This window comes from Lepisosteus oculatus, chromosome 10 (genome assembly GCF_040954835.1).
Source record: "Lepisosteus oculatus isolate fLepOcu1 chromosome 10, fLepOcu1.hap2, whole genome shotgun sequence".
In the NCBI taxonomy this organism is placed as follows: Eukaryota; Metazoa; Chordata; class Actinopteri; order Semionotiformes; family Lepisosteidae; genus Lepisosteus; species Lepisosteus oculatus.
Genome location: NC_090705.1, coordinates 2,356,521 through 2,500,699, shown reverse-complemented (window position 1 = coordinate 2,500,699; position 144,179 = coordinate 2,356,521). Strand labels below are relative to the sequence as shown.

General features: G+C 40.2%; 7 protein-coding genes and 1 long non-coding RNA gene across 11 annotated transcripts in view; 3 read left to right on the top strand and 5 right to left on the bottom strand.

The window, feature by feature from the left end:
• The window catches only part of crppa (CDP-L-ribitol pyrophosphorylase A), a 53,637-nt gene extending 7,632 nt beyond the window's left edge, over positions 1–46,005 (bottom strand). The window contains exons 1-9 of the mRNA XM_015357778.2: positions 45,556–46,005; positions 44,435–44,711; positions 41,725–41,874; positions 35,148–35,252; positions 32,795–32,840; positions 27,040–27,137; positions 22,895–22,981; positions 22,604–22,696; positions 17,883–18,014 (exon numbers count right to left, since the gene is read on the bottom strand). Of these exons, the coding sequence (XP_015213264.2) occupies positions 17,883–18,014; positions 22,604–22,696; positions 22,895–22,981; positions 27,040–27,137; positions 32,795–32,840; positions 35,148–35,252; positions 41,725–41,874; positions 44,435–44,711; positions 45,556–45,785 (1,218 nt within the window). The 5' untranslated portion in view covers positions 45,786–46,005. The remainder of the gene's footprint in view (positions 1–17,882; positions 18,015–22,603; positions 22,697–22,894; positions 22,982–27,039; positions 27,138–32,794; positions 32,841–35,147; positions 35,253–41,724; positions 41,875–44,434; positions 44,712–45,555) is intronic.
• Positions 46,006–57,770: 11,765 nt separating this feature from the next.
• On the bottom strand, positions 57,771–60,804 carry sostdc1a (sclerostin domain containing 1a). Its single transcript, XM_006636186.3, has 2 exons — positions 60,436–60,804; positions 57,771–59,147 (listed from the first exon to the last, which is right to left on the bottom strand). Exons 1-2 carry the CDS (start codon positions 60,635–60,637, stop codon positions 58,702–58,704), a joined length of 648 nt encoding a protein of 215 aa, XP_006636249.1. The 5' UTR covers positions 60,638–60,804; the 3' UTR covers positions 57,771–58,701.
• A 5,958-nt stretch (positions 60,805–66,762) lies between these two features.
• On the top strand, positions 66,763–72,740 carry LOC102693764 (leucine-rich repeat-containing protein 72). Of its 2 annotated transcripts, none has more exons than XM_015358138.2 (9): positions 66,763–66,844; positions 66,993–67,066; positions 67,880–67,949; positions 68,116–68,197; positions 68,740–68,853; positions 69,301–69,390; positions 70,924–71,118; positions 71,702–71,732; positions 72,243–72,740. In XM_015358138.2, exons 1-9 carry the CDS (start codon positions 66,836–66,838, stop codon positions 72,406–72,408), a joined length of 831 nt encoding a protein of 276 aa, XP_015213624.2. In that variant the 5' UTR covers positions 66,763–66,835; the 3' UTR covers positions 72,409–72,740. The 2 variants fall into 2 exon arrangements, with proteins under 2 accessions (XP_015213624.2, XP_015213625.2); XM_015358139.2 differs by having other exon boundaries at positions 66,764–66,844; positions 70,951–71,118.
• On the bottom strand, positions 71,297–86,719 carry ankmy2a (ankyrin repeat and MYND domain containing 2a). The gene is made up of 10 exons (XM_015358136.2): positions 86,517–86,719; positions 84,845–84,909; positions 82,960–83,098; positions 81,722–81,820; positions 80,990–81,150; positions 76,905–77,119; positions 75,987–76,122; positions 75,201–75,329; positions 74,284–74,428; positions 71,297–74,148 (listed from the first exon to the last, which is right to left on the bottom strand). The coding sequence occupies exons 1-10, from the start codon at positions 86,584–86,586 to the stop codon at positions 74,000–74,002; spliced, it is 1,308 nt and encodes a 435-aa protein (XP_015213622.2). The 5' UTR covers positions 86,587–86,719; the 3' UTR covers positions 71,297–73,999.
• Positions 86,720–86,749: 30 nt separating this feature from the next.
• Positions 86,750–114,913, top strand: bzw2 (basic leucine zipper and W2 domains 2). Of its 3 annotated transcripts, none has more exons than XM_069194741.1 (12): positions 86,750–87,167; positions 99,599–99,663; positions 100,495–100,671; positions 103,928–104,031; positions 104,882–104,947; positions 105,751–105,886; positions 106,690–106,799; positions 109,346–109,516; positions 109,919–110,065; positions 110,706–110,844; positions 112,096–112,218; positions 114,464–114,913. In XM_069194741.1, the coding sequence occupies exons 1-12, from the start codon at positions 87,052–87,054 to the stop codon at positions 114,487–114,489; spliced, it is 1,380 nt and encodes a 459-aa protein (XP_069050842.1). In that variant the 5' UTR covers positions 86,750–87,051; the 3' UTR covers positions 114,490–114,913. The 3 variants fall into 3 exon arrangements, with proteins under 3 accessions (XP_069050842.1, XP_069050843.1, XP_069050844.1); XM_069194742.1 differs by lacking the exon at positions 86,750–87,167 and adding an exon at positions 98,822–98,929; XM_069194743.1 differs by lacking the exon at positions 86,750–87,167 and adding an exon at positions 98,939–99,103.
• A 3,373-nt stretch (positions 114,914–118,286) lies between these two features.
• Positions 118,287–124,288, bottom strand: LOC138241358 (uncharacterized). Its single transcript, XR_011190580.1, has 4 exons — positions 124,198–124,288; positions 123,655–123,743; positions 121,105–121,322; positions 118,287–119,146 (listed from the first exon to the last, which is right to left on the bottom strand). It is a non-coding gene; the product is annotated as an uncharacterized lncRNA (long non-coding RNA).
• A 20-nt stretch (positions 124,289–124,308) lies between these two features.
• On the top strand, positions 124,309–134,928 carry tspan13a (tetraspanin 13a). The gene is made up of 6 exons (XM_006636039.3): positions 124,309–124,631; positions 127,819–127,986; positions 131,926–132,006; positions 132,543–132,656; positions 133,232–133,342; positions 133,620–134,928. Exons 1-6 carry the CDS (start codon positions 124,569–124,571, stop codon positions 133,692–133,694), a joined length of 612 nt encoding a protein of 203 aa, XP_006636102.1. The 5' UTR covers positions 124,309–124,568; the 3' UTR covers positions 133,695–134,928.
• Positions 134,929–136,815: 1,887 nt separating this feature from the next.
• agr2 (anterior gradient 2) lies at positions 136,816–140,682 on the bottom strand. Its single transcript, XM_006636040.3, has 8 exons — positions 140,573–140,682; positions 139,838–139,973; positions 139,246–139,309; positions 139,100–139,152; positions 138,390–138,466; positions 137,892–137,955; positions 137,349–137,432; positions 136,816–137,112 (listed from the first exon to the last, which is right to left on the bottom strand). Exons 2-8 carry the CDS (start codon positions 139,959–139,961, stop codon positions 137,063–137,065), a joined length of 516 nt encoding a protein of 171 aa, XP_006636103.1. The 5' UTR covers positions 139,962–139,973; positions 140,573–140,682; the 3' UTR covers positions 136,816–137,062.
• Positions 140,683–144,179: the final 3,497 nt, after the last annotated feature.

Sequence of the window (144,179 nt, the reverse complement as noted above, 5' to 3'; positions counted from 1 at the left end):
AGGGTAAAAATAGCAGAAAGCACACAGAGAAGGAGGAGGACAGAGAGAAAGGAAAAAGAAAGACGCAAAGAGAGAAGAAGAGAAGGAGCAGAGATGGACAGGACACAGGAAGAGAGAGAAACAAGGAGAAAGAAGAAAGCATGCCAGGTGAGATGTTCTTGTCCAGATCATCAATAAAGACCAGATTCTAGTTAAGGTTTTGAACCTTGTTAAGAGAGCTGGTCATTTTGTTGTTTTTAGGAAACTTTGACTTCCTGTATAGAGAATCCCTAGATTAAAATGGATCTCTCTTGGTTATTGAATGCATTTTTAGAATGGAGAATAGTTAGTTGGTACTGCAGAAAAAAGAGAGTTCTTGAGGAGGCATGTCTTCAGTACTCTGTGGCAAAGAAAACTGTTCGCCATTGTTGCAGTCATTAAATGACACAGGCCACACAGGAGCCCAGGGGTTCAGTCAGCACTGCTTACACTATGAAGGCTGCTTTTGCTGCTGTTGACCACTATATCTCGTGTCTGCAGGAACACTTCAGTCTCTTCAGACACATTAAGGAAGCAGGGTGAAGGTACAGAAAACTGAGATCCGCTCGTAGGTGTCGCCGTTCCTTTGGAGGGAGTTGGACGTAGCTGTAGAGCCCGTGTCTGTTTGGCGGCTTGTGTCATTACAAGACCTGAGCCCCTGTGACACCCTGACTGCACCACAGAACAGGGTGAGCTGGAAGACACTTCAAGAGCAGGGCAGCAGCTCTGAAATCTGTCCTGCCTTTTTAATGACTGTTGTCAACAGTGGCAAACATTATTCACAGACTGAGCCCTAAAGCCTAGATGTTTGACTGGAGTTCCTGAAAAAACAGCAGACAACTGGGGCTCAAGTTAACCAGAATATCTACAGTTTGCCCTATAACAGCAGTTCCTTGGATATCCTGTCTACCTGCAAGTTCGAAGATATTCTTTCTGCCTCCAATTAGTGTGCTAACTGTCCCATAAGGCACTGTGGAGGTCAAATGATCAATAATTCTGTCTACCGCAGTGGTCTCAAACGCAATTCCTGGAGAGCCTGGAGTTTTCTAGTTTTTGTTTCACTCTAGGTCTCTGTTTCACATTTAATCTAATTATTTTATTAGCTGCATATAACTTATAATTAGATCCTGAGGTGGTTTACATGTGATTGTAACTTTAATGCAATTAATGCAATAAATTTCTTGTGTAATGTCAACTGTAAAAGATCTTAGGAAAAATCCTACACTGTAGCTGTCTAATTTAGAAATTAATGAGGTTAATAGTTTAATCGACTACTCAGGTTGAAAGTCAGAAGACACAAGGCTCTCCAGGAACTGAATTTGTTGCAACTCTACCTACAGTATAAGTAAATGGGAGACGGCAGTAAGCCAGTCTTATTAAACAATTAATCTGTCAGAATAGGGAGGGTATGAAACAAAAGATTTATCAAATTCAAAATTCATCATCCATTATTTCTTTCATAGTATTATACTGTATATAAACAGAAGCAATGGAATAGACCAACAAAAATGTCAGTAACTACAACATAAAGAGTATTAATTCTTAAAACTTAACCTGGAATACAATTCATATAAAAGTAATTGTGTTCTTTAAGGCTGAAAAACCCACAAAATATGTATCACAACACCCAGGCTGGAGGTTCTAAGCAAAATATCCTTCTTCTATTAATTTGCAAGTCCTGAAGAAAGCACTGCAATCATCTGAATAACGTCAACCGGGCTACTATTCAACAGGTCACTGCACTGAGGACTGCTGTCTAAGAAGAAAATGCAAATATATATTTTGACTTTCATGTCTTAAATTTCTTTGGTTAATGATTAGTATTGATTGAGGGATCTCCACTGCTCGGCCCACAGGGCACAGAATACAAACAGTGCAGCGCCCTTGTGAAAAGTCACAACACAAAACCTCTCCTTGCCTGAAGATTAGACTTGATTCCTTCACTGTGCTACACCTGCAATAACACTCTGCAATCAAACCGTCTTCCTTTTAGACTGAACTGCAGACCTCGCTGAGCTCCCTGAAAGGAGACGTAGACACAATGCAGTGGAAGTGGGTAGGCTGTAAAAAACTGACTGCACTGCTCCAGGCTAAACCAACACAAACAAGGCGAGGCCACTTAAAAAAATAATGAGAAGGAAGATATAAAAACAAGGGCTTGGCTAAACGTGGTGTACCTATTAAGCTTCAAGTGTTTATTCTATCAATTATGTAATCAAATATTGCATCTAATGTTACTATGTTTTACTCTTTTTTGTTTTCTCACGAGCCGCATCAATAGAATCTTTGTTATGCACTATCACAATGGAAATTTACAGGCTGTACTAGCAAGATAAGGTTCAGTATTCCAGCGAAACATTATTAACTTATTTTAAGCCAAGAGAAAAAGTAAAATCCCAAATACTCAATTACTGAAAATGTTGGCATTTCACTGACTAACCTGAATATTCAATGAAGCCTCAACTGGACTGAAGCATGCAGCAGTCAAGTGTTAATGAGTATTCATATCCCGTAAATTCATAGGAAATTGGTTTCTCTGAAAAAAAAGCTGTAACTCTGAAAGGTGTTTTTTTTAAAATACATTTACACTCCTATTCACTGGTCAAAGTTACCCGTGTCATTCTGATGATCCTACTTGGCTTAAATGTATGTAAAATAAGAATGAATTGGCCTTGAGATCTTGTGAAATGGACATATTCCTCCATCATTCTGCTATGTATCAGATAAGGATGTGCAGGCTGATTATTTTTACTCACCCTCATGGCTCAGGTGGTTTTCGAATCGCTAGACAGAGGGGTAAAATGCTTACTGTGGCTTCCCAGCTTGGGCTCATCCCATCATAAACCATTCCAAACTGAAAGGAGGCCCCAGGAGTTTGACAAGCCTGGGACTTTGCAGGCCAACCTACAGTCGCTTGTTTGGCCGACACCGGACTTCAAATGCAGGCTGCATCCGAGACCAGTATCACTGGAACATCACCACGATCCGATATAGAGCCGGAGGGAGTATCTGACACCACTGATAGTCTTCACTACTTAGATTTCTCACTGAGAACCAAAAATCTCTTTATTAGGTATTTGGTACTAAAGGAGCTCAGCTTAAAGATAGGGAAAGGAGATGTATTCTTATTAGTTCAAACAGGGAGCTGTGTCAGCATGCGTAGGCTGCAAAAGAATAAGCAAAGGTTTATTCCAAGCTGAAAAGAGAAGAAAAGAAGCACAATGGTTCGACTGTTTAGAATGTGGCCAAGGCTATAGAGCATATTTTAATCACTAAAAATATCTTTGTTTTCCACATGAAGATTTGTATTTATGCATTACAGTTTGTCAATGTGAGTAACTTAGTTTAGAAGGCAGAATTTTAAGTGTAAAGCTCTGTAAATGTCAGCTTGTTTAGTATTCTAATTTTGTATTCAATCCTTTTCTCTCTCTGTCTTGTAAACTACTATTTATCAACCGCCAAATTGTTCACAGAATATTAGTTAGTGAACCTGTTCTATATTTCCTGACTGGTATGGGCATTTAATTAACTCCTAGAAACTGCTCGTACCCAGGATAGTGCCATGATTGACTATTTGTCTATTATTTAATCTTTGTTCCCATATATACTCATATATCAAACTAAACTTTTTTTCTACACAGTCAATTATTTAGTCATTTTTGATCGACAATAACAACAAAATGTTGGCAATTCTTGTTTGTCAGGAAAATGTCACTATTCATAAGATTTCACATAATGCTAAAACATGGTTTTCAGATTATTTTAGATGTTACAGTATTTTTCCTCCTTTTTAAAATGCAAATTATACAACATAAACAAACAGGAATCTGCTCTAGGATCTGCTGCAGGCAAAGTTTCTCCTTCAAAAGACTTCAAAACAAGTGCAACTATAAACTGGATTTTTGCCTAAATAAATAAAAAAAAGATAAGATGTGTTTATACTTGCTATGCATTCTTGTTGGTGAGACTGCATACAGTACACGTGTTCTACCTTATGGTAATGGTAATATATCCTCAATCTTCACTGGTTTCTTAGCCGCTGATGAGAAGCAGCCCCACAAAAATTATTCTGCAATCATGCTTGACAGACAGTATGGATAGGATTGACTGGGCTATTGGGTATGCTGTGTGTACTAGATGTACCATTTTGCATTCAATCCAAAAAGGTCCAATTTGTCTAGTCTGACCACAAAACAAGTATCGCCACGTTTGCAGTATCACTGAAATGCTTTGTTGCAAACTCCATTCGGGAACCGAGACGCTTTTTTTTCAGGGTAATGGTTTCCTTCCTGCCACTCTGCTGCACCAGTACACAATCAGGACTTTTCCATTCTTGCTTTTGCGTAATGACTGTGTATGGGTTAATATCTTTTATGTAATGTTATATACTGTATTTGTAATATAATGTTTATTTGTACTGTTGTATGTTGTTGTAAGTCTCTGTGAGTGTAAAACAGCAGCTCCTGAGAAATCACACAATAAAGTATTATTGTATTGTGTATTATGTATTTAATGTTTTACTTTTATTTTCTGCATTTAATGTGTGAGGCATGAAATGTATATAACAAACAACATTTTAATTACTTACTCAAAGTGTCACAACTACAGTACAAGCTTTAAAACGACAACATGTGAAAACTATACAACAATGTCTGTATACCTTTGTAAGGCCTAATAAATTATATTTATATGGCAACAGTTTACCCAGATTGAATGTTAGTAACGATTGAACACAAGCACTATGCACAATGTGATTTGTATATTAGCATAATTTATGACAAAGTAATTTGATTTGAGCTTTATGAGAAATGTAAAACCTCAAAGCATGTTTTATGATACATACTGTACATTACATGCATTTCCTAATTTTCAACTTTTTAACTGAGTTTTAGTTTCTGAAACATGCATCCTGAAACAGGAAGAATTTTTCTCTGTTTTCCACAGTACAGCTGACTAGTCCACTCGTGATGCTTCAGTCTGAGTACACAAAATGGAACAACAGGAAGTACATGACTACTTATTCTTGGTAAATATGAATTTACCATTTTATATACAGTAAGTGGGATTATGCTGATGTCCGTTTTGTTTAATCCAATTACTTTCACTCAAAAGTATTTCAGAATTGTACATATTGTAGCAAACAAGGAATACAAAAATACCATAGTGCATGGATTTATATCCAACATTTCTTATTTCACTAACAGATTAGTGTAGTATTCTGCAACATAGCTTTGTCCTGGAGGAAAACATTAATGACTAATATACATGTTTAGTGCACTCAAAATTTCTATTACAGTCCATCATTCTACCTCAAGTGTTGCATATTCAAAACTGTGTGAAACCAGACTGAGGTGAAATGCACATGCTTATCTCAGATAATCTGGCCATTTAAGGTAGTTAGGAGATGTCTGACACATCAGCATCTACCTATTCAATTAAAAACTGAAAGACTCTTCATACAGAAACAGACTGGAATTCTGGCATCCAGAATCAACTGAATTTGGCACAGCCTGATTTGAATAAAACATGTTGAGTGTGTCTCACATTTAAAGTATGTAATTTCACCGATTTCCACAACTAACTTCAACATAAGTTATGTTACTACTTGATATACTTCAGACTTTCAAAAACACACATTTACAATTGGCTTTGACACTTCTACTGCATTTACCAAACCATCCACTTTTTCTTCCAAAGTACAAAGTTACAGTAAATTTGCTTATAATCTAAACAGAAGTTAACTATTCATTCATACTTCATCATGTTCACCTCAGAATATTTTGTGCTGCCTTAAGTTCTGAAGCAGAGCTCTTTCTTATCAGTTACTCATTCACAATGATCTATAATTTGTCTCTTCAATAATCCTGCATTTCATAAAGACCAACAATGACTGAATAAAATATTTTCCTCATAAAAAAATTGGATGTTTATATTCCTACTTTCAATGAGTTAAGCCATTCCACGTACAGAATATTTTATTACAGTCTTTAAACATCTGGTATTAATTACCCTGTTGTCACTATAATGATTTGGAGACAGAAGGTTGCCATGACAATGAAAACAGCATTGAAAAGTAAAGTCTCCGTTGTAAATTAAATTTCAGAAAAGTACATAATTACACTATGCTCACACAGAAAGAATCATTTGCTAATGTCAATATTGTTGTTGTTGATTCATTTCTGTTTTTATGCGTGTAATAAATCTATGAGATTGCATTTAATTAAAATTAGTAAAGGTTATGCAATAAAGCAACTCATTGTCAAATTCCACAAGAGTCTGAGTTTCACCCAAAACAACACAACGATGCCAAAAGGGTAGAACAATGATCACAGTTATACCATTATTCAAATTGAAATAACTTCTGTAAGACGTGTAGCTCTTTCTCTATGTGTGTATTTCTGTGAATTCTTGTCCTTTTAAAACTAAATCATTCTGGTTTTTTTTCTTATTGTTTCATTGACTATTTGATTCCAGAATAATTGGAATGTTGGACTCGACAAAACAGTTTGGATTTTTCCTACAGCAGTAATAAACACACATTCTTCTAAATTTCTGAATGTAAGATACAGGAGTGGATGTTTGGCAGTTTCTTGCTATTTTACCAGATTGTCATTACTTTCAGATGCATTTTATCTTTTTACAAAACACATTACACCTAAGAACATGCCTTCATAGTTTTTCTTCATAAGTAACATTTGCAGGTGCAAACAGATTGCATGGCTACCAATTCTAAGTAGAAATAAAAATGCAGAATGACACAGCTGACTTAATATGACAAAGACTTTTACATACAAATTATATAAATGCTTCTTAATGTTTCCTTTACACAGATCATTTTATGTAATATGAAATACATTTACTGTACTGTGATGTACTAAAAGTCACCAAAAGAGTGAGCTTGTTTTAAGTAAGCAACTAAACTCCTTTTGACAGTAGAGGGCAGTGCAACCATTAAACAAGTCAAACGTCAAGACACCTGATGCTCTGAACCAGGGACAGCAGAGCTCATCAGAGACTGCAATGGATGATCCTAAAGAGATAACATTCAAAGCAAACTTTTTTTTTGTAAAAACAAATGGAGCACCACTTAAATTTTGATCGTTAAACCACTTATTGTGGATCTGTCAACCTGCAAATCTGATCCATATGCTATAATTTGAAACAGCATTTAGAAAAATAACTACCTTTTTTGATTTGCCTTTATGTTTAAATGAGAGGCACTTATAGGGTACATTTGCTTTAAAAATGGTCTTGTATTTTCCCTAAAATAATGAATGGTTGGTAATTCTATAAGAAAGGGCTCTGAACTTTAACATTCAAGACAGAAATAATTTATGGAGAGGTAACATAAAAGACCACAATCTTCACCAAGACAAGCAGGTAATGCGTGGATTTGCAAAAGTATTCAGACCCTTCCTATGATATCCCAAATACACAAACTGAAGTACTCTATGGGAAAGGTAAATTGCAGTAAATGACAGCAAAAACAAACATGTGAATTGTATAAATACTCAGATATGTGAACTCTGTACTAGCTGGGAGCTCCTTTGGCACCAGTTAGAGCTGGAGGTCTTTTTGAATAAGTCTACCAAATTGCACATCAGCTTGAAGCAATTTTAACCCATTCTTCTTGACGGTTTTTCTCAAGCTCTCTCAAGTTGCTCTGATCGACTTATGGACAAATGTACAACTTTGACTGGGCCACTCCAGGACAATCATTTTCTTATTCTTAAACCACTCTAGTGCATCTTTGGCCTCATGTTTTGGATTACTGTCCTTCTGAAAAGTTCTCACCTTTCCCCCAACTTCAGGACTAAAACAGCTTTTCCTCCAATATCTCCATCTAAGTCCTAATCAATCCACAGAAGGTTCCCAGTCCCTGGTAATGAGAAGCAGAACTATAACAATGCTTCCACCAAGCTTGACAATAGGGATGGTGTTGACTGAGTAATGAACTATGTTGGTTACATGTTTGCTACATGTTTGTAGTATCACTTAAGAGTTTTGTTGCAAACCCCATGTGGACTGTGGAATTTGAGATTTTTTTTTTATTTCAGTTCCCTTCGGTATAAGCCCTCTTTGTGGGGTGACCAGGATAATATTGGATTCACAATGCATTTCTCCCCAGTTTCCTACTTACCCAGCAGCTCAGTCTGGAGGGACAGCCTGATTCAGGCACTGCGTAGGAACATTCAACTTCTTAATGATCATTTTTTCCCATGCTCCCATGATATTTGGCGTGTTTAAAATATTTTTATGCAGTACCCTTCCCTTGCCCTGTACCTTTCATAACAGTGTGGGGGTGTTTTTTGCACTGTCTTTTCACGGGCTGGAGGGTTGATTCCTCGCGAGGACGTAGAGAGCCATGCGTGTAGTCACTCAAATTAGGGTCCTTCACTCCCAGGAGCTACGGCAAGCGGTGAGCCTCAAGAAAAATTAAATTATTTTTTATATTTAATTATTATTATAAGGTTTTCAGAGATGTTAGAATTGCACGGTAGCTCTGTAGCTGACGGCGTTATTCAAGGACGAACCCAGAGGAATCGCGTGAGAATCTAATATAGTGTTTCTAATTAGAAACCCAGGTGGTGCGGATGATAAGACATTCTCACGTGATAGTTCAGGAGAGAGAACGATTCAGAGGGCTGCTTTGGTGGTGTTAGGGGCCCTCTAGTGGTGAACAGAGGCAGATTCCTTCAGTGTGTCACACATCCCTCCACCTACCGTGGAGTGGTCAACCTTAACCTTGTGGGTTGTGTCTTCTGGACAGGACCGGCATTCCCCTGAGGGGTTCCAGCTTGATGCTTCGCCACGAACTGGTGAGGCCGAAGGGCAAGGAACCACTGAGTCACTCTGGCATTTTTTTCTTTATTGGCCTTCATCCAGGTGAGTTGCGCATGGTCAAGTCACTAGGGTGAATTCCCCGCCCAGCAGATAATACCATCGCGATTTCGACTGCCCACTTCACAGACAGACACTCTTTTTCAACCACGGCGTATTTCTGTTCTCTCTGAAGCGGTTTGCCTGCTCGGGAACATGACGGGATGTTCCACGCCATTAAATTCCCGAGACAGGACAGGCACCTAGCCCCTTTTCCGATGCGGCGTTCTGCAGAAGGAACCGCTTTCCAAAATCTGGCACCTTGAGCACAGGCTCCTGACAGAGGGCGTCTTCCAGGTCTGTCATAGGAGCCGAGGCATGAGTCAGGTCCGTGAGGGGGCAGCCCGATCAGCAAGTTGGGGAATAAAGCACCGGTAATTATTAAGTAGCCCGAAAAAGATCTCCCCTGCGTCTTGGCTCTGGGGACCGGCCAGTCTCCGATGGCCTTGACCTTGTGAAGTTGAGGTCGTATTTGTCGTGAGGTCAAATCCGTCGTATTTGACCGTATTTGGTCGTATGAGGTCGTATTTGTCATGAGGTCGTGAGGTCACCCACTGCATCACCCAGGCATTGCGCTGACGAGGTAGAGAGTCAGTGTGTTGTCACTCAGATGAGGGCTCTTCACTCCCGAGAGCTAGGACGAGCGGTGAGGCTCAAGAAAAATTATAGGAATTTCTCTTAAAGTTTTTTAGAGATGTAAGAATTGCTCTGTTGGTGTACAGTGGTGTGGTACTAGGACGAACCCAGAGGAATCGCGTGAGAACGTGGTGTTAGGGGCTCTCTAGCTTTATCCCAGAGTTCTTCAATGTTGCACCTATAGTCGAAATTCACTACCTGATTGAGAGACCTTGCACCGACAGACACATTTATTCAGAAATCACATGAACAATTATTACTGAACACAGAAAGAAGCATCTCAAATAAATGTGCGCCTTATCAAAGGGATTCAGTGCACATAAATTAAAAGTTGCCTCTGCAAACATATTGCTTTTTAAAAAGTTAAGAAGGTATTGCATACATACACCTATGCTTCAATATATTGTATTAATAATTTTAGTATTTCGTATACTTCTTTTTGCTTAAATTTTAAAAAAATGTACACAAAGAATCTCAAGGACATCCTGACATACTGTCCACATCCACTGGCCACAAGTTATGCACCTCTACTACAGTTATTCTGCCACAGATACATATACAGTATATACCAGCTGAAAAGTCAATATGCAGCAAAGTTTTTTTTTTAAAGGAAATTTCAATAGGAACTGGTGCCTGGTTGTCTGTATTCCTGATTACCTTGTCATTTCCATTCAGCCTCACTTCATGTGGAAACGACAGACTTGGTTGGATAAGCCTTACAGTCTTTATCCTTCTGCTTTTGTATATCCACAAGTTACTTCATATTTTCTGGCAAGAGTAACCACTGTTCTATTGAAAAGCTGCTGTTGTAAAGTTCCATTGACATAAGTGCATTCTTTAAAGATTAATCAGTCAAGGTGCAATGGAAAAGCACTTTTTACAGCAACTAAACAAATTTCCGCTTTTTGTCCTAACAAATAAGGAATCTACATGAATCCCGTTGTCTGATTAAACAGGACAGCTACCTAAGGTATGCAGGCATGTGTGATTTTAGGAATATTTTTTTTTACTTTGTAGAGCACACTGCAAACAAACTTATACATCAGGTATTTCAGCAAAGAAAATAAAGGAAACCAGAGTTTCCGTCTGCTCTTTTCACAGAGAACTCCCTGCTTTTGTAAGGAGCTTTTTACATTCTGTTAATTGAATTATTACTTTAAAAGAAGTTTCTAACATTTAGCAGAATGCTTTACTTTGCCCTTCAAAGTAAATAATTTATTTTGTGGAGTCAAAGAATGTGTTACAGAACTGCAGCTTTTATCTTAGATACTATTTCTTTTAAATCCATACAATGTTAACGATATAAATTCGCATATCAGCAAGGTATACTTCATTTGAGGTTGAAAACAGCCTTTTCAAACTTAAAAGGCACTACTGCAGTTTTCAAATCAGTGTCATCCATCTCCTCTCCTTAAAAGCAACTAAAAGCTTATATTAATAATAAATATACAGTAGTTTAACTTATAACATCAACTTTAGTGTACTACAAAATGGTCTATTTTCTATTCTATTCCTAGTCTGAAATAAAAGAAAAAATACATGTATAAATCCAAAAAGGTAACTTATTTGAGACATCAAATTGGAAAAAAATAATACATCAATTAAGGCTTAAGTTTCTTAAAGGAATTTTCTTGGCAAACATCATAAAATGTTTTTAATTAAAGCAGTAGTAGCAGACCAGGTCCAATACAATGTTGGAGGTGGACCCAAATTTGTTAAATGTCCTCTTTGGCTGGTCTGGTTTTTGTCCTCATCTGATAGCGTCCATGACTGATTGTACTATACTTGTATTTTCTAGGTGCAAAAGAAAATCAATACAGAAGCAATAAATATACATAAACAGACCTATCATTATTTGTGGACTATAATTATTCTGTCACTTCGGTTATGCAGTGGGGCTCCTTCAGTCTTTGTGCCTCAGCAGGAGATCGGCCTTGTGTCACAGAGGAATTTATTGCTGTCTGAGTTGGTGCCCTGCAGCTCACAGAGCACCCTCAATTGTTGTTGTGGTACCCACTCAGTTACTGCCCTAGGATACAGTTCCTATAGTGTAAGTAAATTTGCAAACCTGTCAGAAATGGTAGACACTATGCACTAACCCTGGTCAACAAAGAAAAAATGCATTTGTTTTGCCTATTTATTAGTGCAAACAAATTAGAAACAAGTCAACACTGTGAAGCTCTCTCTTGGACTGTACAAGTCAAAGTCCAGACCTCAACCCTATTGAAATTAAATGGCAGGACCTGAATTAATGTGTTGATTTAGAAAACCACCAAGTATCAACTACTTGAAGGGGGTTCTGTAAGTAAGAATGGACCCAAAATACATTAAAACCAAATGCAAGAGACTGATACACTGTTGCACTAGAAGTGAATAAGTCACTGCTGTTCAAGAAGGTGCTACCACTTACTGAAACAAAGGATTCACGAATGTATTCACGTGTTGAAACTGTTGAAACATTTTAATTAAATAATTAAATAATCAAATATATTGTATGTCTTTACTAAGACTTTCATCTATTTGCATTTATGTATAGTAACAAGTTTTCCAGATGATAAAAAATTTAGATGATTTGCGAACACTGCAGAAAGAGTAGAATTAAATTCAAGAGGATTTAAATAAAATATAAGACTGGGCAAAAATATGACAGATCCAGTGTATTACAGTACATGATGCAGATACCAAAACTTGAATGAACCAATAAATAAGATGAAACAGATTAAATGGGGATGCGTACTGTACTTAATTTAATAGAATTTAAATCAGATGTCAAGTTAAAATTGTAAAAGGCACTATAAAGACATCATTTAGAATAATATATATTTAAGAACAAACAGATACATTAACAGGCTTAAGGGAATGTTTGACTCTGACAGACTAAAAGAACTTAACTTTTTAATCTCGAACAGAGAAGACTACACATATTTAACTTCTTCAAGGGAATTAAAGTCAGTCGGGTACAGACTGCTGTGAAAGCAAATACCCTGTCTTCTTTCCAGATGAGATCCTTGGATCAATTATTTACTTATTTTCAAACCAGGGAGAAGGGCAGAATGCTCATTTCTTGTTTGTGACCTGCTTCATTTTCATATGTGCCCACCATGAGCAAACGTACTGCAGCTGAATTGTCACACTCAGATTTCTTTTTTTTCCTTAATGCACTCATATTGCTTTTATCCAGAGTGCTTTATGGTTTACAATGTAATTTTATTATTTATAATAGAACATTATGAAGTGACAGAGGACTCTACGCCACTTTGCATTTTTGTACAAAGAATGTAAAATGTCAATATAATTTCTAAGTCATATAAGTTATTGATTAGACATGAAAAAACATACCTTAAGCAAAGAGAATTATCAGAATAGCTGGCAGTTCTGTGTATACAGTGAAAATAAAGGCACAAGACTTGTACTTCACCCACAAAATGCTCTGGAACTAGGATCTTTTGAAAGCTGCTGAGGTTTTTTCAGAAGGTGTTAAATTAAGTGCTCTCAGCAGCTTCTGTGGGTGGTCAAATCAAAGTCAACCACAAGAGCACAGACTGTACAAAAACAAATAATTGCATATATTAATGCCGCAAAACAGTCTTAAGAATACTTTTTTTATGAAAAATATTGATGAACTCTTAAGCCACGGTTAGCTATTCATTTTGTTTAATGATGCAGCCAATGTTAACAACGGTTCCTTTTGGAATGTTGCTTTGGAATTAAGATATAATTACTTAAGACTGAAAAATATAATGTTGTTATGCTTTTAAAGTCTTCCATTTTTTAATCCAAGTAATCAAAACTGAACAAACAGTACTCCTTGCCTAATTTTATGCCAGTTCAACACAATCCATTGGACAACCTGGACAACTCCAAACTGCAGAGATCAAAACTGATTTCTCCCAAGTGTCACCACAGCACAATCTATCTAAATCCTAACTACAGTACAGCACCTCGGTGTACAGAATGAATTGGACTGGCACACATGCAATAACATCTAAACACGAGACTATAAGTAAAGTCTTTATGATAAGAAATTAATGGCTAAATCCTAATTCAGGTTAGAAACTAATTTTTAATTAAATCCAAAGACTTTAGGAGAAGGGGATGTTAATTGATGAAGCAATAGGTAATGTACTAATTATGCACCACATGGCCATTGATACTGTATGTTGTGGTCCAGAGAGAATAGTGTTTGTGCTGTATGCGGCTCGACCAAAGATGGAATTCAAAAGCAATTTCTCTTCACAATTTCTCCCATAGCTTAAGCTGCAAAGTTCACACCAAAAGCATTGACAACCACTAAGCCAAAAGCCCAGGAGTTTTTAATACATTGGGAGCCTTTGGGAGTGAAACCAAATGTCACATGCTATGCAGGACAGGCAATGGTTTCTGTGAAAATAGAGATGTTAAGACAATTCTGCGTGAGCCTACAAGTGTTTAAAGCTTAAGGTCTGCATTCCCATTTTAATGTAAAAGTCTGTCCATCAGTGTGTACAGTATTTGTCCCCATTAACTAAATCTAGACACGGGAGAAGAGGCTTCTTTAAAACAAACAACTGACAATCTGCAACATCATACTATTGCAGCACACTGAAGACGTGCATCTAGCATTATTCAACTGTTTCTCAATTGAATGTGGATTTCTGATAACGGTATTCAGGCCTTTTAAAGCACGACTGCTGAAGCACTGGCTTTTAAAGTGTCTTATGTTTTGTTTTCGATGAGCTGGATTCAGCAAATCTTTGCTTTTAGGCCCCGGCACGTGTGCTTTAGAGTGTTTTCAGGACAGGCAAACTTTCAAATCGGAATCTAGCACTTTCGTTACAGATGGCATCTTATGAACGGAGGACGGAATGGATCCATAGTGCTTTGCAGAAACGTTCATCTCAGGTTTAGCATTCCTCTTGCTTCTTCACTGGTGAGGAGGAAACAGTCGTCAAGAAATCATCAGGGCTGTGAGAGTGAGGATCAAAGCCCCTATGCACCTCTGTGACAACCCTATTGACTTAGTGACAAACTGCACTGTGAAAAGTGAGGGGGTTAAATGATACTTCCTATAATGTTGAATCCTGTGTGAAAAACACCCATTAGGGATAAAAATACTGCGAGGCGTGTGGACGTTCCCACTGCATTTCTTTCTTAATGTAACACACATTTTAAATACGATGTAGATCATGCATTGATATTTCAATAGAAAAGTAAGGTTGCTGATACTTTTACATTGTAAAAGATTGACTGATCCGTTTCAATTATGCCTCAATTTATAGCTCTACTTAGGGGAACAAGAATGGGACAAGATAAATATGGAAAATACAAAACTGACAGCCATAGGTTAGAGAAATTCTGTTTGAAGTACAAACAAGATTCATACTAAGAGTAAGTAAATCAAGGATTATACAGCTGTGGTCCAAAAAGTAAAATAATTCAGTGAATTCAGGAAAATGTTAAGAGAAAGGTGATGCATGTAAGTAACAAAATTTAAAAAATTGTGAAAAGGTAAATTGAAAATTATACTTATGAAAAAAAACCTAGGTATTCATTTTTTATACCGCTGTGATACAATATGTTCATTTAAGCATTTCATCCTCTAGACACATTGTAAAAGTGTAAAAAAAATAAATTTAAATCAAAATTAAATTCTATACTTTTAATATAAAAACTCCACTCCGAGTTACTTCAAAATGACAGAAGTTTTAGAATGGGGGAAAAGCACTTATTCACAGGGTTAAAAGTTAAACTATGGCACTGAGTGGGAAAAGCACAATGTCTTCAGCTTTTATTGGAAAAACATAAATTAAGCTATTTAAATACTAATTCAATATTTTTTTCCCAGTTGTGACTTGCCCCTGTCCTTTTCTCTACCAAGTCTACAAATCCTTACGAGCGAGTACTGCAAGGAACATTTCATAGCGTTCCAGGGTCACACCAATCTCAGATCCTAAGTCAGCGATTAAGCTAGAAAACCTGTCTGTTTATCCAGCTCGGGCGGATTTCCTGTATTCATGCTCTTTAAAAAGGCTTTTGGAGAAAGAAATGTGCCACACTCCAGGGGCATCCTATCAAATTCGATGTTAAATGTAAAGCAAAAATGTAACGTTACACAGAGAAAAATCGGGAGGTTTATAAAGCTTTTTGCTATATGACTGACCCTGCATGTAGTCACTGAAGAGCAAAAGCAAATTATTGCTTTAAAATGACATCGCCAGTTTGCACCACAATGAGGGAGACTTCACTTTCCTAGACAGCATAATAAAATGCATGTGGAAGTCTGTGTTACATGTGCCTTTCACGTAAAAAAGCACGAAAAAATGTAATTATCTAAAATTAAAAGTATTTTGAATAATGAATAATCCAGAAAGCAATTCTAGACATCACTGCTTCCTTCAACTTTAGATTATTAATACTCACAACTTTTAGTGTAAGACCAGAAGGCATTTGGGCTATCAATATAACAGCAGAACCACATTCTCAGTAAACATTTTCCTTGTCTGTTGTATGTTATTTTGTGATACATACTTATAAACCACAAGCTTACACCACAGAAAGGGTTTTCAGACTAAAGGTTTATGTTTTTTATGAGAAGCAGGGCATGATCCTACATCATATTCCTCGGGGAGCCGGGGTATGATTTTTCTTTCCTCCTTCAAGGAATAGTTTGTTATTGTAGATGAACTGTTTATGAATCGTATATGTTTAAAAACTTACAGAATCTGTAGTAACACTTTGCTTCATCTTGGACAAACTCGGAAACATTAACCACTAACTAGAAAACCTTCTAAACTCAAAGCTCACCTCAAATATTTAAAATATTTAACTTTGTTAAATTAGAAAAAAATACATAACCTCAATTAGTTTTCCAAAGTCTTTTTAAAACAGTTTGGATGGGGGATAAGGGTTTGATTACAGAACTCCTTTTAATATATTTAGTCTAAGTGGCAGGGGTTTGCAGATTTTAAAGAACAATACTGTTAACCTTTTGAAATGAAAATACCACTTTAAATTAAAGTCAAAGCATGCAATATCAACAAAGTTTGAAATTCTCACTAATGTGGTAAACGTCTGCCCCCCCAAAACTCTTCTAAAGCTCCCACAGTTACTTTGTACAGACTCAGTGAAATTCCAGCTGGAGTTTTGCACCTCAACAAATACCACAGAAAAATAATAAAAATACCACAAGCTTATCAAATTATTACAGTACATACAGTTTACCACACAAAAATAATTATGACTGAATACATGTAAAATAGGGTGGAAATTTCAGAAATACACACAAGTAATTTTGCACATTGGTAGATTCTGCACACATCACTCATTAACTGAATTTAAAACTGAAAGCACAGCTCAAAGTGACTTGAAGATGTGTCTGAGGTACTTTCTCGTGAGCAGACAACCTGCCACAGAGAGCAATTTCACAGACCCTCTTATTGGTCATTCACGGTCACCAAAATCCATGCTCTCCAGTGTTATTTCTCCATATTTTTTTGGGCAGACTAACTGAAATATCTTGGCTACACCACATACTGTACGGTGTGTATCTCTGCAACAGTTATAGAGATAAAAATGTTGGAACTGGATTCTCTTTGAAATCCCATTTAGAGCCTGTCAGATTCTATAAGAGCCCGTCTCCAGGGGAGAACAGCCACATTTTTCTCTTTGCGGCCATGTGTTCCTTTTCTCCCTTTTAAATGAGTTACATCTGTGGCATAATCATAAAACGACTCATTTATTCTTCATTTTTGTGCAGGATTTTCAGCTGCAATGGCATGATGTCTCCAAGCAAACCAAAACTACAGGATGAGTTTATGTACAAAATTCTTATATTGTGGCAATTGCAAACTGCAGGTAATTATGCAAGAAAAAATACATTTTTTAATTGGTTACTCACTGCAAGGTCCCCTAGCTATTTATAGAAACTAAATAAAATAAGCCAAAACCTACTTACTTTAAAATTAAACCTTGTGGAAAATAAAAACTTTAGAAAGAAATGATCTCATAGGGCTGACTCCAAATCCACGATTCCTCTAAAACCTACACATTCTAACAATGAAAATATATCAATATTAACATAAAAATACATTGAAACGTTGAACATGATGATATAAAATCATTCTGAACTTTAGGAAACAGCGATCCTCAAGGGAGTGTTTGAAACAGGCTTTCAGTGATGTTTTTGTACTTACAAAAGACTGCAAAGCACTGCCTCCAGAAGAGCTACAAGAGGAGACAAGACTGTAGAAAGAGGAGCTGTTGCCTCACTGTTTTGCTTTGATTTCACAAAAGGACATTCCTAAAGGCTATTAATTCAACTAAGTGTTTTAAAAAACTCAGTGGCTTGTGGATAGAAGGAGAATACATACCTTTGTGTAATTAAGCAGGAGACCATAAACTAAAATATTCCACTGTTTTGCTTCCTTTGCAAAGCCCCTGATGGTGACGAGCTCATCCATTCTCTTGCTGAAAGATGTACATTCTGACAAGTTCAAATGCACCTAAGAAAACATGAAAGACACCAATTAGACATAGAGCGAGAATGAAAGGGATCTGGATCTGCAAAATTTAAGGCCAATTAAACCGCATTGTTCGAATCTTCCAGTGAGTGTTAAAAAAGAAAAAGCCCTGTTTTTATTACATGCGCGTCAGGTCAGTGGATGTCCAATTTGCTCCGGTTATGTTTCTGTTTTCAAAGAAAAGAAATGTATGATAAGATCATTGCGTCTTTGTTATAACCTCCCTCGTTCACAAGTAACTTACCATCCACACATTTTTTCCACACCAGTTATTTGCTTAGGCAAATGATCCCCCATGCAGTTCATACAGAGCAGCTCCTCTGGGCCAGAGGGGCTATCTCTTCCTGTCAGGATGGGATCCCCCATGTACAGGCAGAATTAGTCTCCAGGTCTTGTATTTGCTTTTCCTAATGTCAGGGTTGACAGATATTATCTATGAACAACTGAATGCACAGACACGTACCTGTGATCTCTGTTACAGAGCGGCAGCGGTGTCTGACAACGCCTTGACACCAGTCAGGAAAGACTTCCTTTACAGGTGAGCTCTTTGCAACGGATTTGAACGCATCTCATTCAGCTGGCGGAGGTGAGGTGTCATGTCTTTCAAGATCTTTATTAAGGTTAAGTGGCATGAAAATTCAGCAACACATAAAAAGGACTGACACTTTGCTATTTTCCTCAAAGAAAAATGGAAAACGAGCAAAACGTCAAACCAAAAACCCAGTTTTTACAGTCTTGCTTTAAGTTGAAATGACACGGGTGCGCATTTTAACAATGTGCAGATGCACTACTGGGAATATTAAACTAGTAACCCTCCTCACATGATGACGTGAAAGGCTGGATTATAAATGTAAGGCATTAATCGGACATTTATAACTGATTTCAAACTTGCCTACAAGTTACACTTATCTAATCTTATATCTTATTCTGGACACTTTTCCTGTCCTTTCAGTCTTGATGTAAAGCTGCATTTTCCAGCTGATGATAAAGAAAAACCTGCTGTAAGTCGCAGGTTCACCCCAGTAAAAAAAACACAGCGCATCCCATGTGAGAGGGGACTCTCTTCCCGAATTGTGCCACCCAGCAGGGTAAACATGTGGCAGCGGCCCTCTGCCAGCTGCCCCATTCTGGCAGGTCAGGCGGCGGAGCATGAAAGTGCTCAGCCAGTTGTGTCAAGGGTGATCTTGAGGTGGGCCAGACTGAACAAGCCCCTCCTGGACCCTAGGTGTTAACACCCCAGCTCTCACACACAGTGCCCTTTCACGGCCAGGTAGGCAGGCAGGACTTCGGGTTTAATGTCTCATCTAAAGCATGACCCCTCCAATGACAGTGTTCTGGGTCACCACGCTGGGGATGTGTTTTGGAAACTCTTGACCAAAGGGTCCACCTTCTGGTCCCCTAACATCCCCCGCAGCACCAACCTGGTTCTCCTTGATGGGCTCAAATCCCAGCCCTGACCTCTTCACTTTCTGAGACCTGACTGTAAGGTGGCAACGTAAAAAAGTCCAATAAAGTAAGGTAACGTAAGATAACTCGGAAAGGTCCACACTAAAATCCTCGCTCCACAGCCTCACTGCCAGTGCTCCTTTCCTTACGGAGCAGGGAGTGGAATCACAGGGACTCAGCCCACAGAACCGTTCCATTACTTCAGCTCGGTGGCTGCAAACTGCAAAGGTTTTCCAAATAAGAGATGACATTTATCCAAAACACATGAGTTACAGGCATTTTGTAAAAATGTTGTAAAAACTGGCAGTGCAACTGCTGATACTATAAAAATGTGAAGTGCTTTCAGGTTACAGAGGCCTAAATGTGTGGTCATTTTTGTTCTTCTATTACAGTACTCCTAGTTTGTCTAAAGTCAGGGAAGTGAATCCCAATATCCCTGCACTGCTACCTGGATTAGCAGTGGCAAATACAATGTTAGCCACAGACATGCACAGTGGGCAGTGTTATACAAAAATGATCATGCCCTTTGATTTTAAATATCTTAATATTTCAACCATACTTCATGGAACAGACCATCAGCATCCAAAACGCCTGACAAACGCTTGAGTTGCCTTGGTTAGGCAACTTGGTTGCCTTACAACAATACCTGTTGTAAGGCAACCAAGTAGAAAAAAACGGTTTGTCAAACGGTTTGTCAAGTGAACATAGATTTATTCTTGTAGTGCATCTCAGTCACAAGAATTAGCATTCCAAAAACATGAGGACAGGGCTTTGATCTATAACTTGTGAAGTTAAACACTGGATACTCTACAATTCTGTTGTTTTTCACTACAAATATAGTAGTTGTTCTTACAATCACAGAACTAGTGCTGGATGCCTTTATTCCTTCTATTCTAAATGTTGGTAAAGTGCTTCATGCTTAGCAAGTCACAGCACGCCGCTGGGGTATTCGAATTTCATGCCCTGCTCTTTTTAAAATAACCGTGTAATCTGGATGTTCCTTAAAATTCTTAAGATATTAAGAGTTTTGGCTTTTGGGGGGTTTTCTGAGCAAATCTAGAATGGTTGTGGTCAGAGATTTTTTTAATAAAATGCTACATTTTCTTTTGATTATTACCTGTCCTTTGGTTGTAATACAGCTCTTCTATTACTTTCAGGCAACAAACATACCTTTATTCAAGGAACTTATAAAGGCAAACCCATTTCAGGAGCCATTAACACTATAACCAGGATGTTTTGGTCTGTATTTAGACATTTATTAAAATGTAAGCACAATCTGTAACCATAAGTGAACATAAGTGCATAAGCATGAACAGTTTATTATGCAGGATATTTTGACAGACAACAATGCAGCTATACATTGAGGGAGATACTGTAGAAACGCACTAACACCAAAATGCTGATAGGGTTTTGTCATCTTCCTTAGATCTGTAGAGAATAAGGAACAAATGCACACACAAAAACAAAAGTGATCTACTCTAAAATGTTGCTTTTTCTTTTAGTGATGTGCATATTTAAGTCTCTATGTGAATGTTTTCACTGTTTCACTCCGATACCTATCTGCATTAAAAACAGAAGCTCTGATTGTTCACAAAATTAAAATTCTTTTTTATCCATGCTGTAAACTTCAAGGAAAAACAGATGCACACACTCACACACAATAGCACAAGTCTTCATATCAGCATGGGTTTCCATAAAATTAACCGTAAAATAAGGAAATGCCAGATGTTATATATTTATGAAGTACATTGCACTGAAATTCAAACAAAGTGCAGAGTGGAGAAAATGCAAGTCGGCAAGTCTGTTGTCCAATTTGTTGCGTAGCAGAAGTTGTTGTGCAGCTTGATATATGAATATACCCCTAAACCTTCACACCTCACAACATTTAAGAAATCTGTACAGTTTGTGTAAGCTTGTGCTCAAATCACACACACAAAATGTCTAAAACTTCATTCAGAGTTTTAGAGTTTAGAGTTTTCAACCACTGCTGTATTCTTGAGCAAAGGTAGTTTATCCAGATTGCCCCAAGTGTCATTCCCACCAAAGTGATGTGAGTCTCTTTAGATAGCATCATACATAGAAAATGTATATATGAGGTGCACAAGTAAAACCGATAAATTCATATGATAGATATGTGATAATTGTGGATCTGTTCTGGCCATGGTCATTCATGGGCTGAGACGGCGCAGCACCCCACACAGAGGCGAAATTTGCTACAGCAAAACACAGGGTCTTCTCTGACAGGGGAGTTCTACACTGTCGACGTTTCAAGGGGGTGACGTCAGTCAGTGTCACTCAGATGTACACAAGCATATAGACTAAAAAAGTCACCTAAAACTTTCACTTTTTATTTTCTGAACATGGCCTCAGATCCTCCCTTAACTTCCAGAATCGAGAATCGAGAAAGACACCATCTTCCTCAAGCACCTTCATGTTTTCAGGGATCAGGTTTTTTTTTAAAACCTTTCCATTCCGAAACGTGGCTCAGGGATAAGGACCTGAAAGCATTAGAAGTTTCAAAGGCTATAAAATTGGAGACGAGCAGCTAAATAGTGAACCAAAAACATTCCAATATTCAAAGGGCTCTGTGAAATCAATTGGCTTTAAAGTTGGCTTGAAGGTAAAGAATCCTGGTGCCTCCTCTGTGTAGTGCTTTTCTGGGAACCTTGTGATGTGTAAGGTATTCCTGGTTTACTTCAGGATTCAATGAAGAATTTCCACAACACAGATCTTCTTTCTCCCTAATAACTGGTAACGCTTAAAGGTTAAAAGAGTAATTATCTGAAAAGATTTGTAAACAGAACACTAACACTAACAACGAAAAACGTTTTAAGATGTAGAGGTCTTTCTGTGTTATACTTGGGAAAACTCCTGATTGCTGTTCAGTGTTCAGGCAGTTAAGCAGTTAAATGCTGTTTTAATGTGTTTTTCTAAAAAAAAGGCCAATGTACCACTGCATATGAAAACCTGTTATTCTTCAGCAAGCAACTGAGGTTTTGAACATCGTTTCAGCTCCGTCTCACACTGCTCCATGGTCGATCCCACTGCAGCACCCAGTATGTGAAGGAGCCTATTTGAAATAACCCCACTCTGACTGCAGCAACAAGCTGCACAGGATTACTCACCACAATCAACACTACAGGGCCGAGAACCGGAAGATCTGTCTTCCTAACCGTTTCTACTGTGTGCTTAATCTCAGGAAAACACGCAGTGCTGACCTGTAAGGAAGAGACACAAACTTTTAATTGGTGATTTTGAACACTCAGAGTTCATTTAAAAAGCACTACATACGTCCATTCACCCCTAAACCATCAACTCAGAACGAGGCACAAAGAGCATCAGATGTTGTTTTAAAAAATGAGGTAAAATGAACTTTAACTAGATTAATTCAGAAATAAATTATCTTGAGAACTTACTGTGATGTGTATCAAATTGTAGCTCTCTGAAACATTCTTAGCAAAGGATCCATCATCTCCACATGAAGTAGATATGATATCCACCTTCTTCAAGATAAAAAAAAAATCACATTCTTAAGCCTTTATTTTTTTTACTAGAAAGTAGATATGCACTCAAAGTTTAGAGTGTCTAGATCAGATCATTCAAGCACTTTGTACAAAAATGCAAATCTTAACCTTTTTCAAGAATGCACATGCAGATCCCTTCTCTAAACAAGTGTCATTATTAATGGACAAAGGGGAACTCCCACTGCTGTACAATCCTGGCTTCTCACTCCTGCAGAACGGATCAAATCCACAGCGATTCCCAGAGGATCTGAATGTCAGCGCAGCTGTCAAAAAGAAGCATAACTACGTCCTTTGGGCTACAGTTCAAAGGCTATTGCAGGCCACTGTCAACCCAACAGCTCAGGTAACAAAACAAGAAAGCAGACAGGTGCAACTAAAAGGTGTTTTTTTTTTGCTTCTGTGGTCTAAAATTCTGGCTAGCAAAATGTTAAATGATAACTCTAATGCAACTTTATTTGCTCTATCACTTATATCTCCTGAACTGTAACATCTACAGTATGCTGTGGACATGACGCTAGCTCACATGAGGGCTGAGACGAGAGCAACCCCAGATGTTGCATCCTCAGCTGCTGCAGGATGCAAGAAAGAGCATAAGAAAGGCCACAGATGAGATGAGACTTTTCTGTTTATTTTGGCACAGACTCCATGTCACTTTTACAACACAAGACAGGAAACAAGAGGTGTCCTTCTAGCTTGCCGTATGCTGTAGATACCCAAGGATCTCATCCAGCTGTTTCTTGAAAGATACTGGGGTATCTGCTTCAACCCCATGGCTTGGCAGCTTTTTCCACACCCCCAGAACTTCTTACACAAAGCAGTGCCTCCCATTCTCGGTTTTAAACACACTGCTACATCGTTCCCATTTGCGTCTTCTGGCTCTTGATTTGCTGTTGACAGCTTTCCGACAAGTGAAAGTCCAGCGTCTTCAGACAATTGTCAGGCACCAGTTTATTCACACAGATGTCCGCAAACAGACCTTTTCTTCAGTAACCATTCCTCTGCTCTGTACACATGCACAAAACATGTGAAATGTTTTCAGAGTGACCACATTTGTATACTGTAAATGTTGATGGATAAATTCATATTGGACAGGGAAAAACGTCATGCAGATAAAATTATTTTATTCTGTTCAGTAGAAACTTTTATAGCACAATGAGCTGAAGCCATCTTAATTATGCTTTTCTCTCCTATGCTTTAACATTCTACGGAAATGTTCTGCAGCAACTGATCTTTAGTGTTGTGTTGGAAACAAAGCAACAATGTCAAAACAAAGCTTATGGCATCAGAGAGTCTGGCGCACTCACAAGGGGGATTGAAAAGATGAAATTTTCATAGAAAACACATGGAAAGTTTTAATTAGTTTAGAAAGATAACAGTATATGTTTCAGCAAAAAAAATAATCAATTTAAGCAAAAAATCCAGATACATGATCTTCTGAAATGATTTAAAGCAGGTGGAACTGGAGACTGAACAAAAACTCCATTGATGTTTATGTAAGAGCACAGAGGAAGCAAGAATCCTGCCAGAAGAGGGAATGCTCAGCTCATCTGATCCCACACTCTGTAACTTCCTTTCCGCTCAAAACTGTGACATCAATTTGCCTAGACTGAAGCACTGACCTCCGTCAAAGGGCTTCTCTCCTATAAAACTCCGCACCAGGCAGGTATCAAAATCATTCAAATATGAGCTTTTTATAAAGATCTTTGCTCACCCTGCCTGACTGATTACATGGCCTCTCACTCCAGAGTTCCCTTTAAGCTGAAAGGACATGAGCAAAACCCCTGAAGTTTTCTAAACCAGGACCCTAACACAGAAGTCAGCTCTAGCTCGTACTTTTATCTATAATATGAAGACATGCTGTGCTAGTTAACCATCTTCACTGGTGCTCATTAAACCTACAAGCACATAGTGAAATTAACTTCAGAAAGAAATGAACAAATGAAAAAACCTTTACAAGTTGTTATCTAGACAGAGGCTAATGTGGATTCTCCTGTTCTATAAACATATTTAGAATTATATGAAATATAATTCCAATTAAAAATAAAACCAATAATACTTTATGGAAAGGAAATACTTGGAAAGAAAATAAAAAATGCAATGTATTTTATTAAAAATGTCCTTCAAGAAGGAAGAGGGTGCAGTTTAAGAAATAAACTAACCATCATGTTGAAAATACTGCCCTGTGGGAGAGAGAGAAAGGATTCGCTGTACAAGACCGAAATTGGTCAAGATGTAGGAAGAAAAATCAGAAGTGAAATTCTTCTAATTCCAAGCCGGAAAAACACTTAAGTCATCCTACTTAATCACTGCTGGATTTCAGGCCAATTTACTTTAAACTACGGAAAATTCTTACAAATGAACCACTCTTGATTTCTGGATAAGACTTACAGTCAGATGGCAATTCATGTTAAATTATTATAATCTATAATTCAATATTTTTCTGAAATTACTGAGTTTTCATAATAAAGCAAGTAAAAATAAAGGCAGCTCTGACTTACACATTTAAAAAAGCAATGCACAAGCAATGCTTACCAAACGAAAATCTAATGTTCTCTCAAAGTTAGCTGTAAAACACTACTTGTAAGTCCAGTAAGAAAACAAAATGTATTTTAAAAATACAGAAATGAAGCATTAAAATATTACCAAGTATTCCTAAATGCACATACAAAGAAAATCTACAAGTATTCTGGGCCATCTCTGTGCGGGATAATTTTCTGTAGTTTCCTCCTATCCAAAAATGTTCTAGCTCAGCTTCGTGAAAACGTCAAAATTAAAAGATCAGGGGCACAACCTGAAAACCTGTGGAATTCTTTCCACTGATTACTCAGACCAGCTAATTGTCCGTGTCAGTTGACAACACACTGATTGCTCACTGCATGGTACCTGCAAGTGATACGTGTAAACAGTAGCGTGCCACTCGGAGAACCTCACATCTTGCACAGAATGCTTCAGGAAACAAGCAAGTCCAAATTTGGAGGGACCGATCCACTGAGTGAACAAATTACTTTCTGAGGCTTAAAACACTTAAGAAAGCTCAAAACAGTCACCCAGAGAAATGCACCGTCAACTCTGAAAAGGCGAGACCAAGAGAGAGGAGGGACCTATACAGGTAGTGGCTGTACTGTAGGTGGTGCACTTGTGATTCACTGACCACTTTCCCAACAACACTGCAGTCTGCTGCTGCTGAGGAAAAGTGTATAAAGAGTTGCAAAATATTACTGCAGCAGTACTAGTGCACCAATATAAACTTGTAAGCTGACGCAGTTCCACTCTAAAATGGGACACTAAATGCTGACACGCAAGACAACTGATTTTGCAGCTGTGTGGCTCTACTAGTAAAGGTGCTTGCAAAGAGCGTAGGTTAAGGTCTACAATCATGGGTCTGACCCTGTGTCATACGACTAGCCGATTTTCCCTAAAAGTGACTGGGAAAAGTGCTGGCATCTTCCAGACGGAAGGGTGGGATTACACGGCCAGATGTGTCTCTGCTCCCAGCACCACAGTGACACTGTGGCCTCCTGGACACCCCCAGGCAAGGGGGGACACGCCTCTCCTCCAGTCGGCGAGTGACCCTCCAGTAGGAGGCGCTGCTGCCGGTGATGTGTTAAAAGACAATTTTCTCAAAGGTGGGAGGATGGGAGGCGTCTGCCCAGACTTTCTCATTCTCCCCTGTGTGCGGTGAGGGGGTTCATGGCTGTGAGCCGAGGCGTGAAAAACACACAACTGGCAGTTCCAAATTGGGTGGGTATAACTAGAATAATTGGCGATTCTAAAAAAAAAATGATATGTAATAATAATATCCTTTGCATAAATGAGGGTACGAGGCATGCGTGTACAAGATGTGCAATTCAGAAGGAAACAAGTGTGAATTAGAGCAGCTTATTTAGAAAGAGGACATTAATGTCTCCTGAGCAGCCCACACAAAACGGACACACTGATCACAATATGTGGAATGGTAAACATTTGTGGCTATGACCTAATAGGAAAATCTTTTTTTTTTTTTAAGAGATAACCATCATTGAATGTATATACCATACCATTCCTCCTGCAACCAAAATCTTCTCAAGGCAGTGACCCAGATGGATTGCCTCTTCATGGACACCTGTGATAACACAAGCTTTCTGGGAAAGATTTTCTGAAAGAGAAAATTAAAACCTTCAACTGTATCTTTCTGGCTGTGGCTTTCTTTTTTAAAGTACTTTACATATCTGAGAAATTAAATTAACAAGCACATTATGCATTTGTGAAAAGTTGAAAAGTGCAAGGAAGAAAAAACAGTGCAATAATGTATTGGTATCTTTAATACTGAAACAATTTAATGTTCATTTAAAAGTAATAGTTGTGTATTTGATACTTTTCCAAGTTATTTTTAAACTCTATATGGCTAGTTTTACAGATAATGGAACACAGCAGAGCAAACACAAACACAAGGGCCAAAATAGTGATCTGCATTCACTTATTTTGTAACAACAGGAGTGAAACTAATTCCTCCAAAACCTTCCATCTTCATAATATTTTCGTTTCTTTTCAAGGTAAATCGACAAATCAAGCTACAATCATTCAGCTACAATGTTGTTTTTTTTATCAACAACATTAAATGTTAAAGTCTCATCCTACTGCATGCTTAAAATCAGAGGATTTTTGTTGACACAACAAACATCAAAATGTTACTCTGATGTTAACCTTTTACATATGCTTTAGTAGTGTTTTTGGGCTGCAAAGTAACCTTTCATAAAAACATTTATGAAAAATTCCACAGAAGATTATATTTAATAAAAAATAAGCCTTGCGTTTATGAAAGTAAAAGGGAAATGTTTAAAGAGTGGAATTCAATGCACTGAAGAACACAGTATATAAAACAATGCCACAACAATTAATCGTACAGACTCTAACAATACACACATTATATATGGTCTAATATTATAGAATAATATGTACTGTATGTACTTTAAAAATAAATATCACTTCCAGTTGCATGGGAATTGCTACAGTGACTGACTTGGCAGTCATATGGCAGAGTTCATCACACATCATCACGTCATCAATGCCACCAGGTTTCATCAGTTTCATACCAAACCCTCAGAGGCCGCAGGAGTACTTTCTAAACCAGATCACTACCCTCTTGGAGAAACACACCCCACAGTGCCAGCTGCTCTCCTATAAAAACTGCTATAAACCTACAACCTGGCATTATAGCTGCACCGTTCACTTGCACAGTCAATGCAAGCAGGCAGAGACAGGCTTGGAAGCCTTCAAAACTGATTGTGGTCTTCCCTTGAAAGTTGTTTTATTGATAAACAGTTAAAAAACATACTGTACAGTGCTCAAAAGCTCTGAAATAAGTACCCAATGCTTTAGAGAGGGCAAGCTGGAAATCTCAGTCTCAATTCCTTAACTGAGCGCGAAACAGCACTCACAGATTAAAGGCTATTTATGCCAATGAAACTGGTACATCAGAGCAAACAGGGGAGTAAGTTGATGTTAATGTAACCAGCTGACAAAGTAGAGGCACAGGGGTCAGGAGCTGTGTCCTTTTGGGGGCGGGCAGTAAGTTCCCTGCGACAAGCTGCAGTACTAGCTGTCCTGCGCCATCCTGTGAAAATGGCTGGAAACCCACCCATTGTGCTGTCACAACTTTTAGAAAATAAACCTTTAAATAAGGTTCATATTCCCTGTGAACTGATTCTCGGCTCACACCAGTCATAAGTGTAATTCTCATAGGCAATGCAGTATCTGTGAGCTATACTAGCCAGTTAGTGCACTTGGTTCTCTATGATGTACAGTATGTTAACCTGAACTCCTGGTCAGGCAGTGGCTACTGGGAAGCGTTAGGACAGGGTTCCATTAATAATGACAACAAAATCAAATGGTTCATTTTCTTACCAGTGAAATGCTGGTGTTATGACTTAAAATGCTGAATAAATAAATGACTATAGTACAACAGTTTATAGTTTTAGTTTTTATTCTTGACTAGTTTCCTGATTACTCCACAATCAATGTTACAGAAACATAGCCAACTAACAATTCATTCTCGGAATATGATTGTATCAAATGAAAGTATAATTTAACTTTTAATAAGGAGCATGTTGTTTTGTACTAAAACAATGTGGCTCACCTCCCACTGTGGCTCCGCCTGCCTGCTGTAATTTTATAAGAATGTGCAACAGAAAACATTTAATTAACTGGGAACAAAATATTTTTTTTAAAAAAATTATTACATTTACAATAATATTTTCTCATAAAACCAAAATTAATATTAACCTTTGCCTTATTTAATTGAAAAAATGAAGAGCTATGGATACAAGAGTAAAATCATTAAAGCGACTGTTTATTTCTAAATGGCACACTAACGAGCTCCAGAAATGACAAGCTTAGCTCTTAAGCTACAATTTAACTTTGTGGGGGGGGGGGGTCCCCAAAGATGAGACAAAGTACTGTCTGTCAGAAATAAAAGATTTACTTATTTTTTGTTTTGTAAATGCATATGAGAAAATGGATCTGTGTCACAAAACTGTCCAGAAGTTAAAAACTTAAATGTTTAAAAAGTGAGTTCTAGAATAAAAAAAGTCACACCACAGCCCAAACCTCTGAATACCTGTAAGTGTTTAACAATAGGAAATTCACCATTTTCTCAGAGACAGGATATCTGATGTTGCGCTTTGATAGAAGTGTGGCACCTCTCTCAGATCCAGGGTTCCGAGTTTGATTCCTAGGTTAGCGTGGGTATTTGGCAGGTGCTCCTGTTTCCTCCCACCTCCCACCTCCCAGAGATATCCAGGCTAGTGTTGATTCGCTGCTCTAAACTGCCCCTTGCCTGGGGGGTTTCAAGAGGATTGAACACATGGGCAGTTTGCACTGGCTATGGGACTACAGTGAAACCAAACCAGGAGACACTAATGACCTAAATTAACCTCCTGACACCTGTGACCTTTCTGATGTTTAGAGCAGAACTATTTTTAAAAGGCCGCTGTGTGCTGCAAGGCTATTTATGATAAAATAATTTAGCAATTACGTTATACTATAATTGAAGCAGTAATAGTTTTTCCTCTTGTTGGGAACTTGGTTCAAGTTCTTAAAAAACTTCAGTCGTTTTGGCTGTTTAGGCTATTGAAGAAATAAAAAGGCAGTCAAAGGCATCATTTCAAAATGCATTACTTGATTGAGACAACTCCCCAGGGTATTTCAATTGAGACCAAAGACTAAAGCACAGATGAGACAAAAGTGAAATATGGCCATAAACCAAGCACTGCGCATCGAACCTCACTGTCACGCAGAGGGTAGAGGGGTGATGATCTGAGCCTACTCGGCAGCCACAGGACCTGGATACCTCACAATCACTGAGCTCACCATGAATTTCTCTCTATACCAGCGCATTCTAGAGGACAAAGTGCATCACACAACAGGACAGCAATCTAAAACACACCAGTAAATCTACAACTGAATGGCTGAAAAAGAAAAGAATCAGGATTTTGGAATGAACAGGTCAAAGTCCAGACCCAACCCCATTGTGATGCTCTGGCACAACCTAAAGTCAGCTGTGGATCAATTCATGCCCTCAAACATTACCGAGCTGGAGCAGTATTGTGAGGTGGAGTGGGCCAGAATTTCTCCCAGGCAATGTGAGAGATTCTTACAGGATACGTTTACTTCAAGTTACTGCTGGTAACACACACTGCTGAATCACTTACTTTTTCACACAAAAACTGCGTGCTACTGAATGTTGGCTGATTAGTTTGTTTAATTAAGAATAAATTGTGTGTTATCTGTCATATGATGTTAAATGTATGTATTTTTAGGACTTGATGAGGACTAGATGAAGGTCAGACATGTCTTAATATGCAAAATGATAAAAAATCGTAAAGGGGTGTACTTTCTTTATCACGTCACTATACGTGCAAATGCCTTCTATATATGTGCCCTCCAATTCAATAAAAAAGAATAAATTGCACTTGCCATTTATTGTACTTCTATAATGATTTCATGTCATGATTTATGAGCTAATTTGTGGAACACTAGCTTTTAAAGAGCTTCCAAGACTAATTTTAATAAACAGGTTGTTCGGCTTTTATACTTTAGCAGGATAATAACCTGAAAAATGAATCTGTGCACAATTTGAGGGCTGTCTGCCTCACTAACAAAGAGCTGTTATTCTGTTGTTGTGAGCCCACCCAGGCCTGCAGAACGTGCCCAGGCGGACACACTCTGTAAACATGTTCACACGCTGCCAAGACTAACAACGCTTTAACTTGGTTTACACAGAGAGAACACACAGGCCAGTTCTGAGGCATGCCATGCCTTCTGATGCTACAGTGCACCCAGCTGTTGAAATGTTAACCCAGTTTATTGAAATAATTAAGCCTGATCCTTCCCTGCATTTATATATTTGCTTCACACAAAATACCATCATAAATCATCAGCCTTTAAAACTAACAAAGCGACAGACTCGTCTGGAACACAATCACTTGCAAATTATTTGAATCATAAATTACAAAATTTCATATATACTTCCCAACACACGCACAAACCTTCTTCCCTTTCCAAAGAGTAAAAAGGTCAATCTCTCTGCTGTGACTAATGCATATGATTCGTAATACACTAAATTATTTATTATATATTAATTATTTAATTGACAGTTTCCTCTGAATAAAGGATAAAATCCCTAACCTCTGATCAGACTGGCAAAGAAAATGGCATATATCAAAATCACCTTATACAAAACAGTTAACATTCAAATACGTTTTTTTACAGTATTTCTTACATTATTTTGGTCAGAGTAAAAGGAACAGGCTTAAATGTATTTCGAAACTTAATTTAGTCCTTTTAAGGTTAGTGATGTTAAATTAAAAATATGCTTTAAGTATATTTCTTCTTGTAAACATCAATGCCTGTGTTACTGCCTTTTTAACTTATCAATTCACTTAGTTGCAGATATTACTGATTACTTGATATTAAACACAAGACTAATCCCCAAACACTATACACAGTAATTCTGCAACACTGATTAAAGGGATATTGGTGATTGCATTCCTAATTACATCCAGAATGGTGATAGTGAAATCTGCCCTTTTAGGGATTCCAGTGAGCTGAAATGTGCAGACAGTATATCAAGCCCAAAGACGAAAGATTGTAAATGTTCAGCATATAATTTAATTCAATTGGAAACAAACAGAAGTAACACTGAAATATTAATCTGCAGTTTCCTTTTAGTGCAAAAAATATAAAGCAAGTCCTGTAGCCGAGTCATGTCAATAAATTCTCGATTTATTAATGGGTGATCATGTGAAGAGAGCTGATCATTCATATAGGTGTTGGTACTGACAGAACCCATCTATCTGCTGTATTACCCCCACATAAGCCTGGACCCAAATGCAACACCAAGGGCCAATGTGGACGTTTAATACTTGTAACAGAAAAACGTTGAATCTCAGCTCACTCAGTACTCTTAGATTTATTTACCAACCACATTTTTTCCCTTTTGTATTCAAATGTAGAATCCGGATACATTTTGCTTTACACAGCAACAGTAGGGAACAGATGACGGACACAATATTTCAAGTGTTTCCCTTCAGAATCGTTGGCCGAAACTATACAAACAGTCACACAGTCACAACAATAGCTGTATATAATTTATTTTTTCATGTATCCGTCTATTCACCAGCATTCACCAGATCTTCTGCCACCTGCAACACTGAGAAAACATACCAGCACACAGTAACACGCCAAACAATGACATATTGCAAATGGAATGAGCCGAGGCTGATACACAACAGCAAATCAAAAACAAACACATACCCTTAATTATTGATTCAGCTGCAAATAGATCCCGTTTGTAGGTTACCTAAAAAAACAGAAAAACCCAGTTAGAATATATGATAGAATATTACTATATATATAGAATAAGGCAAAGAGGTCAAAATCCAATTAAAGATGCCTTTGAACATTTCATTACAGATCAAAATACTGTTAGAATATAATTGTAGTGAAATACACTGATATTTTAAGCTGTGTTTTTTTTTAAAGCATTACATATTTTTTTGCCATCACAAACCCAGATATAACCCAACAAACAGAAAAGTTGGTCATTAAACACACAGCAATGCAATCAGCATTTTAAGATACTTAACGCTTGGTTTTGCTGACCTACCTTCCTGACAATCTAAAAATTTCAACCTCAACATATAACAAGCATCATGCATTCTATCTGCCATGGCTTGACTGAGTCTTGAGGTGTTCCGTCCAGAGAAGGATGTGCCAAGTAATGACTGCTAATGAGGAGTCTGCTCACTCTATGAAGGACTCTGCTTCTCTCCAGTCCAACTCTGTGTTGTACCACAAATTCCAAACACTTCACCCAAACCATTGCTAAATGAAAAATGTATTAACTGCCTTTTTCCCACATGCATAGGATCTGAGACTATATTTGTACCTTTCCAACAATTATAGTTTACAATTACATTGAGAAAAATGCTATGCTGCAAAGCCTAGCCACAATTACTGCTTTACGACCTTAAAAAGACTTTAATTATAATTTATACCTGCTAACGACAATATACCACTTCCGACAAAGCAGTACCCAGTAATGCAGTACTTGTATGAACACCAATAGACCTAAAGTTCTTGTTTTGCCTTCTATTTTTACCTCAATAGAGATCTAATCCTTTTATAAAAGATGCAGTTTAAGGTTGCCATGGCAAATAATCGATTTTGAGTTGTACAGCTCCCAAGGCCATAAACATTCTTTAAAACTGGTAAAAACATGAATCTGACTCTGGATCTGAATCTGCTTTTTTTTTTTTTCCTCAAGCAACGTCTGTGGAATAAGGGAAGAGGATAATAGCTGGAAACCAAGCGCGTGTTTGATGATAAATGGAAATTAGTTATAGAAATTGCTCATAAGGGGAGGGGATCTGACATGATTTTATGACTTATGATCTGACTTAGTGCCAGGTAGGTTCTATAGCACAGAGATGAGGTCTCAATAGCTGTGTCGGCAACTGCCCTAGAGGGGCATGAAAGAGGCCGAAAACTACTAGGACTGGCCCAGAGCCATCATCTGCGGCTGCCTGGTCTAACTGCGAGACTGGCTTAGGAGCAAGGACCTGCACTGGGGGAGGGTCTCCTCGCACCAGGCGAAATTTACCTCCAGACAGGACAGACAGGAGGTAATGAGCTAAATGCACATCTCTGGGAAGCCAGACCTGCATCAGCAACCTTCCTGGGTCACGGTGAAGGTACTGTAGAGCAGTGTATCAGGCTGACCGGGTAATCAAGCAGTTTGAGATTTCCTCACCAGATCGAAAGTGAATACGCTTTGGCAACAATAAAACGCAGAGGAAAATACTTGAAATCAGGTTAAAATGTAAATAATACCAAGATTCTGGAGGATGAGATACTCCATAAGCGAAGACTAAAGATGCTTTAGCTATCAGAGATCAGGAGATGTAAGCACTACTAAGTGCTATAAATGTGGCGGAACCATACATTCATCTAATGTCCCCCAAACCTAGCTAAACCCAACAATGAAAACTATGATCTGTAAAGAAAAATTAAACACAAATGAAACAATAACAATAGAAAAACAGATGATTTTTCACAGAAATTTTGTCCATCCATCCGTTCATTTCATCCTAACCACTTCCTCTAGTTCACGGGGAAGCAGGAGTCTATCCAGGCTATAGCAACAGGCGCAGGGCAGGGCTCACCCTGGACAGCACGCCAGCACACTGCAGGGCAGGCACACAGACACAGGCACCCACACACCCACAGCAGGGCCAGTTTTCCCCAGAACCCAATGAACTCCCCAGTATGTCCTTGGACCGTAGGAGGAAACCGGAGCTAAACTCTACACGGATAGTATCCCAGGTCCAGAATAGAACCCAGGGCTGCAGTGCTGTGAGGCAACAGTGCTAACCACTGCACAATTTGTTGTCCCTGATTTTGTACATTATTTAACTTTCTATTTTATATTTATTACTTTTTTGTATCTTGCTAAATGTTTGGAAGCAGACCTATGAAAACAGCATGACAGGGTCACAGAATGCTATGGGAATATTATTAAATAAAGCAAAGTGTTTATTTTGTATAGAATGTGTATCAAAAATTCAAAACTGCAGCATTTCTTCTGCACACATGCCGTACATCTTACCTTCCACAGACTGGATGGTCCTTCGATGAGCTTAGCGTTAATGCCAGAATACTGCAGTACAAGATGTAAGCATTCTGTCCCATACTCAAAGTCATAGTCACTGCACTGTGAACACAAACATTGTTTCATTATATACAAGACAGGCAAGGACTTTGTCAGTGTCATGCAAACATACTTTTCTACTTTCTTACACAAATGCATAAGTAATGTTGGTCTGCGCTGATCTGTTCAGCCAAGCTGCCTTTAGGTAACAGTGTTTGCCCCTGTCATGATAAGCATGTTTTTAAAAAGACAACAGCTTACCCTTTGTGGAAACAGGAGAACTGGTCATTGCACTTTCAAAACCAAGAAAAGATCACTCTAAAGTAATTGCAAAGCTAATAAAACACATCATGATTAACTATCTTAATTACCTTTGAGAACAGTACTATATATTATGCCTTCTTTCTAATTTGAAGATTTTTGTGGTGTACAGTTATCTATAAAAAACACCCAAGGTGTTACTGTTTAATATCGCCACCACACTTTTTTTAAATAAGAGGCTTAAAAATGTGTTGCACATTTTGGTCCAGATTTTGTAGTCAATATTTCAAACCATATTCTAAGGAAAATGTGTGTTATATATACTGTGCAATGTATATATGAATAGGGTTACTGTACTGTATGACAGCAGTACACTATTCCGTATTCATATATACCGTATTTGTCTCTCAGGTCTTTTCAGATGCTTCTTGAAGCTGTGAGTCAAGTTCTAAAGCATAACATTTCACTCTTCTAATAACACTTTAAAACCTTTTTCTGATGAAAGTGCACCATTTTCAAAACCAGCAACTGGAACTACAACACCGACCATCATTACTCCATACATCACCTCGCTCCTTGTTGAGTTAATTTCACAACACAAACAGAAAACCCAGTATTTCCTCATGTTTTGCAGCTGTACCGATTAAAGCATGATCATGACAGCTGGTCCACAAACACCTACTGTATCTGTTCTGACTACAATTATAGAAGATAAAAGATAAAAGATTCCAAACCCCAGCTTCTAAAATAGAAAGGGATGAAACGGAATGTACTGTACCTGGTTTTATTATATAGAAGCAAACCAGTGTAATGCATTGATACTTGAAAACTCTTCAAGCAATTTAGTCCCTAGTATTTTGTTTTCTACAAAAGCTTACACTAATCCCAAGATAATGTGTCTCTTCATTGTCTCTTTCCTGCTAGTGCTTACATAAGTGTCAAGTATGTCAAAGTTTTATACACTACACTGGCTGTTTTTATACACCCTACCAAGAATTTAACCAAAATGGCCCTGAGCATGGAGTTGATGGATACCTTAGACTTTTACACCATTTAACGGGTATTAAATGTCAGATTGTTTTTTAGATTTGAAGATAAAAACGTAATTTCGGTTTGATCTGAAAATGCACGGTGAGTGTTATTATTAAGAAAACAATGTTGCCATTACAGCAATGTATTCATTCGCCTGAAGAAAGGTGTGCGGTATTGTCATGCAAACGTCTCTCTCTCTGTGTGAAATATCTCTGCAACTGTGCATCCAAAGAACTTCAGAATCAGAAACGCAGAAACGTTCCAACATGATCTGTACGCAGACTTAACAAGTAATTAATATTGGTCAGCAAACCCATCTCAAAGTCGAGAGCAACACTTCTATTGGATTAAAAGAGATTCACAAGGCTGTTAGTTTACAATGTCATAATGCCGCATCATGTCAGCGTAAGTTCTGTTGCCTCATTCCCAATCGCAAAACATGCCATTGCACATACGTGAAGATGTTGTCTCTTTCGTGATGTAAAGTTTTACAAGTTACCATGCACATTCTACTTTTACTGTGATTTGAAAAGCATTCGGCAACGCTGATTCTTTCTAAAAACGAAATATAAAAGTAGAGATCCAGCTCCCCTTAAATATCAGGCAAAAAGCTATTACCTGACTGCTGAAATACCTCCACAGCCAAAGAAAACTACATCTGAGTCCCTGTAGTGTCTCAACTGTGACCCATCTCAGAGGCAGCAGCAACCACCTGGCCTGTCAAGGACTATGCTCATCAGCTAAGACTATGCATCAGCAGATGAGGAGATAGTTGCTGCTGAATGGAGGAAATGCTCAACACTAGCTGGAGCATAATTCATATATTTATTCTACAAGTGTGTTCTAAGTGACCCCAGTTCAGTTCTGATGAACAACATTCATGAGTACAACTTGGCAAGTATGCACCATCATCTACTACAATTCTGTGAACAAATCAATTGGTACTTCTATCACACTTAAAGATCATTTCAAATTAGACAATTCTACAAAAATAAACTATAAATAACAAAAATGTTAAATTACAACACTTCTAAAATGACAAAATGCTAAATGGTGCGACAGAAAAAAGGAAACACAAGTCACTGTTTGAAAACAGTAATAAGCAAATTAAGTTTAAATTCTGACACTTTGGAGGCTGAAACATAGGTGCTTGCCACAAACTTAAAACTGTTTTTTCTTAATAAATTCTCACTTGTAATGTAACTCATTCTGCCAAAAGGTCTTTCTTCTGTGATTAGCATTTCAGCATTACACACCCGAAGAGCCAGGCTACACTCACACATTTCACATGATCTACATGGGTATATCAGAACCAAAAGAGCTACAGTACCCAGGCCATTGTACTGACAGAGCCATTACTGATCATACAATAAACAACAGAGCTGCCCCAGAAAGGCAAAACATAAGAGTATCTTGTCCACACTGACCTAGGTGTTACCAGGAGGAGAGAGAAACACAGAACACAAACAAGCTCCAAAGTCAGATTTATTTTATTTTTTTTTACAGAAAGTGACAATGAAGTGTTTTTTTAAAATTGCAAATTAACAGGCTAATTTTTTTTCCCCCAGTGTGCGAACTGAAAGTACAAGCAAAGCTAGTAGTCTCTAGTGCCTGTGCTGTTCTGTTTACAGTTTTTCTAAATGTTGTACAACATTCAGATGGGCTGAATGTGTTTTCTGTTTATTATCGATGGGTACTAAAACATTTCCATGATTTGGAAATTAAGGAAAAGGTAAACATCCTATCTTGCATCTAACAAGATCTTGCATAAGAACACAAATGCTGCAAACAGGTTATTCTACTCATCTTTGTTTTTTTAGTTTTTAGAAGCTTATTAAACCAAGACACTAATGTAGCAGTCTCCCTGAAAGACATCAAGATGCGAGCTGTGACGAGATAGCCAAGCAGTTGCTTCAGGCTTCCCAACACTCTTTGTATAAGAAAGGGTCCTACAGTACAGTTCTGGTATTTTCTTCATTTTGATATATGAGCTGTACTTTCTTCACATTAAAAAATAAATACTGGATTCAGAGTAACTTCAAAGGACTAAACCAAACAGTTCAAACCCTGTTCATGGGCTAAGCTCATAAACACAGTCCTCTTCCTGACCCCTTTTTCAGACTTGATGATGTTTTGTAGAGTGATTACCAGAGTTATGCCCTAATACACTGAGAACACAGGCCTAAATGAAAGTTTCTAAGACAGCTAATCTTTTCAAAACTATACAAGTCTCCGCTCTGCAGCTCAAGTATGTAATATTCCGCCAAAAATGAGCGATTTTTATTCTATAAAAACAGCAGAGCATGTAGCTACCTTGTACACCTTCATAATTAATTCATACAGCTCTTGGCACATGTTGAGAAGAAAAGAACAATGGAAGGTAGGAGAACTGGCATAATGTCTTCAAAAATTATATATTTCAGTTTTATTTTGGTTCATCCAAGCATAACCAAGGCTGACAGCCTTATGGTTGTTTGTATTTGTGGTCTACAAAACAGCACAGAATATGTTAAACTATTTGCATAAAACAAAGGCATGGGCAGTGATGGCCCATAGTGCTTCATTAATCAATTACCTAATAGCAGGACGATCAGGCAACCAATAGCCTTAAACAGACCCCCTGTTCAGAATTTGCACAGGGGTTTTCTGTGCTATGAGGCAGTTTTAACACATAATATTTAATATAGTAGACCTGTGACATTTCTAGCCTTAACATTTCTAGAACTTCTCTATTACTTTCAGTTTCTGACTATACTATCCTGTCAGTAGCTTGGTTAGATCCCAGTGACTTCAGCAGAGGGATGAATTCTATTATTGAGCATCTGGCATGACTCACCTAGCTGAGGGAGGCCCTGACCCCAAACCCGCCCTCAGTACTGTGAGGATGAAGCTACTGTATAGGGAGGTTTGCTGCAGGGGTACACGCAGAGGGGGTGTGGAATGCAAGAGTAATATACAAAGGGAAGACATGGGTACGAGACTTACATACAGTACGCAGGTGAGCGGAACTGTGCGAGATTAGGATCCAACCCTCCTCCTGATCCTCTGTTATAAACTGCAGACTCCGCTTCACTACTAGTAGGTTTTAATTGTGAAATATAAAGACTAATGCTACAGTTCTCAAATAATTAATAGCAACAAAGTTAGGAAATATTCCTCAATAATATAATGGATATTTGAAGAAAAATATTTCTTGGAAGTTAAAAATGTAGTCGTTGGTTTTCAGATAGCATGCAAGCTACAGAAAACATCTTTGTTGTGCTTGTAAAGTAACTTTTTGCAGTTTAAACACATAAAGCAGCAAAACAGGTTGTTGCATCTTGGTTTATTATCATTATTTTAATGAAAATCAACTTGCTTTTCACATCCCAACAAATGTGTCCTTTTGAGCTACCCTCAGATTAACCTGCTGTGTAATAACAAATAAGTTAACAGTGTCTATCAAAGCCTGTTGGATTAAAAGTAAGGACTGCATGCACAGTGGTTGGCATTGCTGCCACCCAGCACTATGGACCGGGGCTGCTATCTGCAGAGAGTTTGTAGGTGTGGGTTTCCTCTGGGTGCTCCCATTTCCACAGTGCAAAAATAGACTGGTATTTTAATTCAATTCAATTCAACTGATTTTTATATGGCGCCTTTCACAACAAGGTTGCCCCTAAGGCGCTTAACAATGCACGTGACCGTACCGTACATGTTGTGAATACAAAACAGAAAAGACCAGAAGACAACGGAGGAGAGGAACCAGAAACTCCTGAGTAAGGAGAAAAAAAAAACCTCTAGGGGTCAAAGGTCAACTGGCTGCCCGACCCCTTTGGGACATGCTCACATCATACAGAAATAAATGAATGAGGGTATTAATCCATCCATCATGTCTTCTGTATGCCAGTACTCCATGCAGATCTCTGTATCTCTGTAGGATAGCTATATCCAATTTAACGGGCTTCTGGGAAAACTGCCCCTGATGCGTGCCTGGGTTAGTGCCTGTCTGTCCTGCGATGGACTGGCGTCCCGTCTAGGGTGTACCCCGCCTTCGGCTCCCCCCACAGCCCTGAACTGGAAAATGCGGTTAGAAAATGGATGGATGATTAAAAGTACTGTATGTTAATGCAAACTAAAAGCAAGTCAAACAGATTACTTCTTTCATGCCGTTCTGATTATGTTCAAGTTCTGATTGTAGCCTGCATTTTGTTTGAATTTTGTACAAGTACTGCAGCAACCCTTCGTTTGAAGAACTCTGGTGGTTAACCAAGATTTCCTCCCTGTTAAGGCTTCAGGGTTTAAGGACTCGCGTCAATCCTAACATCACACAAAACCTTTTCTTTTCCCTTTCATTTCAAAACTATAATTAAGTTAATTTCTTGACTGTTTCTTCGCTTGTCTTCGACAGTGCAGAAGTAAAACTGTAAAACTTATAACATTCCCAGTAAGTTATAAATGACACAGAGCAGGGAACTGGTGTCTTCCCATCTCGGCACGTTTGATCTTATTTATATCATGTCATTAGTGCTTCCCGCTGAATACCTAGGCTCCACATGGCAATAATTTTGAGCTTTCATCTACCGGGACTCACTTCAGCAGTCAATTAATAGCTGGGAGCTACAGTTTAGCTTGCTTTTCAAGCTGGTGTATGATATGCTTAGCTACACAAATTCCCTTATTGCGTGGCAACACAGGTCGAAGTGAATCTTTCTGTCATTTTGTTTATATACAATACCCCCAGTTTTCACCCAAAGCATTTGTCATTGTTAACAATACTCAACTCAATACAAAAAATTCTGACATTTAATCCAAGCATCTAAGTTGTCTGCTTTACTCTATTTCAAGGACCTGACACACTAGAACTGTATTTCATCTTAATTTCACTCACTTTTACACAAACCTACATGTACAATTCTGCAACATTACCGTATTGCATTGACTTAAAATTAGGAGATTAATTCTACTAATGGAACAAGTAATAGGTTTATTCCATGCTGAAAAAAAGAAGAAAGAGAACACAACGTTTTGGCCGTGGAGCCTTGGAGCCGTGGAGCCTTCTTCAGGTGTGAAGAAGAAGCCTACGCATGCTGAAGCAGCTACCCACCTAATTCTACTAACATTTGATAAAATTCCAACCTAGCACTGGAAGCGTAGCTTTCAGTTTTAAAATCTAAATGAAGGATTTACACAGCTTCTTGCATGTGGGAGTAACAATTATCTGTATCTGTAATCAATGTAATAAAACACTGTCAATATGACCTACCTGCTGATAAGCCTGATATATGGTATCAAATAAGAAGCCCTGTGGCATCTCACTGGCTCTGTATCTGGCCCGGTCCAGAGAATGGTCCAGATAGCTTTCTGGGGTTGTAGCGATCACAGTGGAAACGAGGGGTCTTATAGCTCCTGCGGCCTGGGAAGACACATGCGCACAATAGGGAATCGGAGGTTTACATTTAAGTCGCACACTTTCAGACAATCAGAGAGTCTTCTAAAATTAAGCGAACCCATGAGCATGCATTTACAGTACTTTGCATTTCCAAACACTTAGTAACATTAAAGACAATTTGTCTCTCGACACAATGCACAAATGCATCTTTTATAGAGTTCAGAGTTCAAACTGACATTCCTGCATTTTCTCCAGTTGCCTCTATCTGTTTTCTATTCCAGATACATTTTGTTTCATATACATTTTCTCTTTACTGATCACATATACTTTTTCTCCTGATATGTAATATACTGGAACTGAATACACATTTACTTCAAATCAAGGAAGACTAAACTGATGTTTTGATGTTTAGTATATTCTTACACTGCTAATTAATAATAATTAAATGTACTCCCAGTATGCAACTGAATGATTTAGAATTCCAAATTCCAGTATAATATGTATGATGTATAAATCACTGATTAACGAGAGGTTTCGTAGCTAGAAAGAATTCCAGGTCAGGTTAGTTTACTGATTGAAGCAAGGTTCGCTGAAATAAAACTGAAAGTAAGATAAGCTCTCCACAGAAAATCAGATACACTAAGTGTTCTCTGGATGTCAGGGATACTAAGGACACACTAATGGAAGCCATTTCAAAGGTATTCATTTATGATGAGTCATTTCCAGAATTCGCCAGAAGGAAGAACATACAGTACTGTACAAACGTCCTGAATGACTTTTCCAGTTTGAAAGCACCCTCTGCTCCTTGCTTGAACCCAGCTAACCACCCCCTTACAAATTACTTCCTTTTCCAAGATAATGACTTCAAACCACTAATGGTTGTTTGAATTCTGATAAGTCTTACTAAGTCTGCCCACTGTCCCAAAGGGGAACTACAGCAATTGCTACAACACCCACAGTGCAATCAGTACTATATTAACTAATTCATTAACAAAGAAACACACATAAGGTCATGCCATTAATTGTTTTATTCACAAACACAGTTACCATTCTACAGAAAGGACAGTACAAGTCAGCCACATTAGCGAAGAGTGGTGCATTTGGATGCAGGCAAAATTAAATGGCCAAACAGTTATGCATTGCAGCAAGATTGCATGATAGCTGATGATATGGAAGTAAGCAAACATTGCTCTGCAACTGCAACACCACACAGAGTACAAAACAAAAAATGGATCCTAACACATGGAACAGTTTTCATGTTTTAATGAAAACTGATTAGCATTCTTTGTCCTTATTAATATACAAATATAAAACAGAACTGATGAAATATGAGAACCAAATCTGACCTTTCAAACTTTCATAAAAAACACCTTGAATTATGCCACTGCCTAAATTCTTGTTGTTTTTGTTTTTCGTAAAGTTACAAAAAAAATACCATTACCAAGTGTTTCCAGAAATTAAAGAAAAGGTTAGTAGTCATACTAGAACTGTCTCTTTCAGTTCCTGCTTTCGCTCTGAGTCTGGCAACAGATTACAATAATGATGATTAATTTTTCCTCATTCAAGTCCATCAGAATTGTTACCACATGTAAATGCTTGGAAAATGTGTTTACACAAGTCAAAAGACTGTAGTGGCAGGCATTCACAGCGAGAATTTTAAGGACAGGCTTGAAAGCTCTACCTGTCATCTAGTGAATATCCTACAGGTAGAAACGTGCTCATCTATTCAGAATTCTGCACCAATATCTAATTAAGTTATTAATGTAAGGCATTGAATCCCTCAGCCACATAATTACTTTTTCTGTCTCTGAATTGTCTATTCTCAATGTCCACAGTACCTATCTAAACTTAGCGGAGCAGCAGCTTCAAAGAGAGTCTGATTGCAGATAATTATGAGATTAAAATACTTCAGATTTTTTAAGTGAAGTCATGACTGTTTTGGAAAGCAAATGGGGATGAGATTGTAATGCCCTTGCTTCCATTTTGAATAAAACAGAAAAGCCCTACACAGTAAAGTGCTTATAGACTTAGAAGAATTACTTCCTTTCGGATTAAAAGGAAAATTAAATACCATGGAAAACAGAAGAGTCTGTCCTTCTCCTATTCAGCTTTGCTGTCTGTATTTAGTTTGTATGCTATGGATGAGTACATTCTACATAATGGACCGTGCTCTTTCACCGGTTCTAGAGTTCTCTTTTCAGGAAACACAGAAACGTCATCTTCACTCAAACATTGCTTTGTACAAAGAATCACATAACTTCAGCTGAACTGAAAGTGGTTTCCTGCGAATCATTTTAAAATTTAGGAATTTTATCCATTTAAAATTTTAAGTGAATACATGCGTTTGTCTCTTACACAACTAATTTGTCACAGCTTTTGATTACTTTTCTAAAAGCAACTTCCCTCAGCACTATTACCCATCTTTATACTCAGGCGAGTCTAATCAAAGTCCGTGTCCTCTCTCCCAAATTCCCGTTTAATTCCCATCCACAAATTCCATGTCCAAACTACATTTAAACCACACAATCCTCTTTGCGTGGGATCTATATTTCTTGGAGAAAGCAATGAAGAGTATGGAACCTACCCCATTCTGTTTGGCAGCAGTTGCGATCTTCAGAAGAAACTCTTCTTCCACAAAAGGCCTAACTGCATCGTGAATGATGACAACCTCTGGTCTGGGCAGCTGTGAATCGCATCCATTTTCCACAAACACCTGAAGCCCGTTGAAAATGGATCTGTGTCTAGTTGGTCCACCAGCAACCAACTTTGTTTTCTTGTGACAGTGTTTGTGAATAATGCTCTTCAGCAAATCCAGGTGTTCTGCCGCCACCACAACAATTATATTTTCAATCCAAGGAACTCTGTGTGTGTGGGGGAGAGGGAAGGTGCCAAAAGAAGAAAATAAGCATTTTTTGCTTACTTAACTCAACAATGAATCACATGTTATATCAGGCAACCTGAATTTGTTTTTGTCCTTGTAAAAACAGAAAATGAAAACTCTTGCAATGAAATATAAATGATTGAAATTAGTCTACTGTACACTGACCTTAGTTTACATCCCAGAAAGTTTTAAATCATTTTTTTACATTATGAAATAAAATAAATTAACCTTGTAGAAAAAAAACCAAGGCATTTGTAAATTACCTAGGGTAGGAAGAATATCATTCTGACAACACAAAACTTAATCAATTTTTTGTTAACGTGTTATTGTCTTTACGATAAATACTTTAAACTCTTGTGGATCTGTGGCAGTGCAGTAAATTAATCAAGTATTGTCAATTCAACAAGGACATATATGTGCACTACAGAGATCGACCAGGTTATTTTCATCCTTATTCCGTTTTACTGCTGACTATAACCTTCAAGATAATGGGGGTTGTGCTCCATTACACTGTTTACTGTTAAAACGCAGAAACCCTATTTCTACCTTCATACAGTATAATAAAGGAGCAAACGGGAGAAATGAATGTGCTGCAGACGTTTGAGAACAGTCACAATAAATTAAATCAATTAACATTATTCGTGCAAACTTGCCGCCCCGTAAAATTAACTTGCAGTGAAACCCAGGAAGTTAAACTACTTTGTTTCAAACGAAAATAAATAAATGCATTCACGGTGTTTGCAAAGATTACAAGGTAAGCAAAAAAGAAACGTCAGGCAAAATGATCTGATCAAAATAAATGATTTCAGTACACGTAGTTTTACCTCTCGAAAGCTTGAATTGTGTAGCTTATTAGCGGTCTGTCTAGAAATGTGCAAAACTGTTTTGGGATTGGCAGTCCCATCCTTTCGCCGGAGCCGCCTGCAGGCAGAACCACAGAAACCGGGAAATCAATCCTCTCCCTTCCCAGGCAGCTGGCACTGGATTCGGCTTCGCATGGAGGAAAACCCGGGGACTCAGCAGGCCTGTTGGCTCGTTTTGAGCTGGTTTCCATGGTAAAAATATAAATAAATGGGTAACTCTAAAGGTTATTCTAGTATACGCAGAACAAAATCATTTTTTTCTGAGAATGAATACTGATATATTGCAATTCAGACGAGTTTTTTAGCACAGCTTTTAACGGCTATTCCCGTTTATGACGGACTGCGGGGAAAAGCTGATAACGCACTGGAGCGCAGGTTTACAGTAAGCCGCTGAGGTTTGAGGAGCGTTTAATGTTTTATTTAATTTGTCTTTGATTTATAAAGATACAGCAGTGTTTTTTTCTAGGAATATACGGTTGGTCTTTAAACAATAAAAATCTCAAGACTTTAATTTTCAATACGATGTCACTGTAGTACGTTTCATTTTATATTTATATCAAAGTCGATACATGGGCAAATGGAAAACATTTAAAAACATATTTTCGCAAAATTCACAAACTATTATTTATCCACATAGCCCTTACATTTTTATTTAAATATTTACTACTGGAAAAGAGGCAGCGTTGCATCATTAAATGCAAGAACAAATCTGAAACGAGTTTTATGTTTTGTTAACCCCCAAGTTATTCGGTTCATTGCACGAATAAGCAAGTACCTTCATTGCCTTGCAAAACTATTAATCGTTTCTGATGTCCCTTTTTAGTTGTATTGCAAATAATATGCTGTATACTATTTGTAAGTGAATCAAAACTTGAAACGCTCCAAATAGACATTTTTCACAATGGATGCACTTGGGCGCTAAGTCTACTTAAAAACTGTACATAAAAAAATCAAAACTAAGGTGTTGATTGCAAAAGTACTTACTGTACCCTATTTGCTATGGCAAACCTAATTACTTTCACCTGTCACATAATAAGATCAGTGATCTCTGCCTTATGGTTCACATGATTTCACAATCGAAGTTCACATGATTTAAGGATAAATACACCTGTCTCTGTTAGATTCCTCAGTCAACTGGTGAATTTCAAGCTTAAAATATTCAACAATCAAGACAGAAGACCTTTCCAACCAACTCATAGATAAAGTTGTAGAAAAGCAGATATAAGCAGGAGGGTATGAAAATAATTTTTAAGGTGTATAAAAATTTCAAAGACACCAAATATCTCTTTGAGAATAGTGAAATCAGTCATTAAGAAGTGGAAGATGTACTGTATCATATCCATTAGATACTGTCTGGATCAGGCTGTCCCACCAAACTGAGCAGCTGGGTAAGGAGGAAACTGGTGAGGGAGGCCACTGTGAGCTCTTTAAATGAGCACGTTTAATGCCCAAGGTGGACGAAAATGTACAGGAGTGAACAATATCCTTGCCGTACCACACAGCTGGCTTGTACTGTACTTTATCTACTGTACAGAAGGAAAAAAACGTCTTGAATCCCTCATGGAGTTTGGAGAAAAGTATGTAAACATGTGACATTGGTGTTGGTGGTCAGAAGAGACAAAACTGATCAAAGAACAAAGTGTTAAACCTGATGGAAACCCAGCACAGAGCATCACTCTATCGACACCATCCCTAATGTCAGGGTTGGTGGAGTCAAGTCCTTACATTATTGTTCATTAAATCTATCTTTTACAAACTCACAACCCATAGACCAGAGGGGTCTCTATTCCTGGTCCTGGAGAGCCCCAGTCCAGCTATTTTTACAGCTTAATTTACATTACCTGTACAATTAGGATTGTTTGTTTAAGCAATTAATCAATTAAGCAAATAATGTTTCAATTTAGGAAGCACTGGTTTGGACGATACTGTGGATGGACGATACTGTGTTTTTTTTCTAAATGATCTCTAAATTGATCAATTAAACAGGTGGCGTTTTCAGTTAAGTACAATTAAATAGTTCCAGATTATTGATTTGAAAGCTGCTTATAGATCCTGCTGAACTGTGGCTTTCCAGGGTCAAGGATAGAGTCCCCAGATGTAGACAGTAATCTGAAAACCTGTAGAGTTGAGCATATAGACAGTTTGTAATGTTGTTATATCAATAGACTACTAGACCAAAATCAGCTTTATTTCTTTCAATTTCCCTTGTAGCTTCTAGACTGTTTGCTAGTCTGTTGAGGTGATGTTATATGAAGAGCACTGTTGCTAATCTGGCATACTCTGCCAGCTTCGCTAGTTTGCTAGATACAGCAGTCTCTAGATCAATGGTCCCTTTACAACAATTTATCACCTCTTAAGTCCAGTTACAAACACCAGTCTTGAAATGTCTATGGTCCAGTGCCAGTGTTTTTTTTTTAATCAACAGTGATGTGAAAAAGAAAGTACACTCTCTTAAAATTCTATGGTTTTACATATTAAGACAGATCTGGCCTTCACCTAGTCCTCGCCATGTTTCTTACCCCATGTGACAACACTAACAAATTGTAATTTGTCATTATTAAACACAAAACTCAGCCAACATTCAGAAGCCTTGTGTGAAAAGGTAAGTGCATTGTTACTGCTTCCATATCAGTTAAGAAGTTTATTAGTATCAGGTGCTTCTAAACATGAGCACATGAGTAGTTGATCATCAGGAAGTGCTTCCACCTGTATATAAAATCAGAAACACTAGCAGCTTGTTCTGGAGCATTCAGGTTTGTGGTAACACATCACGCTTAGGTAAAAAAAATATCTGTGATGGTCTCAGAGAGAATTATTGCAGTCTGGGAAGAGCTATAAAGCCAATAGAGAAAGTTCAAGATAGTTGCCAGTCTACCCAGGACTGGGCATCCCAGAAAATACACTCCACGTCCAGACTTGTAGACATTGCAATGAACCCTAAAACTACATCTTGGGATCTACAGGCGTCTGTCAATACAATAAACATTAGAATTCATTATTCTGACATTAGGTAAAGACTGAACAAGAAGAGCTTTTGGGGAACAGTAGCTAGGAGAAAACCCCTTCTCTCTGACAAGAAATTGTCACATGGTTTAGGTTTTAAAACAGCATCTGAATGAACCACAAAACGTTTCAATCAATGTCCTTTATACAGATGAGATCAAAGTGGAATTCCTTGGCCATAACGCAAAACAACATGTTTGGCAAAAACGAAACACTACAACTACCAGACCTTAAGCCCACTGATATGCTTGTTTTGAGACCTAAAGAAAGTTGCCTTCAAACATCACTGATCTGAAGCAGTTTTGGAAGGAGGGGTGGGACAGAATTTCTCTCAGTTGATGTGAGAGACTGATAAACTCTTGCAGGAAACATTCACTTCACATTATTGCTGCTAAGGGGGTTTACTGACCACACTTAATTTTTCACACAAGGCTTTTGAATGCTGGCTGAGTTTTGTGTTTACTAAATAATGACAAAGACAAACTTGTCACGAGATGAGATTTATCTTATAATAATTCCTTACACTTACATACTGTAGCACTTTTCTGGACACTCCACTCAAAGCACTTTACAGGTAATGGGGACTCCCCTCCTCCACCACCAGTGTGCAGCTCCACTTGGATGATATGATGGCAGCTATAGTGTGCTAGCATGCTCACCTCACACCAGCTCTCAGTGGGGAGGAGAACAGATTGATGAAGCCAGTTCAGAGATTTGTATGCCACCTTTGATCAACTTCAAAGTTGAAGGCTCTGGAATCAGTCCCAGTTTCAGGTCAGGAGTCTTGGTGTGATTGTTGATCAGAGCTTTGCATTTGAACTTTTATGTTAATAATGGTGTTAAGGCATCTTTTCACCTTCATGACATTGCTCACCTCTTTCCCTTTCTGATGCAAAAAACAAAAGCATGCTCCCTTCTCTTCTCCATTGTAATGCAGTTATTGCTGGTGTATTCAAACCTTCTTAACGTGTTGCAGCGTGTTCAGTACTCGGCTTCTCAGGTCTTAGCTAAAGTAATAATGCATGAGCCTATATCACCAGTTTTAACTTCTTTACATTGTGTGTTTGAGAATAAAAATCAAAATACTGCTACTGACCTTAAGGTTTGGCTGCTGGCCGCAACAGTGAGCTGTCACTTCCTGCACAGTGCACATCCACATGTTTTTGGTACTGTCCAGACTGTGGCCTCCTGTCATTCCCAGCTCTGTGCTCTGAACACTGTGGTTCTCTGAGTCTGTTCTTTTGCTCCAGGTCCCTGGAATGATCTCCCAGCTCATATACAATCTGCAGTCCTCACTTTTAAAAACCCGTCTTAAAACTCTAGCTTCTCTTTTGTGATTCTTGCATCTGATTCTGTTTAATAGTGTCTTAATTTTTCTGTACCTCTCTCTTTTGTTCAATTGTAAAGCACTTTGAGATTATGTTTCATGAAAGGAGCAATATCAAGTAGATTCTTATTATTAAAGATACATGTGGAATTCCACTAATTGCATGTTTTCTAATAATCTTTCAGAAGGAACTTTTATTTAAAGCATTCAGAAAATCTAAAAATACCATAACGTTCTTTGTTTGTCCATTAGTGCTGCTCCTTGTTCAAAGCACTCCTTAACAGGTTGGTTGATCAAGACCTACCTTTTCTAAATCCATGTTAAATATCGCCTTGAATGCTGTTGCTAGATCCTCTACTTCCACATTTCTCAATCCTTGGTCTGTGGACTGGCATACATCCATTGAGTAATGTTTACCATTCACTCCCATTACCTTAAGTAACATAAGATAAAATCACTGTATTGGCCATATACAATTTCTTGCATTAGGAATTTGTCTTTTCACATACCCCAGCTTGCTCCCCATGAGACACACAGGCAGAGAGAGAAGCTTGGGGTCAGAGCACAGGGTCAGCCATTTATACAGCACCCCTGGAGCAGCTGGGGTTCAGGGCTTTGCTCAGGGGCCCAACAGAGTAGGATTCCTCTACCAGCTGCAGGATTTGAACTGGCAACCTTCCAGCCACAGGCGCAGATCCTGAGCCACAGAGCCACCGCACCAATCCCCCATTCCCAATTAAACTGTATTCTTGCTGTGGTCTTTTAATGTACTCCAAGTGGTCCTCAGAGGAGGAGGTCATAAGGAGCCAGTCTCTGGTACAAAAAGGTTGAGAATCACTGCTCTTATAATATTTTTCCACCTTCTGTGGATGACTTCACATTATGAATTTGGAATAGGAAGGGTATTTAGAAAACGGATGGATGATTTTTTTTTTCCTCCCAAATCATATCATACCAGAATTCAGAGTGCACCGTCAGGCCTGCGTAATTTGCAGAGTTGCTGCCATGGGAAACTGCATTGCATGAGAAGATGAAATCATCCTGAATATTTTAAAATGAAATGTGAAATTAGTGACTCCTTGGAGAATTGTTATACAGTAATTATGCATCCACATAATTATGCACAAAGTATGATTTAATATACTGTATACTGCATGGTACATAGAATTGCGTTGTTTTGCATACAATTTACATAACAAAGAAGGACAAATTATGCTTCTCTAATCCCCAGCATGTCAATCAGTCAGTTTTGTTGATGAATGCAATTTTCCTTATGCAGGAGCAATTACTTGCGATTCAGGCTGCAGCAGAGAGTATCCAGAGAGGGATACAGAGTAGCCCGATAATTGACAATGTACAGTATGTTTTTCACGGTATTTATGTTTTATTTTCAACTGGGACACATTGCCTTGACTTTTAGTGTAGAAAAACAAGATTGGTAGTTAAGGTGTCTAAATCATCATATGGTCACATGTGGGTAATTAATGATAAACCATTTTAAGATAAAGTATTCTATTTGCATATTGAAGATATAAGATATTTATTTACAAAAAAAATCACAACTATTTTAAAATATTTTTGCAATGTTTTAATTTTTTTAAACTAACTCATGTTAATAAAACATGTGCGAGATGTATTCAATGTGTAACTGAAAATCCAATGTGAAAAAATCTGCAAGAATTATCAAGGTCAATTTAGAGAAAAAAGCCATATTCTGCTGACCAAGAGTAACTCATCTCATTACTCACCTCCATATCTGTCTACACTCTTACCAACAGCCTACACATGGCGAACAGCTGGCTACTGTATAAGTGAAGAATGTGAATACTGTGCTAAAGATCAGCAGTAGTTTGCGGATGGTCAAGACAGGTCGAGGTCCACCAACATTTCAATGTCTCCTATGACCATAAAGTAGCAAGTGCGTCACAATGGCTGTAACATGCTCTGTCATGGTTGAACACAGACTCAATTTTGCTCGTCCTGCAGGCACAGAGCACTGTATTAGCTGAGGTGTTGATTCTGTGGACAAGAAATCGAAGCAGCTGTTAAAAAACACGGTATGTAGACTCTTCAGAAAAAAAAGGTTCCAGATGGAGTCTCTGCTTTTCAGTCAAAGTGCATGAACTATTCTCAATGCAGGTAATGTTTACTCAGTCATGAAGGCCTTGCTGGTCAAAGCCAAATGAAATTCCTTTCACAAGGGTTTTCACAATGAACTCCAAAGCAAAGTTCAGCCAGGTCAGCCGGAACACCTCTTCAAATCTACGTACACCTCTTCCTCAGATGGTGATGACAGATAGGAGCACAGTAAACTGTGGCTGCGATGCTGCCATATTGGAACCAAAATAGTCCTTAAATTGGAAAACGCTGTGACAAATGCTTCAATGCTAAACTTTGAGGGTGGCTCTCAGTGTAATTCCCACCTCCTGTCACAATATGCAGACTTTTTCTGGGATTAAGTAATCGTGGAAAAATTGGGCTTGTGGAAAAGATGGCTCCTTCAGAGAGCTGGCATTCCTCTCAGAGTGGCAACTGTTTGCGTTAATTTTTCTTTAACAGTGGAACGTGAACCAGAGGAGTTAGGTAGATATTGAAGAAAGCGGAAAGTGCATTTAAAGGGAAACTGCAAGGCTATTTTCATATTTTTGGGTTAAAAAAGAATCAGAAATGATAAGTGCATTTCAAACCACAATAACAGTAAAATGTGCAGAGTAACTTATAAAACCTCTAATTTGCATCACAGAATGAACAGAATTTCCAGGTATGCGCAGCACCATGTTCTACAATTGAGAACGAGGCAACAAAACTTCAGGTGATGTGATGCAGCCTTATTACATTGTAAAGAAGCAGGCTTGTAAATCCATCTTTTTTCATCCAATAGGCTTATTGCTCTCGATTTGGAGACAGTTTTACCAATAAACGCAACTTACTTGTTAACTCTGCCTGCTCTTTTACGTTGGAACATTTCTGCAGTGAAAGCCTGCACAACCTGTACATATTCGCTTGTACATCACATCACATTAGTCAGTACAGTGACTACTGAGCAGGAAGGGCTGCATCACGTCACAATTCATGGGAACTCAAATGCGAGTTTTGTGACAACATGGCGATTTACAGTACTTTCACAAAGTTCACGATTTTGTGCTTAACTCAGAATTTGTAAAATGTGTCTATATTGTCAATGAATTTAGTTTGTTCCCAAGATTTAATGATTAGTCTGAGAAACTGGGAATACAGTTCCCCTTCAAAAGTAGGGGTTTCTTTCCTCAAAGGGCGGTGGGAGTCTGGAACAGATTACCCATCCATGCAGCTGAAGACATCATGCATTCCTGGTGTCTTTTGTGAAAATGGGGAATGGGATCCTTGGATCAATTAGCTACTAAAACCAAACAAGTCAGATGGGCAGACTGTCCAGCTCTTGTTCTCAGACTTTATTATGCTCTATATTACTGCCTATTCCTACTTCATTTATTTACATTTCAGTGTCATTTGCAGTATTTAACAATGATAATGGTGATTTAAAGTAGTAGCTGATTTAAAGTCAGTGTAACAAGCCACCTTATGTTCAGGTACAGCTGCTAAGGTCTCCGTTTGTGCAAAGCTTTTGACCATCTTGGCCCGAATATGGTAGTGTGGCAGACTCAATTCACCTTGCCTCTGTCCTGACATCAAATCCCAATGTGCATATGGTGTCTTAGGAATTACATCAAAAGTATCTTCTCAATATCCACAACAATTATGTTTTGAAGGTGAGTCTGCTATAGTATCAATCATATTTGTAATAGTCGGGTAGAATGTTAAATTGGGTGAAAAGATCATTTGTGCTCAAACCCTCTGTACCCTATACATTTCTGCAAAAGTGTTAATAGGTTTTGGTTTTTAAGATGCTCTCAGCTTTGTGTTTTTCACTTACAGTACATCAAAGGGTCATTCAAACAAGCCTTTAGTTTTTTTTTCTCCTTCGGGTGCTTTTAAAGGCTATTCACACTTCAACGCAACTGTCGTAATCTAAGTAAAGGTGATACTGTACAAAGGGAAAATGTCACTAGTGCTGAAAGTTGCCAAAAAGAGCATTATAGCCTGGAAAAGGTTGGGTTAAAGTGTGGATCAGATTTATAGCCTAGAGTGTATGATACGAAGCGTTAAGAACTAGTTTTCTTTTCTTTTGGTGGCTTGTGCAAGCGGTGGAGACCTTTGACCTCCACAATGTTTTGATAGATTACTATCACCTGAGGAAAGTATTGACACCTTTAATCTGAAGCTGTGTTATTCACATTGGTTATACATGTTTCTCTGTGACATCTTTTCTGATTTTTCATCCTAGTGATTAAAAATAAAGATTCTGGGCCAATGAACTGATCTGACACAAGCCTTGTCAGAATTTACTGGGTATGCCCATTATATAGGATATCTCTATATAAAGAAAAACACTGTGGTCAACTCCTCCATATAGACAATATATGATATCCCTTGTGTGCAGTGGATTATGTTCAGAGGATGCTCTTTGGGAGTGCCCAGGTATGTGCAAAGTTACGGCTTCATTTTCTTTGTCTGAGGATGTTCCTTACTCTCGGCTAATGCTCTCACTGAACTCCAGTGGGGCCTCTTGCAGTGGTAGAAGGGGAACTGGTGTTCTGCTCTGACTGTGGCTAACAGGTTTTTGGTGCTGTGTTGGGAATCTCTGTATCTTGTTCACTGGTGTCACATGGAAGTTTCAAGGAAGCCATTAAAAAAGTTAAAAAAACTTTTGCAGTTAAAAAAAACAGTGACAGAACTAAAATGTTTTATGATGAAAAACCTGATAACACAGATCCTTCTCTTAAAAAGGATGTCTATCCTTACTGTTTTCTGTACCAGAACTCTTGTCTACCAGGTTAAGATTTCCTGATATTACAGTATGTGCCACATATCTAAAGGGACAGCAGGCCTATGATATACAGTAGCTGAAATGACAACTGTTTTGTTAATCAAGAAGAGGAAAGAAACAAAAGCTAAGCAAATTGAGCACCCTAACCCTAATAATAACTTTAAAAAATTAAAATGTGTTTCATACAAAATGTTAATTTATAGAAATCAATGTAATTCTGCACTAGTGAAAGTAGAAAATGCTTTACAGCCTCTGTTCAGCTGAGATCAGTATGGAAAAGAGTATAAAATCATTGCAAACATCTATTCAAGAGGATCTCAACTGAAACTTTTACGTTGCTGGAAGTAGTCAGGTTAATGTTTTACAGTGATTAATGTACAAAATATACCCACTTTTCGCTTGTGTAGTCTTAATTCTTAATCATGTTAAATGTTTAAATGTGAATACATGAAAATAAAGATTTTCAGTTGAGGATATAGACCCACGATACAGACTACAGACCCAATCATTTCTGTACTGGACTACAGACAGCCTCAGAGAGAGGGGTTGGGTTTCTGATGCTCTGTTTAATACAGGCCACCCAGGAAGTGTTAGAACTGAGTTCATGTAACAGGTGCAGCTCCGCTGTATCCGTGCCTGGAGTGGAGTGTGCACACCGTCCCTCTGTAGACAGCAGACAACTCCACCATCGCACAGACTGAGCCCCCTGTCTCTGCTGCTGCTGAGCTCTGCTCTGTTTTGGCATTTTGGATACACCATGTCACATAACTGCTGATTTCATTCAGACCTTGCACAAAGAATTATCTTTACAAAGTTAAATAATCTTTAAGCCTTTTTGTTTTCAACCCTATTTTCTTCGTTACATTATTTATAGAATCTCTTCTTACACGCAAATATTAATCTTCAATGTGTAAAACACAGCTTTTTTGCTGAGCACAGAAATTAAACAAATCTGTGGCTTTATTTAGATAATCGCTATAATAAAAATTGATAGGAGATCATAACTATGACCACTGCACAGGAAAAATGTGATAGCTCAAGGCAGTTATACTGATGGAATGTCTGCACCTCTCCTAACTCACAACGAAGAAGTACATTAAACATTAGACATTAAACAAACCCCAGGGTACAGTTTATATCAACGAAGCTGAAACCAGACTGCTACTCCCACAGAAGACAAACTGCAATGCTTTTGTGACACCAGTTCCTTTCCTTTTTGTCAATGTACTTCTGTGCTCAATGGCAAGGCAAGCTCCTACAGAAACAACCTCCTTTGGGACATTGTTTCTTTCTGAAAATCCTCATGTAAATACAGGACATGAAATGCAGTTAGAAAGACCAAGGGTATATATCTGTGGCCTTAATTTACAAATTTTTATCGCTTTCTTTCCTTTAGAAAACTCAGTTTAATTTTCAGTGAGAAAAGGCAAATATTGCTGGGATTGGCACCGACCGAGAACTTAAAGGAAGATAAACAGCAAGACCAATGCATTGCTAAAGAGCAGGAGTTTCATAGAGATTGTGCTTTAAGAATGTTCTTGTCAGAACACTCCGGACTGTAGGGTCAGTGGCTTCAGACCCTGTCTGACATGCTGCTGTTGTGTTCTTGAGAAAAGCACTTCAGTCACATGGCTAGTTAAAGAATCTCTGCCTAAATTGGGTCTCAAAGTCCTCACTGTAAAGGACAACTTGTTTGTCAATTGACTTGCGTGGTGCAATAAAGGGACAAAATCTGTTTGAATATTAAAAAGAGCATGTTCCTAAATTCTCACAGTTCTTTTAATTTTGTTTTTGCCTTTAGCCTTTTCAGTTGTGAAGCTCAGTTTTTTCATGATTTCCTCTGTGAGGAAACAGCACATCGTGTTTGACAGGAAGTGATGGGAGATGGCTCAGAGCTTTGGTTAGACAATATTTTCTTTAGAAAATAACAGATATGAGGGACTGGTAATGATCGTTTTATTCTTTTTAAATATTGTAGCACTGGTTTGACTAAAAATTCTGTTTAAATTTAGTTATGTCAAGAAATGCTTGATCATCACTAAATTACAAAACTCAGTTGATCATATGGTTGCTCAACACATTTTAGCTCTTACTGTCAATTGTCAATAAGACATTTATGTGCTAGAGTGGAGTATCTTACAGTAGTACTGAAGAGGTAAACCCCAGACACACACGTATTTGTACCAATGTGTTACTAATGTGTCACCACTATGTCATACTCTGGCCATGAATGACTTTTGTAAATCTTACAGTGAAAATGTGTGGTATCACAGAGTGTGAAATGTTTGTAGTGTCCAGTAACTCTTGCAAAACAAGTCTTCTTTAATAGCTATTTTTAAAGCCTCTTGTTTCAGCCTTGAGATGCTCATTGACCTTAACAGATTCACGGTAACTTGGAGATGCACCTTTCTATAATGAACGGTGGCTATAACATAGATATCTTTAGAAAGTGATCTTAGATAATTACTCCTATAGACACAGCAAGAGAATGGGCATTCCTCCTGTCAATAAATTGCTTCTAGCAATTTAAGTAATTACATCATAGCTTTTATTTGCCAATGTAATAGAATACAGAAAAAAGTAATGGGCTAACACAGATCTTGCATCCAGATCTACAGTATCTTTGAGTGGATTGTTGCTCTTCAGTTGAACATGATTACCTGAGAACCTTCAAGAAACATCTAGGTATTTGAATGTATAATCTACTGACAACTACATGAGCAAGATGAATAAAGTAGCCTCCTCTCATCCTATCTTTCTTACGTTCTTGGGTTCTGTTCTCATTGTGATTTGCTACTATTAAATCGTTTTTGTGTGCTTCAGGTAAGCTTGAGATGAGGAGGGAGTTATTTTAAGCAACGCAAAATGTGTTTAAACTCAAAAGCTTATTCTCAAATAGCATTACTTATTGATGCAGGTCTCTTGACATTGTACCCCCTCCAACATACAGCAGTAAAAAGAAAAACAACGAAAAAACACTTTTACTGTACATCACAGAATGTTTAATTTTTTAAAAAATATCACCAGCACTGTTGACTTTGACCTTTGTGCTAAGGGTTACACACAATTTATCTATTATCAAAAGGAAAATTACCAAAGAAATCCAGTGATGCCATCACAATAAAAATATATATTACACTATTTACATAACTACTGTAAATTAAACTTAATTTCAGGAAAGGGAAATATTTTTAAACATATCAACCCATTAAATAATTTTATGAAGCAGAAATGTAATTTCCCTTGTACTGTTTACCTTTTTAATGCATTTTTCTGAAATGACAAATGAGGGACTTTCATTGCCTAATTAAAGGTGTTTTTTTTCCATTGTTCTAAGCACTAGGTGAATCAGTCATCAGAACATGAAAATTCAGACACTGTTCAAAGATAAAGATGTCTGCTATAAGCATAAGACTGAAATGAAAAACTGAGGTTTTATTGCTCTGTTATTTATAGCTAGGATGACGAGAACATTATATGATAACCCCCAAGCAATGTGGTATACACATCAGAAGTTTGAATGCTTTGTGAGTTAAGTCATTCTGAAGTGGTGATGAAAATCACGGAAATTAAATTAGAAAAAAATATGTTGTTGGGTCCAGACATTTCATTATATTGCGGACGTCTGGCGAAGCCTTATGTTTGCGTGCAAAGAGTTCTTCAATTATATGAACATCTCAAAAACAGTCTTCAGCTTGGAGAATGTTGTGCTGTGCATCCCATGAAGATGCCCCTCCTGCAACCTCATGAGCTGACACAACTGGGGGGGGGGGGGAAACCTGCAAAATTTTTAAACGAGTGACTCTTGCCAACCCCAGCGTACACACTGTTGTTCAGCTGTCCAAACTAGAGGGTCGCGCAGAGGCCGATGGTACTGTCCGTCCCCATCACGGCCACGGCGGGTCCCGGGTTAGTTTTTGGCCTCCAGTTCGTGCCAGTTGACGCTCTGCGCGCTGGCCTTGCCCTGTCGCTTCTTGCCCCGGTGCTGGTGCGGGGGGTTCGGCCGGGACGCCTCCCCGAACTTGTGGCTGGACTCGTTGTGCTGCCGCGCGTAGCGCTTGCAGCGGCAGGAGGTGACCACCGTGATTTTGTACGTTCTTGTGCTGCCGTCGCGGCACTGCAGCTGGATGCGCTGCGTCCGGGTCTTGTCGTTCACGCAGCGCCACTCCTGCGCGTTGCGCCGGCTCCAGTACTTGCGGCCGGAGCCGCCGCCGCCGCCTATCCAGTTGGGCAGCATCTCGGCCGGCAGGCACTCGCCGGCGCACACAAGTTCCTTCACGGGGTTTATACTGGTGCACTGGCCGTCCGAGATGTATTTTGTGGATCGGAGTTCTCTGCACCCAACCTGACTTTGATCTGTGGGGAGCCAGACAAGAGAGGAAAAAGAAATTAGTCTTATCCGGAGAATAATCACTAAATCCCTCCCCCCCCCCCCCTCCATCTACAGTGCTTTAACATAAACATTCATTCACAACACGAACTGTAATTCAATTTATCGTTCAGTTAATGTTTTTTTTTTTTGCACAGCGTTTTTAGACAGCAGACTCCTGCAGCAGAGTCCCCATGTTTTTGCAGTGTATTTTTGTCACCAGCGGTGCTAAATACGGGTATAACCCTCTTGGTTCTAGCCGAGAAAACTGATGATCACTCAGGCTTTTCTTTCCTCAGGTGGACCCCCAGACAAGTTGAAAACATCAACAAAAAGTTTTGCTTCAGGGGGAATCTCTTCGCGCTGTAATCCAACCCTCCACTGCTTCACAATGCAGGAGATACACCTCTGAGATCATAAAAGTCCCGTTTCAGTGACAGTTCTTGATTAATGAAAGCACGGCGTTTCTCCTCAAGGTAATCTGCATTCAAAATAAACAGCACTATAATCTGAGATTTCCTGTCCAAGTAAGTGTTCTTTTATTCAATAGGACAGACACACCCACTGCAGCCGAATTCACTTTTACCTTTTCCTCATGCCTGGTTGTCTGCCAAATGGATATGTAACATGAATGGCTTTGCTAAAGTTTACTTCATCTGTTTTCTAATGATATCTGATATTATTAACCCCTCATGGGGTCCCATTATACTTTAGGTAATTGGAATGTCAAAAAACTACCTACACAATACAATGTGCAAACTGTACAGTACAGGACAAGCATTCAAAACAGAATGCAGATTGCGGACATTACCAATACAAGTCTTTGCATTTCAGTCCTCCTGACATACAGTATGCCTGGATAGGACACATCAGTTTCCCCAAGTTTAATTTTAATCAGTGGAGAGGTACAGGTACTTGACTTCGAGATGAGTGTCTATAAATTATGGACCTCGTTCATTTTAAAAGTAAGATACAATATATTTAAAATTATTTATGCCCTATAGCAAAGTACAAGTAAGTCAAGTTCCGAACGCACCGAATAAGAGATAACATGTTTATGATCAAATATAAGATATCGCTGTTCTGATGAGTTTCTCCCTGTTCCCCAGAGCACACCTAAGTTTAAATGGAAAAAAAAGATGAAACCGTTTCCAACAACATCTCTAGCTCCCTGTTTCCAACTGGGAAGGCGGTTGTGGTTCGGATAATTGTAACAGTAACCTGCGAGGACCGTAAATACCCAAATCTGGTTGAAATAATCGTCATCGCCCTTACCGTTTCGATCGGACCCAGTATGTCCCAAGTTTCTGCCTCCATTTCTTGCCTGATTTAACGACACGTTGACGGGCTGATCTTGGACAGGGTGAACCACGTGGGTGTACAGAATCTCTGTAGCATCATTCTTGAAAGTCAGATACCCTTTTACTAGGATGCCTGCTAAAAACAGCAGGCGGTACGCAACCGTATTCAGGAGCATGACTGTTTTGCTGCATAAAAAAAAAAACTTCAGACAGAAAAATCCCGTGAGTGGGTTTTTTTTTTAAATAAACGACGACCGGCTTCGAAGCTTGCAGAGCGGTACTGCAATACCTTTTCACAGGAGGTTTATATACCCGCCTCTCGCTGTGGCCTGGCAGCTGTTCAGGTGTAGTGTGGACGGCCTCAGTTATGAACATGGGCGTGGACGCTCGCTAAAATCACACCCCTCCCAGGGAAGGAGCGTCTTCTGGTTTTTAAACAGCGGTTCTTTCGCTGTTGTAGGTAATGAGATTCAACATTGTGTTAGACTCGTTGGTGCGGATTGGAAAGCTGTAGTGCGTGTAAGGCACCAAATAGAACAGAAAGAGCAGTTTTGCCCTCATTCGCTGTAATGTTTTACAGCAAAGTTTATTCGTTCGAGGGAACATGGTCCCTTCATGTCGTTACAGACTAACGCTCGCAAGTTGATCGTGTGACATGTTGACCCGCTGGTCATCATCTCTGAGAAACCTGAGCCAACCAAATTTATTAAATTCACACGAAAGAAATATAGAAAATACAGTAAATTACAGTATTTTTAAATGAACAGAATATGTCCTATTAGTTCATTAGTTCATTTCTAATCCACATTTATATTTGTTTTCCCCCAGGACATTTTGAATATCAATTTATAGCATGCAACCTGCGCCGTCACTCTGTCCTAGACATGCTATGCAATCTATATAAGCATCACGTATTAAATCATTTTCAGTATATAAGTGAACAATTCAGTACGGAATAAATAATGTAGATAATATCACGACCTTTATTTCCCCCTTTTTGTAGTATTTAGAGTGACTATTCTGCCACACAGTGGACGAAGTTTATATGTTTTTTAAATGCCCGATTCTTAAAGTCTAACCTTTCAGACTAACCTTGCCCAAAGTCTAACCTTACCTTGTAAGGTAAGAAGCTAGAAAGAGGCACAAAATCAGAACGCAAAGAAAGAACACATATTTACCTGCTTTCTGTTCACAAAGAGTTTTAATTGACGTGTTCTCTATTTAGATAGCCGTGCATTTACTTATTAAATAAACTTATTATAAATTAAACGTTCACTGATGTGGTCATATACAACTATTCTGTGATTTAGAAGAAACCTTAAACTCCCGAGCTCTCGCAGTTCACTTATGGGTTCGGGATGTTAACTGCACGTTTTAGACGAACAAAACCCAGGCACCTGTATCTCAAATACTCTCAAGATGAAGTGGTGCTTTGCCACATCCTTTAATCCAGGTAAGAAAAGGAAATTTTAGAAGCCACTCATGACGGATGAACCAGAGGGTTTCTCATGTTCAGATTGTCAGGACTCCTGCATGGAGAGAAGGGACGGTGATGTCAGACGATCTTTACATTGAAGATGAAAAATGATGTGCCTGTACGCACCTCATCTGCGCTTGTGACTGTCTCCTTGAGCAATAACGCAGTTCTTTGTACTTCTTTTGTTATGATGGCTAGTATGGAGACTCAGTTTAAAGCAGAGAGAGAGCTGTCCCTAATTCAGACACTCCGGGACACTTGGATATAATTCAGTTTAATTCTGATGAATATCCTTTTCGGATTGCAGTTGTAACTCTCTTCATTACCTCTCTATACCTGGAATAGCTCTGAACAGACAGCTGAATAACTGACCTAGAATCTGTCTCAAAATCTTTGCTCAGTCCATCACATATTTTGTATTATTTTAATTTGCCCAGCAACTATACACTTATGTTTTCTTTTCTCTTTCAAAACAAAAGGTTGATACCTAGCGTGACTTTGTTAAGGGTTTTGTATTACACAAAATATAGTCATGTCTTCCTGCAATTAGCACCCTAAATATAGAGTAAAAAAAGTCATTTTCAAATCCACTGGGAAAAAGAACACAGGCTCTTATTGATTCGGAAGCTCAAACTGACAAGGCCTTCAGGCAACATAATAAAGAGTTTTGTGTCGGCTTAATACTCTCTTGTTGTATATTGACTTGTGACAAGATAATTATTTCACATGGATGAGTGCAGAATACATTATTGTGCTTCAGAAATTCAGTGTTAATGGTAGTAAAGTCATTCTCAGGTGAAGGTCAAAACTTGTACATGGGCTTACTGAACCTTACCTTACTCGGCAGAAAGGAAATCTTTACAGTGGGAAGTTAGGATGCGAACAGTAAAATGATTTGTGTGCTTTGCAGATCAACAAACCATGGCAACCTCAGTAAAATATTCACAAAAATCAACCGTGAAAAGCTAAACCAATATCTGTACCCAGCAGCTGTTTGGCAAAAGAACAGTAGCTTTCACCTGATACATAATAATTCCCCCAGGAGGGATTTCTAGCCTTCTGTGCCAATAGTCATCTGTCTAGAGGTGGCGGTTATTTCATTGAAAAAATGGTCCCACAGCTCCCAGCTGTGCAAATCAGAGAGTCAGGGCAGCAAACACCAAACATGAATGTTGTTGAACACGCTGTGTTCAGGGAATTTGTGACAGAACAAGGGTCACACAGTTGGCACAGTACCTACCAGTGAAGATCAGTGCTTCACAGCTCTGGGGCCCTGGGGCCAGTTCTGGACCTCAGGTACAGTACCTGTATGTTATGTTCTCTCTGTGTTCATGTGGGCTTGCTCCGGGTGCTCCAGTTTCCTCCCAAAGACATACCGGGAGGTTCATTGGCTTCTGGAAAAACTGGCCCTGGTGTGAGTGTGTGCGTGTCTGTGTCTGTGTGTGCTCGGCGGTGTACTGGTGTCCGGCCCAGGGTGTACCCCACCTGTTGCTTGCCAGGATAGGCTCTGGCTCCCTCGTGCCCCTGAGACAGAAAAAGTGAATGGAAAATGGATGGATTGACCAGACGTGATGAAACAAAATCCCACACACAGTTCCCCAGATTCATAAACAGGGTGCTGTGCTGGCAATAGGCTGCGATCCTTCAGACTGGACATGTTGATCTCGTACAGCTGATGTGCACACAATATACTGTATGCATAGCATAGCTGACCAGTTTTGATTTTGATCCCAGCACAAGTATTATTTCAATAATAAAAGGCATTTGACATATCTAGTTAGTGTGGACTAGTATACAGTATATCATCTTGCACAATCCATACAGTACATCTATTATAATATAATGGAATTCAAATGTGTGTGAGTGTTATCAGAAATGTTTCTCTCCTTACTCATGTGAAAGTGAATCCGCATGAAAGCTTTGTACTGCTCTATAATAGTATCTCTTACTTTTTGTGACATTTCACACCATCACTGTCTAACCTAATCTTTTATTATCCGAGAAGCCAAGTAAGCCCCTTCCACACTTCCGAAAGAGAAACTTAAATTTCAGTGAAAAGAACCTCCCCCCCCATCCCCAGAGATGGGTCTTAAATATGGATGGAAAGCCTCTTTCATTGAAAGCAACAAGGAATTTCAGGGTGGCAGGGTCTAAAATAACAATATCAGCGCAGTATATATGATATGCTGCAGCATTAATTTGTACGTCTCAAGAACCGGATATCTGAGATTGCTCTTTTTGTAGACTCGCTGACCACAAAGGCTGTGACATATAGGTCTAGAGAGAGGAAGATAATAGGTCGCAAAATAAAGCAAGCATGAGTTATGAATATATTGACAAGATACAAGATAAGAGCGTGTCCATTACCAGGAAAGACCCTGCGGTGCGATAGTGGGTGTGGCGAGGGCGTCTGACACGGACAATAGAGTGCACCGCATTCCGAACAAAAGAAAAGTCCCGGGCTTTTAGAATTGTGCCTCATCCCTGCGGGCTGTACTGTAAGCAGAGTCCAGACAATGTGCTTTTCCTTTGCTTCGGAAGGGAAACAGAAAGCATGCGACGACACCGCTGCCATCCCTCTTCCTGAGACGGCCCCCTTTCCAATGAGACAAAGCTTTCGCGATCGCAGATTTCTCATTTGAAAGAAGACTTGAGGAGCGTATGGGCATATAGGAATGCAAAGGAACAAGTAACGATTTACTCCACGCTGAAAAGAGAAGGAAAGGAACACGACGTTTCGGGTATTGGGCCTTAACACCTGAAGAAGGCTCCACAGACGAAACGTTGTGTTTCTTCTCTTCTCTTTTCAGCGTTGAGTACACCGTTTCTTGTTCCTTTGCAGCCTATGCATGCTGACGCAGCCGCCTACTTGAACTCATATAAAAATGTAATCTGGCCCAGAGGTGGAAGACGATTCTGCCGCATTTTGACTTCCATGCTAATTTGGTCAGTGTGTGCTTTGTTTGTCCAGCATTACCGCTAAGAAGAGACACACTTATTCCTAAAACCTAAAGTTTTAAATGGTGTTTGGAGAGGGGGAGTCTCTGCTGGTGAACATGTCGTACCATTATAATAATATTATCCTTCCACATGGAAAGTTATACTGGAATGTGATATATTTGGTGTTTCTTAATTACAGTACTTACGAAGATGGTTTTTCCTGACTGTATAAGCTGTGTGTGCGCTAAAAACAGTATTTTTAAAAATAGATGTTCGATTCATCAATGATAATTTGTGTATGAAAGTGATGTGCTGTATATCTTAGAACTATAAGATCAATACTTTAACATAGGCTTCACTACCCTGAGTTTTCATTACTATATGGATTACATGGACAATTATCATTTTGTTGCACATAAGACATATTTATGTCTTAATAACATATATGTTGCCAGTAAAATAAGTTCAAAGATTCTGACCTAAAACAATCAATCTTGTTTTAAATACAGGCTTTTAGTGAAATGTGCCCTTCTCTGTATTTTTTTACAAAATAAAATAAGAACATGACTGACAAAGGCCATGTCTCCTTAATTTACTTTGATTTTGGTAGCTTTCCAGTCTTTGGGTGGAGAGAGACTTGTAATAACGGGTGAGCTTTCCAACTGCTAACTCCAACAACTGTCTAAATCATAACCTGTCAGGAAACATAATCTGAGAAGGGTTTAACTAAAATGATTTGAGTTAATCTGGATAAGTGGTAACACTACCATACCCTTTGTATATACATTTCAGACTAGTATGGCTTGTGTTGTTTCTGCTATTGCCTGTTTTAACTGCTTCTTTCAATGCACTTGTATGATTAAGTTGTTACAGCACGTACTGTAAACAACAAATATTATATCGGAAAGCAAACATCGAATAAAAGTGTTCCAAGAGTGTATCTTTCATAAAGGGTGAGGATAGTTTTTGAAGGTACCAATTCCATTTTGCGGCTTGACAAAAATATTATTTTCAGATCTATTATTTAAAGAAACAGTGAGTCGAAGTCGTTATAAGAGTACAATTCAAAGTGTTTTGAAACACACACTGTACTGTACAGTAGTGTATCTGTGCATTGTGCTGTCGTAAATGTATACAACAGTCACCTATCAAGGTTTAGACCATTATTCAATTACATTACAGGACAAATATGTCTTTTATTAAATAAAACACAAATCTGCCTCCAAAACAGCGTGGTAAAGGATACGTCTGCTCATGAAGAGAGCCTAACGACAGACCAAGCTGCATCTGGGCTTCAGAGAAAGTCTGCCATCTAGTGATAACTGTCACACATCAGCTACTGTATTTGAATACTACAGTTTTTTATTTGAGTCAATATCAAATTTCGATCGGACGAAACACAAAATTTAATGGATCACAATTCAAGCACTGTGACAGACCTCTCTGTCGCCTTAACGAAATGCACGAAGCGAATCTGAAAGATCATTTCCGTATCCTGGGGTCCAAGCGCTGCCCTGTAAAGCGGTTTTCTTGTTGTTTTAAATCATCTACGGCCGTGATACTTTCGACAAAGCTGTCTGAGATGTACTCAAATTATTTCCCTTAAAATGACCGCTCCTATTTGTTCGCATTGGAACAACACTAACATTCATTATCATTATTATTATTATAACATAACACCACGTTACAATGAAGTTGTATATTCCCCGCAATTTGCTATTCTTACTCGAACGTTTGATGTCGTTAAAATGTTGACAGAAATCCTGTACGTGTTCACATTGTTTTCCTATTCTAAATACCAGTATTAAGCTAGTGAGGTGATTTTTTGTAAAGGTGATGAACGTACGCGGAAATGCCAAGCCACCTGCCACCTGATATTTTGTTGTTATTGAAGCATAGGTGAGAGCTGGCGTCTCCTGGCAACAGTAAACGTGCACAGGTGGCAGAAGCTCGGGCGATGGAGCAGGTACGGTCTGATAGTTATCGCTCTTTCACCTGTCGGAAGAAATATCTTATACTGTATGCGCTCCATGTGCGTGCATTTTACCTGTCATATACAGCACGGTATAACTTAGTTCATAAACCTTTCAGCTGAGTTGTCATTTTCTCTCTAGGTGATAAGAGATATACTGCAAAAGCATGGGATTAAGAAATCTGTCGATGTCAGTGAGCTTTATCTTGCGAGGAAGTAAGTAAAGGACACCTCTGTAATACCTGAACTGATATTGTACGCTTAGCGTCATACAGTGTATGGAAACGGGCGAGATCAGTACAGTAATTCTGTTTGCTGATTATTCAACATGGTGGTTTGGACAACCAGTTCGCCACCGATTTTTTAAAATACAGTTGTGCTGAGTATTACACACGGATAGTACAAACATGAACAGCAGAAACGTAAGAGGGGAACGATGTGTCAGGAGCTGTCCGTGAAAACTATCCTTATTTCGTCGTTTGCATCTTCTGGGCAATGTTGGGAAAGCCAACGTGAACGTTAAAGGTGTAGAATTCAAATGAAGTGACGCTAAATGTAATCCTTAGGGGATTAATAAAGTATGTATCTAAAAACTGTACTGAGGTACTCAAACCTCACATAACAGAATATTGCGCACAAGGTTGGTCACCGCTTGTTAAAAACGAATGATAATGCCGTGCTGAAAACAGTACATAGAAGAGCAAAGATGTGCATTCCCCTGTAAATAAAGTAACGTAATACGCCGACAGGCTAAAAATAAGAGCCTACCGTTTGAACAGAGAAAGTAATGAGGGGACCGGATTCAAGTATTCAAATTCCTGAAGACCGCCGAAGTCAACCTAGTTACAGTTTTAGGACTGTTAAACAGCTGTTCAACAGCATCATTATCATCTTCATTATTATTATTATTATTATTATTATTATTAAAAATGACTGGAAAGATTACAATGTGATTTTCCTTTGTTTTTTACTCTTTGTCTTTTCAACTACTAACAGTACCGTACGTACATTCTCACATTATGTTCTCAGAGCTCTTGCCAGTGTCTGCGACCTCTCTGGATTCCCCATGCTAAACTATCTGTGGCTCAACAATAATAAGGTAATCCAGACAGATTCCCACAATACGGGCACTAAACGTATTGAAGTTAATAATCACGTAATGATTGATTGAATAACTCACGCCAAATACTTTGTACAGTACATATTTCATCTCTCTATAACATCCATAAGGATCTAACCACACTACTGAATATGCCATTTTACAGATTAGGGAAATTCCCTGCTTGACTTATAACTACCGACTGACAGAACTGTACCTCCACAATAATGAAATTACCAATATAACAGGTAATTTAATTGTATTTATGACTTCTGTATTAATACACTTCTGAAGCTTCAATACTATTCTGAATATTCATGTTTTTGTGTGTAAGAGGCCACAGGGACTCATAATAATTCACCTTCCTTATGATCTATAGACCAACTATAAAAAAGATGACAGGAATTTAGTCTAGATGTGTAAAAGTCTATTTTTATTAAAATCTGCTCAATGGAACATTAATATGGTATGAGTCATTTGTTAGCTGTATTTAACTAAATTCTGTATCCTTGGCTAAAACATTCACTCATTTCTTCACTCTCAGTGACTCCTCTATACATTTATTTTCAGTACTCTAAGATAATAGGATGTGGCATCCTACTATATGTGGCAATACAGTTTATAGCGTATGAGCTACTCTCCCATATGTGGCTATTCAGTACATAGTGCATGGGCTTGTCATATATTGTATTGACAGAGGTACAGTATACTGGCACACAAACAGTGCTTATGCTTTTGATAAGCTAGTGTATAACCTGTCTAAATCTTCCTTTTTTGTGTCCGAACCGAGGGTGCCTGAACCACCTGACTTCTCTGCAGGTTCTCCTGCTTCACAAGAACCAGCTGCGGAAGCTGGGAGAGGCTGTGTCTGAGCTCAGGGGGATGCAGTTCCTGATGACACTCAGTAAGTGCCCCGAGGCCTGTTATCACACACGGCCAAAATGACCTGTGACCTCAACCCTGCCCCGTCCTGCTGACGCAACCCGCCCGCCGAGCACTCTTCACAAGTGACACAGTTTTGGTAACCTTTGGTAAGATGCAGATATCACCAAATAGTACCTTTACATGGAGATACTAAAAATAAACTCCTTAACATTTCTGTTTTCCAAAGATTTATGTATCTATAATTTACATGAATAATTTATATTCACTTAGGAAGGTCTACATACATACTGTACCAACAATCGACTAATTTTAATAAAGAAAAATTCAACCAAACTCAAAATAATTCAAAACAAGTTGTATTTTTTAAAATGTTTTACCTATTTAACAGTGCATTTATCAAAACTGAACCTGTTTTGCCCAACATTTTTGTAAACTAATTTAATGCCTTGACTTTCTCAATTTTCAGCTTTTTTCCTTAACCCATTTGCCCAAGATCCAGGCTATCGGCTCCATGTTATTTATTACCTACCATCAGTTACAGTGCTTGACAGGCGAGGTAAGTTTTACAAAGCCTTATAAATCTCAGGAATACAGTTTGACAAAATGTAGTCCGTGACCTTTGTATAGTTTTAGCGAGGCTTATGAGAACAGATATTCACCAACACCAACAACAACAAAAAAATAAACCTGTGTTTTCATTAAAATACGGTAATAATCCTTCCTGTACAACATCCCACCACCATGAGTGATTCCTTTATTATTTATGAAAGCGCACAGAGGGCATGTGCAAGGGTGCAGAGAGGAGCACTGGCTCACTGTACGTTGCCTAGCAGTGGTCGAGACAGCCTGTGCTGAAGGAGCTCATTTACAGAGGCTGGGACTCTGACCATAGTTCCTGTGCATGACTCTCAAAGCCTTCCCTCAGGCCCTGTGCTGGAACAGGAGCACTCTCTGCAATATTCCTCTTTACGTGTTGTTGATGGGAAAAAAAAGAGACCAATCTTTCACTGGGGGTCAGAAAACAGTGAAGAGGACAAGGCATTTTCAGGAAGAAAGAAAAGAGGAGTAAGAGTGTCTAAGAGACCCTGGACAGAGAAAAGCAGAGAGAGAGCTTCTAGAGAATATTAATCATAATTAATTTTATAGTAATTGCTTACACTTATATAGCGCTTTTCTGGACAGTCCACTCAAAGCGCTTTACAGGTAATGGGGATCCCCTCCACCACCACCAATGTGCAGCCCCACCTAAATGATGCGACGGCAGCCATAGTGCGCCAGAACGCTCCCCACACATCAGCTATCAGTGGGGAGGAGAGCAGAGTAATGAAGCCAATTCATAGAGGGGGATTATTAGGAGGCCATGATTGGTAAAGGCCAATGGGAAATTTTGGCTAGGATGCCGGGCTTACACCCCTAGTACTTTCGAGAAACACCCTGGGATTCTCATCCGAAGGACGGCGCCTGTTTACAGTATAGTGTCCCCGTCACTATCCTGGGGCATTAGGACCCACATGGACCGGAGGGTGGGCACCCCCTGCTGGTCCCACTAACACCTCTTCCAGCCGCAACCTTCTAGAGAAGACATGCCAAACCTATTCAGCTCTCCAGAAATTATTTATACACATGGAGGCTGCTTGGAGGACAAGAAGCAGTTTTAGTAAAAGCCCTTGGATGAGAGAAGCTCGAGTGGCTGCACATACTCCCTGAGGTACTGAGGTAGAAGAAGAGTCTGCGTCCTGCCTGCAGCCGAGAAGAAGACAGGCCAGGCTGCAGGAAGTGACATCACTCTAATCCCGGAACCGCCTTCAGCAGCTAGTATACACAGCTCTGCCTCTGCTTCCAGAAGCAAGCAATGTCCCACTGGGGCTGGTGACTTTTTTAAATGAAAGGGACTTATTTTCATCAAAGAAAGAACTTAGCATCTCATTCAAAAGACACCTGCCTATAAAAGCTCAAATTAAGTTTGTTTATACAACAGTATTAGCAGTTGCTATAGCATCTTAGTTTCATTAGGGCACTTTGGCCAAAACATGCAGCGCAAAATGTGAACAGGATTGCCTCTGATAAATCCCTTGCACTACCGTTACAGCGTTTTCAAGCAGTTTGTTCTTCACAGCAATAAAGCAAGAGGAAAGGATTGCTGCATCTCATCTGTTTGATCCTGAGCGAAACCGTGTCCTTCAGTCACTGGCTTTTGGAAGACGAGTAGAAAAACCCATGATCATAAAAAAAACAACAGCGACAAAGGACAAAGGAGTTCCTGTAGACTACCAGGGCGCTGATGGTATGTGAACCACTTATATATCTTATCCTGAGGCTAGAATCTTGTCAGGAGATTCTACACCATCAATCTATATGAAAAATAAATTTAGATCTTAGACTTACTTCATCACTGGAAAAATAATGTCACGAGGCTTTAAATCGTGATCATGATACAGATTGTCTGTCAGGAAGAATGGATGTTTTACTAGAATTTCTGTCTTCTTTATTGTTAATTAATACATTTTAGCATCCAATACAACTTAGGGCAGAGCACAGCACAATTGTACACCAATGCTTTGGAATAGGTAGGTCACAGTCACAACAGATAAGATTTAATTATTCTTTTAAACTTTGAAATATGTTTTAAAGACTAGTGTCCAGCACCATGGAAGACCGTAATCTTTATCAACACTGTTTAACACTTTTTTGTTGTTTGCAAGTGGAGCTACAAGAAACGTCCAAGAAAATGCCTAGAGGCTAAGTTTAAACTGTGGGATTAAAGAACCAATTCCTAAAAAAGTTACATAAAAATAACAAAAAGGATTGGGATGTCAAAAGGTCTGTAATTTACACAATATAATCTAAAACCTGTAATATACTTTCAGGTAAGTATGGGTTGAGAAGACAGCAACACAGGTAAGAACTAGTTTCACCAAGTTAGATTTCAAAATGTAATGTGGACAAAAACCAAATTTATATCCAGAACTAAAGAATCCAAGATTCTATAGTACCATTAAATATCACTTACTACCTGAAATAAAACATTGCTCTGATATCTGGCTTAAAAGGTGTTTTTCAATTTGTGAGGTATTGGCATTATATTGCCTTATGTCACAGTGTTCGATTTAATTTGTTTCAGTAGTTTCTATGGTTATATCTTACAGTATGTTTAATCATTTCTATAGAGAAATCTTTTGTAGAGGATGCTACAGAAAGTTATAAAAGTAAAAACTAACATCATACAGAAAATCCAGAAAATCACAGCTCTGTTTCTTTTTTAACCAAACCAGCTGTTAAGAATTCCAGAATTTAACTTTAAAAGAAAAATAACCCATACTTTTGCAGTCGCATTGGTGTTCATATTTAATTAGATGGTGCTGTCCTAACTACAGTCAGTCAGTTCCCATCCTGTGCCTATATTCACAGGTTTCCCAGCAAGGACCATCCAGATCCTTCAGTAATCAAAACCCTGCAAAGATCAGTGATGCAGTTCTCTTCCATGGACTGGAATAACATACCTACTTCACAACAAAACCCCCTGGAGGACCAGCCTTCCGAATCCCCTCAGATTATCACTGTGAAATTCAGATGACTGTCAGGATACAGTTTCTTGTAGGGAAATAAACGCACAGGTATACATCTTTGGAAAATAAAGTGATGCATATACAGTGACTCGCAAAACCCCAAAAGTTAAGAGTGCCAGTGGTTAAAAAATATGAGGTCAAACTTGAATTTCTTTCATTGGCGATGGTCGGTACCCCCAAAGCCTCAGTAATTTTTGCAGTCCTATTCTGCTGCCACCAACCTGTCATTTCCACACTACTGGCCACTAAATGCAATTTCTTTAAAACCAGATCTGACCATGCCATTTTTGTGCACAAAATTTCATGTCTTGTAAAGAAATAAATATTATGCCTCATCATATTTTTAGAGCAATATTATCTACCTGTACAGAGTTAAACGGAGTTCTGAAACTTGTGACAAAGGTTGCCACATCAATAACATTTACTTTATACTGTATACAGTACTTTGAAACATCAATCACCGTTTATTGACATAAATGTAAAATTAACTACTTTGATGAGCTACTTAAATATTCATCCAGGATTGAGATTACTGTGGTTTTAATTTGTATACCAATATTACATTACTTTAAGGTCACTTGTGAACACAGCCTGTCTTTTGGGTACTCGTAACATGACTAAACAGAATGCAGTACTTTAAAGGCGTTAACGACTGATGAGCTGAACAGTCACTAATAAGTGACTTGAAAGTCACGGTCAGTACGCATTCTGAAAATGTTCTGGGTGGAAAAAAAACAACATCTGAGCACAAAGCAAAAACAACAGCAAGAATGTACAGATAACCGTTTCAGCTCATAAACCCCGCAGATGTGTTGGTTATCATTTGGTTATGATGTAGTACAGCACGTGTATATGCTTAGAGTCAAATGTTTGAACTCTAAAGGGCAAAAGCATAATCCTGATCCTCCAGTTATTATAATGAAGTGTACAACTTCATGTTTCATAGCAACCCAAGCTACAACAGCTAAAACGAAACGGAGACCTTCTCATGGTTGCCTCGTGCCTGTTCAGCTTGCATTTTCCTCTCAAGAAATGCCCACCTATCTTTTACTTTCAACAAAAGGACAATACCAATGAGTAATTTGTGCCCCACATTTCCGAAGATGACACACTGTGCTCTCCTTCAGGAGTGAAAACATTAACACGAGCACGAATCCCTTCAGAGAAAAAAAATCTTGCATTGTGGTTTAAACGAAATAAATAGTTGAATTAACATATTAAAAAAACAGCCTTGGCGATTTCAACACAAGAAACAACTGGACTTTAGTAGCATCAACCAATTGGGGTTTCCTTCTGTAAAATGGCATACACTATTATTTGGCAGAAATGCCTCAACAAAATAGTTCCCATAATTAGTACTATTTCTTTAAATAGCATAATTGTAACTAGACTGTTTCCACAAACAGACAGTAAGACTTGACCATGGTGGGCAGACGTCGCTCTTCATGTTCTTCAATTCTAATTCCGGTGGGGAGTCTGTTTTCCTCTGCTTGCCCGGCAGCAAGGCAGTGGGACAACGTGTCCACGAAGTGCGACTCCTGCTTTTCCAAAACTCGAATTCTCTGCTGCCCCACTTTCCAGTGACAGGCGTTCAAGACGTCACTCCTCGGAGCTCCGAGCTGTGCCAGGAGCAGCTGTATTTGACCGACCAGACGAGTCTTCACTTTCAGACTCCTTTTCTTTGGCTTGGTCCACAGCTCGATCTTGCCCAGTGTTAGAGGCGTCTTCTACCACTTCAGCGCTTTCAGCTGTGAGTGAAAAGAGTAGTGAAAATCCTAGTGAGATGTTCTCAACGCCCTGGTGAAGAGGACAAACGGGTGGGCGAGCACCAATAAAAAGGTCATGAATATGCAAAAAGAAACAGATTAAAACTGATTACGTACCATTGACTTGTTTTTCCTTTTCTAATTTTTCTTTCTGTTTGGCAGATTCTGCTTCTTGCTTTTCTCTTTGTTCTTTCAGCCTCTTGCACACCTTTTTGTGTGTGAACCAGTGTAATTTTTGACATGACTGGTTACAGTATATAGCCTACAAAGAAAAAACAATGTATTTATACTCATTGGCATATTAATGCATATTATTTCCAGGTCTGTCTGTACGATGTTTAAGGGTTAAAGGAAAACCCTTACTGGTTTGGAATTTGTGTTCCAGAGGGAAAAATGTCACCTACTGGTCCACACACACCACCTGATCTCATCAGAAATCAGAGCCCAGGAGCTCAGCAAGGCTGGGCCTGGTCAATAGCTGGGATACGATGCGTCTATGGAAAACCAGGCTACCACTGTAAGGGTGGATGATGAATCAATATTTGTCACCCTTCCGTCTAGAACAGAATTTTCCAACAAGGGATAATACTGTAGGACATACTGTCTATCAGATGAGACAAACAAACCAGGATTGTGACAACTGTGCTGTGGCACTCCCTGTAAGGTGGGGTATTATGTTCTGGCTGAATTAGTCTCTGACTTTCACAGCCTGAACTGAAGAAAGTTTTCACTTCAGCTCAGGCAGAGAAATGTATCTGGTGCATAGTTGGTGGCTGAACTCCAGTGCTGGATGAAGTGGTTGACCATCTATATGCAAAGCACTGTGAGATCCTCTGGGATGGAAAGAATTAAATGCAAATGGGTTCTGCTTCCCATCCAAGTTTTAATCAGGTTCGGCATCAGTGCAAGATGTTCCGAGATCAAACGCCAAGGTGGTATGATTGATTTAGTGACACTGACCCGCACAAATACTGGTCCTGCCCCTTTCCCAAGTGCCTTATCTCATTTATCCTGCGGAAGGAAATGCCACGTACCATTTTGCAAACAGCGCACCTTTTATCTGCACCCTTTTCACCACAGGTGGTGCAGAACTCCGCATCCATGAAGCCCACCTGGCCAGTGATGGCTTGAGTCAGCACAGAGAAAGCTGTTGGATCATTTCCCTGGAGAGACCGGAGATACAGCACCAAACAGCACCCATTCACAACAGACCTTTTTTTGAGAGACAGTTTCATTTTCAGGAAGAAGACATTAAAAACTAAAAGATAAGGCAAATGGTACACATCGAGAAGGATCCTAGAGGTCTATCTAAACCCTCAGCCAGCATATTCTAATTCTTATAATGTTAAACAGTTCACTTCGAGCACAAACAGAAAACAAAGCCTTTAAAGACCAGTACAGTCCTGATTTGAGGAGAACAAAAGAGTAAATTTAAATATTACACTACAGTGTGTAATTGTTCATGCCCACAAACTCATTGGCTTCCAATGTAATGATTACCATGAAAACCTCCAATATTGTTAAAAAGCAAACTTACAATACATGTTGCTTCTCATCTTGAGAAGTAAGGAGCATTTAAAATGAATGATAAACAACCTGTGCTATGCTTCAGTTATAACAATGCTGAGTAAAATACATTAATTTACAGTCAATAAAAGTAGTATGTGCAATGCCAAAAAGAGCTGTATTAGGACAGTAGGGCAAATGAACAAGTAAAAGTTTATTCTAAGGTGAAAAGAGCATGGAATAAACCTTTACTTGTTCATTTGCATCCCACGCATGCTGCCTACTTGAACTTAGTAAAGCAAGATAGTACTTACAATCTCTACAGGAGCAATGCTCCTTACTAGCTGCTGCAGGAGAGTGGCATCGCAATAAGGAAACTTCCTGATGCACTTCCTGATAAACGTCTCCTGGTACACTGGAAAACCATCGCTGTCTCTCCCTTTCAGCAGGCTGTTTTAGGAGATTGCAGAAACAGTTACTGTACACAGTCTTAACCACAGAATATGCAAGAGTAACACTCAAAACCTCAGGAGATATTTTGACTACAAATCCACAGGGATATTTAAAGACAGCAGGACAAAATCAAACCAATGTTGAGCAAGGCAGGCAAGAAAAATGAATGTCAATTAGTTTAGTATAAAATCAAATAATTCATTCTAATATTAAAAACACAAGCAAAATGTAGGTTATGAATAGGTATTCCCTTGGCATTTACTTATTGAAGTGCAGACCTCATGATAGCATAATGTTCAGTTCTTCAAGTTTATTTGGCTTTATTGGTCTGCCACTTTTTGGGATTTCAGGTATGCAAAGCAGCGATAACTAAAGGATAAACCCTTTTTTTTTCACCTTTTCATACTAAAAGCACTTTGGTTTGTAATCTTTACAAAACGGCCTGTTAGCATTAACACTGTTGGAAAATAAATTATAATTTTGTCATCGGGTTTAATTATCTGGTTCTGGATTATTATTATTATTATTATTATTAATACAATTGTATGTATTACCACTGTTACCACAAGTTTTAATAAGAAATAGATTTAAATAAGCATCTAAAATGATAAACTTTTCATTAGACAAATGATAGTTTACTGGAGTAATTTCAATGCATCTAAAAAATAAGCAGCAGACTTAGCAAGACATTTCAGCCCTTTCTTTTGGTGGCCTGTAGGTTTTACAACTGGATGGCTTAAGGAATGCAAAAATAGTAGCTACACTATTTTTATACAAACCTCTTGACAAGTCCATCCAGTTTGTCCTCTTGTTCCTTAAGGAACGCGGCACACTTCTGAAGAATGCAGCTGATGTAGTGCATCTTCATAGCCAGCACTTCATTCATATCTCTCTGCTTCACACACTTCTCGCAGATAAGGTCCAGGACTCTGCGACATTTCCCCAGGGCTTCCACATCGGCCAGCAGGGGGCGCTCCTGCACCATCATCACCACCTGTGCGAAACAAAAACAACCCGGAGATCTCAGAAAATGACATCACTTTCAATAACAGCTTATGCAGTTCAGGGTCACGGTGGGCCAGAGGCTATCCCAGGAAGCACTGCGTGCTGGTCAGGATACACCCTGGACAGAACGCCAGTCCACCACAGGCTACAGACACAAACACAGACCCACACCAGGGCTGGTTTTACAGGAGCAAATTAACCTATCGGCATGTCTTTGGACCGTGGGAGGGAACCAGAGCATCCACATGCCAACACGAAGAGAACATGCAAACTCCACACAGACAGCACCCCTAGTCTGGAATTGAACCGGGGGCCCCAGCGCTGCCAGGCAGCAACGCTGACCCCTGCGCCACCGTGCCGCCCACAATCTGACAACGTGCCTCCAAAATATGATCTTTAAAGATACCCTCATCCCCATCTAAAGATGAACATTTTGGACTTGCAAAACCGGCATAAAACATTTGCCAGCAAAACGTTTTGCGGGATAAACAGCTTAATGAGTGCCATTCCCTTCCTTGATTTATTGTTCTGTTCATCGTGCTGAAGGAAATAATCAGCTACGGAGAAAATTAATTTGATCTTATGCATGCAAACGCCTGTTTGAGCTAACTTAAAGACAACGTTATACATGCTGTCTAGAATGCTTCAGCCTCTATACTGATAGGTATTCAGAACTGCAGTCCTGTCTGTGCTAAGAACAGCTGCTCGCAGTGCACTGCAATGATAGCAGCTGACAAAGTGACGCTGTCCACACATGAACCAAGTTATTCAGGCAACTAAAATTAGATCTATGAGCTTTGTTTCTGGATTATGTGGATTTGTTTGTCTTGTCCAAAGGATATACTTCCACACTCCGACAGTATTCCAGGAATGTCTTTCTGGCACTGGCACACTGTCAATGTCACCAAGAGGTTGTGATAATTATGGAGTTAACGTGTGTGGTTGGCACCCCGTAAAAGCAAAGAAAAAAAACGCACACGAAAGGAGGTACAAAATTACTTACAAAAAGAGCTGAAGAAAACGATTAACAAACGGCTGTCATAAAAAAACTATACATATTAAAATTGCTGGTCAATGACCTGTTTTTTTTTTTTACCTTGTGAGGTAGTTTAATTTAATGACCAGTCCCAATTTACCTCAGGAGACAGTGGTGTAAAGATTAAGTCTTTACTGGTCAGACACAGAGATAGATGAACCTCCCCTGGGCTCACTGGAAGGGCAGCCTCACAGCCTGTCTGTGCCACTCAGCAAAACAACCACCTTGTATTACACAGCAAGCCATGAATCAAGTTAATAAATCTAAAATTTACATCCACCTAAAAACATGGCAAAATAAAAGTTAGAATTGAGCTGCTGTATATCTGATATCACTATACTTTGGACACATGGATATGTAAGCCTTATTAGAGCAGTACTAAACCTCTTTTCCAGGAAGAAGCGAATTAATGGAGGAAGGGGAGTGGAGACTGACCATGACCTCTTCCATAAAATGGATAGTGAAATGGGATTTAGTCCTGCAATTAATTAATATTATATAGCATTAATTATATTAACTAAAAAACTGCAACTGATTGAGAAGGAGAAAAACTAATCTACCATGAATGTAAGGATTAAACAGCAACACCTTCAAAACCCCATTCATGTAGTTTCAAGATGTGGAAAAAAAAAACACAGAAGGACACACACTATCTTTAAACACAGACACCTTCACACCTTACACCAATTACATTCAAAGACAATCCTTTTCCGATGCCAGGTCCAATTTTTATTACCTGTGCGAAGAATGTCTCTTAGCACTCCGCACTACAGAGTTCATATAAATGTGACTTCCACAAAGGAAAGGTAGGTAATTTCTGGAGGAGATGATGTAAAATAAACACAAAAACAATCTCAGTGCCACAGTGTCATTGACGACAATACGGATTTATTTTCTTACATAGTAAAACATCACTGTTATCACTGTCTATATTTCTCTTGGAAGATGAACTAGGAAGCTATATGTAGGTCAGGAAACTCCAATAGAAGTATAACAGCAGGAGTCATGGCTCGCTGACTGGAATCCAGCGGGATCAGTAAATTCCAAGGCCCACACAATGGCGGGAGAGATACTCTTCCTGGGCTGGATGAGCTCCCCCTTTGTCCCAACAGCCTCTGCGTCCACTTACGCCAACTCTTGCTTCAGCTTTAGGAGAAAATCTTCCTCAGCATTTGCCTTTTACTTTTTATTTTTTTTAAGGTCTCAGTCACTTGCTTAATAAATCCCAAAACTATTTATTCAAGTAGCAGTAAAGTATAAATAAACATGAACACAGTCGCACCAGGAGAGAGCTTTCTGTAAACTGGCGCCATCTTGCCGGCGCCAGAAGACATCACCATGTTTACTTCACACAACCAGCTAGAATAATAAACATTAGAATAATAAAACGTTGTCTGTATTAGTAATAATAAACAGTAGTTTATGTCCTTTCCAAGATTAATCAAGCTCAAATGGTACAGAAACACATGGTAAGAATGACTCACCTCTCCATAGGGGTGTGATTGCCTACTGCTGGCCAAACTCTGAAGGTGGCCTGAAGTTAATTATTTTAAACTTCCGAAAACTGCAGATCATTAACGTCTCCACAGTATCGTGACAAACACTGGGGAGACGTACCTTCTGTTTCGTAAGAGCTGGGGACCCTCACTATTTCACTGAACTAACAGAAGTAGAGCAGGGATACCAGATATTCCTAATATCGTCTAACTGTGTCACCCAACACAGGGTCGCGGGGCAGCCGGAGCCTGTACTGACTGGCAACGGGGGCAAAGCAGGGTGCACCCTGGACAGGACACCAGTCCATCACAGGGCACAAGGCAGGGTACACCCTGGACAGGACGCCAGTCCATCACAGGGCACAAGGCAGGGTACACCCTGGACAGGACGCCAGTCCATCGCAGGGCACAAGGCAGGGTACACCCTGGACAGGACGCCAGTCCATCACAGGGCACAAGGCAGGGTACACCCTGGACAGGACACCAGTCCATCGCAGAGCAGCCACACTCGCACCCATGCTAATTTTACGGAAGCCAATTAACCTCCCGTTATATCTTTGGACTGTGCGAGGAAACGAGAGCACCTGGAGGAATCCCATACAAATACGGGGAGAACCTACAAGCTCCACACAGACAGCATCCCCAGGAATCGAACCCAGGGCCCCAGCACCGCGGGGTAGCAACGCAGACCACTGGGTCACCACACTGCCCTCTCCAGACTGTCAGCCCCCTACACGCTCTGCTTTTCAGTTTACACTTATTTCAACATACACATTGATCACTGTGAAGATAAACTGCTACGCGTGTCAGCGCAGAGTTACCTACTGCAAACCACAGTCATCCTGTTCGTGCACGTTTTGGCAATGATTCCTGTGACATTCCAGGTTTTCTACACCTTCTTAGACTTTTCCATGTCAGGAAACAAAGGTTTCACTTTCCCAGGTGCCGAAGCATGTGGAGATGTTTTTGTCGGCTACTCTCAATTAAATAAAAAACCCCGGGGGTGTTTAGAATTGGGAGAAGAACAATTCAATGACAAGTGCTGCCAGGATCAGGAAGAAAGTCAAAGCAGTTGCTGGAACTGATTTCTCACCCGCCACGAATCATTCCGACTAAAAAGAATGACCATATTGCATACAAACTGCTGTAAGACATCTTATAAGGTAACGCTAAAGAAATACCGTGCGTCCTGGGAGCATCTGTAGAATGAGGAAGAATGGAAACTCCAAAACCCGTCCATTTGCAGAACCGTGCGTCTCACCCTACCAGTTCCAGAGGTCTCTAACATCTTCAGACATCATGCTAGTCTCACGCCAGCGGGCCCTACCTTCACCGGATTGAGGTTGGTGGTCATTATGATCTTGTGCAGGGGGCTGGCCAGCCCAGGGGGGAGCTTCGGGTCCTTCTCCAGGCCCTGTGGTTTGGTGTAATACTCCAGCCTTTCTCGTGGGAAGAAGTTGTTGATAACGGTCACACAGTCATGCTGGCCTACAGCAAATATAGTTAAAATGTCAGGGGAAGCAAAACATCCTTCCTCACCGTTTTAACATCTAATAACAGAAGATTAAGAAGTGACATGATTACGAAGTTTATACACACACAATACACTATAGCTGTGTGACTAACAACTGATGACACTGCGGAATTCTTCATAGCACGTGAAAACGTTTCACTTAAAATAACATGCGAATGACTGCTCCTTCTGGATTTTCTGCTTTCTAAATCAACACATCAATAATAATTATACACATTTGTCTAATTTGTAAAACAGCCATGGTCATCTAAAATAAGCTGAATAGAAAGACCCTATGAAGACAAATTCATTTCTGTTTTCAATCTCCAACTTCTGTAGTTGGGAACTAATATTCTAAGGCAATTTTCCCCTGTGCTCAACATGGTTTCTTACGGTCCCTTGATCTACAGTAGGACAGTTTCTACAGTAGAAAACAAGCGATCAAAAAACCACACAAATTATTCATATTCTGCGTCAGTGTTTACAAAGGTTCTTAATTCAAGTCCAGAAAAATGAGTTAGACGCCCAAGAAGATGCCCAGCTTACCAACGAAAGCTGCCATCTGGGCAGCTGTCCGTCCTACAGAGTTCACCACATCTGTCTCGGCTCCGGCCTCCAGCATCATCCAGGTAATGTCCGTCTTGCCTGGGATTTCAACGAGGGCAAACACAGTTTAACCACGCCGACACATAACAAATCTGCTCACAGTCAAATGTTTGTAGTCCATTGAATACCAATGGACATGGCCTGTTAATGACACAGATGGAATGCCTCTACACTGTGGTCACAATGTTTGTGTGATACAGGAATGAATACTCCAACACCTGCAGCACAGTGCCAAGAAACAGCTTGTTAGACCCCTGTGCTGGTCTGTTTTCTTCTATATTTTAAAACTAAAAAGTAATTAGATCTTCATCAAATTCCTAAGAGAAGCTGAAGACAGCCTGCTTAAATGTATAACACAAAGTCATGAGATAAATCTGGCTTATTTTATTGACAAAAGGGTCCAAGAATAAGAATAAATATCTATGTGCGACTAAGTCTGTGAACACTTTAATTCAATAACTGGCAGCCCCTGGTTAAGCAGCAATGAATTTGTAGAAGTTTTCTGCTCCTGTTTATCAGTTGTTCCCCATAGAGCTGCTTCAAGGTGGTAACATTTGAAGGTTCTTCTGCATAAACAGTTAGCTTCACATCCTGACATAACATCTCCTTGGAGTTTGAGTCTGGCCAACACAATACATGCCTGTCTCTTTTTCTAAGGTTCTTTGAAATTGCTTCTGACTGTAGCACATTGTGGTTCCACTAAACTATAGGGTGAAGACCAGACTCACAAAGTTTTTGACCATAACAGTACAGGGCTGCCAAAACACAGTTAACCTGTTACTTCATTATTTAACCCCTTGATTCTAATTACCTCATTAATCATGCTAAGTAAGCTAGGGCTTCATTAAGTAACACAGACATGGTAAGAAACTAATTCCCATAATTATACTGGGGGTTCACAGGCCTTTTCTCTGTGACTTCAAAGGCAAGTCTCAAACTGCCACTAGACCAGCTACAAAGTCTGCAGATGCTTAGGTGTATAGGAGAAAGGTTGTCTGTTTATGCATGTGTGCAAGGTATATAAATGTACATTTATTATACGGATTGTGCACAGAAACTTTATACCACACCGCTCTCTCTCTCTACCCTCACGTCAGTACACTGTTGCACGAATAACTACAAGCATTTTCAGGAGTGCTGCCCTGAGACACAGAAGAATATGACAGATAGCTTTTCACCTGAAAGTCCAGCGAACATCAGGGCGGTGTATCCATGCTCATGCTCATTGCAGTTCACGTCTGCGCCGTGCTGCAGAAGCAGTCTGCACATGTCTGCCTTGCCCTTGTACGCCGCGTGCATCAGCGGGGTCATCCCATACTGAGGGGGGCAACACACAGAACACTGCTGTCCACACGCCTCATCACAGGTCAGTTCCTTTTCACACTCTGCAGAACGTTATCGGGTCCCTGCCAGAACAAGCTTTTTTGGAAGCCCACCTGATTCCTCCGACAATGACGGACACTTACATTACAGGTGTCTGCTGCAGTATCATTTGACGGGAACGTGCACGCAGTTCAGCTGTTATCGGCACACTTTTCCAAGGTGAACCTTTCTAAACGGAACCCATCTTATTTTAAATACAAAACCAGAGCTGTTACACCTGGAAAACTCAAGACAGTTTTCATTTTGCCCTTATATATTTCAGTATTTCTGAGCATGTTGTAAGGATACTACTGCTATAATTTTACCAGATGTTTCCCACATACACATTTCATAACTAAAAAACATTGCCAAATGCATGGGGACTGTATTTAATTTTACAACTGAGGGCTTTACAATTGAGGGATAAACGAGGGGTAAAACGAGAAGCTAGAATCGTAAAAGTGGCTCCTGTTTTCTTAAACTCATCACAAACTCTTAGCTTGAGTTTGGGGTTTGCACTGGCCAGGACAAAGGCAGACCAGAATTTGCTTTATGCTACACGTCATTTTATTTTAGACATTTAAAGTTTTTATGACTTTAAAATGCAGAGTAGAAAATACTGTGAATTTAATTTACTGCACTGTAGGTTTGGTATACAGTCCTTCTTGAAGAAATAAACCAGGCCAAGCAGAGAGAACAAGTAACCATTTGCAAACGCAAGGCTCATCTGATCTTGACAGACGCAGGACAATTGCCAACTGCTGTTCCCAACAGAACTCTCTTCCCTCACAAGGGCACCTGGGGAGACCTGTACATCTAGTGACATCAAGTCTTCACTACCCTTCTCCTCAGTACAATACCCTGCCTCTCAAAGTCCCTGCCATATGGCAACAGAACAAGGCAAACACATCCTCTTTTACAGCGTACATGCCCGCTAAACATTCACGCTTTTAACCAGTACAGCATCGGGCCACAAAACTGAGAATCAGCAGGTAGTAAAATCGATCACTCAATCACAGCAACATGACTCTTCGCAACTGCATTTAATAATAATGATAATTGCTTAAATTTATATAGCGCTTTTCTGGACAGTCCACTCAAAGCGCTTTACAGGTAATGGGGATCCCCTCCACCACCAACAGTGTGCAGCCCCACCTGGATGATGCGACGGCAGCCATAGTGCGCCAGAACGCTCCCCACACACCAGCTCTCAGTGGGGAGTAGAGCAGAGTAATGAAGCCAATTCATAGAGGGGGATTATTAGGAGGCCATGATTGGTAAGGGCCAATGGGAAATTTGGCAAGGATGCCGGGGTTACACCCCTACTCTTTTCGAGAAACACCCTGGGATTTTTAATGACCACAGAGAGTCAGGACCTCGCTTTTACGTCTCATCCGAAGGACGGCGCCGTCACTATACTGGGGAATTAGGACCCACACAGACCGCAGGGTGAGCACTCCCTGCTGGCCCCACTGAGAAATCTTCCAGCAGCAGCCTCAGTTTTTCCCAGGAGGTCTCTCATCCAGGTACTGACCAGGCTCACACCTGCTGAGCTCCAGTGGGCTGCCAGCTGTGAGTTGCAGAGTGATATGGCTGCTGGCTAATTGTCCACTCTTCTAATCTGTTACAGGTGCAATTTTTCATTTGTTGTAATTGTGTTAAAATTGTGAACTTCCAATGTAGCAAGGACATTTCTCCTACCTCATCCAAACAGTTCACACGGACGTCTTTACATCCCAGCAGCCTTGAAACCTCCTGGACATTTCCTAATAAAAAAAAAGGGAGAACAGGAGTATGAATCCTTCTACGAGGGGACACGGTCTACATCAGCCACATGCAGAGTACTGGTTCTCAGCTGTGGATCCGGGACCCCGGCTATCCTCAGAAACTATACAGGACATCAAGTACAACCCCAGCAGTGTTTAAATCTTCATGCACGAAGGGGACCAGCTCACACGACGAGATCAGGCACTGATCCTCAGTGCTCCTATAAACATGATATAGCGAACAGCACCTTAACTTATAGTGGTTATATACTTGGACTGGGCTGTGGTTAGCATTGCGGCCTCGCAGTGCTGGGGCTCTGGGTTCTGTAACAGGAGTGCCATCTGTGGGGAGTCTGCATGTTCTCCCTGGGTGTGCGTGGGCTTGTCCCAGGTGCCCCAGGCTCCTCCCACAGTCCCAAGGCATGCTGGCAGGTTAACTGGCTTCTGGGAAAATTGGCCCTGGTGCGAGTGTGTGGGTTTGTGTGCCCTGCGATTGGCTGGCGTCCTGTCTAAGTATTGTCTAAGTCCTGTTCTAGTTTTTATCCACAACTACACAACTAATACACATGTTTTAGTTCTGACTTTGCATTGTAACGATTGGTGCTTTTTTTCCCACCATGACTATGCACTGGGCTGATAAGACCCAGGTACCCTCTGGTTCACACTGTCGAGTCTTGGCCTGAGCCAGGGGGCAGTTCATCCCCTACAGACTGTGCGGGACATGTGCCTGGCTGACTAATTTCACGTGCAGGACGGGAAAGCGAGCTGCCCCCCGGACCCGAACCACTTATTAAGGAACTAGACGTTTTCCGGACGCTACCGGGTATGAAACATGGCGAAACCGGCGAGTTTCAGCGTTGAAATCCCATTCGCTACCGTCTCCCAATACCGCATTGTTTTCCCCCTCAATCTTGCAGCCACGTTTACCCGGTGTGGTGATGTACTTTTTTAAGCCCCGAGCCTCTTTCCAGCAAGCACAGAGCCGATATTTCAAATCGGCGACCTCCGTGCAAGTCAGTGTCGATGCGCAGCTCCACGCATGTGCGCCGCTAGATCTCGCGGGAGCGCCCACGGAAGCAGGCAGGCTCATGCAGGTGATGAGCAACAGCCCTGTGCACGGTTTTTTTTTTTTCCTGGGGTAGACCTACAGGTATATTAATAAAAAAAAAAAGCAGGTACTAAAAAAAGCACTTTCTAAACACCAAACCCGCTACCCATGACCACAAGACGGGTGTTGGTGTTAGCGCATCCGCAGGGCGACTGACCCGGGATGACAACGTGGGAAACGTGCGAAACGGCGATGGGTCAGCCCGTGTTCGTGGCCGGTGCAGAAACACGGCTGCCTCCTGGGCGAACCTGTGGCCAACACCCAGCTCCACGCCCGGGTCAGTGGCCGAGCGACGCTCTGCCAGGCCTGCCTGCGCACAAATAAGTTACTTTACAAAAACCACACGAACAACTGAACCCCGACTGCTGTCACTTTGCTGTGTCTGGGGAACTTAGACACGCCCGATTAAAAGCGTTAGCAATTATCCGTCACGTAGCCCTTTTTTGATGTCAAATCTGAGGGCACTAGCAGTAGTGTGCAATGAATTTAGGTATTTTACCTGCGGCAATAACCTGTAACAGTTCCTTCTCGCCGGCCGAAAGATCTCCCTTCTTCTTCGGAGAGGCCATTGTGGGGACGTCTGCCTTCCTTCCTTCCTTCCTTCCGCGGGCCGGGATCCGGTCTAATTTAAGCCGCTAGCGTGTATCAGACCTTTGCAAAAGAGCCAGATGAAAACAAAACAACAACACCACCATCGCTCGGACGACTGGCGACGACTAACAGCGCATCTGCCGCCCCCCTCTTGACTCCCGAAACACGCAGCGCAGTGCGCCGTCTCCCAGGCCGGCGTGCACCACACGGAGCCGAGGGACGGGGGGGGCCCGGGGAGGACAGCGTCCCCGAAACGGGGCCGGGCGTGGCCGGGGTGAGGCACACTTGAGGGCGGCGGGCATCAGACGCCTCCCCGCAGACGAAACGGCGACCCAAACCCCCGCAAACGGCGACACGGCGTGTGGAATAAAGTCCTGCTCGACACGCTCCCCCCCCGCCTCCTCTCCGCCGTTCTCCGCGGGTGAGGATTAAGGCCGCAGTATATGCGCGGATGCGGTGATGCCCAGGGCCATGTGAGACTGCCCGTCCTCCGCCGCCGCTGCTGCTGCTGCAGAGCTGCTCCCCTGCAACCCGAGTACCAAGGACACCACACTGAGAGGTAAGACTGGCCCTGCAATACCCCACTCCCACCCCCCCCACCCCCTGGGGGGGGCGCTGGCTCTGGGCTCGACCAGCGGGGACCCTGACTGACTGGGAAAACCATCTGGGGGGCAAACAGTGAGAAAGACGACGTGCACTTTATCGACCGGATTGTCGGTGGGGGTAATTCCGGATTACCTGTGCACTGTGTGTGTGTGGGGGGTGTATATACACACTTGTGGTCAGTTTTGTGGAGTGAGACGCTGCGTACGACGCGAATCGAGGGAACTTCCTCGGAAAATCGCGTTGCAATAACACTCATGATGATTACGCTCTGTTTGACTGGTTTGACAGGTGACTGTATGTAGCAACGCGATGTTTATGGACGCCTGAGTGCTGGAAACGTACCGTTTGATGAGGTCCATGTGGTTCAGAATGAGAGCAAATTTCTTTTTAAATCACACCGTGGGTCTGACGCTTCACACCCGCTGTGTCTTCTGAACATGTTATATTAACAGTTATATATATTTATGAACAGTTAAATATTCTGAACAGTATATATATATAAAAACAACATTCTGGATGAGGATGAATTCATCTTCAGGCAGGGTAAGCAGTACTTTTCACACGCGAGAAGCTGCTCCAAGATAAATGCAGGGGAGTGGAAATATTAAAGTTATGCCGTTGGGTGCGTAATACCCCAGCAGTCTGAAAGCGCGTAGTCCCAAATAATCGTTTTGATTTAATCTCAATTTTTAAATTTCTCAGAAACACCTCAGTGGTGGACAAGCTTGAAGGTTATTTCAATTTCATTTTCAGGGCGAACTTTTCACGGAGTTTGTTCTGGGGTTGCAAATAAGAGGCAAATAACTGAGCGCACTTGCGCAAGTGTTTTGAGTCTGCGGTCGACTCGGGTGTCTTATCCAATTCAGTGCTGTCTGGAAATGCGCTTTTAGAAGCGGATACAGGTTGCCAGCTGGATACTGTATAGGTTCAAACCGTCCTTCACCCGGGGAAGCGAAACGCTTACAAGTGGGATTCCCTCAGAAGGGCAGGAAAATCTGTTTTCAGTCCTCTAAAAATTTCAAGTCCTGCTTTGTTCTCCTTTTTGAATACGCGGGTTACTTACAGTAAATAACGCAGAAGACGTCTTTGGTTTTCCGCTGCGTTGCAAATTGAACATTTTAGCCCTGCAGAACAATTCGCCGTGCTTGTATTCGCTGCTGAGTGTTCAAAGCATTTATCTCGGTTTTAAAGGAAAAGGAAGAGTTTTGAGCGACATTTCTCATTCTTACAGTGCTTCTACAAAATTGACTCTTGTGTATGAAATGCATTTTCCCGAAATTGTACCGCGGGTATGCATAGCTGACGGACCTGCGCTAAGATCCACGCACAACGTGAATAAAACAACAGCAACCTCAAAACCCACAGGACATGAATGAAATGTTACGTCACCAGCATTATTTTAATATTCATGTGCATATATGTCAATAGCGTAGTAAAAATACTGCTGGACTACTTTGCAAATTCGACGACGATACGCAAATATTGGTCTGAATATACATCCAATGATTCTTCTCCCCATGAATAAATTTAAAAGTATTGATACTGTATATCAAATTGCATATTTCTTGTATGAAAATAAGTACTAAGAACCGGAATCTAAATTCCTACTACCGGCAGTAAACGGAGTCTGACTTTCTGAAACCTGCTGTAATATGAACGCTTTCTCCTGTCTGACATTTTTAATCGTTGTCCGTCCGTCTCTTTTCAGCAGAGCCACGTTAAAGGTGTGAAAGTACGAATTGACATGATAGCACTTAGCGTGCTTCTAGCTTCTTAGCAAAAAAAAAATCCCATCATTTTGACAATACAATGCAAATGTGCATGTCATGCGAGACACTACTGTAAATTGCATGTCCAAACGTTTCTACAGAAACTCGCGGTGTTTGGAGAACTCTTGAGCAAGAACAGCGAACCGGAGCTGTTCAGGGTGCTGAACGCTACTATCGATATGTATCCTCTGAGCCCAAAAGGTATTTCACAGGCTACCCCCAATTCAAGGCATTAACGCTGTGATTCCTTCAGTGGTACCGTCCGGGTGTCATCACGATCTGTGCAGTTGGGTCACTTTTGATTGGCCTGACAGTAGGTTTACTTATTCAGATATGTAGCTTGTCATGATATTCACAATAATTATAGTATTGGACATACATCCAACATGTTTCCAATGCCATAAGGTTCTGAACACTATGAATTTTGCTGTTGTGTCTGGCATTGATATAAAATTTAACTGCATGTTAAATGTGTCTGCTGTGTTTCACAGCACAAACAGGTCTTCCATGAAATTTACTCAAAACTCCCAAGCTGGCTCCAGAGTTGCATTCTGCAGTCTGCGTTTCACACAGCTTGAGTTGGCATTAACAGTGGTACACAGTCAGCTGTGACTTGTACCTCTGCAGACCTGCCAATCAGAAGGCTGGGAGGCCAGGATCTGACTTCGTGCCTTGGAGCTGGTAAAGAAAACCTAAAGATACTTTCGGCACCTTTAGGAGTCTCATTAGAGCAGAAGTTGGCAGCCCTGTTTCTGGGGGGTCCACTGTATTTGATCCAGTTGAGCTCTGAATCTCCAGTGTTAACTGATGACATTAACTGGTCTGCTTATTTATTAAGACTTTTGGTTAACTTGTTTCTGCGCTTAGTCTCGAGTTTCAGAAATACCTCCACCTCCAAGGTAACACTCTCCAACTGGTCTTAAAAGATGATCAGTTTATATAAAGCCGACAGAACTGGGGAAACACAGCTGAATGGGGACAGAAAACCCAAGAAGTATTTACAACTCAAACCTGATTCAGCTAGCCTGTGATTAACAACCTGTGTGCAGCTCGAAACAAAAGATCCCGTTTCCCTCATTTGCAATCGCCTTCTTGCAGTAACCTTATCGTTAAGTAGTTTCTGTTCAGTTTTGTGTTCAGGCTGAGCATGTAGGTCAACAAACATTACAGTTTCACCTTACAAAGCGTTAGTTTTAGTTTTGCGATTCATAGAAAAGTTGCCTGGATTCCGGCAGAACAAAGCACTGGCCAATGTGCTATACATCTCAAGCACAAGTTCAGACAGAATCTGGAGCCCCGAGTGAAACATCTGTTCGGCCTTTTTGTCTGATGAGCGATAGCTTGGCAGAATGGCACCGCTGATGTGTTTCCCACCCTGAGCTCTGCAGCTGGGTGCTGTGTGAACTTTCAGAGCTGGCACGTGACGTGGGACTGGATTGGAAAGGCAGGAATCCGAGTAGAAGTGTAAATGAATTCAAATGAGAAATTCATTAATTCGTGAACTTCTCAAATTGATTGAAGAAAGATAACCGACCCTAGGGCTGTCACTATTCGTTATTTTTTTAAATCCTAATACGCTTAAAAAAAATATTGTGGAATTTGAAATTGAATTCTGTTAAGTGTTCATTTACCTAAGCGGAGTGAGATGAACAGTGTTTCACACTGCACGGTTGGTGAAAGGTATTGGCACATGTTGCTGTGTTTATCTGGAAAACAGTTGTAAGAGGCAGCAGATCTGCGTCCTGTTTCAGATTACCCTACTGTCACGTGTCTGCTGCAGCTTTTTACTGTGTGAAACTGACTCGAGCATTGTTATTTCAAGGAATATAATCCCTACCGAATAACCAACTTCAGTTCCGAGCAGTGTATAATCTATAATTTTGCCAATTTTAATAATAACTAGCAAGCCAGCAAAAGCTACTGTCTTGTAATAATAACCAGGGGTTTATTTACTATGGGGTTTGAGAATACCTTGCAAAATAGGATCAAAGAGATCTGTGTGAGTTGGTTTTTTTTTTAACTGGGTGCTGAGAATACATTTGATCTTTTTCACTATCGTAGTACATTGTGTTTGTAAAACAACTATAATTAGCAGGGAATTGCTGATAAATAGTGGTGTTACTATATTTTGCCTGAGCGCCTGAGAGCTGTTAAAAGGATAGATTGCATGACAGCCCCTTGTTAAAGAGAGAATCTGACAGAGTTTCCAGTAGATGGTAATGTGGTTGGCAGGGAGACCTCACTTTAACATGACCTTGGTCATACTTCTAACCATTAACACGATTTATGTGCAGCACAGAAATCACTTCATTCAGTAAAAAGCAAAATGTAGTATTTTGCCTACAGTATTGTCTTGACAGTGAACAATCAGTGATAAAGGCTTCACATTTGGGTCCTAGACTTTGCCTTTGCCATTTTGGTAAAGAGCCAACAGCTATGTGTGGGCTGCTTAGTTTGATTCCTGGTAGTAAACATTCGTAGTTGGTTAAAAGAGTAAAAAATGATTTTAAAATGACTAATTTGTCAAATTTTAAAATGAAACCCTGTAAAGGTGTATGCTCTGGACCATATTCAATATGTTATTCACCTCAGAAGTTAATTGGCTGTAGTAAAGGCTGGAGAATGGATAACTGGGGTACTGTATGTAGACACACCTGTTATTAACTCTATGATGCCACTTATCAAGGCCTTAACAGCAATGTAGATTGATAAAGCAAGTAAATTATGACAAGTGGCACAGCACAGGCCAAAACAAAGTTTAATGGCTTTATTGTGTACTAAGATATTTCCAATGTATGTCTAGCATTGTTTTCCTTTCATTATAACTGGGGTTTTGTCATCCTGTGCAGAATGTTCCTTAAAAAGGTGTCTTGTATTTGTCAGTCTTTACTCTAATTATGCATGCTGTAAGTCATTTATGCTTTATGGATTAGTGACAAAAAAAAGAATGCTGACCGATCTGAAGGGTTGCCTTTTTATTTTTTGCTATGTTTGTACAAGTTGTCAGATAAAATTTGAAACCTGGCTGCGGGTAGTGGGTCATGGGCTCTCTATCGCAGTGTTAGGCAGTGTATAGACTGGCTGTCAGGACATGATGAAACCCAGTCCTAGCTGGAATACTGTGGTAGAAGCATTTCAGTTTGTTTCCTTTTACAGTCAAGGAACTGTGTCCCTCTGTAGCTTTAAGAGAAGTGCTTTTCTCTTAAGTGGTGTTACAAACTCATAAAAACTACATAAGGGATCTGTAAAACCGCACAACTTAAGAAGGCCTTGTTTTCAAAGTATTTACTGTAGAATGGTTACAGCAAAGCAGTGCAGTAAACACTGTAAAATCAGTACAAAATTTGGGGGAAAAAAGCCAGTGATAAACTTCAATATTAAACATGCAGGGTGTTTTGATGTCATTGTTATCACTGTGCAGAATGCTGATATGTACAGTACCTGTTTTGCTTTGTCTCGGGTGCTGTTTGAGGACCTCTGTTAAAGGCACATAAAAGTGGATAGTGGAAACAGCACTTCCAGTCCAAAGTTCATGATCTATTTAGCAGGGGTAATACCTCAGAATCACCTGCTCTTGTATGTTAGAGTCAGTTTTTATTCATTTAAAATTGTTAAAAAACAGAATGAAGCAGACCAAAACAACCTGACAATTTAATGTTGTTGAACCGCAAAATCTCCGTATCATCATTGCCTGGAACCAGTGATGCCAGGAGAGCAGGTGTGGAGATTCCCAAAGCAGAGCCATCATCATCGTCTTGTTAGCTGCAGCCAGACCAGCCAATTAGATCTGTTTCTGCATCAGGGAGAGGCCGAGACTGGAGTTTTCATTCAGCAGGAGCATGAGCTGAGGGCAAGGAGCATTAGAGTAGTGCACAAAGAGGAGGAAACCTTTTTCTTAAGTAATCCTATAGCTGGACACTCCCAAATGTGTACAGATTTGGACAGGAAGGGTACAGAAGGGACCAGGGGGAAGGATGGGGTCTGTGAGGGGTTTGGATCACTGTCTGAAGAAGTACTTTGTTCATTCTCACTGCAGACTGGAGAATTTGATATGAACATCCTTCCCTTTTCATATTAATTTAGAAATGTGACAATGTGGTCTATCCCACTACACCATGGAGGGGAAAAGGAATCGTAGAACTAAAAACTCCCAGCAGGGCAGCGCATTCGTTTATATTACCGAGACGCAAACCTGAACAGAATGGGAGAAGTGAGTCTATCTGCTCAGGTCAGGGTCTACCCATTTAAATATTTTGCTAAATTTGTTTATTCTGATGGTTATTAAGGAAGAGGTAATTTCACTTCAGAGTGTCTGGAGTGTTTGTCTAGCACCACAGTTGGAAGTGGGCTGGTTTTCTTCAAAGCAGAATTTAAAGGTAGTTCTGAAGACCTGGACCAACTAATTCTACACCCTGATAGCACTCCAGAACCTTCATAAATAGCTAGCAGGTGAGGCAACTGCCTTTATCAACTGCATAGAGTGAAAAACAAGACTGAGTATTGTTAACAGAAATGGGAGAGGAAAAAATAGATTGACAGAACTATTGAGCAAGAGGTACCAAGGACAAGGCAAACAACAGAGGTTTAAGTGGACATCCTTGAATAGAGACCCTAGATCCTGCAAAATGGAAAATAATGTGCCCATATAAGGATGCCCTTGGATAAAGCCTGTCTGATCATGAGCTTATCTAGTCATGTACTGTAAACCTCCAGCTGGCATGAAAGCACCTTAGCGTGCAGCTTGGTATCCGAGCCAATGAGTGACATGGGTCGATAGCGTGCTCAAAGAGCGTGACCTTGTCTGATTTTCAACAATAAGGATGAAACGCTCCGAAAGGCAGCTTTGTGAATGGCAGCATGTGTAAGGCTGAAGCAGAACTGGAGCCACAGTCGGGTAAGATTCAGGAGGGGGTGCCGTCAGTGCCAGGTGACTGGTCCTTTGTCGGGTTCTGATTAGCGCAGTCAGAGACGTGGGCGTCTCCAATACTGCCCTGCTAAATCTGCAGGAGAGAAACATGGTAAATAAAGAGATTGGAAGAACCTCATAAAGCTGCAGACACAGCTGTTGGTCCTTGAGTGAGAAACTTGACCCCAGTTGCTCCAGTCCACCTAGGTGTGTTGGTAGGAGATTAGCACTTTGGGAGGCAAATCCCTGCTATGGGCTGATGTCCCTTCCAGAATGGGAGTCACCTGCTCCCCACGTAACACTACAGAACCAGGCTGGGATCCTGACCTTTGTGTTCAGGTACTTTGCCTTTGCTTAGCAGTCATTTATTGGATATCGTAAAACAGACACAAACATGTTAGGCCTGTGTGAGATTGTAATAAACCAGTGGGTTTTTAAATTGCTATAACTCAAAATTAAAATGCTAGACCACAGAATGTTCATTGTTTTTAGACATTTTGTTTTTCCATGTGGCAATGCCAATTCTTCTGAGCATTTAAGAAGATTTAACAGTACAGACCCAGCTATCTGAAACATTCAGAACTTCTATTTAAAAAAATAAATTGCGTCTATTTTAAGATTTTTATATTATAACCTTTAATTTTCCTTCCTTTTACCATTTTTTTTAGTAGCAGTCAAATGGGGGAAAAAAACATAGAAGCATAAAATTAATCTTGCTCAAACAAAGTGCCTCCTACAAAATCATGAATCATCATACCAGGGTGAGCATAGTAATATCCTGCTAGTAAGAACTCAAAGGGCATCCATTTACTGCAAACAGCAGTTTGAATATTAAATCATTTCTTTTCTTTTTTAGAGTGGATTTTTGTGTGTGTTATCTTGACACTCACAGTATATAGCAGAACCACACTTTATTTGTGAAAATATGCAATTTTCATGCCTTTTTCCAATTAGCATTATGTTTGTTAGACCAAAAAGGTCTTTTAAGGCATTCAGCTATTTGGTATCTTGCTAAATTAAAATGTTGTTTTCATTATGTATTGTATGAATGCACAATCTAATAACCTTTATCTGCATTCCCAGCAAAACCTTTTGGAATCACCCCTGAACAAGGATAAAATAATCTGCTAACTCCTGTTTGTCTCAGGAAAGAAAATATTTTTTTCACTGGATTTCCACCTACACAATGACTATGCAACCACTGATGTCATTGTGGATTTAATGGTGTATCATCTTGGCAGCAGGGTGTACACAGTATATCCACATATAGCCATGATGCAATAAAAAGCATTTGCTTTAAGGTCTTATGGTCCTGCAATCAAGATGATTGTCATTTAATACCGAGCTTTCATATGTTTCCACTGAGCTTCTGGGCTCCGTGGTAACGACTACACCTGGGAATACTCTAATCAGATGCAAAAAGAGCTTGTACTGTCCAGGGAGCAGTAAGACACGAAAAGGAAATTCCTTTGTATAAAAGGCCAGCCTTGTACTGAAGGCACACAAACTATCAGCAGCTACATCTATCCTCTGTGTTCTTTTCTGATTGAATACCATGCCTGTTGCTTGTTCTTCTCTTATTTGTTGGTTCCCCTTCGATCATTTTCCAGGACTGTTCCTCCTGAACAGACGTGGAAGGGTCATTATCGTGACACCACGCCTTTCTGTCTCAGGAAAACAGTGCAGATACCTCTGCTGCACCTCCCAGCGTTGTGTCCTGTCGTGCTTTTGGGGTCTCCTTTCTGACGCCACCTTTGCATGGTTAGTTAGTGTGCGTTGTAAGTAGGTCTCAAAAAAAGGTAAAAAGAAAAGAAAATAGTTGTTAACACGCAAGTACAATCTCAAGAGAAAAGGAGAGGGTTCTGTCCTGTCCTTTAAGTTAGTTCTTGGCATCATCACATCCTCTTGAGTTTTCATAGCCTGTGTTACTTGTATGCCCCATCTTAGAGGGATTCACATTAACGTGAGGATCTTAAGAGATGTACAGTAGCTGGAAGAGTCTTAGCCAAGCAGAAACCTGTTCTGTTCTGGTAGTGTCAGACCGAACCCTTGGGACATGACGTCTGAAAATAGACAAGGCGGGTGAGTTGTCTTATTTAAAGATGGTGGTATGTTAAAGGTAGTGCAGTAAAGCCCAGGGTCCCAGGTTTGATTCTGGCTTTGTAGACTTGTCTGTGCGGAGCGTGCATATTCTCCTTGTGTTTGTGTGAATGTTTGCCAAGTGTTCTGCTTTCCTCCCACCTCCCAAAGCAGTGTTTCCCCCATCACTTACTGGGCCATGAGCAGAGTGGATATACCTGTACAGTAGCACCTTTCACAGGCCATGGGGTCAGACAAATACAGAAGATTAAAGGAATTCTGATATTAGTAAACTTTGTTGTTTTTTTTCCTTTTGTACTTAGAGCCACAGATCAGTATATAGGCCTTCATACAAAGAAAAATGACTGGTTGCTAATTCAAGTTTAGGAAACTTGAGGCTTGTTTTCCTGATGACTCAAGCTTGCGTTGGCACTATTTATTTCTCTTTCTAGTTATGGGAGCTATTTTGCTATTATCTTCGGGGAATAACTTGGGAAGGAAATAATACTGTGATTCACTGTTCCATTGTCTATCCGCTGTTCCATTGTTGCGGCACCTTGAGTTTAGAGAACAAGTCCACACACCTGAAGTGGACTGAGGCGTATCAACAAAAATGGTAAGCACTTATTGATTTGACTGAGGACCAGAACTGTAGTGAGGGGACATTCTGAATAACCGGGCTGGACCAGGCTGATGTGCACATCAGAGTCCTATAAGTGACCACTCCAGATAAGCCAAAGGCGCCAACTGAGGTGCAACTCAGAGCAAGAGGAAATACCACACCTTTATAATGACCTGAGCGGACCACTGAAGACCCAATTACAACACCGCACAGTGAAATAGACTTGTATAATAATGAACTGTCCCATTGAAGTCATTGGTTTTGTGTTTGTAAAAGACTGGTTGCAACATCCAGAAGAAAATACTAGTGCCATTCTCTGGCCAAGCGCATGAAGGGTAGGTGACCAGCAATACCTGTGACATAATTCGAATAAAACGAAGAGTGAAAAAGAAGAGTGAAATGTGGGAAGTGGAAGCAGTGGAGAGGTGCACTTACAGCTGAGAACAGGTGGGTCTTCTTCATAACGAGGGGTTATGGGAGTATGGAGAACTCATGTCGTCATACCTATAACCTGTTTTTTTAAGAATCCATGGGATGAGATTCAATTGGATCAAACATCTAAATAATCAGATCAGTTATCTACGAAAAACAAATGGACTAGGTGGGCCAGATTGCTTGCTCTTCTTGTCCCACTTCTTATGTTCCAAGGAGAGCTGAAAGAAAAAAAGGATAAGACGTTGCATTTGCAAAACAGGCTGTGATCGTTCTCCATTTTTTTCCATGGTTTGAAGGATTTCTAATCAGCTTGACTGAGCACTCCAATCCTTACTCCGCACAGGGAGAGCGAGGACCTGCATCTACCTGTGTTTTTTTAACTGGAGAGGGTGTGAGAGCAGGTCACAGGTCACAGGTCACAGGTCACAGGTCACAGGTCACAGGTCAGGGAGAGCACATAGTCCTGGCTGTGCAATATTTAATGTCCGTTTTTAAAGATGCCTTTTGAAAAGAGCCACCTGGCTCCATGGAGCCTTAAAGGCGACTCAGCACTTGTTGTAGGAGCCCTACTGCACAGCAAGATCACAAGCACCAGTCCAGCTAAACGGGCTGCTGTTGCGCAGTAAGCCAAGGTGCCCTCGCTCACTCCTGCGGGACTTGGCCAATGAAACAGTCCTGCCAGGGGAATGTTGCTCCCAGCGGGTTATTGATACGTCCGACGTTCACTCTGTCATCATCTAGACTTTAGGGACCAGCGTTCGCTCTGAACAAGCACCTTCGCTGTGAAACCACCTGGGGGCTCTAGCTCGGCTTCGACTGCACCTCACGTCTTGGCGGTTTTTCCACATCTGGCCCCTGGTGTGGTTTGTGAAAGTTAAAAGCAGAAGAGGAAGATCGCGGATAGATCTCAGTGCAGTAGGCCAGTCTGCAGTGTTCTAAAGATACAGTACATGCAACGCAATTCTAACATTTGGAACAAAATCCAACTTAGAACATTATAACTGGGTAATATCAGATTAGTCGCTTTATTTGTTTAGTTTAAGGTGTGTAAATTTAGTCTGACTGTTTCGTACTTGTGCCAGTATTGCAAGCAGGCCAGAATAACATAGAATTCAGGAATATGTGCCAGATTTTGCCTGTGCAAAATCTTACACAGGCATATTTACATGCAATCAATCCTGGGTTTCACAATCTAAGAACGTCTGACTGTACCATCCTTATAATTTGTTTATTGAGCCATTTGTGCTTTCTGGCTGTTTAAGTGTTGCTGTGTTGCTGGAATACTGTTAATGTTTCAGCACTGCTTGTATAGCGGGATCTAATATTCCTTATCTTCCCCACAAACGTTTTGTTTGTTTTGGGGGGTGGGTGGGGGAATAATGTATGAGATGGACAAAATGGGTTCTGGTACCTTTCCCGAGGTCTTTAATGTATAACACTATGAAATTCTTAATGGTGACTTACAGTATAGTAGTGACATTTTCCAGTTTCCTTTGCTGGTCGTTACTGCTATTGTGCCCCTGTCAAGAAGTGTAGGAGCACTAATGGCAAACCTGACGGTGCCAGGAGTACTCGGAAGAATGACAAGAAACGAGTGTGTTTAAAAGTGTAGACCTCTGTGAGCTTGTGCTTTAACCCAGGACTTCATGAACACAATTGGGCGACCAAGGCCTGTGGCACTGTGTGGCTTACATGCCAAGTCGCGTAGCTGTTATTAAAAATGGAGACTTAACTCCTCCTAGTTCATGCTGTAATATAATACATGTATAAAGCCTGACCCAATCCCTTAAGTTAGCAAGGCTTGGATGAGCCTTCTATATATAGACATAGCCAGTGGCTGGGAACAGTGCATGCTGAAAAAGATATTTACCTCTCTCACGGTATCAAGCAGGAACTCGTAGCGGGTGAGTGCCTCTGTGGTCAGTTAAGAGTCATAAAGGGAATGTTGTGATTTATAGCAGAGCTCCGTATCAAACTGACGTGGAGCTTGAGGAAAGCCTTAGAATCTGTATTAATATTCGGAAGAAACATTGACCACTTCACTAAAATACAACTGGAAATTATCGTACTGAGATTAGGTAATGTACTTGGTTAATTAATATACTGGGATCACACACCTTCACAAAGAAACATTTGAAATGGGGAAAAATACTATACATAAACATGTTGTGGGTCAGGGTAACTATAATTGAAAACCACTGTAGAAAAGACGTCAAGTATAACTATCCATATAGCTGGTTAACAGATCTGACAAGTCTGTAGCTGCTCTAGGAGATTTTCATGTGTTTGCATGGATACTTGATCCCATTATTAAACGGAATGCTAAGAACAACAATGCTAACAGGTTTTGTTTAAAATGCATATTTTCTGATTGGCTCAAAAATATGTTTCTAGTAAAACAGTCAGCCAAGGCTTTAACTGTTACAGCGGCGGTCCCTGTCGTGTTAAATCGATTGTGCTCTCGGGCAGTTGCACTGGTTTTATTGTTCAGCTGGGTCCGGCTCACATGTTCACCATGTGTCTACTGTAGGTGTTTCTGTGCTGAGCTTTTCGGTGCCTTCTGTGTTTTGCAGGAAGTTTATGAATAAGCAGCAGAAGCCAGTGCTAACAGGCCAGAGGTTCAAAACCAGGAAAAGGGGTAAGTTAGAATCTGGGACATCATAGGAGAAGACAACTGCCGGCACTCTTTGTTAGACTGCCTCACTAGTTTTTGCTTTTTTTGTCTTCACTTTAAGTAATTCTTTTTTTATCTGTCAAGAGTTACCATGATATTTAAAAAGCTTCTTGATATTTAGATAGTAAAACAAAGAGCAAATTTGTTGGAAAACCATTTTCATACATCATAGTTTAACTCAATTTTTCTTCATTTACAATTACTGTATATGCTGGTTAAACAGAAAGTACAGCTAACTGTGTGTGTGTGTTTTTACACTGCAAGGGCGTTGCTGTTTAGCAGGTCACATTTATAAAACGTGTTCTCCGTGACTTAAATACTAGGAATAATGTCAGACAGGTACGGTAGGTTCAAGCAGTGATTGGCACACATCACTAAATTTCTCATGTCTCAAGGGAGGATGAGCGTTAATAATAAGGCCAGTGCTATTTTTTGATTGTAATCAACCAATTTTTAGCCTTATCTTTGTTGTATTGAATATTTATATGTCTGGACTCACACCATTAAAGCATACTGACTTATTATGATTATGTCCTGTGCCCTTCACTGGTAGTCAGTGCTAATTTCATTGTAATAAGTGGATATTGTTTGAAATGATCAGACATTTCCACCGTTTTAGTTTAGTTAGATTAAACTGAGAGTTTCTGCTTTATAGCTACCGAGGAAACTGGATACCACAAACCCTAGCATACCCAACCTATTTCCAAATAAAAATAAATGCATACTCAATAGTCAATAACAGGAGATGCATCTTAAAATGTCAGGGTGCTGAACTTGTGGTTTTGTTTTTTCCAGATGAAAAAGAGAAGTTTGAGCCTACCGTGTTTAGAGATACAATCATTCAGGGGCTCAATGAAGCTGGGAGTGACCTGGATGCTGTAGCCAAGTTTCTGGACGTTGCAGGGTCAAGACTAGATTATCGTCGCTATGCAGACACCCTCTTCGATATCCTCATTGCTGGGAGCATGCTTGGTAAGTGTGGTGAAAAGCAGATACTGTACAAGTTTGGATCGGTCTATTCACTAGGTATGATGAAGTAAGTAGCTCTTCTAGTTGGACTACTTCACAAGAGTTCATCTTGGTACACCTGGTAATCAACCTTACACATGGCAGATATGCTGTATCTATTACGCAGTCTGGCACAAAGAGTGATCTACAAGGAGTGACAGGGCTGTTAAGTACAAGTTTAGGAATTTGAATTGCTTTTGATGGCTTGCTTCAGGGAAATGAAAATGAGAAGTGCCGTCGGAATTTTGTGTTGAATTTCACGTGCCCAGTTTATTTTGAATAAATGCAACTATTTGCTTGGTGTTTGCAATTTAAAACGATCAATCATACCATTGTTTTTATTGTTTAGAAAAACAAGAAGCATATTTCTGAGCGCTGAGAAATTCAGATAGCAGATTCTGTTGGATTTCCTCATCCACATTGTGTGGTTCTGAGTAGGATACATACTCCCATTACTAATCCCTTATGCTAAGGTTAGGGGTTTCACATAGATTAAGTGGCAAAACGTTTAGAGGCGACTTCAGTTTGAGAGATAACAATGTCCCAGTAACTTATGTACTGTAAGTGTATTGCAAAATATGTATTTTTTACTTGAGCCATCATTTAAAATTAAAAACATTTGTGGGCCTCTCACTTTACTCGGTGAAGGAAGGGATACTTAAGACCAAGAAAGGAGAATAAACAGGTATGTATTTCATCACTTCTGTAATAGCGTGCCTGTCTGAAAGTCTGCATTAAATTCAAAGTATTGTATTATCTCTCATTGTATATTGTTTTTCTGCACTGCACTACCACAGCATATTTGAGCAGTGGGATTTGATAGGAATGAAAATAACTTTAATGGAGTGTTTTAGGACATGGAGTCTTTTCTCATGTAACTTAACTAAGTAACTCAGTTTGTTGTGAAACACGTTATTAAAATTATGCCTTCAAGATAGGTTTCCACCCTACAGTAAGTGTTTTCATTAAACTTTAAGTCAGACTTCCTTAAATCTCTTGACTAACCACAGAGTAACTTACCAGAAGGGAGCAGATCTCCCTTCTGTGAATGAGTTAATTCTCTTGGGGCATCGTCTCCTGGGCAGTCTCTGTAAATTCCATTAATGCTAAATGACTTAGTGTAAACCTATATAAAGAATTTGAACTGAATTGATCTTGCCTTTTAGACGAAAATGCTATCCAGAGTGGCTCTTGTACACAGTATATCACCTAGACATACATGTACACACCCCATCAAAATGTTTACTGCAGAAGATGTCCGCTGGAATTCTGCATAGTGTGACTGTAATATGTGCTGACTGCTTGTCAAATACTAACGGTACAGCAGATCTTTTTGTAATAACAATCCTTATAAAAGTACGGTGAAGCAGTCCATAGCCCTCTGCTGTGTTAAACTGTCTCCGTGCACGGTACTATGAAGTCCCTAACCTTGCTATACTGCTGCATCAAAACCTCTGTCCATTCCATCTCTGCTGTGGCTCTGAAGAGGAAGCTAGCCCAGGTTATTATGCCCACGCAAAAAGTATCCTGTGAGGCCAGGCAGATCAGTGCCTTTTTAATCCATTACTATAGCACAGAAACAATGGCATGAAAAGAGTTAACAGTATGATATTAAATCCTGTTTTTTCCCCCAACAAAATATATATTTTGGAGAAATGCAAAGAGCGACTTTGTTTGCTCTGTCCATTGTCTACTCTGAGGCCTTGGGTTCAATTCCTACTGTCTGTGTGGAGTTTGCATGTTCTCCCCGTGTTCATGTGGACTTCCTCTTGTTGCTCCAGTGTTCTCCCACAGTCCGAACACATACTGGTGGGTTAATGGGCCTCTGGGGAAACTGGCCCTGGTGCGTGCGTGTTTGTGTTTGTGTCTGTGTCTGCACTGCGATGGACTGGCGTCCCATCCAGGATGTATCCTGCCTTGTGGCTGTTGCCTGCTGGGCTAGGCTCTGGCTCTCCCGTGGCCCTGGATTGGATAAAGCGGTTCGAAATGGCCGGATGGTTTAGTGTGGCAGGCCAGCTGCAGTGAGGGTGGTATTTTCAGCTGACCTGTCACTAGAGACTGTTAGGAACTCTATTATCAGTGTAGTCACACAGAAAGTGCATTATTATTCTTGTTTATTCATTGCTGGAGGGCTAAGAGGGACTTGCAGTGGTAGTTGATTATTGAGCTTGTATTTTAGCACAGGTCTTGGTTTTCACGGATGCTCTTGCTGAATAAAGACTCCTTTTGCACTCGATCCTGCTGTCCACCGCGAGATTCGTGTTCTCGGGCCTCACAAGCCACCTGTTTGCAGGGAGGTGATCTTCCTGCACATCTTCTCCTCTCTTTCGCTGGGACTTCGGCAAGACCCATTGCCTCGTTGAAAACCCCGGCTGGAAAGTCGACATTTTCCCAGCAGCTCCGTTTCCTGTTCCCTGTCAGCGTGTGGATGAGTGGGTAATTAGGCGAGTTGTGCGAGTTATAAATAGATTGTATACGGAGCTTATACAATCTGTTAGTAAAGGGATGCACCAAATGAAGTGCAAATTTCATTCCATGAGCCCTGTTTCCCTGCGGGGCCGTGTAGTACTTCTGTCGTCAGTGTACTGCACCCTGCTTCACAGCAGCTCCAGCTCCATTTACTGTGGCATTCCCACACACACGGCATTATACGTTTGGCAGGCTTAGCAGTTTACAAGCGCGTGGAGTCCCTGGGATGTTTTTCTCTTTCTGTTCTGATGCTTATTAACCACTTTGATCGGGACCTTTTGTGCATCGATCCTCGCAGAGGCCGGAGTTCCTAACCGATTGACTGTCCTCCTGACGGTTATTGAAATGTAAATAAAAAAAACAGCTTTGACCTTTTATTTGTTGTTTTGTTTTTTCGGTTCATGGTGTTCATTGAACTTGTGTCAGTTTGAATCATTCAGTTCTGGCCCAGCGAGAAGCAGCAGATGAGCATGGCTCTGAGTCTCTTTTCGCTGATTGGGTTCTTGACTAAGAGCAGGTCTGCAAACCACATTGTTGTTTGACATAAGACAGTAAGACCCGTCACACGGTCTTACTGTCTTATGTCAAACAACAATGTGGTTTGCAGACCTGCTCTTGCAGACACCGGGGGTGTTTGTCATTTTGTTTGGGTGCATAATTTGAATGCTTGTAAAACAGGGGAGTCGCCATTGCACTGGGGGGGGGCAGTGTGTGGCCCCTGCGTTCAAACCCAGCTTCTTCCTCCCCACAGCTCCCGGAGGGACGCGTATGGACGACGGGGACAGGAGCAAGGTGACCGAGCACTGCGTGTTCGCTGCTGCCGAGAGTCACGCCGCGGTGCGCGGCTACGCTCAGGTGAGGCCAGGGAGCGGCAGCACTTCAGAAAGCCCTCAGAGCTGCTAATGCCCCCCAATCCCCCTCAATAATGACCTTGTAACAGGAGCTCCATCATTTCCACATAATCCCTGAAGGATTACAGCCCAAGGATAGCGCTGGCCGCGGCTCACGGGCTCCTGGAACGTGACGGGCAGAAAGACCCGGAGCTTTCCTCACGGCCTGCTGTCTTGTTGTTGCAGCCCTCCAGACTCCGATGGAATGCGTTTCTGATCATCGTGCGGTATTCAAATAAATCCACCCTGAATAATTTAGGACCTTTGTTTTTAAGAAATGAATATGCACGGATTAATTGGGTAAAATTAATGAACACTTAATTTACCCCGTTGCTTTAGTTGACCATTTTCCTTGAGTTCAGGTCGCAGTTTTGAATTTCCGTTCTGTACACCGTTTCCAGTAAACGCAGAACGGAGATCTCTGTTGGAACCTGGTGTGAAGTGTTTCTGAGCCAGAGTGCAAAAGTAATCACCATAGTCCGACACTCCAATAATGAGCATCCCTAGTGAGCAAAGACTCACTTTCGCGGGGGAGGCCAGCAAGGCCGGATACACCCTGGGAGGGACACTAGTCCATCACAGACACACAGACACGCACGCACTCACACCAGGGCCAGTTTTCCCTGAAATAAATTGGATCCTTACTCTTTTATTTATTAAATTGCAGAATATTGATGTACTCTGTTTGACTGCAAGTGTCGAATCATGTCTTTGAAAGATGTGTAAAATGTATACATGCTGAAATAATGTTAATGACATCCTTCTTATGTCGGCTTGTCAATAGCCATTAATGCTGATGGGTTTTTTTTCTCCAGGTCTTCAATAAGCTAATCAGGAGATACAAATACCTAGAAAAAGCATTTGAAGAAGAAATCAAAAAGGTACTGATGCTGGTGACACCCAACACATACTGACTGACACATTTTCAAAGATTCGAGGTTACATTTTATTTTCATCAGTGAATGTGGAAGCAGTTCCAGTAAATCCCACATTAATTACCTCTATTATGACGCAGAATCAATACATTGTTGCCAGGGTCCTTAACTCTTGTGATCTCTTTTCTATCGTGCGTGTTTAGTGTGAGCTGACTGACATTAATACGCACGCACACTAGTCCTAGCGTTGCTCATGAAAGCCATGTACTTAATTATTACTTTACGCATTCTGAAAGCCAAAGAGATGTGATGATCGTTAATTATGTATTTTAATGAACAGATATTATAAAACATCATTAGTCTGTGAGTTTCTGAAAAGTATGTGGCGCTCTTTATGCGCGTATATTGCAGAGGTATTCTGAAGTACAAATGTACAATCCAGTAATGAAAGGTTAGGCTTTTTAATAAATGATTAAAGGAGAGGATTGATTCTGCTTGTCTGTTGCTTGTCCATGAGGAGAAAATCATGGATCTGAGGAGCACAGCAACATAATACTTTAGCTACAAATTTAAGGTCTTGTTTGTTTTGGAAAAGCTGAACTTAAAAAAATCACCCTTTCTGGTCTTGCTAGAGGATGGAAGACTAAGTGGGAGAGTTTTAAAATCCACCCAGAACTTTACCAGGTCAATGAAGGCAATCCTTATGGGGGTGAATATAGAGTGCCCGCGAGAAGTCCGAGTGAGGACTAAAATGCTCCTCTTGGAACGGCACTGACTCGGGTCAGAATTCCTCTTCTTTTCCCGACCAGCTGCTCCTGTTCCTGAAAGCCTTCAGTGAGTCCGAACAAACGAGACTGGCAGCGCTTACAGGGATCCTCCTGGCACACGGAACCCTCCCTGCCACCATTCTGACCAGCCTCTTCAGTGACAACCTTGTCAAAGAAGGTAGGAATCATCTGCTGCCGTCTGTAGTCTGAGGTGACTCCTGTCTTCACTTCTCCTGAGTCCTTGACCCCTGTTTTCTGTTGACCAGCGAGCTTGTAGGTGTGACACTGTGCTGACTGTGAGCCTTTATTGTATTTAAGGGGTCATTTTAAGGAGTTTCAACAAGTGCACAAAAAGACTTACAGTATTGAAGGCACCACTGAAGAATACTCCATGGTGAAAACATTGTGTTGTTCTTTCTTTTTGCTTTTCAGCAGAGAAATGACCCATACTTGTTTCTTTATAAAAGCAAAAATAATGAGTTTTAGCTTTGCAGGGTGCAAAACAACAGCTTCATCCATGGTTGACCTTGAGAGTTCAAATGTGTTTGTGTCTGAACGTTAAGGTGAAAATTGATTTTTAATTAATTAAAAGAAAGTAATTAATGTTAATTTAAGTGACAAGTTTCAGGATTATTTTGTTTATTACTCTTATTAGTCTTATTTTTATTTATTTAATGGTTTCGTTCCACTGTGTAGATGCAGGAAGTCTATGGTCAGCAAAAAGCCTCCAGAAGATGCAGTGTTTAGACCTTATTATGGGCAAGTGTGTTGAAGTTTCAGGGCCCATGTGTGGATCTGGAATGAGCAGAACACCTTACAATTGTTCTGGCTGTCTTTCAAGAGCCAAACTTTTGGTTGAAGAAGGGATTCACATCAGAAATGTTTTTTTTTTCCCTGTGTCTTAAGGTGTGTTCGTTATTGCAATGCACCATGAGCAAAAAGTAGCACCTTAAATCCTTTCTCCCAAATTCCGATTTGCAGGAATCTCCGCTTCCTTCGCTGTGAAGTTATTTAAAGCCTGGATGGCTGAGAAGGATGCCAATGCAGTTACCTCAGCTTTAAGAAAAGCCAACTTGGATAAAAAGCTACTGGTATGAGCTGTGTTATATTATTTGTCCGATTACTAACAGCAGTGGTTCTAGGTACAGTGCCTTGTGTAGTTAAGTTTCTTCTTCCAGGGTGATGGTTCTGTATTGTAATGTTACACTCTAAATATGAATTTTATTTTGCATTTAAATACTACTGATGGATGAACTGCTCCATGTGACGTCTTAGTGCTCCACTGTGGGAACTTTGCATTTTAATTGCCGTTCAAACACAGTATATTTGTGAATGTAAAAAATACAGGTCAGTGTCTGTGACGAAACTACTACTAATCATTTTCAAATAAAATAAGTAGTAATTTGCTGGTATGCATCATTCTTTTATTTTGCACATTATACATTCAGATTAATTTCTTTAACAAGTGTTGCATGTTATAATTCGGGTCAGTGCAGATACCCTCAGGTGCAGAACTGAGTGAAAGAACACTGTCCTGACTCCGGCCCAGTGAGAACAAATTCCTCTACCTTCCGTCATGCACTTTCGTTTTTCTAAACAAACTTCGTGCAGAGCCTACGTTTTGTTGTGAATCTGCGTTTTTTTTTTTCATTTTAAACTGTCCCAAAACACCAGATATCAAATAATCCTTTATTTAGACAGATAGGCCTGTTAATCATAAGAGGAGGTCGGCCTTCTCTTCAGGCTTGTGTGGTTCCTGGTAACTAAGTAATCTGAGGATCCTACCCAGCCATTGTGCCAAGGTGTCAGCTTCAATGTAATGGTCTGGTGGCTTGTTCCAGACTCCCCGCTGTAATACTGAAGATGCTTTGGGCTGGACAGGGTAACCACCAAGTCACTGAATACATCATTTCTTGTAGCCCTTCACATAACATCCAATATGGTGATTTGTCAACTATCGAGACCCCTGAAGTGGCTCTACAGGTTTGCTCACTGCAGTGTAGATGCTTGCGATTCTTGCAGGGGATTGTGCACGCCAGCTGAAACTTCAAGCGCTTAGCAAACTCATGTATTGGGAGAAACGGTATCAAGCAGCATCACATAATGTCATTGCTCCCCCTAGTGGTGCAATCTCATCATACTGGGAGCACCTATATTGTACATGAATGTATGTGTTCGTATTTGGGAGGCATACTTAAAGGCGTAAGAAAGTTTTTTAGGTGGGCACACCCCTTAGTTCAAACTGTCATTTGAACATGAGCTTTTTTTTCAAACTATATCTCATAAACATACAGTATAACTTTTTGTTAAGTGTTAAGTGAAATGTTAAGTGAAATTTTATTGTTACAGTATACATTGAATATATGGGGTTTAAGAAAAAAAAAAGAAAATACAGCAGGATAAACAATAATTAAATTTACATAATACCCCCAGATATCAAATATGTAAAAGATATACCTGAGCAGTTGGAAGAATTGTGAGGCACCTGAGTTCTTTCTTTTCTGGCAAAGCTCTGGTGGAACAGTAATAGCTGTAGTTGTATTTGGGATTGACAAATGTTTATTAGAAATGAAAATAACACAAACTAAACAACACGCAACACAACATACGACAGATTATTTAAAAACCACTGCATCTCAGAGGCTCAGGTTCTGTCTTCCCTGAAAACACAGACTTCTGTAATCAGAAATCCTATATAATGCCTAACTGGACTACAAGAGAAATACCTTGTGTCCTAATTACTCCAGAATATGACCCAGAACTAAATCTCTCTTTATATATATCCTGATGCCCAAAACTGATCTCCTGATTCTTAGAAATTTCCCATTGGCCTTTACCAATCATAGAGTCCTAATAACCCCCCTGTTGTCCTCTCCACTGGGAGCTGATGTGTGGTGAGTGTACTGGTGCAATCTGACTGCCGTCGCATCATCCAGGTGGTGCTACACACTGCTGGTGTAAAGTGCTTTGCCTGGAGTGCCCAGAAAAGTGCTATATAAGTGTAAGAAATTATTATTATTATCATATTAAGATAGCGTCACCACTAGGAGAGAACGTCTTTGGGCTGAGGGTTGCACAGGTATGGAAATCAGAGTTTTAAAAGTAAAGGGCAACAAGCTCTCTTAAACAAGGTTCAAATCACTTAGCTAGAGTCTGGTCTTCAAGATTGAGCAGACCAAGGTCCTCTCACCCTTGGACAGTTCTTGCACAGGTCTCTCTCTTTCTCTTACTCTTTCATTTGTCATTTTCTCCTTCTTTGTCTCTCTCTCTCTGCTTCTATTTTATGTTGTGTTTCTGTTCTGACGATGACTGTAATGACTTAACAAGGAGTTTACTAGAGTAGACCAGTAGGACCCCTTGGATCATCTGTGCTTTACTGGCCTAGCTGCTGGATGAACAACCTCATTGTTTTCTGAATTCTGAGAACTGCAAATGATAATACCTCTCCTGCCCTAACTATATCATTAGTTCTCAAAGTGTGCCAGATGTTCAGTAAGGCTTCTGCCTTTCTTACTCATTTCAGATGATGAAATGAAAATTAGATGATTATGCTGGTATGCTCTCTTCTTTGGTTTGCCCCGTTCATATTGTATTTTATTTTATCAAGGCGATTGGTCATTCTTTATCTCCTCTTTAGGAGCTGTTCCCAGCCAACAAGCAGAATGTTGAGCACTTTACAAAATACTTCAATGATGAAGGTTTAAAAGAGCTCTCTGATTTCCTGCGTGTCCAGCAGTCTCTGGGGACCAGAAAGGAGCTGCAGAAGGACTTACAGGAGCGTCTCTCTCAGGAATGTCCCATCAGGGAGGTGAGACACATGGACAAACTCGGCAGCCTTCATAACTAAAACTAGTAGAGGGGAGATTCTCCTGGGAAGTAGTGTTTAGCAGAAAAAACCGAGATCGTTTCACAGAAAACTACATAAGCTACCAAGTAATGACTTTTCCAGCTATCCTCCATTCAATAAACAAAAAAATCTGTAAGATTTATTATCTTGTGGCAAAAGGTTTTATTGACCCCTTAAAACATTAGTTCTCACTAGTTATTTGTTAATGAAGAATATGTTTGGATGTACAAACATTCGCTACCTGCATGGCACTGTGATATATTGCTAATCTCATCAGTTCGTTTTTTTGGCAGCCACAAATGCAAAAACCTCAATGCAGTGGTGATTTTTTACCAGCATGACATTCATAAACTGTTTTTGCAGATGGTTCTGTACCTTAAAGAGGAGATGAAGAAGAACGAGCTGCAGGAGCAGGCTGTCATAGGTCTCCTGTGGACCTGTGTAATGAATGCCGTGGAGTGGAATAAGAAAGAGGAGCTGGTTACAGAACAGGCACTGAAACACTTGAAGGTAAATGTAAAAAGAAGACATTTCTCGAGAAGTGGTATCTCATAGGGGAATTCTGTGATTTCTTAGAATGCACTCAGCATAATCCCTTGTCTATATAGACTGCATTCCACTGTGCTATAACTTGGGTGGCATATGCATTGTAATGAATGATGTCTCTATACTTACATTATTTATTTCAACCTTACTTTGTTGGTGCTGATAACTCCAGTTCAGGTTAGGTACTGGTATTATTATTTTTGCATAATGAATGTGGTCCTAGAAGCCCTTTATATGAATGTAAAGACTGAATAAAAGAATTCATTGATTAACCAACTAATCATGAATTGGCTTTCCTGGTACACCTGTTGCAGTCATTTTGTTTTGCTGACTTTTGAAACTTAATGGTTAGATGTGGCTAGCACAGGAAACTTTCAGGTTAACAATCGGACAGTCCAGGAATGCTTTTTTTTTAAAATAATCATATACTTTGAACAAAGCAGGAATGTGTTTTTTTATTTTGTTTTTAAAGTCATAGTTTTATTGGTTTTGAGTTAAACAGTGAAGCTAAATACAGTAACAGATGCAGCCATTCATTTTGGAGGACATGTTGGAAAAGCTCTAGTAACTCAACTTGGTTAAAAACATGGTTTTGTTTTCCCAGCACTATGCTCCATTGCTTGCTGTCTTCAGTACCCAAGGCCAGTCAGAGCTCATTCTGCTCCAGAAGATTCAGGAGTACTGCTATGATAACATACAGTTTATGAAGTCCTTCCATAAGATTGTGGTCCTTTTTTACAAAGGTGAGGGTTCTCCTGGTTCCTTTAAAACTGATATGAGTGACTCTGTGTCTAAGAACTAGAAGAACATCTTGGCACAAAAAGGGCTATGGGAGCACAGGGCCATGTTGTTGAAATGGATCTCCTTTGGCCATTCAAGGAATGGGCAGATGTGGGGTTGTATGTAGAAAGGTCACTCCTTCCCAACGAACATCATCTTTGTCTGCTTTTCAGGTGCACCTGAAAGTGTTAAACACTAATGCACATGTTCTCCATGCTCATTGCTCATTGATACTATAAAAGTCTTAAATATTCCTCAGTTGGTAGGCTGCCCTTTTCATAAGAGAACCCGTTTAGTATCTTTACATTGTAAATAACAACTTTGTACAGTTTTGCATACTGAGGATGCACACACAGTTTGGCTTGGAGATTTAAATGTCCAAGAAAATGGAGATAATCAGTTGAGATCCATCTAGAGAAAAGTAGTGTGATTTGTAATTCTACACAGGAATCCAGTTCTGCATTCAATATATGCCAATAGGATAAGAACATGGGTACAAAGGAGAGTAGGCCATTCTGCTCATCTGACTCACTTAGAAGTTAGTAACCAGTGGAGCCGAGGTTCTCATCTAGCTGTTCCTTCAGGGACGCCAGTGTATCGGTTTCAGTGACATGGCTGTGGAGCTTGTTCCACACTCCCAGTTGGAATACCGAAGATGCTTCTTGTAGCACAGGGGCCCTGCCAAGCCACTGAAGGCATCATCGACCGTACGTCTTCACACACCATCACATTTGGAGATTTTCAGTGCAGGTTTACTCACTGCAGTGTCGAGACGTCTGAAAAGCCGCTGCCTGCGGGGATGGATTCCTGCAGGATGACTGCAAGCTTCAAGTGCTTAGAAAGCTCGTGTGGAGGGGAAGGAAGTCAGAATTCAGTTCTTTGGGCTGAACGCCTTTCGGGTGAATGAAAAAACCCGAATCGGGTCCTCTCAAGAGTTTTCACTTTACAAAACTGAAAGGGTTCAGTGGGTTTAAAAACACTTTATACTTCGAGATTCCACCCTGTGGAATCGCCCAATAAACTGGATTGTAAAATAATCACATTGGCAGAGTGTTCAGATGAAGTGCTTAAAATGTCGATGCCCCCTGTGTTGACCATGTTCTGTCCAACGGAGGCTGTGAGAATTTAAAATTTTATCCGCTGCCCCGTTAAATACCATAAGATAAAATTCGTCCCGCTTGGGGGGGAAAGCTAATACATGCTCTTTATCACAGCCGATGTCCTGAGTGAGGAAGCCATTCTGAAGTGGTACAAAGACGCTCATGCTTCCAAAGGCAAAAGTGTCTTTCTGGAGCAAATGAAGAAATTTGTGGAATGGCTCCAAAATGCTGAAGAAGGTAATGTATTTCATTTAGTTTCGTAGACTGCGAGGTAACAGCAAAAAGATAACCACAGACAGGAGGTCACCATGTCAACGAGAGAGTTTGAAATGACGCCAGCGGGCCATCATCACTGATACCTAGGCACTATTCAACCATTTAAGCCAGCAGCCATATCACCCTGCAGATCACCACTGCCAGCCCACTGAAGCTCAGCAGGTGTGAGCCTGGTCAGTACCTGGAGGGGAGACCTCCTGGGAAAGCTAAGGTTGCTGCTGGAAGAGGTGTTAGTGGGGCCAGCAGGGGGCGCTCACCCTGTGGTCTGTGTGGGTCCTAATGCCCCAGTATGGTGATGGGGACACTATACTGTAAAAAGACACCGTCCTTTGGATCGGATGAGACGTAAAACCAACTCTTTGTGGTCATTAAAAATCCCAGGGTGTGTCTCGGCAAGAGTAGGGGTGTTACCGCGGCGTACTGGCCACATTTCCCATTGGCCCTTACCAATCAAGGCCTCCTAATAATCCAATCTCTGAACTGGCTTCATCACTCTGCTCTCCTCACTGAGAGCTGATGTGTGAGGAGCGGACTGGTGCACTTTGGCTGCCGTCACATCCTCCAGGTGGGGCTGCACCCTGGTGGTGGAGGAGGGGAGTACCTCCTCCACCTTTACCCGTGAAGAGAAAAGCGCTATATAAGTGTAAGGAATTGTTATTAAGAAACATCTCCAATGCAGCAATGCATCACTGAGCATAGCCTCCTGGAGCAGCAGCAGCTGGTCGTTTTGTGCTTGATTCCAGCAGGTTACCTGCACGCTTCACAGTATTGCAGGCTTCCATCGTCGCATCACACCATGAACTCAGCGCTTTTCCTTGTGCGCGGTAAAATGGCAGACTGTTCAGACTGCAGAGACAGGCAGTCCTCTCTGCGGTGTGGTGGCACTGTAGGCAGCTGCTTGGTGGTAGATGCACCACAGACTGCACCTCTTTACTGCATGTTTGGGAATGTCAAAACATTTCTGTCACTTCCTTGTTATTTTTTTTTAGTTTTGGATCATGCCGGGCTTCCGGGAAGTGTAAATGGTCCATTTTATTTATAGTATTGACAGAGCAGCTCCAGAAGATGGGGGGGTTTGGTGCTGCTGTGGACAGTGAACTCAGAGTTATTTTTCTTCCCTCGTGGCCGCTGACAGTCCTGTTTTCAGGACAGGCCCGTACATGACTCAGCAGAGTGTTTTATACTTGGTTGCAAGATTGCAGAATTCTAGAACAAGATCTACACATGTTCTCAAACTGGATGGTCACGTGAAAAAACACTCCCTAAGACAACTCACACACAAGAAAAAGGTTTTAAAAAGATTTTTCCAAAATACAAAATGTTCCCAAAATTCTTTCTCATTGCCAAGTATTATGGTTTTTTTTCAGTGCCTTCTCAGTTTGAAAATGGACTCAGTAGTGTATGAATATGGGTTTTAAATGGTATGATAAGTGTTTTGCATTTTCAGTGTTTATTTTTCATCCCTTCAAACTTGTTTGTATCTCAGCCAGACCCTGCAAGTGCAATCTCGGCAGCCCCTCCTGCAGAGTGTACAGGTGACCCTGATCACCAGTCCAAGAGCCCACTTGACTCACATCTCAGTCAGTCCTGTAGTTAAATAGTCTTACATTTGTCGTGGCATATTTCGTGTTGCCAGCTGATGAATGAAATATCCCAAAAAGCAATGGATCAGACATGTATATAATAGTAATGGTAACATGTATATAAAGAGTCATTGCAACTATCCTTATAAATAGGTATGGTAGATAATGATACAGATTCCTGTATTCAGAGGGCAATATGTCCTCTATGGGAATATGTCCTGCTAAACAGGAATATCGTAGTATCTGTGTTTTGCTAAATTGGAATACAGAGAGACAATAACTTTTCATTGTATTATAAAAAGAGGTAGGATACTGTGAAGTAAATGCTGAAAAATAGTAATTTTATACTGGATTATGTGAATACCCTTCATTCCTTTTACTGTACATAAGTAAGCATTTGGAGATGTAGCATTTTGTATTATGTTGAAACTGAAGTATTCATATTTAACAAAATTTATTGCACTTTAGATTCCTTATTGTACTAATTGATAAAGGAGGGTGATTATTTTTGTCTTCAGAGTATGTTCTGCTATATTATGGGAATTTTGAAGTTGCTTGCTTTGCAGCTGTCTGTCTCACAGTGATTCCTGTAACATTTATTTCTGTTTAAAATTCCTTTTCAGAATCCGAATCTGAAGGTGAGGACTAGCCCAGAAATCGAGAAGATTTAATGCTGAGCAGAATGCTTTCAAAGGCCAGTCGCTGCAGAAATGGCTTCATTGTATTTGTTGAAGAGTGTGTAGGCTAGTCTTTTCCTTTGAATTGCAGATATTACTGTGTACTTAAAGCCCAGTGCACCAGAGAACTTCTGTGGGCTTGTATGACTTGGGCAGTGTGTTCTACATTAGAAGCAAAGAAGACAGTAATCGACGAGACATTCAAGAATCCTGAAATGGTGTAATTACGGACTCCTTTTACTTACACTCTTCAGGCACTGTAAGAACACCACAGTGTCTGTTTTAGTTTTTTTTTTTCCTTATTCAGATAAGTAATTATTCAGATTACTTGTGTATGTTGACAATGGGTATTTTTGAATAAATGGGTTTTGTTTGTTAACCCTCCTTGTTTTAAAACACTGTCCTGTTCCAGTGGTTATTTGTTGTTTTCTTATTTAACTGCGAAGAGGCGATAACAGTTCACTGCAGTTTCCTGGGTTTTCTTTGGTGATCCAGGAATACGTCTTGCTAAACAGGACATATTCCTACAAATGTAAAATGTTCCCCGGCCCCTTAATATTATTCATATTCAGAGATTAGAGGACTTCAATTCCTAAGGTATATTTTAAACACAATTTAACACATTCTGTTCCCAAGTCTTCATTTAATCCCCTCGTCATTTGTATTCTTGATTTCCACATCACCATCGTCTTGAAGGTTAGGTTTCTGGGATATGATGTGGTTCAATCGCTGATCAGATCTTTCCATTACTATCCCTTCATCTACACGGCCATCACCAATTTTCTCAACGCTTTATCCAGTGCAGGACAGACGGTGCCTATCCCATCAAGGAATGGGTTCAAGGCAGGATAAACCCTGCACTGGATTCCAGTTCCTCTCAGGGCAGATGCACACCAGACACACACACTCATTTATGGCCCGGGCTAATTTTCCAAGAAGCCAATTAACCCTCCAGCGTGTCTGTGGACTGTGGGAGGAAACCTTACGGTATGTTCGCAAGGATTTCTATTTTTTTTTTCGGTTCGTACTGGCTAGATGTGAGGACTGAGCTGGATATTGTTGACTCCTGGGCGTTTTCTCTCATCTCAGCCATCGAACTCTTTCAAAGCTGATTCTGATTTTTAAGAGCTGTATTTTGTTGTTAAGCAGCAGCCTGTACTGGACAAGGAAGGATCCGTGTTTGATGCTGGTGTGTGGTTAGGAGCCGTCATCAGACACGACCCCACGCAGTTTTAATCACGCGTGTGGTCTATCCTGCAGGTAACCTCCACATCTGCTGGAGGAAACACACACACACACACACACACACACACACACACACACACACACACACACACACACACACACACACACCTTGCTTCTTCTCCGTAGAAATAGCTGCCGCATGAAGACATCAATATCTCTGCATCTGTGCTCACATATAATCGTATGATGTAGGCATGATCATCCTCCAACCCAATTATTCTAAACGCAGTACCTAATAGCGCTCTGTGCTTAGTCCTCGGTGCAGGAAAGCCTCACTGTGTCGACTCAATCAAAATATCGATAAAACGAACTAAATTATTTTTAGCCTTCAAAGCACAAAACACTGGACATAGTTAAACCCCAGTTTTTCGACATTGTCAATGTTATTACCTCACGAATGAAACGGTAATATTTTAAATGTGATGTTTGTAAAAAGCACTTTATAAAAAGCACTTGTAACATTACATTACATTACAGTATAAGGCACTTCGTGAGAGCGAATAAGCACTAGTACTCTCGTCCACTAGGGGTCACTGTAGGATCGTGTATTTCCATATCAGCAACCAGGTTTTTCTGGAACAAGGTCTGAAAGGATTAAAGATGAAGACGTCAGACGTACGGCGACCTTACTATATAATAGTTTACCAGATATTTCTAATATATTTCTAAAAATCGGTAATCGTACAGTACCTTAAAAAGTGCCTTTGACACAAATAATCTATTGATGCTTGTTTAAGCACTGGAGAGACTAAAACTTAAATCGAGTGATAAAATTCGGATGTAATCAAGTGTAAGAGGTTTAATAAATCAGCCATTTCTTATCATCATGTAGACATTGAACGTTTTCTGTCAGAGACAATTTATCCTTTACTGAATTTTTGATTAATATTAAAAAAAATAATGATTGTATGATGACAATGCTAAGCAAAAAATTAAAAAGGTACTATATACAATGTCTATAGAAAGTCTACACACCCTTTGCACAGTAACACATTTTGTGGTCTAAAAGCCTGAAGTCACGACGTTAAATTCTTAAAAATAAATAAAATTATGCTCAAACATTCTGAAGAGTAATACACATGAAAACCCAGAGAAGATGGGTTGGATGAGTATACACACCCCTGAGTTAGTACTCGGTGGAAACACCCCTTGCTTGAATTGCGGCCATAATTCTGTTTGGAGAGGCCTGCACCACGTACAGTAGCACACCTAGGTCTGGTGCTTGGCCATTGCTCCTTACAGAACTGCTCAAGCTCAGTCACATTGGGAGGGCAGTGCTCCTGGACTGCAAACCTTCGTGACTCCATAGATATTCAACAGGATTGAGGTCAGGGCTCTAACTGGGACACTTTCTACGGGCCCTGTGTGTTACGGGCATCAACAATTTGCTCAGATCTTACCCTATTGTTTGACTGTTGGGTTTGGGTGAGAATAACATTTGCAAAGCTCAAATGTTACCCAAACTCCTCCCCAACCCAAGCTCCTCATTTTCAATCTTAAATTCAAATTTCCCAAGACTTCACAGTATTTTAACCTGCAGTAGCAATGGAAGATGAAACTAACAATGTCCGCAAGATTCTAGCTGCCTGGAATCTGTCTGTTGGATAATTGTGCTTTCAGAAGCACAACCGGATTAGAACCAATCTTTTCTGATGAACTTTATTAAGAACCTTCTTAAAATCTAAGGATACCATATTTTATGCTGCAGTCTGCAACCACAGTAATATTATTTTTCAAAGAACTCTAAGAAATCAGTTAAGTAAAACCTAGTATACCTGTTTCTTATTGGAAGAGTTTTCTTAATGGCCTATGAATAATATCTCTCATTTCATAATGTACAATTGGTAGAATGCCACTAGAGCATGGAGATCGTTTGTCTTAAGTGCTTTTAGTACTTACAAATGTTTCGTTTATGTGTCTAATTTGCAAATGTTATTTAATATGTAGCTTTGTCTTTGCCCAGAGGCATGCTACGATTTCCTTTCTTGAAGAACACCTGAATTAAATTTCTATTTATTACACAGCCATTTCCCTGTCATCTAGAAATTTCACTTTTTATCTGAGGCACTTGCCTTCATCCTTTACTGACGTTTTGTTGGTTTAATATTTAAATAAAAACTTTGATTATATGATTTACAGTAACTTCCATTGCAATACATTTTTCTGTTTCTGTTATGATTGTTCTAAAATGTACTTTATTCTTATATTTTTAAAGTGGTTTTAAAACTATTTAGTCCTCTGTTTTAATTTGACTACTGTTACGATGAATCTGCTCTGTGTTAAGCGCAGAAGATTTTCAAACTTGTTGCTTCTTATTCTTTACTGATTTCTTATCTGTCCATCTGGTCTCTCCTTCCTTCATAGTCTATTTCTAGAAATTATGCTCTTTTGTCTCGGACACTGTTCACTCTTGAAATGGACCTCAAAACCGTGTTATGAGAAAAGTTCCCTAGTAGTTCTTTCACGTCTGTTTTTCCCCATTTATCTAACAAATGAAATAATAAGAGTATTGTGTGGGTACATAGTATAATGGAATGTAAATTTCCTATAGATGAGTTTAATGGTTTAACAGTAAATGCAGCAAGCTATGTTACCAGCTATTGTGCCTTCTAAACAAATGTCCAAATTAATGTGCCAAAATGGTGAGTTGGAACACTGTACTGTAGGAGTTACAAGGTCCTTCAGATGAGATGTTATACCAAAGTCTTCACTAATTGGTCGCTGAAGATGCCATGTGACTGTTCGTAGAACCAAGGGTGTTAACTCCAGTGTCTGTCAAGATCAGTTCTTTCCGGGCCCTATGCGGACGACACGATCCGGAACTGTGAGGATACAACAGGGAAAATAGTCATGTAGGAGAAGGGTCTGGAGACGGGGGGAGTGTCCGAGGAGTGCAGGTGTCCAGTGGGAGCGAATCCAAGGCGAACAATCCAAAGGGGGAATCCGATACGGGAGGCAGAGTCCGAGACCAGGGAATCCATCCAAAGGAACTAAAAACACGAACCGGGTCGGAACCGGCGGGGCAGGGAATCAGGAACAGGAAACTAAAAGCATGACGGAGCCAGACGCGGCAGGACCGCGGGCTCTCACGAAACGGGATTCAATGAGAAGCGCCGGGCAAACGCCTGCGTCTGGCTTTAAAGGTGGAACTAAAGAGGGGCTGGGCAAAGGAACAGGTGTAAGCAATGGGGGGAAACGAGGAAGGGCTGGAGCGCCCTTAAGAGGGAGAGTCGCGATCGTGACAGTGTCCTGGTTAATTTCCAAGCTGGCCTGCACAAATTTCCACTGGTGAAATAATTTCTCACTTCCCTTTTCTCCAAGAGATCTGCTGTGGTCTCAGTCGGCTGGTGCGTCTGCCGTGTGTCACGCAGGGTGGGGGCTGCACTGTGGTGGGGAGGACATGGGAAGCTCACATGAGCTTTTGACATGTATGGTAGAGGTACATAGAGCTGAAGATGAAAGATGATGATGTTTCAAAGTATACACCCATGTGCGAACAGTATATACATGTACACAACAGTATTTGGGCAGTTAATCAGCACAAAGAAAGTACATTTTATCATTCTTAATTATTCTCTTGAAAAACGTGAAATAGAGATTAAACTTTATAATAAATGTACTATAAATATAGACTGAACTTGATAATAAGCCAAAAAATTATCATGTAACATATATACTTAAGCACTGGTGTTTGTATTGTATAAGGAACAATGAACACAAAATTGTGTACTATTGTATATTATCCAGTTCTAGAAGGCATCTTGGGCAGAATTCTATATTCAAGCAGGATAACAATCCTAAGCCTCCATTTAATGTACAAGAAAAAATCATAAAAGTTCAAAATTTCCAATAATTTCATTACCTCTGTTTGAAATCCACCAATATACTGTGGGTTAATTAGAGCCTGCAGCTGCTTAGATGAAACCACAGAAAAACCCAAAGCTGGAAGTGTTGAAGAAAGGTGAAAAATATCACACTGTTATATGTCAAGAACTGGTCTCAAAATAGGAAAAATAACTATGAATTCTAAAAGAAACAAAAGGTACTGTATAAACATAAAATAATACAGTAAGGATACCCAAATAGCTTTTTGATGCAACTTGATTCAAAGTAAAATGTATGGTGTTTTCTATTAGAAAACGTAACTTCAATATTATAACTATAAATACTGCTATAGGGATTCATAAAACTTGATTTTTGCCTTTTTTTCTCAGTTTCTAACTGGGCACATCCTTCTGTAATTGTACAGTACATGTACAGTATTTGTTAAGTAGGCTTCAAGAGCAGGCAGAACGTTTAAAGAAAGCGCTCTGTATTCAGTCCCTGCCTCAGCTGACACTTCAAGGTCAGAAGACTCTTTCAAAGTCATTGCCAAGGCACCAGGGTGGCCTTATGAACAAAAGCAAGCGAAATCTTGCAAAATACCAGCCGAGGAGACAGTCAATGTCTCAAATGTCAATGAACACAGCAACAATTGTTTCCCCAAACAAATTATACACACTAATTGCTGTCAACCAAATAATGCCCATGTCTGCCTGTTCCTCGATGGAAACCCCCAGGGCAGGGCATTACCGAGCAAGATCCAGAAGGCTCATTCTTCAGATAAGTACCATGAATAAGGAACCATGCACACAATGGCAAAATATCTGAGCACAATGTTTTGCTGCTGCCCTTTGCCTTATGCAAGGTAGCAATGCACACACACTGCACGATTACTGTATTCTCCTGCCAAAAGAATTTCCATTAGGGAGTAGCCAGAAACGGGGTTACTGGCATGCTTGTACTAGAATTGGTCAAGGGAAGCAGACATATTCAGTGGTGTCTGGCTAGTCTATGGCACAATAAGGATGGTTGGGCTCACTTTCTGTATTTGTACTGTGTCACGACGAACTGGGTGAGTGGACCCTTCTCCCAGCCACTCCCTGTTCTTTTGAATTGCTCAACGAGGCTTAAAGGACAGAGCTATCCCAGAGAGGCAAGGAAAAACACTTACATGTACAGTGCCTTAGCACATGTATTGTAAAGACGGTACCACAGACAGAAAGGCCACACTGCAATGACTTCTCTATTTCTCTTGCAGGAGACAAAAATGAAGTCACAGAAGGAGAAGTGAAGGAGGTTGCATGGTTCCTTCTGCATGCACATGTGGACAGAGAAATGTTAAGACCACATTCTGAAAATGCATGGATGCATGTAAGACAGGCAGAAAATAAAAACAAGTCAGACTATAATTTAGTTTTACAATACAGTATTCAAATCTGAGCTCTGGTATGTTTTACCTTTGTTCAGACCCTCCAGCTTTATTTATGTCATATTATTCGTGTATTTGTCGGATTACTTACATTTGTATCCGTTTGTATGGCCTGATGTTTCACTGGGGCAGTCTGTTGTGAAGTGCCTCGCGTGTGAGTGCACCAGCCCCAGGGCACCTGCACTGGCCTAGTGTTGAGAGGCAGATGTCACTGCTGTCTGGAGCACAGGTGAAGCTGTTCAGTGCTTGCATGGGACTGCACGAGCAGGGGGAAACACAGGTGACATCTGGTAGCACACAACAGTGGAGCTGCGAAGAAGAGACAGAGAGTGAACTAGAGCCTAACCAGCAGTGCTGTTGGAAAGGGAGGGTGTAACGATCGTCACCCCTCCTCTTAAGGGCGCTCCGACCCTTTTGTATTTTAATTGATTATGTGTGCCTGCCCTCTGTTTGTCCCTCATTATTTAAGCCTGGCGCTCTCTCTATTCCTGGCTCAGCACTGGGAGATGGACGCCCGGAAGCTCGCCTACCAGCAGGTCCAGGAGAGACCCGACGGCACAGGCTTCATCACAGCGTCCTGACCATCTGAGTCCGGGGCTCGGAGCGCTTGGCCTCATCATCCTGGTTTTATTTCCTGTTCCTGTACTGGATTTTAACCTTGTTTGTCTCGGATGGATCTCCCGGTTCCTGGGCCCTGGACTGCGCCCCGGATTCCCAATTGTACTGTTTGGACTCGTTTGCCTTCACCACGCTCACTGAGCACCGGATCACCGTCGTCACTCCCCCCTGTCTGTTCTCCTGTCCAGAACCTCACTGTGTTTTCCCTATCGTCCTCCATTTACTTCCGGATTATACCGTCTGCATAGGGTCCTGAACTACGCTTTGCGGGAGCCTGGACCGGCTCCCATTACAGAGGGGTTCATTTACTAAACTGGCTCCCACCCCATAATCCAGGAGTCTGCAACTCAGTTCCTGCGGAGCCTAGAGTCTTCTGGTTCTGTTCCATTTTGACAGTTCCATTAAACTACTCTAATTAGTTTAATTTAAAATATTCTTAAGGCCTTCTACAGCTGATAACTCAAAACCTTCACTTCACTTCATTACAAGGTACAGTTACCTATACAACACCGTGGAGCCTGGCATGAATATTATAATTATGCAGTTAATGAAATATTTAGACCAGCTATGTAACTGAGAGGTCAGGTGGAAAAAAAGACAAAGGGCATTCCAGCGACTGAGTCTGAGATTCCTGCCGTACACTGAAACATGCTCAGAGCCCTTAAAATTACTCAGCTCCACCAGCCACCCCGACTCCCTGTCGAGCTCTGACGTTGCCCTCAGTGGGGGAGCTGTTATCTTCTCTGCTCAGCTGACTCCAGGCACAGATTCAGATCTGCGGCCTCACTGCGGAGGCTCATGGGAGTAGGAAAGCGTGTGAGGGGGGTGGGAGGGAGTGGCAGCAGGAGAATCAGTACAGCAAATCAACAGGGGTGAAACACGGAAAGATCACGTGAAAATCCACGTGCAACAATGATCTTCATTCTATAAAAGTGCATTATACGGGTGCATCCAAGGGCTTTAAATAAAAAATAGAGAGGAAACAATAGTAAAATAATTAGTAAAACCTTGATTACACAAATGTCTTTGCAGGCATAAAACATCCAATGAATCAGCTTTGTTAATACTATTCGGAGGTGCAGTAAAAGTCTGAGGTGAAGTGACGCAGAAGGTCCAGTCACTCCAGTCCAGTCTGAGGTGCAGAGACACAGAAGGTCCAGTCACTCCAGTCCAGTCCAGTCCAGGAGCAGAGACGAGAAGGTCCAGTCACTCCAGTCCAGTCCAGGAGCAGAGACGAGAAGGTCCAGTCACTCCAGTCCAGTCCAGAAGCAGAGACACAGAAGGTCCAGTCATTCGTGGCTTGCAGGCTTGTTCTGAAGACATACCAATGACCTCCATTGGAGGATCGAAGATTTCTGATGGTGATGCTGTATGACTGGACAAAGCATCCGTGATGTAGGGACGAGACAAGCAATTCAACGTCTTAAAAGTCGTCAGTAGAATGAATCAATTCGAGATGGAATTGAAAGTCATGGGGCACATTTAGGAACAGTAGTGATTTGAACATCAGGCTGGGACTTTATTAAGAATCTAACTGCCGAGTTTTGAACTTAATGCATTTACTTGTAGTGAGAAACCACAGCCAGCAGGTCTTTTGTAATGATTCTGAAGTAGACAGAATTGTGAACTGGTCTCTTTGCCTCAAGTATTGATAGAGCAGGATGTAGCTGGGCAGTATTCCTCAGATGTAAAGTTTGTTTGCTCATTCACCAATGTGGTTAATAATTGATTGTTTTTCCTCTGTTTTAAATAGGGTGATGAATGTTACATGAACTAATGCTGAAACACGAGCTGGCTGTTCAAACTCCTTCTCCTGCTGAAGCCTTACGGCATTGTTGAAAAATAACTGATACCAGTAAGGACTTACTGTAGCGTGTTACTTCAAATGTTAAAAAGATGAAAGGTTTTGTGGTTTCAGTAGGTCAGCGCAGTCCTGTAAGAATTTTAGAGGTTTTTAAAAGGGGGAAAAACCATGATGACTGGCATTACAAAAAATGAACACTGATGTTTTTAAATCACTGACCTATTTAATGACTTCGGGCAAAGTGGCAGTCAGATGAAGTCATCCAAAAGCATCCATGGACCCTCCTGAACCCTCAATGAGCTGTAAACCTAAGGACATTGAAGGTTCATGATAGTATTTAGGATTTTAGGGCCCATAATATGATATCTACAGTAGATCACTGCCGCTTATACTCCCAAAATGTATTACATTAAAAAAAAGAATGCAACAGCATTTGCTTTAAACTCAGAAATGAAACAAGAAGGGATGAAGTCTGATTTAATCTGATCTAGATTTTTTATCTTTCCAACTCGTGAGGTCCTCGCACACCATCTGGGCATGCCGCAGAAGAGAGCACAGCCGCCTGACCCAGAGGGGCTGCCTATAAATAAGCCTGGAAAGAAATCAGGTCGACCCGCAGCGGTGCTGTAAGTCGATACGGCGTACGCGTCTACAGGATCCCGATGTCTTTGCCATGAAGAAGTGAAGAGCGCTTGGATTTTGAGCCCTGCCGGCCTGGAGGATGCCTCTTGTGAGACCTGCAGACCTGCAGACGAGCCTCACCTGTCACAGAGTGTCGTCACCCAAGGCCGACCGGTGTGTCCCCCCCCCTTTCCGCCCCCGTCGGCTGCGCGCACGCAACACTGTATCTCCGCATAGATTTGCATATGACAGGAGAGTGAGCGGCCGGCACCAATCAGCGCTCCGGGCCCCCCTGTAACTAGTCATATGCTCAGCCCGTGTTATCGCTGCTAGGCGTGCTCGACGGGTTGCGATATCAATACTGTAGATCCGAAAATCGTCAGAGGGCTGTCGTTCTGTGGATTTTCTTTATATATTTATTCATTTAAGCTGTTGGGTTTTTGTCCCCCCTTCTCCTTCCCGTTCAGCCTCTTCTTTCTGCAGAGTATCTGGGGATTTGCGCACTGGGCACAATGGTGTGCGGCGGGTTCACCTGTTCGAAAAACTCCCTCTGCGCCCTCAATATTCTCTATGTTGTAAGTATGCTGCTGGGCACGGAGCTGCCATATGGTGTTATATGCCGGAGCCGGGCTGGCTGGGGCTGATTTCGATATTATACCCCTGCTGGGTCTCTGCGAGGTGTCGATGGTATTGTACAGTGTATGTCACAAAAAACACGACACAGCTGTCGGTATAAACGGGACGGGGTTGGTGTTAATTATTCGGTGAAACAGAAAGAATAATTATTCTCTCAGACACACACAAAAAAAAACCTATAAATATGATCTATACTGTAGGTTTCTATACAAATTTTATTTTCGTAAGGGGTTCCAGCAACCTATTTTCAGCAAGGCTGGCGTCTGAGCATGTTAAATGGTTTCAGTACTCATAAGGCAGTAGTCAGAATATTGTATATTATATACAATATACTGTACCTGAAGAAGGCTCCACGGCCGAAACGTTGTGTTTTCTTCTCTTTTCAGCATGGAATAAACCTATTTCGTGTTCCTTTGCATACTGTATATTGGTCTCGTTTTTGAAGAGCAAATGACTTTTGAAATGTTGATATTTAATTTTTAATATCCGGTATCCGGTATTGACATACTTTTTGTAATATATATATATATTTTTCTAACCTACAAATTGGCAGTCAGCAACGATATGTTATTTTCATATTCATTCTGTGAGACTTATTTTAATCAAAGTGACCTGACAGGTCGCAGCACCTTCCGCGCAGGTGACATTCCGACTTTTATCGCAGTATGATATCATTTATTGTATCGCACATCGCACACCTGTGCAAAGTACTGTTCCATCACGGAGTGCAGCATTGCTGTACTGTCACTAATTAACAGGCGAGGGTACTGTAATGTGATTAGTCTCGGTGTGAAAGTAGTTTTTGAACCAATGTCCGAAATCACTAAACATTGAACACTTTATTCGCCTGGGGTGCTGTAATCTGTTATTTAAAGTGAAGCGAATTCTTACAAATCCTTAAATACTCCAGATTTTCCAAATAATGTTTTCTGACAAATGCTACAAACTCATGAAAAAAACAAAGTTGTACGGTATGTGAATGTAAAGGTTCAACGTGTGAAAATGAAATATGTGGACCGCTCTTCTAATTGGAAAAGACGTCAAATAGGACGCGCAGGCTTCTAGATCCTGTGCAGGGGGGATCCTTATTTTAGTTGTGTGTTTGTCCGGGTGAGGATATATAATTTAGCATCTACATTCGGTTTGTGACATTGTGATCGTGATGCGGTGATGTTTTGTATGTGAGTATGGATCTAGACGCACAGCTAAAGCAATTAAATCACACAACGATGTGGTTTTAGAAACTGGTCCACAGCTCCCGTCATCCAAAAACTTTCCACCCTCTGAAGAGTGTGAAATCAGCAGGGTCACACATCAGATCTGCTCTGACAGTATTTCTTGTGGACCTACACTTTATTTTATGCCTAATAGTAGCTTTAACTATAATGATTCTAGGGTTTACTTTATTGTGATGTTTAATTTAAGGTTCCCTCTACAGAGAGATTTCTTAAAGAGGGGTATGAAAACCAGAATAGGTTTAAATCCTCTGGTTCACTGTGATTCCTCTTTTCTTGGTTCTAGGAAGTTAAACTTTCAGTTGAACTCATGACTTGTGGGTGTTGTCAGTGTGATCTGTTGTCTTGACACTGGGGCTTATGAGCTGAATTCTCAAAGACTGTGCTTAGGGCAGTTGTGTCCGTTCAGATATTCCTGACTGATAGGAAGATATGAAGACTCAAGTCCTGGCTGCTGCCTTGTAGTGCTCGCCTGCAACAGAACAGTGTACCTTGACAATTTCTCACTTTATCCCTTGTATTAGGGAAGCAGATTACATGTGTAATTGTCCAAACAAATTAAGAAATAAGTCAAACAAAGTGCACAAGTAAATGTGATGCCTGAAAGCACATCTGAGCAGGATCTCTGATTTTAAGTGGCTGAACTAGGGCACATATCTGTTAGAGTTTGGTAATGGTATCCAAAGTAATGGCTGCAGATTCATATAAATTGCAACTTCCAGTCATATCGAAGGAATAATTAATGAATACCTGGGTATTTCCTCTTGGATCCAACAAGGTTCTGGTAACGAGTGTTGCTGGTCTCATTTCAGTGCTGAGAGAAGTGCATCTTATTTTAAAATCTGACTGTTTACCCATGAATCATAGATTTGATTTGGGTTTTTTTTCCCCGGTGTTTCACATAGTTTAATTAGCTCCATGCAGGACCGGTAGAGGGAGACGCTCCCGTGTCTCGTGATGTCACACACAAGTGAATGCCTGCAGTTACTTTGCATGGCCTTTTATATCTTTCTCATTTCACCTCTAGCGGCCATGATCACACTGATCTCTCCGTCTGCGTTCTCCTATTGCAGTTGAAAAACCCTTCTTAAAACTCCAACATCAGAAAGATTATCGTGAAACATGGCTCACACCTTCCCCCGTCTCTCGATGTCAGACTCGCTTCCTAATCCTCTCTATTCATTTGCAGGTTTCGACTTCACACATCTCTTCACCTCTCTCCACTTTGCACCACCTGAGTAGTTACTCTGCCTCCTCCCTACTCCTGCCTCCCCCACACCCACGGCTTCTGTTCTCCTGTGCTGCAGTATATAATCTGTGCTGACTTCCCTGTCTTTCTCACACCCGAAAAACGCTGTGTTTCCTTTCTTCTCTTTTCAGCAATGGAAGAAACCTTTACTTGTTCCTTTGCAGCCTGCGCATGCTGACGCAGCTCCCCACCTGAACTACTTTTATATCTTAGTTCATTCTGTCAGGCTCCTGGGGCCATATCTCTTAGATAACAGAAACACCTTTAAAATAAGTAAATGAGAAATCTTACTGTACGCTGACCTTATACGTTATTCCTGTGCATTTGCAATATTTTCCCCCATCAACTTTAAAATGCTTAGTCTCTCCGCATGTTCTGGTGGTGTAGCTGTCAGATTGGTAACTGCCAGAATTGTCAGCTCTTCTTTTGCGGGTGTTGAGCTGCGTCAGTATTTACGGTACTGAAAACCTTGTTTGAAATCCTTTTCTTCTGCTTCAGTGTGTCAAGCCACAGTTCTCGAGTGAGATCTTAAAAATATATTACGTGGAAATCGGCAGTAACGGAACGTTTTTAGGCCGCGTGTTTCACACAGTGAAGGCAGTGTGCTCATGTGCTGTACTCTCTGTCCTCCTTTCCTTGCAGATGGTGAGCTTGCTGATGATTGGGGTCGCAGCCTGGGGGAAATGGTTCGGCCTGGTTTCCAGTTTCCAGGTGGTCGGAGGGGTGATAGGAGTCGGGATCTTCCTCTTTTTCGTGGCTCTGGTGGGGTTGATCGGTGCCATGAAGCATCATCAGGTCCTGCTGTTTTTCGTATCCTTTAATGTGAAGAGAGCACAGCTGGAATAATAGGAGTGGCAGTATCTCAGGTTCGGTTAAACAGAGGTAGTGCTTCAGGAAAGCCTGTGAAATTACTGTACCGTAGGCGGAAGAGTGGAATATGTCGTTTAGGACCACTTTATGATAGTCTTCATGTCATCTTCATGCAGGGGAATACAAGGTGGTGAGCATGTAGGAGGAGGAGGGCCAGTTCACTCAGCTATCTGCTGGGTGACACTGCACAGAAGATCAGGGAAGAAGTGAGAGGCCGCTTCACGAGTTGAATTAGTGAGAAATGTGGGGAGTCCAGATTGTACGTTTGGAGTTTAGCCAGGACAACGGGGTTAGCACCTCTATGTCTCACCTGAAAGATTGCGCAACAAATTGTGGGGGTTAGAAAGGTATGTGTTTGGAAACCAAGGGAACTATCTGAATAAATCCAAAGTTTCTGATGCAGATTGACCACACATTTCCACTAAGGGGCTGTCTAAAGAGCAGGATAAGAGTAGCAGAAAACAGTGTTCTATGTTCTCCTGGGGGAATTCCTATTCTTGAGTCCCAAAAAATGAAGCAACAGAACTGTCACGGACGTCCAAAGGGACTAACCGTGGGGAGCAGGAGAGCGGAAAAAGACCCATATGCGTAGCGGCGGAACAGGAAAAAGGCCCGGGCTCGTTCATGCAAAGAGTTCAGGAATGCCGTATAGAAACCTATGCCCTCAGGTAGCGGACGTGGGGCGACCTGGTGCTAGACGGGTCTCAGGACATCCGAAAGTCAATGCTGAGCGAGGGCAGAGTGCAAGACCCGGAAATATATAGCCCAAGGGAAAGAGAGGGACCGGAAGGACAGCAGGCAGGAAACTATGGACAGGACAGAGAAGGAGCAAGAACACAATGAATGATTTCAGTAACACTTAAACATGGGGAGGGGGGACAGTCCAGGTGTTGAAGTTAAGAGATCACTTTATTAGCCATTTACACTTTCTTGCAGTAGGGATTTGTCTTTTCACACAGATGGGGATAGAGAAGCTTGGGGTCAGAGCACAGGGTCAGCCAGTAATACGCCACTTCTGGAGCACTTGGGGTTCAGGGCCTTGCTCAGGGGCCCAATGAAGTAGGATTCCTCCACCGGCCGCAGGATACGAACTGGCAACCTTCCAGCCACAGGCGCAGATCCTGAGCCACAGAGCCACCACTCCGCCCACATAAGTTACTGATTAGGAGTCAGTGTATCAGGTAAAAAATATATATTTTTTTAAATTCTAATATGCAGGATGCAGGAGGTGGAAGTGATCATTAACTGCAACAGAGTTTTTGGTGCCAAGATAACGCTCTTGCCTTCGCTGTCGGAGAACCCAGTACACACTACCCTGTGAGTGCTTCATTATGGAAATTTAACTAAAATATTTTTATGCTTCCTGGATTAAAAAAGTAGAACCACTTCCTGCTGCACTTTGTATCGGTCCTAATCCATCTATTGTGATAAAGTTGCTTGATCCCGTTCAGGCTTACTTCAACCTGGAGCCTATTCTGGAATCACAGGGTGTGAGGCGGGACCTCCCCCCGATTGAGATGCTGACTGTGTCGTTCGCTGATTGTGACAGGATGTCTGCTTATGGTTGTCTCAGCACTACCTTGGGTAGGGTTTGGATAAGGCAAGCTCTCTTGACTCCTGCCACAGCAGCTAGCCCTGCAACTTCCTGGGTTGCCTGCAGGCATGCCCTGAGAGATGTGCCTGTTCTCCAGTCAGCATTAGGCCTCCTGTACAGTATCGCTGTGGAGCAGACAGGACACCGTGCGGTGATGGGCGGACAGTTCAAATGGTTGGCAGTCTGGGACTGTAGGTGCCACAATATGCAGTTGCCATCCAATGGCAATGGCGTGACATCGCTGTGCTAGGAGATGGCAGACTTTTCCACGTGTGCACTCGGCGTGGCTTGAATGGTTTACTGTAAAAGATTAATGTCAAAACGAAGTTGTAAGACATAAGTTATAAGAGAAGTTCAGGAGGAGCCAGTTTGCACCAGACCTGGGTTTCTTCATTCACGCCCACTCTGTCCCTTGCACTTGTTTCTAGGCAGCCGCAGAGAAGGTTCCCCCCATATACTGCCCCCCTTTTCGGCTGGTGTCCAACTGGTCAGTACTGGCCTTCGATTCTTCCTCCTCCCGTGCCTCTCACCACATACATAGCTAATATCACTTCCTTTGAAGAGCATTAAGCTTGAAATTAGTTCCTATTTAGATAAATTCAGCAAGCGGCAAATCTCTTATGCATTACTTTTAGGCTCCTTTTAGGCTCTGTCCGGTGGGGGGGGGGGGGGGGATATTGGACCAGGACCCACAGAGGATTATTTTCATCCACTAGGACTTTTTGTTTTGTTTTTCTCTGCTTTCCCCACATGATCTCCTACTTTTGCTGAACCCACTCTACTTGCATTCAGAGTACCGTCGCATTTCAGAGTCCCCAGGAAACCGCGTCTCCCAGTAGTTGGTTCCCCACGCTAGCCGGTCCTGCTACTGCTGTAAGCTGCTAGCACTGACCCGTGTCCTGGGACCTGCAAACTTGCATCACACACATTTTACCATCTGTTACATGCATGTATTTTGGCCAAACATCTAATTTTCAGTCAAACGGATTGGCTCTTAGTTCAGCATTTGAGCTCTGCATTAGCGTATTTATTTATTGGGATGTAGCTGAGCTACTGAAGTTATTGTTAGTTGAAAGTGTGAAGATTAAGTCCCGACTGAATGTGATAATATTGCCATAATTATTTTATACGTTGATAATCATGTAAAACTAGACAGTGGACAGTGGAGGGTCAGGAAGAGCTGTTTTGTCACATGGTTTTGTGCAACTGAATGAAAAATCATTCCAGAAAACATCTCTTCCATTTTAATTTGCATGCATATTTTCATTTCAGAATTGCTCTGCTTCTTATAAAAAGCCTTCCGGATGGAAGTATGTTTTTTTTTTATCGTGTGAGTAAGTCTCCTGAATAGTAGGGAATAGTTCATCTTAAGTACACAGTGGGTGTGGCTGCACTCCCCTGACACAGAAGACAGATACTGTATAAGCTTTACTATAAAGGTGTAGCAGATCAAACATTTGATAATTGAAAAGCTAATAGAACTAAATACCTTATTCCTGTAGACTCCTTACATGGAGAAATATTAACATCGGTATAATCCATTCCTTTATTTATTACTCAGCAAAGAGTCAGCCTGTCCTTTCTCTGTTTATATATTTTATATATTTTATTATTTTATATGCTGTAAATAATTAGTTCATTTTCTGAGCCTGGAACAAGTGCAGTAGTGAAACAGTTCTATAAATAGAAACAGTGCCTCCCTGATGTGCAGATTCAGGCTAAAGGCAGAGTTGAGAATACTCGAGCAAACTGCTTTTAAAAGCACAGGTGCAGTGAGCAGGCATGTAAAATGTCTGACAGTCTAACGAACAATAAAACAAGGCCACTTTGTTACCCAAACAATAGCTTGAAATGTGGAATCATTAGCTGTGTGAAATACTGTATGTCCTTCTGTTCTAGCATTGCTGCATTGTGTGACTTCTTTTTGAGGCAATGTAAAAATATTAGATAAGGTCTTAAAGGATAACAGAGTATTGAATATGAAAACTAGAGTTTGGGGCTGTTACTAATGTTGCTAAGAGCAGTGATGTCACTAGTGGGATTATGCATCCATTCCAGGTGTTGCTACCAGCCTGTCTCTTAACCTTTAAGCTATGTGCTGCCACCTCAGTGCTACAGAGATGATGTCATCAACCGGCTACTGTGGCTCCTCTGTTTCTCTAAAGAGCTGTATCTTGTTAATTGTTATCTTGCATTGGCCGCTCTGTATTGAGCACCTAGGTTTTCTTCTTTGAGGTTGGGAACTCTATGTCATGGCTAAATTATTTCCTTGATTGTCTGAACAGTATATGATTATTCTCTTCATGGTGTTTGTTGTTCAGTTTTCGGTTTCCTGTGCTTGCCTTGCACTAAATAAGGAACAGCAGGTATGTAAACTTTGATTATTTGAATAGTCCAAACAGAGAATAACCACTTGATCGTCTTTTTTCCCTAATCCTTTTAATGTTTTATGCTTCACTTATGAGTCTCAATATACAATATTCCTGAGTGATTATCCTTAACATGAAATACCAAAGGGTGAAAGCAGTATTTATGGGTCTTTTAATTAAGTATGTGTAACATATATACTATACTCTGCTAAATATAAGGTGGCACTGGTCAACAAATAATGACTAAAACTGTATTTTTATGGAAATTAAAGTCTCTTAAAGATTTTTTTGCATATATCTATAAATACATCTACTTTTTTGCATACATCTTTATAAAACTTTATCAAGTTTGCAGAATAAAACTGTACTCATACAAATGGTTATTCTGAACAGGTGATGTGCAGTTGTAGAAAGTCCTTAGCAAAAATTGATCCATGATGAGTATTATAATGGAACTAGTAGACCACATTGATATCACTGATGTCATGTGTTAAATGCAATTTTGTCAGTTTCACAGTCTGTCTTCCTCATAGGATCACCTCTTAGAAGCAGGCTGGAACAATTCTCAAACCACACAGGGGGATATTGAGAAAAGTCTGAACTGCTGTGGGTTTTCAACCGTTGACTACAGTCAGCCTTGTGATGCTGTAAGTGCGATCTTAATTTCACTTCTTGTAAAAAATGCTAACGGGACTCAGGCCAACAACACATACAGTACAGTACAACAGATGAGTCTGATCTCATTCCGCTTAATGCAGTAATGTACAGTAACTACACCTCTGTTATTAAGCACTTTCATTCCCATCTATTTTTAAATGGCGTGCCATCCCTACAGCTGGAGCACCTCTTGCTTAGACAAGGTAAAGAAGGAGCATCACCAGGTATGTCCATCCCTGGCAGCACTGACCTGTTATGACCCCCCAGTGTCCTAACTATTGTTAGATGCTGTGATGTGCCGACCAGTGGTCTGGTTAGCTCTTGTTCGGACTCTGCCTGGGCTTGGGGTTGCCTTCAAAGGACAGAAACCTGACAATGACCGGTCCAGTAAGCTGCCATGGCCCTGTCTATAGGTTTCCCCCTGAACCGGTGCAGCAGATTCTCTCCTCTCCACCTGATCTGCTGTGCAGTGAGTATGCAGAAGTATTTGCATACTGAGAGCAGTATACAGTAAGACATCCACAGAGTTCTGTGTTATTATCTCATCTTTCTTTTTCAATTCCAGACTTGTTATCATAACAATTCCTGCGTATCCTGTGCGTCTAAAATCCAGGAGCATGCAGGGGAGGTGTTGAGGTTTGTTGGAGGTATCGGGCTGTTCTTCAGTTTCACGGAGGTGGGTGCCTTTAATACAGTGCCATTCAATGAAGTGCATAGTTTAAGTTTAACAAGTTTAGTAACTGTTTTCAAAGTCAATTCCCCTGGACGTACTGGCTAAATTAATAACGTTGTCTTCTGAACAAGCAGGTAAGGAGTTAACCCTAGAAACATCAAATAAAGTTCTTAAAACTGCGGTCTTCATAATCACAAGTAGATTTCTAAATTCTTTGATCTGTAATTAAATGCATGAAGTCATTTTTGCTCCATAAATATCTGTTTTGTGTTTATTTCAGATTTTGGGAGTGTGGCTAACATATAGGTACAGGAATCAGAAAGACCCACGAGCAAATCCCAGTGCTTTTCTGTGATAAGAAAGCAATAAAATACCTTGTTAAAAAAATGCACTATATTAATTGAAGACATGTTAACATTTTTCCTGTCTTGGAATGATCTTTGTAAATGGAAGAGGCTATTCTTTCCACTGGATGTGTTATCTGTAACATCGTCATTGGAAATGACAGAGATGTGTATTAATAATATAAGAACACTCCAATATGTCTGTGAACACACTGCTGTCTAGGATTTTAGTACCTTGCTGTGTTCTCTGGAAATGTTTTCCTGGTTCACTTCTTTGATCATTTTAAACCAAGTATTGCTGAAGAAAACAGGGGGAAGTGTAGAATAGTGTTTCAAAATTATTTCTGAAGAATTGTATTTTCAATTGGTCATCTTGATCTACAGATTTATTACATATGTTTAATTTTATTAGAAACTGGTGTTGTGATTTTTGTTCGTAGACTTCTTGTATAATATGGAACTTGTTGGCAAATATGTTGGGAATTTACACATTTCAGGTAATCATTTTCATCTTGATATTTAGCTACTGTAGTGCAGAATGTGACACTAATGGAGGCAGACTACATGATTTGCATGCTAGATTCAAAGACTTGTCAGTGCAGAGAATATTTATTACTAATTACGTGCAATAACTGATGGGAAACTGCTGTTCCAAGTTTGTGAAGTGAAGCTCTAAACTGAAAAAAAACTTTGAAGTATTACAAAGACAACATGTTTCTAGCTGATGCTGAACTTATTCAATGTCTGCTATTTATAAATTGTTTTCTCACATATATATATTTAAATGACAAAATATGAAGTAAATGCCATTCTTAATTTATACCATGAATACAGATGTATTTTAGTGTCTTTAATGCTTACTCTGTTTCTCATTAGTTTGGGCCACAGTCAGTACTGTGAAAATAAATGTGACAGAGTTAAAAAGTTTTATCATATTTACTTTCTGCATAGTAACTCCCCTTTCAGCTTTTCTAAAAAAAAAAACAAAACAATGTCAGATTTATTAAATTAAGATACATCTCTTTGTTTAATCTTTAATTGTAAGGTAGCACCCTTTGTAGACTTGACACAATTTTTACTACTGAGTTTTGATCTATGACTACTGCATATGACATTTTGCCTGTGACCGAATGTGTGCTTGACCTGTTCTTGCATGAACTGCTGACGTGTGTGCTGTTAGATTAGAAGGCTCTGTGAATTCAGCCTGTGTAACTGAGCATTTGTACCAATAAAAAAATAATTTGATATATTGATTCTGTTGTGTTTCATAAAACATCCCTTTGAAGACCGGAATTAAGTTTCTTACATGCTGTTACATGCACAAGCATAACGAAATTCTTATACCAAATGCTGTAGTTTAGACTGTGCCTCACACCTTACTTTATAGGTAGTGATCTTCTTTTTCTGTATCTTTAAGCTTTCTTGATGGCTGATTGTCTCCTTGTGTAACTTGAACTAACAATGAATACAAGCTGAGCTGTTTTCCACTGACCCTCTCAGCAGTGGAGAGCTGTGCCTGAAAACTCCCTCCAGCAGAGTTCCTAGGTAACGCAGTTCACCAGTTCCAGAGCATTCCAGTCCCGCAGTTAAATGACACACTTGTGACGTGTGTGTGTGTGGTTGCACAGTTACTTTCACCTGCTGTTGAATGAGATGTCCTGACTATTTTTGATGTACACAGTATGTGGTTTATAATAATTGTAACTACAATATATAAAATAATTGTGATGATAAAGACACACTGTAATGAGCAAGCCAGGATTACACTTTGCTAAATAGGGAATGTCTTTTAAAAGAGGTACGTGGCTGTCCAATAAGCAGCAAAAACGTGCAACATTGTCTATAGTTTTCAGTTCTTCTGGACAATTAGTAGAAGCCTTACCCTTGAGTTAATGAGTTTTGCCAGGTAATAACTTTCAGACTAGCACAGGCAGCCTTTGCTGACCTGAATCAATGCACAATTACACCCTTGTCCTGAGCGGAGGGGTATTATGTGTCTGTGGAACAGAAGGGGTTTTGTAGGGGTGTCTGTAGGGTTCTGTGCAGTTCTTCCAGGTCTCCTATTTTTACAATCTTATGCGCAGTGGAGAGACGGGGAAGGAATATCCAGGAATGGGGGAAGTTAAGGTTCTGTGACAAAGCTGGACAGACTCTAAGCAACAGCAAGCATTGTCTACAAAATGAGTTATATAAAATTAATCTCGGCAAGGCTTTGTATATCTGTATAATTGAAAGAAAAGTGTATTCTTGCACACGTCAATAAAGCAGCATTAAGATACCAAATTGTTACCTTATCACAGACTAGAATCCTGCTCCAATCATGGCTTGATTGCATAAGAATACACCTTTTTGTAAGTACACCTTTTCTGGATGTTATTTGTACAGTTTAATTGTTTGGCAACATTACAGTGCTCAGTACAGCAGTATTTCACTTTCTGTGAGTGCTGTCTGATGGGATCTCCCAAAATATCTCTTTCAGAAACATGAAACCCCCTGTGACATGATTAGATTTAAAATGTAAACTAGCAGATTTCATACTGTATGTAATACTAAGAGAGGGATTTTTTTGTGTCTTTTATTTGAAGAACATAGAACAGTTCCATTCATAACTCGTTTCCATGTGACAAAAGGAACACAAATGGTATTTCATTTCTCAGCTCTGGACTGGGTCCTCATTCCTGTCCTCGAGACCTGCCTGTGGTATGTGACACAGTACAGTGGCTCCTCGGGGACCTTATAATTCACTCTTCAGAAGCTTCATGGGTTTCTCCATCTTGGCCAGAAATGCTTTTAATAAATGCATTGAACAAAGTAACAGTCCTGGAGCACAGGCGTATGCATTGATTAACTAATTCCTTTTTTGATTCCTTTCAAATAGAGCTTTGAAAATAAGTTCTGCCTTCGCCCACTTCGTAAGATGTTTGTTGTAGTTTATACAGCTAATGAATGTATCTGTACCCATATGAATCCATTTTATATTATACAGTATATAGTATTATATATAAAGAAAGAGTTTTTTGTCATGAAAATAAAAACTTTTTACATTTACGTTCTTTGGATGAAAATGGTGCCTGACATTCAATAACATTTCCCTTCACTTTAAGGAGATTAATAAAATCAACGACAACCAGGTGTTATTGAAAACAGCTACATTTATTATACAAGCATGTGGCAATATTCAGCATTCCAAACACAGACATACAAATAATAACAGAATCTTTGAAAGCAAAGCCTCCCACCCCTGAAAGTGAACACACACAGTACTCAGTGCTTAGTATTACACCAGTAAACATTCCAGGCGCTCCGACTACTTGACACTGACACTACAGCACAAGGATTATCTTCAGACCCTCGGAGGCTCGACAGCTCTCTCCAGCTCCTACAACTCCGTCTTCAGCAGCTTCTTGGCTTTCTGCATGTTGCTGATCACTAATTTAAAGACATAAACATTTAAAGTACTGGTCAAAAACTATTTTGAACTGCATTCAGTTTACGAAATGATCCCACTTCATTGCTGACAAAAATAATATTATAAAAAAGTATTTTACAATAGTTCTGGTGGAGGGCTCTCAGGATTCCAAACTTCATTTCGTTTATAACATTTTTAGGTCTTGTATTTTGCGATAGAAAGCCAGTGTTTCTGTTAAAATTATACAGGTACTTACACAGGTTGATGTCTGATGGCTCATAAGCATAGAGGCGATTGGCGTATCTCCCTGTAATGTCAGCTCTCACAGTCAGGGAAGGATCTGTGTGGGGAAGAAAGCACTATCAGACACTTCTAACACTTATCAGCATCTTTATTAGTAGTAGCAGAAATAGTAAATAACAATTTAATCATTTTTTCCAGTACTATTAAACTTAGATAATATTAAAGCGCTATACAATTTGGTTATGGTAACTGTGGTCAGTGGCTTATTTATTAAATCTTTAGATTGTTCCTTAATAATTCATTTAAGACCTGAATAGACTAACTCTATTCTCTTGAATAGAGTTATTCTCTTCAGTCCTGAACTGAATTCATCGACTGACTGCATTTATAGATTTCTTTTCGTCACAAAAGATCTGTCAGAATTATCTGTAGTATCATTATGGACTGTTGCTTAGATATCCATTCATCCAGCCACATGCTGGTCACAACAGGAAACAGCAGATAACCTCTCTCATGAACACGGGGCTTTTTTACACTGTGCTTGTAGTTCACTCACCTACAAAGATAATTCTGGGCACATACTGGCCATCAGGAGACAGGTGCTTATCTGTAGTTTCATACTGTAAAAAACACAAAAACATCAAGATACATAAATTGTTTGTTATGGAATCAGTGGGTGTTGTAGACTTTTGTCTCGGAGACATTAAGGATCTAAATTTAGCATTAAATAAAGTTCTCAGGTGTAAGAGAATAAGAAAGATTCACCTGCTTTGCTCAAACATAAAAAAAATATCACAAGGATTCCGCATCTCAGATAAGAGAAATAAAAATAGTTACTATTTTTATTTAAAATTTTTCTTTGTGAATCTTTATATTTTAATCAAGTCCTGTATTGATTAAACAGTCATCCACCTTACAAGCTCCTTATCTTACCCAACTCTGTTAAGGTTATGAAGGTAGTGGTGCACAATGTATAAAATAATACCTTATAATCTAATTAAATGACTAGTTCTTGTAGTCTTCTTCCTTATTTCTCCCAGGTTTTTTAGCTTACCACCAAGTTCAGCAGAATGAAGTCTTCATTAGCCATTTTTTGGACTTCTTTGTTGTTAGCAAACACCTTCTTCAGAGCTGTGTTGTAAAGGATAAAAATGAACTTGAGAGGACTTGTAGATGTTTCTAAAGGAAAGCTGATAGTGTGTGCTTTTCAAACTGTTAACATCAGGTTAAACGCCCAATACAAACATATTTTTATTGCGTGCTAGGAAGCAGTGTGAGACTGGCAGCGTACATGAATTAATGAATGAATCTATGAAAGACCATGATGTAGACAAAAATGTAAATGAAGAGGCTATATTAAGAATAAAATCAAGGGAACCTTTCTGAATTTTTAAGCAAACAAAGGACGCTACACAGTTGTGCGTTTGTGATAAGAATGAGGATTGTGTAGAGGCTAAACATTTGTCTATGGGTATCTATCACCGGATGCATTCAGGAATGGCACAAAATTACACAGGCAGAGAGGTACAGCGTGGAACTGCCTGGGCACCTTAAGATAAGATGAATTGAGCTTAGTCAGTGTGCATGTTTTGGGTGTGTAGTTAAATTATATACGAGAGTAGATTGTACAGCAATAAAGCAATAAAAAAAGATAGTGCAGCAATAAATCTCAGAATTCATGCTGAAGCAAAGACAGTGATGTAGCATATTGTAAATGGAAGCTAAGGGCAGCACAAAGCATGCATTATGAGGTTTCAGTCTCACCCTGGCTGTGTGGGCAATCTTCCAGGTGATGGATGATCATGAGTGGCTTGTTGCTGTGAAACAGTGGAGAAAGTTTGATATTTAATACAAAATATTACTGTATATCTCCAAGGTTTTATTAAACACTTCTTAAAAAAAAATCTTGCCTTGATTTGGCTCTGAACAAAGCCTCTTCATATGTCTGGGTCCAGGTGAGTTCATCACCCCAACCTGCAAATCAAGGAGTCTGAATGAAAATGGATGACGGCACACATAGAACTGTAATGCTTTTCTAAACCATGAAAAACAGAAAAGATGAAGACTTCTATTATCACACGGAGGAAAGCTGTGCGCAGCTCAGCAGCAATACATGCATAGATCTTGTTTTCATAAAACAGCACAGAACAGATGTCCATTGTGAGCGGGAGAAAATGTAACATTAGAACATTCGCTTTGCCTGCATTGTAATTAATCACACAGCCGAACTGCGAACGAACAGCTTAGCAAGTGAATGCCGGTAACAGGGGTCAGTGTCAAAGGAATGGAATTATTTTCTCATCTCAAAACTCAGTTACCAGCTCAGGAATTTTGATTAAAGCTAACAGAAGCCAGTCTTTATAAAACTGTGTTTTTAAACAGTGCAAGACTATTTTAGGAAGTGTGTTTGCCGTAGAAGCCATCTGCTTCAAGTGTTTACCAAGTGTTTGGCGCAATTACAGTACATGTACAGACAGAATAGAAAATGTTAGAGATGCTTACCTCTGGACAGGGTCTGTGGAAATTTCTTTTCTTTTTGAGGAGTCGCCGTTTGTTTTTCGGGCTTTCCAAAGCTGGAAGAAACAGCCACCACCACCAAAAACAGGGAACACAGTCCTTTAGCCATGGTTGAAGTCCACTGAAAGACAAAGGTACAAAAATAGATGAGCAATTAGGATATGAAGAGCAAGAATGCAAAAACTGCAAAACATCTGTACAAAAGAAAGAATAACATTCAGGAGCATTCTGTGCATGCGGTTCAATGAAGTAACACAAATATTGTTACTATTTACAAATTGCACCAACAAGGTGGAAATGCATTGGATGTGAAAAACAAAATATTTCTGTACTGTAGATGTACGCTATGCAATCTACAGTATGTACTCAGATTGCATACAGAGCCAAAAAAAGTATCATAAGTGGACTCTGGGTTTTCATTCTAGAAGCAATGAAGTAATATGAGACACAGTTAAGGAATGAATGAAATAACACCAATCCTATGTCAGTTGCTAAACACAAACAGAATAGTTTAACCAATAATCTCTCTTTTTAAACATTTTACAAACTACAGAACCCTGGATGCAAGACTGATCTGCCAATGTAATGAAGCAAAAAAATATTGGAAAAAAGAATCAGTAAATTGCACTAGTTATAAAAACATTTCAACTTATCCTTTGTGGAACCCAGCTCCTTTACCACACCCAAGCGAGACTTCAGAGAGATCAGGAGTACTCTTACCTCTTTTCCTGGCAGGCTTTTGGTCTTGCTCTGTGTGGAGGGTGACTTCAGGTCCTGATAGATCTCCCACAGCAGCGGCTCAGTGATTTATACACCTGTTCGGCTCTAAAGCCCTGCCCCTTACCTGTGCAAGAATGCAGGAAGCAAACAGGACGAGTAAACTACTCAATTGTTAATACTCATTATTCTTTTCAGTGTAGTTTGCGATTTGTATGTGCATATTTTAAGCCCAGGAACATTTGAGTTTCTTTTGAGTTAAATATTGTAAGAAACTTTTTTTTTTAGGTCTTGGCACTTTTCCAAGTACAGGTAAGCTTTAATCAAGGATCCTGATTCGTCAATAGGCTGATTAGTCTTTTTGCTATTGGTTGAAGGATGGAAAAAAGATGGAAGAGTCTTAGGATTTCCTTGAAATGTGCTTTTCTCTATATTCTGAATCTTACATAACAAACAATGGAAGACCCTAATACAATTAGAATTATTTTCTGTAACATTTGTATAGCAAATGCTTTTACTACACTGTATTCAGTATAATGTCCTGATGTAATCTGAGAACATAACATTATCCTTAAATACAATTTTAGTTTATCTTTGAGTAATATACTGTACAGATGAAACATACACAGTGCCTTTAAAAAGGATTTATTTTTCATTTAGTTTTGCTTTCCATTCAAGCAATTTGTATTTGTTATCATAAGATTAATGAATGACGAGTGCAATATAATAATGTTGTATTTTTGCATAATTTAATGCATGCACTTGATCACATTAGTATAAAAACATGCTTGGTCTTCAACACAATGATTGCAAAGGACCTCTTTGCGATAAAAGTAAAAGCCAGTATTCTTTTGAGGTAACTACTGCACGAAGCCTGTGACCCACTGAGGCTGAGATTGAATCTGGATGAGGTCTAGATTCCGTCCAGAATCATTTTAGATGCTTTGCCAAGCCTCTGCTGCAGTCACTTTAAGTGAGACCTTGCTGTTCTTGTGCTGTCCTGACTTCAGGTTTTTCTTCAGCCTATAAAATGACGCTCATTTGGATTTAAATCTGGAGTGAGACTTGACCATTCAAAGATTTTTCACTTTTTTCTCCAAGTGAAATCCTTGCTTGCAATGGCCATGGGCTTTCGATCACGTTGTGCTTCATGGTGAAGGGTTAACCAATAAGTATTTTCTTCTATATCCATCCATTTCCAACCTTGTTATCCATCGCAGGGACTTGGGGGAGTCGGATTCTATCAGGTCAAGCGACAGGCACAAGGCAGGGCACACGCTGGACAGGCCTGCTGTCCACCATGGGGAAGCTTGTCTTCTGCACCACCAGACAAAATGTTTCTGTAAACTTCAGAGTTCTGTCTGCTGTGGCCATTATTCACATCGCCAGTGAAGATCAGCAAACTGCCAGAGGCAGCTCAAAAGAGAATAAAGAAATTGCGATCTAATCTTTACTTAGGTGACTAGTTGCAATTAATTCAGAATTCTTTAGTGACTGCAAATTACATGAAAACTGTTTTATGTTTTTTAATGTATTACACAATATGAAACTTGTTAAATTGCAATGCAATTGGCAAGCAAAAACACTTTTTTTTGCAAAACAACTGTCAGACAAACCACTTTGCAGTAAAAGGCCAAGCAACTGCTTTTTATTACAGTGCCCATGACAGCTAGAAATTTCCTTTCCAAACTGGCTGTTAATTGAGCAAACAGTCACTCTCCAATTTCCATACAGTTCCTGTTTCCGGTTTACGAGGTCTGTTTGCTTAGCACACTGAAAGGTTAACACCCTTCTTGTAGGCAGCTTGCTTTTCAGGTTGTAAATTTGAACTTTTTGAATTAAAATGCAGATTAATGCAACCCGATTCCCAAACCAGATGCCAAAAACAACTACACCTCTACCTTATCTGCCACTTATCCACATGGATAGCAGAGTAAAAACTATGGATTCCAGAAACTGATTCTTGATTCATGAGAATTTCTCATCCATATTCGCTAAACTAATGACACTTTATGGTTTACGAATTGCAATAACCTGTCTAGCAGAAGGTTTAAAATAACCTTCAATTATATTTCAGCTGAAGAAAGCTGTATATCAAACTTTCAATTCAGAATTTAAGTTTTCCTCTTAACATATTTTTGAATATGTATAGGCTTGATAGCACTCCATTTTATACAATCAGTTGATGTCTTTCTTTATGGTACAGTACATCTAATGGTGTTTCTTTTTTAAATTCCAGTTTATCTAGACAGACGTAGACAGTGGAAATAATATTGTAATTCAGTCCACACAAAGACGCTATCAGAAAATGAGCCTCAGAGAGAAGGATAAAGTGACCAGCCAGGAATACCTTTATTCTTTGTGCCTTAGTCAAGGCTGGATTGGCTTCATAGTTCATGTGCTTCAGTTTTAAATGCGCAAGATGAAATGTTTCTTATCATACTACAGCGTCTCTCTTGCCTTTTGCAATGTTTGAGGTGAGCATTAAAATTAACAGTTATAAATGCCTTGTAAAGTACATCACTAATGCTACCACTGTCTGAACTTTAAGGAGATGTGGACATATTTTTCACACAGCATGATATCCATGGCTACATGGTACAGCATCTCCAAGTCAAGAAAACCTGGAGATAATGTCCAAAACTGTACACCTCAGCTGCAGTTTTATTCCTCACCAGGGCTAACAATAATAATGTATAATAAATACATGGAATTTACAATTAACTATTCGTGCATGTGTCTATATATGAACAAGTAATAGGTCTGTGTGTGTCCTGTGATGGACAGGTGTGCTCACCCGTGACCCTGTGCAGGATAAAACGGCTGAAAAATTGGTTGATGGATGTTTGCACTAAACTAAAACTCTTATTTTCTGGAAAATAAAACTGGATCATTATAAAAATAGTTCATATACAAGTTTTAAATAATGCTGCTAGCAGACTTCCTGAAAGATAAAGATGTGTGTCCTGGCTGCCTGCTCCGCTCTGAAATGGATGTTTAGTCTGCCTGCTGTGCTGAATCATCACGACTCTTTTAACGGACAATAACCGGATGAACAGACAGCGTCGGCTGTGCCCAGGGGGCTAGGAAGTGTGAAGGGAGCAGCAGTGGACTCCTGAAGAAGAAACGTGACTGGACAGTTCATGTCCGAGCGTGGTCCACAAAACCAGCACTGTCAGACCATCTTCTGTCATTTATTAGACTTATTATACAGCGTGAGCCGATGCTTTTATCTAACATGGCTTAATTAGCACCCATTAAGACAGCGGAGGGAGATACATGACCTCCCTCAAACGTGCAGGAGTGATTCGGACCATAAGGCTCCAGCTGTGAGTTCAGGATCCCAGCCACCAGTCACACTGCTGCCCTGGTGCAGACAACTTAATTCTCCAAGGTATTACTGAAGACTTGTTGTCTCTAATTATAAACGAGCTGCACTTCTTTAACCCTTCTGGTTCTGTCTGGATTGGACTCGGGCCAAACTGTTCTGCTCCACTGTAAGACCCTCAGTATCCATCTGTGATGCAGCCCTCATTGACCACCCTGCTCACAGTTGAGGTCTCGGGGCCCAACTATGAAAGCACATGGCTCGGCTCAGCTGATACCTGGA

Coding starts and splice junctions, on each gene's coding strand:
- sostdc1a (XM_006636186.3), bottom strand. CDS start 60,637: ATGCTCCTGAATACGGTTGCGTACCGCCTGCTGTTTTTAGCAGGCATC. Junction 59,148..60,435: donor TACTGGGTCCGATCGAAACG/GTAAGGGCGATG, acceptor GGCTCCCCACAG/ATCAAAGTCAGGTTGGGTGC.
- bzw2 (XM_069194741.1), top strand. CDS start 87,052: ATGCGCGGATGCGGTGATGCCCAGGGCCATGTGAGACTGCCCGTCCTC. Junction 104,948..105,750: donor TTGAAGAAGAAATCAAAAAG/GTACTGATGCTG, acceptor TTTCCCGACCAG/CTGCTCCTGTTCCTGAAAGC. Junction 110,066..110,705: donor AGGCACTGAAACACTTGAAG/GTAAATGTAAAA, acceptor TTGTTTTCCCAG/CACTATGCTCCATTGCTTGC.
- tspan13a (XM_006636039.3), top strand. CDS start 124,569: ATGGTGTGCGGCGGGTTCACCTGTTCGAAAAACTCCCTCTGCGCCCTC. Junction 132,007..132,542: donor CACTAAATAAGGAACAGCAG/GTATGTAAACTT, acceptor TCTTCCTCATAG/GATCACCTCTTAGAAGCAGG. Junction 132,657..133,231: donor ACAGTCAGCCTTGTGATGCT/GTAAGTGCGATC, acceptor TTTCAATTCCAG/ACTTGTTATCATAACAATTC.
- agr2 (XM_006636040.3), bottom strand. CDS start 139,961: ATGGCTAAAGGACTGTGTTCCCTGTTTTTGGTGGTGGTGGCTGTTTCT. Junction 137,433..137,891: donor GCCCAGAATTATCTTTGTAG/GTGAGTGAACTA, acceptor TTCCCCACACAG/ATCCTTCCCTGACTGTGAGA. Junction 137,113..137,348: donor GCCATCAGACATCAACCTGT/GTAAGTACCTGT, acceptor TCTTTAAATTAG/TGATCAGCAACATGCAGAAA.
- ankmy2a (XM_015358136.2), bottom strand. CDS start 86,586: ATGGCCTCTCCGAAGAAGAAGGGAGATCTTTCGGCCGGCGAGAAGGAA. Junction 74,429..75,200: donor GGTGCGCTGTTTGCAAAATG/GTACGTGGCATT, acceptor TTTTCTTTGTAG/GCTATATACTGTAACCAGTC. Junction 74,149..74,283: donor AAAGGAAAAACAAGTCAATG/GTACGTAATCAG, acceptor TTTCACTCACAG/CTGAAAGCGCTGAAGTGGTA.
- LOC102693764 (XM_015358138.2), top strand. Junction 68,854..69,300: donor GCAGTTCCTGATGACACTCA/GTAAGTGCCCCG, acceptor CTCAATTTTCAG/CTTTTTTCCTTAACCCATTT. Junction 71,119..71,701: donor AGACTACCAGGGCGCTGATG/GTATGTGAACCA, acceptor ATATACTTTCAG/GTAAGTATGGGTTGAGAAGA.